Source organism: Centroberyx affinis, unplaced genomic scaffold (assembly GCF_046629955.1).
Source record: "Centroberyx affinis isolate AG114_WGS23_722 - 3 ecotype Tasmania unplaced genomic scaffold, CSIRO-AGI_Caff_v1 ptg000131l_1, whole genome shotgun sequence".
Classification (NCBI taxonomy): domain Eukaryota; kingdom Metazoa; phylum Chordata; class Actinopteri; order Beryciformes; family Berycidae; genus Centroberyx; species Centroberyx affinis.
Window position 1 is genome coordinate 543,864 of NW_027278831.1, and position 119,103 is coordinate 662,966.

The following is a 119,103-nucleotide window of genomic DNA, read 5'->3' on the forward strand; positions in this document are numbered from 1 at the left end:
CATCACCAAACACTTTGCATCTTGTTCCCAGTTTGTATCTCTTTGTATTTGTAAGAAGAGAATAGCTATATTAGCCTATGAGAACTTGACACGTTTAATCCAAAATCATTGATGCATTGAGTCATTGCTACACTCTAGTTGTTTGCATCTTAGACGGAAATACTATTGTATTATTGTATTAGTATTGATTTTATTATTATTTATTTATTTTATTTATGTTTATTATACTTGCCTATTTTATCATTCTTTTTTTCTTTTTTCTTTCTTTCTTTCTTTCTGTCTTTCTTTTTAATGTATAATTTTATCAGTTGATAATGTCATTTCAACTGACATATATATTTTTTGTGTTTTATATGAAGCACATTGCATTTGCCTTGTGTATGAAATGTGCTATATAAATAAAGTTTGCCTTGCCTTGGCTTGCCCAGTATTGGCTTCACCAAGGATGGAAAAGGGGTAAAGTTATTGTCAGGTATAGTGGGAGTCCCTCCCAGGGACTGGAAGGGACAATAGTATGATAAAAATGACTGTTTAATGTAATTATTGCAAATATTTCCCATCTACATTGGTTAAAAATGTTACCCGTGCCCATAATGTGTATGCCTATTTGGCCACACATCACTCACCAGTCAGTGATCTCTAATGTTATTCCTGTAATCTATCACCACTTTGTGGCTAAGGCTGGTAAATACAAGCTATGACGCAAAGTCCACATCACTGCCAGTGAGGTGCTAGTACTTCCCAGAAGAGGGCAGCAACAAGCTTTACTACTATGGTCCTGCTACAGGCCGGGTAATACTGCAGGTAATTGATTTTCTGCAATAACTGACCTTGTTATCCCTACTCATTGTCTAAATTGACTCGTCTATATTTTCAACCATTAGTTAGCCTGCCTGGCAAAAGGAAAATGGGCAAGCAAAGACAAATATTAACATAACACAGAAGACATGTAAACTAAACAAACAAGATATGCTTAGTACCAAAAATACCACTAAATATGAAATGCAAATCCTTACATTATATCAGTCTAGATCAATCTAGATCTAAATCAAGCTTTCTCTTACCTTCTCTCTCTCACTCTGTCTTCACTCTGTTTCTCACTCTCTCTCTCTCTCACTCTCTCACTCTTTCAGTCAGTATGGATCAGAGTTTGGTTGTTAAATAAATAAATAGGTGATTAGACTGGCAGGATGTCAGGATAGTACTCACGACCCCACTTGACCCCTCATGACCCCTGTCACTAGTGATCATGTGATCAGACCAGCAGAGGCACACGCCTATACAGAAGAGTACTTACACATTGTAACACTGACAACATCCAAACATGCAGGCTTGTCACTTTCTTAGCCTCACAACAAAATAAACCACAGGCAGAAAATTATATCATTTATTTGGTTGCAACATGCTGATAAAAAAAATGTGAAGTTTTTGGTGTGAATTTGAATTGATATATTTTGTGTATTTATGCTTTTTTTTTATTATAAATATTTTTGGTTGATACATGTTTAGAGCTGTTGTAATTGGACCACAGCTCCTCTCAGAGCACAGCATAAAAGACAAGGACAAAACTATCAAAGCTCCTACTGTGATTTTCATTTTTTAAAGAAGTTTACATGGGAGCAAGTTGATGACCAGACAGGATGAGATGGGATGAAATGCAGCAAAGAAGTCATACAAGCATTAGTACACGCAAGCAGGAGAGACAGCCGCAACAACATAGAAACAGTTTTATTGAAAAAACATACATTCAAAACACAATGCTTTAATGTTAGTCTGATATAGTTTTTCTTAATTCTTGACAAAGGACTTTATGGAGAAACAAAGTTTTCATCTGACTGCAGCAACACACTATGCAACGTCTTTGCTCCTTTGTCTATGAACAAGACTGACGCCTCTCAATAGTCACTTCGCTCCTGAAGTGATTGCTTCCTGCTATAATCCTGTTGCTGGCAGGACTCGCTTGCATGCGTGCTGCCTGGCTGACAGACAGACAAACAAACAGACAGACACGCAGAGAGGCAGACAAACAGACAGCGTCAGACACAGACAAACAGAGTCAGACACAGACAAACAGACAGCGTCAGACAGACAAACAGACAGAGTCAGACACAGACAAACAGACAGAGTCAGACACAAACAGACAGTCAGCCACAGGCAAGCAGGCAGGCCATAAACAAACAGGGTCCATCCCAAAACTTCTCATCGGGCACCTTCACTCTTGTCCTTACTACCAATAATGGGACACAGCTATAATCTTACTTCAGGCGTATTTGGTCACCAATCAATAACATTACTGCCCTGATTAACCTGACAGGATCCTAGAAAAGATAGTTGGGAAATGGTCAAAATTGTCGCTGTGAGCCTACAGAACACTTACTAAGGCCCAGTACTTTCAATTTACAGTAAAGGATATTGTCAATTAATTTGTGATAATGACTTCACTCTGTGGAATATTTTATCACTTCCCCTAACCATTGCTTGTATTAATGCAAAACCAGAAGAGATTGAATTGAGCCTGAGAGCTCCAACACTGGATCAAATTAAAGCAGATCGTTGTTTGTATCAGTCTCATTTTTTGTGATCACAACGGATTTCACACCAATACAGTGTATTCATGAGAAAACCCCACAAACAACATCTTTGATACCTTATGAGTGAAGTGTTATTGTAAAGTCTCTAAGGCTATAGCAAGTCACACAAAAAAAAAAGTCCATGGTTTCACCTGTGGTTTGATTCATGGCCATGTCACTTTCTGGACTTGGGTTCCTCTTTTTCTGTACCTCTATCTCATTTTGATACTCTGATGAAGATCCATTGACCGAAAGCTTAGCTGAATAAATAATACTTTTGCATCTGACAGAAGGGTGCAGCATTTTTCTCTTTGTAGCGTTATACCTTAGTTTCCAGCACCTTCATTTTTGCATGTGCGGTTGATTTTGTATTATCGTTCTCACAGTGCCCCATCAAAAGTTTAAATCAAAGGTAATGAAAGGATGCCGATTATATTTTACAGGGCCAGTTTTAGCAACTCAATGCACCGCTCTGCTCCAACCCCCTGATTGATGTAATTTGGGCTCCAAGTCGCTGGTCGATGGGTAGATTTCAGCACACTAACCATTCAGCGATAAGAATCTGCAGTGGAGAAATTACAGACAGATAACAACATATGTGAACAACTCTGGAGGTCAGCACCTGCACTCGCTCTTTCTTTTCTATTGCTTTAACTATCTCTCTCCCCCCCCCCCCCCCCCCCCGACTTGAGTGCAGGTTGCTTTTGTGTGTCGGAAACACGTCAGACCACTCAGTATGTGTGTGGAGATTATTATCACCGGGGTTGGTAATATTTAAGATACGGATCTATATATGCGTAGCTGGTGAGTGTATGAAAAGTTGAAAGGGGGAGTTGTGTGTGCGTATGCGTGTGTGTGTGTGTGTAGTGAACATGTGTGTTTTAACCCTTATTTAAGTGGGCGAGTTGACTAAGAACACATTCTTATCCTGTACATGGCCTGGGGAAGTAGTGGCAGAGGGAGGGAGGGAGGATTACACCCTTGGGAGCTGCCTTGTTCTACTCCAGCCTTGTATTGCTGGCAGCTGAGCAGCTCCACTGTAACAGCTGTGAGTTGTCTGCCTTGCTCAAGAGCACCTTGGCAGTAGCTGTTGAGGAAGTTCAGCGTTTTTCTCGTGAGCTTCCCCAACCCGGGCGTTCCCGGTCAGCGTTAAGATTCAAACTGGTGACCCTCCAGTCACAAGTCTAACTTAGGTTACTGCTGCTGTGTGTTTGGCATGTGATATTTGTGTGCAAGAATGAATGAAGAATAGAAAGTGGTCCAATAAAGCGCTGATAAATTCAATTTGGGGAGAGAGACTGAAATTAATTAAGAGATAATTACAGACTGTAGAAGAACCATACACTCCAATATTATTCTTCGACAAAGGAAATATTCTCATGCTGTTTTTATTTTCTTCATGGGGGGATTCAGTCCTTTATGTAATGTTTGTTTACAGGAGTCTTATCTTTCAAAGCCTGGGCTGGGACCCAAAGATAGGTAGCAGGGAGATTGAAATGTTTTCCCAAATTACTCAGTAAGAATTCATCCCCAAACCCTTAACCAGGCTCTTCAATGTGAAGGATGCTGTGTATCTGTAGTACTGTAGGTATTGGTAATCTTTCGGGTTAATAATTTATTGTTTGATTAGGCTACCCAATAACCCTCCAAAATAAGGTTTGGGACAAAAGAAAAGTCATCTTGAAAATGTGGGTCTCCAGAAAGGAAGTTTTTGTTGTTTTAAATGTTGTTTTAAAGGTTGAGGCTGTAAACCAGGAAACACAAGACAATAATCATACATCTCTGTGATCCAGCGCTAATGTGATCATTGGATGTTTGTTTTGAGGGAGAGAGCTTAAATCCGATGTTACTCAGCTTTCCTTCATTTGGTCCCATTAACCGCTGGCAGCCCTCTTGTTTTTCCGTTGTTGTTGAAAGAAGCCCTTTCATATTCATATTCCATGTTCTTTTTCACTGCTTAGAGCTGAAGTCTGTGCTGTGCATGTGTGTGTGTGTCTGTGTGTGTGTGTGTGTGTGTCTATATGTGTGTGTGTGCGCATGCATGTGTGTGTGCACATGTGTGTGTTTGTGTGGGTGTGTGTAGCCTCAGGAATGATTCCATAGGATAGTATTGATTCCATAGGATAGTATGCTCTCTGGCCAAAAAGGACCAAAATTAAACTGAAACAGGAATACTGTAGTCGCCAGCATTTAAATACTGAGCTGAAATAATGAAATAATGTCTGTAGGTGTAAGTGTGTATTAAGACCAGGGAAAATGCTTATCATTTTAACACTCATTAATGAGAAACTATTATTCTAAACGAGATAATTCTGATTTACAAAGACTAATGATAAACACTAGAGCTGGATAATGAGATTGACCAACTGATGTAATGTATTTTTAATGTAAACAACTTTCATCCCATTTAATATTGTCTCATGGACATTTCATTGTACCTGAGTATAATGACAATAAAGATCATTCTATTCTATTCTTCTATTCTATACTCTCTCTCCCGCATCTTTCTGATTCTATCCACTGTACAATCAAATAAAGAAATACCACGCAAAAATAATCCTTAAAAACTGAAACCTTTGTCAAGATGAAGATGAAACATAAATCTAAAACCCAGCATGCCATTATCAGGGGTAGTAATTAGTTAATTAGGTAAAGTGCAACTGCAAATTAATATTTGAAATAAGATTTTTATAATTAATGACATTTTTGTGGCATGAATTGCTTCTTGAATGTAACATATCAGCAATTACCGAGCCTATACCTGGGCCTGATTAAAATTAACATTCCTCACGTAGTTAAAGGGCATGTCCGACTACATATTACAGCGTTAATTTTGGCAACAGGAAAAGAAGAAAAGACTATTTTTTAGCTCTAAGGTACATGATAAATTTCAGCACTTCTTGCTTGAAGTAAGTTGTTGATCAATATGCCCAGCGGGTGCGATGAATATGCACGAGGCGTCCGCCACGGCGGCCCGGTAATTGCCGGTCGTCAGGGGTGGCAGGCACGGTAATTTGCATCTTGGGGATCCTGCAATCAGCGTTCTATTCATTAGCGCGCCAGCCGCTTCATCTGCTGGCCACTCAGAACTGCCAATCTCCCCTCAGCAGCCAAAGCATTTGAAAAAAAACAGAATGAAAAAGTTTCAATTACAAGCCATGGATGCGGGTAGTGGTGTAACAAGTCTTAAACCCTATATTTAGGCTGTTTTATGCAGGTGATTGACTGTTACTGCATTGTGGAAGCCAGGGGAAAAAACTCAATGAAGCGACCATAATCTCATGCATTTTATATCACCTTTATCTCGGGGTGACTGCCTGCACTCACAGGGGTAAAGGACTGTGACTGTGACATTTTTCCCTGTCTGAAGTAGGGCTTTAACACTTGCATTGAAATGGGGGGGGGGGCTTACATGATAGAAAGCTTATTATACCTCTATAAGTGAACACTGGCACTCAAGACTATTGTCTCATGGAAATTACATGCACTGTTTTTGAGGGTAGGCTATAGGCTAACACAAGACACCACTGAAAGCTGCAATTTGCCCACAGTCTAAAAAAAATCTGTTATTTCCTATGCAACGATATTGCAGTACTTGGCAGTCTAATACATGTAGCTGTATATAATTTATCCAGGGAGGGAAGGACAGTTAGCTGATACAGGTAGGGGGACACACCAATCACCAGCATTTCTATTTCTCTCATCCTCAATCTGACAGTCCATACAGACACCACATACTTCTCACTTTTATTTCCTATATCCTGTCCCTGCTCTACCTTCTTTCTTCTTATCTCTACTGTCTTCCTTGTATTTTATTTCTTATTTTTTTCCCCTCTCTCCTTTGAATGGAGGATGCATGGCTGTTGAGGCCTTATCCTGATGACCTGTGAGCCCATGGGACGTGTCACTCTGTGTGTGTGTGTGTGTGTGTGTGTGTGTGTGTGTGTGTGTGTGTGTGTGTGTGTGTCTATGAAAGTGTGTGTGTTTCTGCCAGCATTGCAGCAGGAAGGGAGTTCCTTGTGGTAGGAACAGAGGGGTCTCAGGAGAAGTGAGTGCCAGAAAGTGTGTGTGTGTGTGTCTCTCTCTGTGTGTGTGTGTGTGTGTGTGTGTGTGTGTGTGTGTGTGTGTGCAGTAGCACTGTGAATCTTCTATTGTTTTAAGGTGACACAGCCACTGTTTCCTGCACCATAAATCTACATGTTCACACACACACAAACACACACACACGCGCATGGAGAGGTAGACATGCACTTACACATGCACACACACATGCACACAGATACATACTCATACACAAATAAACATACACCCACTAATATACACATATAATACACACACACATACCACTGCTCGTCATCACTGCACACACAGCTCCTTTGCCCTGCCATTGTCTAGGAGAGGAAGCCCCCGAGTGGAGGAGGAGGTCTGGTCTCGTCCTTAGCTGGAAGGGAACGGAGGGCAGAGGAGGTTGATGGAGAGAAAACACCAGGATGGAAAGACGAGGCTGAGGAGGAAGGAGGAAGAGGAAAGAGAGGAGGCGACAATTTGTTATTGCTGTAAATTCAGATCTTTACTGATAAGACCTTCAACCAGCCATAAGTAATACCCATGCTGTTTGAATCTGATGTGATTAGGAGGATGGAGTTGGGGGTGGGGATGGGGTTTTAAATAATATACAGCGTAAAGACATAGCCCTTCAATGTGTATAGTCAGTTATCTTTTAGTATGTAAAGAAGAGGTCTTACCTACAGTATGTGAATTCAGCCCAAGCAAGGCTGCATAAGAATAGAATGTAGAATTTGCACACACACACACACACACACACACACACACACACACACACACACTCTATCAGGCTGCGTGTGTCAGATGGCAGTCTGATGGCTTTATAATAGTGTCTGCTAACTGGAAAGACTCTATACTTTTCATTAGTACAGAGCTATTTAACTGATTAAAGCCACCACATCAGTGTGTGTGTGTGTGTGTGTATGTTTGTGTATGTGTGTGTGCACATGTGTGATTGATACCTTATTTATATTGTCATAAGGAGTTGACAGCTACCATGCCTGATATTTATGTTTATATGAGTGGGTTGAGACCAAGCAGACAGTAGCAGTTAAATGAATTGTGTCTGTGTTGCAGGTTTTAATGACTTTTTAAAAAAAAAAATTATATTCTTTGTTCATCCACCAAATGGTAAATTCTGTTTTTGCCCTGTTGAGTGTTGGGAGGTAAGTATCTTCAGTAGCTCAAGGATTTGTCACACTGGGGATCAAACTGGGGCAACATCCGATTGGGAAACGACCCAGGTTTAATTATACATTTTATTTAACTGCTGCTGCATGCTTAGTCTCAACCAACACATGTAATAGCAAATATTAGGCATGGTAGTTGTCAACTCCTTATGACAATATAACATTTATATGTCAAATGAAAGTACAGTGTGTGCACAGAATACATACACACACGCACACACACACACACACACACGCACACACACACACACACACATATTCACACACAAACACAGATTTTTGCTACTCATTCCTAACACTGAATAGTTCTCAATAATATGATTTTGTTATCTTTGCACCCCGCCCCTATACAGTAACACTGAAATTGAAAACTGAAAGCAACCTATTTCCCTAATCACTGTAACAACATCATTGATTGAACATGTCTCTATGAAATAATTATGGAGCACCTCACCCAATTCTGCTCCTATGCATATCTTTGCTTGTGCTTGTGCTTGTGCAACTGGACTCTCTCTCTCTCTCTCTCTCTCTCTCTCTCTCTCTCTCTCTCTCTCCCTCTCTCTCTGTAGCTCTCTCTCTCTCACACACACACACACACACACACACACACACACGCACGCACACAGTAACTCCCTTTCTCCAAATGACTGAAATAACACTATTACTCTTGCCATCATCGTGTCAAAACTATTTTCACTGTCAGTCTGTCTGTCCCAGCATGGATGACCAGACCTGCAGCTGTCAAAATTCCCCTGAAAAAGAAGAAAAAAAAAAAAGACCAGGAGGAGAAAAAATAATAAAGTTGGTTCTGAAAAGACTCCCTGAGACACAAGAAGAGGAGAGGAGCAGTTGAAAGGTGAGGTGAATTCCAGGGAACTAAAACGTCGGGAATTTATGACGTTCCTTGTCCGGTTTAGAACAACAAACCCTTTTGCTGAGAGGTGTGAGCGGCACGCCAGCGCCGTCGCGCTTTCCTGGACCTGAAAGGAAAGAAAGCCTGTCGAGCCCTCTGAAACCGTGGCAACCACACGGCCCAGCCCACGGAGGCACCTTGACACGCACCTGTCACAGACGTCAATTTAGTTGGTGTGCACGTGTGTGTGTGTGTGTGTGTGTGTGTGTGTGTGTGTGTGTGTGTGTGTGCATGACAGAGAGAGAGAGAGAGAGAGGGAGGGAGAGAGAAAACGGTGTGTGTTAATGTGTGTGTGCAGCCCAGCTCTGTGGGTGGCAAAGGAGAGGGATCACTGGATCTGACAGGAGCTATTTGACTAATCCAAAACAACAGCTGTAAGGTAGAGATGAGGGGATGAAGAGGAGGAGGACGAGGGCGGAGGGAGGTAAGGGAGGTAAAGGGGAGGAGGGAAGGCAGTCGAGGCGGATTTCAGGAGAAAGGGAAATATGGAAAGGGAATATGAAAATGAATTCCGCATGTAGGCCCTGAGGGGGAAGAGAACCTAAAACATTGAAAATAGAAAAAGCAAATGTTGGACACGACAAAAAGAAAAGCGGAGAGTGAGGTGATGTAAGTAACCATTCTAGCAGAATGGTTACTGGGGGGGGGGGGGGGAGAATAAGAGAAACAGAGAGAAACTGGGTGTTGGACCCTACTAAGTTCCCTATGAGAGATGTGTTCATTATCCAGGGTTGTGTGTGTGTGTGTGTGTGTGTGTGTGTGTGCGCGTGCTTGTATGTGAGATGACAAGGTGAGGTCTACTACTAGAACAGGGTATCACTGGGTTGCATCCATTAGCCTCCACACAGGGGATTGTATCAGCACCGCAAGACAGGTGAGAATGATTACACACACACACACACACACCAGCCACACACACCATCCACACATACAGCGGCCTCATTACACATCTGGTTGAGTTTTGTAGAGGGAAGCTGTGTTGGGGTGGTCCTCACTCCTCTAACACGTCTGCCCTGTTAACACAACAGGCCATGGCAAGTCCGTCACCCCGCAGGGCAGCATCTCAACATCCTAACATCTCAACATCTTAACATCTTAACATCTCAACATCTCAACATCCTAACATCTTAACATCTTAACATCTCAACATCCTAACATCTCAACATCTTAACATCTTAACATCTCAACATCTCAACATCTCAACATCCTAACATCCTAACATCTTAACATCTTAACATCTCAACATCCTAACATCTTAACATCTTAACATCTCAGCATCTCAACATCTTAACATCTTAACATCTTAACATCTCAGCATCTCAACATCTTAACATCTCAACATCCTAACATGTTAACATCTTAACATCTCAACATCTTAACATCTTAACATTTCAACATCTCAACATCTTAACATCTTAACATCTCAACATCCTAACATCTTAACATCTTAACATCTCAACATCCTAACATCTTAACATCTTAACATCTTAACATCTCAGCATCTCAACATCTTAACATCTTAACATCTCAACATCTCAACATCTCAACATCTTAACATCTTAACATCTTAACATCTCCTCTCTGCAGTGGTCGTAAACAGTGGTTCAGTTTTAACATGGGGGCTGGTGGGCAGACAAGGGAATCTCTTCTCTTCTAAATTTTCCCCCAAAATAAAGGTCACACCTTATTTGGATATAGTCCAATTCTGATGCTCAGTTTATTAATAAGTGACTTTAATGTGTAACTAAAAAGTCTACTGAGTTTCAGGTGATACAATACTGTGAAGATAGGTAGATAGATAGATAGATAGATAGATAGATAGATAGATAGATAGATAGATAGATATTCAGTGTCTGGCTTGGGGTTAATCTAGGGTTAATGGGCCTCATTCAGCAATATCTTCCTAAATTTTTTCTTAAATTTGTTCTTGAGAAAGGTCCTAAGAAAAGTCTACGTCAGATTCATGACATGTTCTTAAACCGCAGAATTGTTCGCACCTGTGTTCTTATAATGATGAATCACATTGTCCTCGTAAATTTGAAAGCGCGTGCCAGGTGATCCTAATTAGCATAGGTAAACGGCCCGCCAATCCCCATAAAAGGGCATGAGACCGCAGGGCCGTGTGCACACAGAAATCACACACAGAAATTGAAAAGAAAAGTTGAGAGAAGTCAGGAATGCCCAAACAAAAGTCTAAAGAGGGTGGAGCACCAGACTCCAAACGTAAAAAAAACTTCAATAGTTCTGAAGTGGAGGTACTGCTGCAGGAAGTGAACACCAAACGAGCTGTCATATGTAGTAGCGTCAGTAGTGGATATAAAATAACAGAAAAAAAAGATGCATGGGATCCCAATTAACATAATTGATATTAATTGAAGTGTTAGTGTAATGTTTATTTATTTTAAATAAAAAAAATATTTTATAATACTTTGTAAAATAATGAAAATAATTATTAAAAACTATTATAAATGATAAAAATATTATTGTAATTTAAATCCTATAATATTATACAACTGTAGAATTGAAGGAAATGCAATAACCACTTATTTTGCACAAACATGTCAGCACTCAAATGTGCGTAAGTGTGCTCTTGAGTGTGCGTAGATTCTGTTCTTACCTAAGAACAAATCCCAAATAAGAAAACATTGGTGAATGTCAGAATCTTCATGAAAACTGCGTAAGTGGGTTTTAAGAAGAAATTTCTTCTTAAGAACGGTTGGTGAATGAGGCCCAATGTTAGAAATAAGGTCAGGTTAGTTTTTAGGGTTAGGTTTAAAAATGGGGTCATGGTTAGGGTTGGTTAGGGTTAGGGTGAGGCTAAGGTCAGGGTTAGAGTTAGAGACTGTGGAGATCCAGCAAATAGGCAAGTGACACTTTGTCACCTGGTAGTTGATAGTTGTTAACTATCCAAATAAAGTGCTAACAACACTCGTCATACTTTGTGGTAGAAATGGGGACGATATCACCTTTCATCTCCCCATTAATCTTCCTTATATTTACTCTCTTCATTATGTGTGACCTTGTTAAGTGGGTTGATATCATAACTGGAGAAACTGCATATCCATTTATTATCTGATTGACGAGCTGACCTCCTGGATTGATTTGGTCCTCCTCGCCCTCAGCGTTGGTTCGTCCTCTGCCATAACTGACAAGAGCAGATCTTGGCTTTTGGATGCATGTCATTATTTGATGGGTAATGGTAATGACATCAAACCAGGGGTCTGCCACGTTCAGTGAAGTTGCGTAACCCTTTTTGCATTTTCAAAAATCTTTGAGTGAAAACAGTGCTTTCCTCCCTATCTACACTTTTAAATTTGAGTAAATTTGACCACCAATTAAATGCCACAATGGAAATATGCTTGTTAGCTTTACCGTGTTTCACTGATACTTTTTTACATAATAATGTGTGTGATATAGCCACTAATGAGGATGCTTTTTGTCAAATAAAGTCAATAATTTGTTTGTATGTTTTAATCCCTGCCTCTCTCCATGGCATAAATGTGAAGAAAACAAACATGAGGTTCAACTGGAATCCAGACCTCTGGACGTACCCAGACAGAGGTCTGTGATCTGCGGTCCTACGTTCTGTTTGGCCCAGTGAGGTTAACATGAGAGTCGGTTCTGCTCAGGCACTTGGCTGTGAAGCCCAGTTCCTGTGGGTTCAGACCAAACCAAAGAACAGGAATCGTTTCCTTAAAGATCCTTTCTAGATGTCTGGCTTCTCTCTTCTCGCTGCTCAATGTCTCCTCCATCCCGTTCCAAAAACCGTGAGAGCAAAATGGGCTTTTTCTCTGCCTCCATTGATGAGGCTTGCCGAAGCATCTGGGGTTTTCGCCGAGGTATTCTGAAGCATCACTTTGATGGGATCGGGCCATGTTTGGTCATGAATGTGGTTTTGGGCGAAGAGACATAAATGAAAGGGAATGAGAACTGACAGAGTTAAACACTTGAGGGTGAAGGGCTAATGCACTGGACTGTTTCGGCCAGACAAACGCAGCCAACGTAATTATACAGGTGTGCTGTTCTCTCTGGCCAGGGTCTGAAGAAGGAGTGACCGTCTGCATGTAGCTGAAGAGGCTTTCTGATCATGGCACATTGAGAATACACACACACACACATACCCACACACACATACCCACACACAAAATGAAACATAAAATATTAAGCTTGAGTAATTTCATTCAAAAAAATTAGACACCGGCTTTGGGAAAATGTCTGAATATTCATAATTATATAGCCTATTACAACATTTATCATTACATTTTCTGTGGGTGTTCATTTTATTAAAAATAAATTATCCATTATTTATCAGAGCTCTATTTTGGACTCTGTAAAAGAATGACCTTTTCCTTCATACACACCCTCTTAACCTCCCCTTTAACTAGAGAAGTCTAGACCTGGACTCCTCTTTAAAGTCACTTTGGGAACTTTAAACACGCCTTCATGTCTGATTGGGTCTCAGTTCCTTAGTAACCTATACAAAGCAGCTCCTGCACCATACGTGCGTGTCTGTGTGTGTGTGTGTGTGTGTGTGTGCGTGTGTGTGTGTGTGTGTGTGTGTGTGTGTGTGTGTGCAAGTGCTCATGAATGCATCTTGGACCTAAGTAGCAACAGATGCTGCGCTGACCTCAGAGGCTTCCTGGAAACGCAAATTTGTCAAAATGAAGCAGGAAAAAGAGAGAGCAGCAGTTTAGGTAAATGTAACATATAGGGGACACACACACACACACACACACACACACACACAAACACACACACATGCACACTTGCATGCCCCTACATGCACATATACACACACACCAAGTTTAGGGTAATGTTACATAGGATGCACACATATATGCACACACATAGATGCAACCACACTAAGACACACATAGCGTCAAATGGAGAGAAAGAAAGAGAGAGAGAGAGAGAGAGAGAGAGAGAGAGAGAGAGAGAGAGAGAGAGAGAGATTGCTGAATAGCCAGCTGGTTCCCACACACATCTCCTGTCTTAGTGTAAGTGTAAGTAAGCTGCTCTTCTGGAATCAACTACTGATTTAATGCACAAAAATGTGTCTGCCTAACAGTAAAGAGCTGGGACAAGAACCTCAACCAATTTAGCTTTTGGTGGAAAATATTCTTTTTGCAATGTGTTCAACTTGTGTTACTATTTCAGCAACCTCTGAGGTTACTTGCCCATTAGTATTCACCAGCATTGAGGGATTTTTTCTTTTTCAACTGTTTTTCAATAATTGCAGCCAGTATAAATTACTTCTTGGAAAACTAATCCCAGAACATAGAAAACAAAGCAATAATCTTGGTCATTCCTCTTTAGTTGGTATTATATGTTTGAAGTATTGTTTTCAGATTACTGTAAGGCAAAAAAAAACAAAAACATAATTGTGGATTACCAGGGCAGCCATTGTTGGATTTTGACTTATCAGGCCCTTGTATCAAGATACGATTACTGAAAACTATGTAGAAATATTTATTTTAGTTGACCATCTGTTGTGCATGACAAAAGGAAAACACACAATTCTTGAATCACAGAGACTAACTAAAATAGATTAAGTTAAATAAAAACAAAAAAAATAGATCCGTTCACCCTTCAGTCCTCCAGTCCTTCTTGCCACCACTCACATTGCTCATTCTATAATTTGTTTCAAATGCAAGAAATCACCAACATGTCTGTAGTTTATTTTTTTTTGTTACCACTAAAAGATGTGATGCAGCCTTTCTTTGGGTTTGATAAAGGATAATTTCCTGCTCATGTAATGAAGTAACATTTGAAAAAAAAAAAAAATAGCACAAGCTTGTAAAAGGCATCCTGTTGTGCAGTTCACTGAGTTCCGGGGCAGTTTTGTGCTTTCAAGCTGTTGAGCGATAGCGCCGCACAATTTGATGTGTGATTTAATGCTGCGGTGCCTCACTGCTTACCACACTGCCCTCTCATCCATCTCTCCTTTCTTTCTTTCTTTCTTTCTTTCTTTCTTTCTTTCTTTCTTTTCTCGGTTCCGGAAGCAATCACGCCTATCTCACCGAGGAACATGCAGGCCGACCGCATGATATCACCTCTTTAGGAAAACAAGGGGAAACGCGTGCCAGTTGCTCTCACATGCGATCAATTATTTCACCGTGAAGTTGTACTGGGGGAAATTTTCGGCCATTAGCCCTTTAGTGCAGGGATCATACTGAGGGTAATAGTGACTAAACACTGAATAAACACATTTGGCTAATAGGTCACCAGAACTTGAAGCAGGGGAGGTGGGCTAGTTGATTGGTGCGAAGGTGGAGGGTGTCACTTAAAGGTTGCTAGATTCTAGCATACACACACACACACACACACGGCATCAAGCATCAGGCGGGGTGAAACTTAACTGGCCACCTAATTAACATAGGCTAAGGCTCCCCCCTCTAATTCCAGCACCTCTAACCTTAGCAGAAGAGCCTGCCACTAACCAGAACCACTCAGCCTCCACTACTGGAAACACAAGTATTTTCAGCTCTGTGCATCACTCTGAAAATCCTGCCTACGCTACTACAGTATGGTCCCGGCACTTTTCTATTTATATCTGTGTTTCTTTCAACCCCATATGAGAAATTGAGTTTCTCATCCTGGAATCCAATCTCATCTGCTCCTGCGTAGTGTTGCTTGTTTAATAAGTAACTTTGGATTCAACAGCCGATCCGTCCAAGGTCCTTCTAAACTTGTGAGATTCCGAGGAGTGGCCGCAGAGAGTATGATTATGTTTGTTTTTTTACATATTTGTTTTTACTGTAGAAGTAGATCCTCATAGCGAGAGACACACCAGCCATGCTCTCTCTCTTCCCATCACTCTTCTGTCTCTCTCTCTCTCTCTCTCTCTCTCTCTCTCTGACTCTCTGTTTATTCTTCTGGCGGTGCAGCAGGCCCCAGAGCCCAGAGGCGAGTCTTGTTCTCAGGGAAACAGCAACTCTCCACAGAGCTGATATCAAAATAGTTTAAAATGTGAATTGTCTGATAGTTCCCAGTGAGTGCAGAGCAGAGCCGAAACTGAGCCAAACACTTCCAGATTCCCCTGCCAACAGAATGTAAACAGAGCCGGGCTGGGAGGGGAGAGACGCAAGTGAACCTGTTGTGTTCCTGTCACACATTTGGATGGGCCCGGTCTGGACTGGACCTGACTGGGCTCAGTTGGGCAGGACTGGGGTTCCCAATTTTGTTTTTTCATAGTTAAAATACAGGTGGTGACTCTTGACGAGGAAATATTTTGTCAGAACTGGAATATTGAGATGAACCAGATGTCAGCAGAAATATTATATAGGTGCCTACAATGAATGCGTGACTATAAACTGCGATGTATTTTCTCTCTGAAAGACCCAAATTACTCTTTTTGAGTTAAATGACCGACCAAGCCATGAGACGGTCCAAGAAGATGGCACAGGATGACAAAAAAATTGCTCCCAAAACAGCCTGAAATTATATTTCTCCACTCTTCCTGTAAACATTCTGTGAAGGATAGTATATTTGTGTAAGACAGCCGTGCTCAGGACTCATTTCTAAGTTAAAATATATGCATTTAATTTGATTTAAAATTATGAGTATGTTACAGCAGCAAGTATGGTAATAACATAGCAATAATACCCAAGAGGGCATTCTTTACAGTGATTATATATGATGGTGATGCAGTAAATCCCAGGTGCAGCTGAATGTATATACAGCATGTACATATGTAAGAATAAATAAAAACAAAATAAAACAAATAAGATCACTAACTAGCTCTCTGGCTGCCACTAGAGTTGGCATAGCAACCGATGAAGCAAGGTCTTATGGGAATTATCAGCACAGTTGGAATGCTAAAACTACCTCCCCTATAAAATCTGTTTGACTCTAATCATATTTAATAACTGTTTCTTTCTTTTTCTTTAACTCCTATTAAAATACTGTGTAGTATGTGCTGCTGTCATATAACTCCCACTCATATTTCCTTTTTTATCAGAGCCACACGTCATAAATTAAGCTCTGATTTCTGGTTTCCAGGGATTCCTTTAAAAACCAATATTGGCACTCAGAACATATTAAAGTTATTATAAATGATTACTCCCCACAGCTCCTGAAAGGTACACTTAACTACTTATGTAATAGGAGGTTGGACCTCTGGACAACTGGAGAGGGCCGTACAGGGAAACATCTAACAGAGAAACCATTACAATGAGGAGAAAAATATTAGGTCACATTCATTCTACATGTTATGAAATGTGATATTAAATGTGAAAAGTTACAATGCAATTGACAAATGGGTTTGATGGAAATCTATCCATTGAAGAGTCATGCCACAAGTAAACTGTAAAAATCAGACTCTGCACTTTTAAAAGTCCTACTTCATTTCTCAGACCACAAACGTCTTGTGCTGCAAATCCAACACACACTGTCTGAAGATGGAAAATCAAATTATCTTCATGACTTTGCTGAAAAAGCATTTAAAATGTAATTATTATTCACTGTGAGTGTGTGTGTGTGTGTGTGTGTGTGCAAAAAATGTCTGTCTAGACATATGTATTTTTTTTCAAGTGCATTTGTGATTTGTGGGTTTGTTGGTGCATTGGTAGAATAAATAGCTTCAGTGTATTTTTGCAAGCAAGCCTGTATACAGAAAGAAAAACAAATCATGCAAGATGCATGATTTGCAACTTCATTTGTTTGCCCGAAAGTTTGTTTGCCCTGGCTTTTAATCCTTGTTGCGTGGCAGGTTGCTCGAGATGCCAGCTCTGCTTTTCACTGTAACACAATGTAAAATAATAATGTAATAAATGTCTTTAATGTAATTTTAATTGTATTTCTGCTCATGTACATTGTCGTATGTCGTCGTCTGCAACTTCTCTGTTACCTGCTCTAATTTTCTCTTATCTTGAAAAATAAATACCTTCTCCCTTGGTTCTTATTTTTATTTCCTAGCACTTCTCTCTTCATTGTCATTCTGTGGTCACAGCAAAATGGCTGTCACCCTTGCTCTGTTGGCTGCTTGAAGTGTTGGTGATCTAGGAACTGAAACTCATTCTACTGTTGTACTAATTGTAAGTCATTCTGTATGAGTCACCTAAATACTTAAAATGTAAAATGTGTATATAATGTTTGTCAGGATGTTACGTTCCACGCCAGATCTCTATTGAAGAACAGATTTTAGATCTCAATCGGACAACTTGGTTGAATGAAGATTAAATGAAAAAATAAAAAATAAAATGTGCAAGAGCATGTGTGCGTGTTAGGGGGGTTGTGGGGTTTGCCTGAATAAGCACTGGAACTTTCCAGCATTTCTTTTCCTTCTTATTTATTTTTTGTCTGTGTTGTTTTCTCAGTATTGCAATGCATCACTTGACATTACCCAAGCAAGTTTGAGCTGCAGCGCATCAGCTGAAAGCAATTTGGTCCGGAGCGCAGCTGCCAGGCGGATAAGACTTTCCTTCTTTCGTTTACTTTGAAATGTTCCTTTTTTTCAACATCCAAAATACACAAGGCAGCCAAATTGCTGACATGTGTGAGAGGGGCAGCGAGACTCCTGCATTCTTTCATGCCCCACTATGCAAAACTCCACATTGTTTATTTAAAGAACACTGAACACTTTAGCACTATTAAGAAACATGTCATATAGTAAACTAAAGGTTTCCTCTCAGGAAAAATCCCTGTCAGTTTATTTTTCTTTTGCAAAAAGTTATTTTAGTTTTGACTCACAAACTGCCTGCATTCACAATTAAGCAACAGTGTTGTAATTCGGCTTGTGTAGTGCAGAACGCTAACAGGCTAGGTAAACGTGGAAGTGGTGTGATTATTTATGTGTTGAGGCGTGGACGGGCGGGATGGTAGACTGGATTGTCTCTTTCTCTCTACCTCACAGAGACCCAAACACGACAACACTGCAAAGTGGACTGAGAGGGGAGACCCGATGACAAGCTGGTGTTTCCCTTATTTTCATCTAGGCTGTTTCTACTGCCTGGGCTTGACTCAATTTAAATTCGACAAACCAGATTAAAATAAATTGTAAATACTGTTTGATTAATTCAGAAAAGTGTCTACTCTGGAATGTTGTTTTATGAGAAAATGTGATACAATTAAAATGGAATTGACCTCGATTTTGCATTGTGTATGGTGTAGAATTTGTACAGCATCACTGAGTATGATAATAATAAAAAAAAAAAACAAGACTCAATGGCTTTCAACCCCTACGACTCTAGTTTGAAATTAACAGGCAAATGCATTTGTCATATAGCGTTGCTAACTGAAGAATAGGTAAGTGCAAAAGTGCCATGAAATTGAAGTGAAACAAATGGACTCAACAAATGAAAAAGCACTCTCAATAGCTTAAAAAGGACCAAAGACAATTACAGAAGCTTACAAAGCTTTGTTTTAATGCATTATAGGGCTAAGAAAAGATGAAAAAAAAAAATTAAAGGTGGCAATGAAGACCATACTCTGACACACCATGACAGTATGGGAAAAAAGAAGAGAGGGAGAGGGAGGGGGAGTGTAGGGGCTGAAAGACACAGACAAGGAAAAAGAGCAAAATGTGACATGTAAACCAGGGACGACAGCCAGAAGACAGCCTGTGCGTCAGTGTAGGCGAGGCGGTGGGTGGGAGGAGGGCAAGGCGGGAGGGAGAGAGGCTTCGAGAGAGACGGGAGGGCCCGGCGTGAGTGATAGCCCACCGGGGCCTCGGAGCGGCCCGACGCAGGGAACAGCTAACCTACCTTGACATGCGTAGGAAACCCAAGACCCTCTGAGCCCTCTGTCAGATAGGAGCCACCCAGAGTAGACCCCGCCACACTGTGTAGCCCGAGCCGCTGCGCGTCCCTTTTAACTAGCACTGTTTAGATGAGCGCACGGCAGAGGAATGCCCCAGTATACCTTGCAGAAACCACAAGCACAACAGCATTAGAACGACATCAGCTTTCCAGCGCATGGGAATAAGTCAACTCTGGCTACTAGCAGGAGTATTGTAACTCTGCAGGCTGAAGTTCTGTGTGTTTGTGTATGTGTGTGTCTGTGTGCCCATGTCAGCTGGTCTGTGCATGTGATTGAGCATATGCATGTGTATGTGTATGTTTCAGTAAAAGCCCTTTGATGCTGTAATGTTGTCAGAAAACAGTCAATGGGACTGGACAAGAGCAAAGTGATTCTGAAATGGTTTTAGGTTGGGTTGGGTTTGGGTAGAACAGTAGACATGACATGATATTAAAGAAAAATGTTAAGCTGAATATTGGTGTGAAGCAGCAATGGTCACATTATTTTGAAATCAGTAAGTTAGAGTTTAAACATTTTACAGCGTATGCTTACATATGTTGATTAATTTATACTATTATAAGGATTTCTGATCAACTCATGAGTATGAGGGAAAATAGTGGAAAGTCAGTTTTGATGATGGCCTTTGCATGTTAACCCATTTTAAAGTGATCACAAAAAAGGCCAATTTAATGTCACTGGCAAAAAATGGCAAAACGTGTTTTACTGCCACTTAGTATAGATAGCAATGTAAGTAATGGGGCAGAAAGCTTAAAGGAATAGTTCACCCTTAACTATTCCTTTAAGTAGTTTTTATGGTGTTTCCCTTGGTTTAACATGATTTAATGGCTGATAGCTAATTGCAATTTCCCATTTGGCAGACGCTTTTATCCAAAGCGACGTACACATGAGATTGCTAATAAAAAACATAATCAATCAGTACTTTTGCCTCATAATCATCCAACAGCAGGAAATGTACTGCATAGTATTTCACACTGTTCACATGTCAACAGAAAAAGTAATGTTAGTTCACTGTCTGAATACCTAATTCTGACTGCATACAATTACATTTCTGACTCTACAGAGAGCACAGCAAACATACAAACAAATGCACAAACAAACAATCAAACAAATGAATGAATGAGTGAAAGGTGGACATGTATACACTCCAGCTTGGCTACGTCCGGTCTGTTTGGCTGAGGAGAGTGAGACAGATAAGGTTTTGGATGACGTTCCCCTCAGTGAGTGAAAGCAATGAAACACAGCCTGAGATTCAGCAAACAATAACAGTATGGAGGCAAATGGGGCTCCCTCTGTTCCTAAAGCCAGCTGAGTGGAGGAGAGGAGAGGAGAGGAGAGGAGAGGAGAGGAGAGGAGAGGAGAGGAGAGGAGAGGAGAGAGGGACGGGCAAGAAAGGGAACTGAATGCTGGCACGCAGGGAAAGGCAGGCTGCGGTAGACTTGTAAATAGCCGGAGGGACAGAGGGATGGAGGGATGGAGCTATCAGCAGAGAAGTGATGAAGGTCTGGGATCAGGCCAAGATAAACACAGGCTGGTCCAGAAGGAGCTGCAGCACCACAGAAGAACACACACACATGCACACACACACACACACACACACACACACACACGCACGCACGCACACACACACACATACACACACGCATACTTGACTTGCACATACACATGAATATGCATAAACATACAAACAGATGCACACAACACAAGCAGGCACTCATACACCCACACAAAACACACACATACATGCACGCACGCACACACACACACACACCTGCAGACAAACAAACAGTGTACTGTGTGACTCCCAGACCACAACTTGTTGAGTGTTAAGCTGTGTGACAACAGCCTGAGGAGCAACAGGGATCATTTAGACGTCTCATTTCATCACATACTCCACATTAGTCCGTTTGCCCAGATACCACAGAATAAACATATAGTAAAAATAAATGGCTGGGTTTTTTTTTCTTTTTAAAACATCTGAGCTAAACACACTCAAGAGTTGGTTGAGCCCTCAACACATTTTGCACAATGGGAACACATCAGAAAATCCCTCTTAGTGTCTTTGTAGAAACATTAAAAGTGCTACAGTGAAGAAAAAACTAATGATAATAATGACCTCATAATGAATTACAAAGGAGGAAAAGGTGAACCATATATTGTAGGTTTTACTGTCCATGTCTGCGTGCGAGTGTGTCCATGTGTGTATGTCTGTCTCTGCATGCACATGTGCCTGTGTGTGTCCATGTGTGTCTGTGTGTGTGTAACTGTGCTTCATTAGTGTGCTATGAAGCGAGAGCTCTCCTGCTCTGTCTTGTCTTTGACCAACTAACACCTTGAGTGAAACCTTAAAATTTTGCTAAATGTTATCTTAAGCACGGCATTCACAGGCGTTGGGAAAACAGCAGCATGAAAGAGCTGCTGTGAAGCGTGTCTGGCTGGAATGCAAAACACAAGCCGTGGTCATCACTCTGTCACCATCCAGATTTAAGCTTTGGGTTTAAGATTTAAGCTTTAAGGGCCCATGATGTATGTGTGTGTGTGTGTGTAACTTTAAGGAATATTCTGTCAAAGTGCCCTTAAACACGGCACTTAATCCCAGTTGCTCTAGTGGAGCTGCTCAGTGGCAAAAATTAGAAGACTGTGGTTTTACTTGGCAGCGCCCGTGTGTGAATATGAATATGAATCTGAAGCAGAGGCGTGTTGAAAAAGAGCATGCACGCTCAACAAAAACCATTCCCTGGATAAATAATGTTAAAAAAAACACTTAAAGGATATGAGAATTCATGAAAATATTGACCTCAAATAAGTTCTGACAGAAGGGCTTTACTTCAAAAGTTATGTAATGGTCCATCGTAACGTATAGTGTTAGCCATTGTGCAAGTCCCCTCTCCCACTGCATCTATCCTGCATCACCATTACAGTATTTTCCAAACAATCCCACTTGAGGTTGGATTAAAAATGCAGTAGCATTCAGTAGGGATGATTCAATACAACCACAATACATTGTAATAAATAAAAGTTCAATGACAACAAAGTCTGACTGTGTAGGTTATTTTATTTATTTAGGTTTATTTATTTCTGAGTCACAAATCTTTCTAGCAGTGTCATGGGCTTGCTCGAATGTAAACAACAATTTAAAAATGTCATTACAAAGTGCAAAAAATATAATATGGATGGAGAGCTTGTGAAATTGTGGTGGGAAAGGAGTCTCATTGGTGATTACTACAGCAGAAAAAATGGAGCTAATATTGCAATTAATTTGTCAATACATATTGTCACATTTTTGTATCGAGTGATATTGAATTTCGACATATTGTCCCATCCCTACACAAACAGTTTGGGTATGTGTTATAGAATAATGTTAAAGTGGATATGTTAGTGGAACATTGCTTTCCATATATAAGGTTGTGGAAGTAAATTCATTCAACTCACCTCAATTCTTACTCTGCTAAAATGTTCTGCCTTAGATATGGATATCTTAGATATGGATAGCTTATCTCAGAACACAAATACTGAAGAGGGCAATGATGGATGTGTGTATGTGTGTGTGTGTGTGTGTGTGTGTGTGTGTGTGTGTGTGTGTGTGTGTGTGTGTGTGTGTGTGTGTGTGTGCCTATTTGTGAGTTTGGCCCTTTTGTAGTTCCAAGATTATTAATCTCCATGAGTGGATGTGGTGGTGGTACTTGGCAAGTGTGTGTGTGTGTGTGTGTGTGTGCGTGTGTGTTTTCTAGCTACTACAACCTGCATGGCAGTTCAAAGCGACCCTGTGCAGTATGAGGGGATGAGAGGAGACATGAAAGGAACACTCAGCAACATGTAGGGTCTACAGATCACAGAGCCAAATGGGGAGCAAGGCGCACCAACATAAACAAATCAAGCACACCTACATTTCGGGGGGTTGTCAAATCAAGTGCACCCACATGTTAGGGGCTCTTAATGGCATTGATACAGCAGACGTCTCATGGAAGTGAAGGGCATTGTAGTGTGACCGATACAAAAGTAATGCATTGTTGATGTATTCCAGAGAATGAAAATTCACTGTTTATCTTCTAAAGAAAGCATTTCGAGAAGCTCAGTGGCTAAATCTGAGTAGAACTAATTGATTGATATTACAGAGGATTTAAATAGATGAATCTATCAGAGGGGAAAGTTTATTGGGGGAACAATAGACTTTAACTGAGGTCTAAACTCTACAGTAATAATAACATGCACAGGAAAAACCCACTGATAAAAAAATTGCCTGCTAAAAATAAAAACTTTCTTTCAAGCCTCCTAGAATTCCCTCTCCTGCTTCAAACACTGATGGCCTGATGACAAAAACCAAAAACAACTGCCAGCCACAATTGTTGCTACTCATCACCACTTCAAATATTCATTTTTATTACGGCAAACCTGAAAGTGAACAATGGGGATATTGACAGTCACGGGTTATGAACAAGCCGGGCTGTTTGAGTGTTTTAGTGCGGGCGGGCTCCCAGGCGGGCTGTAGCTTTGTGAAAGTCCTGTATTGTATTTCTTTCCTGTGCCAGAGCCCGTTTCCTGTGGCGGTGCCGTGTCAAACAGCGATGACCCTCTGCTTCCCGTGAGGCGCATGGAGACGGGCCTGCCACGAGCCCCGAGGCCTCACCGCAGGCCGCTGGACAACCTCCACGCCCCCCCACCCCCCACCCCTCCCTCCCTCCCCTCCGTCTGCCTTCTTTCTAGTCATTTCCCACCTTGCCCTCTCTGGATCTCCCTTTTTCCTCGCCCTGTCTCTTGTTTCCCTTAATTCTTTCCCCTACCTCTACCTCTGTTTCTCCTTTCTCTTCACTCCCTCTCTCACACATCTTTCCTTCTTTCTCTCCCCCATACGCCGTTCCTTCATCCCTCTTCCTCCTCCTACCTCCCCTCCCTCCTTCCCTCCCGTTTCTTATCTGCCACCTTCTATCTGTCCCTTGCTCTCTCCTCTTCCACGTTTTCCTCCATCCATACCTCCTTTCCACCTTCCTTTCCTTTACATCCCTTCTTCCTCCTCCTCCCTTTGTCCCTCTGGCCAGGTCAGAAGCGGGCCCTGTCAGACGTTTCCTGTGCGAGCCAAAGGTCCGGACCACACCTCCTGACGGGACGTACGGGGGATTTCTAGAACCTCTACTGTCACTGACGCCCCACCAACAGGGACACACATACACACACAGTCACATATGTACCCACACACACATACAAAAATGTCTATCTCGTGTATTTGTGGACATGACATTTCACAGAGCTATGCACACAAAAACATAGCTGCTTTTGGCAATAAACTCTGACTGTGCACTGTTGAATAGTGCTGAACTTGCTGTCTATAGGATAAAAAGAAACTTGTGGGAAAAAACGTTGAGACATGCAGTACACAATACACACAGTACACATCGACGAACATGACATTGATGCACAAATTAGAATAAGCAGAAAACAAATAAGCACAAAGTGCATTTTCACATAGACTGAATAACATTACAATGAGCGTCTGTGGATACCAACTATTGACCTCTCTTTCATAACTGGAGTCCCTGTGTGTGTTTGTGTGTTGGAATGAGACCTTTCTACATCATATGAAAACACCCCAGGGTCACATCTCCGCTTTAGAGTATGAGAAAGCTGTCAAACTGTACGTTACTATTGGTCCCAACAGAAATCAACCACATGGCAGAGGTTAAAGACTCAACCTGCCTGCAGCTTGTAGGGGAACAAGAAGTCAAATCACAACAATGGCTACTTCTTGTTTAGAGTTACAAGACAGAGACCGCACGCTGAAAGATAACCAATCTACCTAACCACATTCTACAGTAGTTCACCAGCCACCACAACTGTGACTTCACTTGGACATTTTCCCAGTGGTATGTGTGTGTGTGTGAGTGTGTGTGTATGTGTGTGTGCGTGCTCGTGCATTGGCACAGCCTGCTATGTTCCACAGGACAGTGTGCCTTGGAATTTACTTCTCATCTCCTTCCATTCTCGGTCACGTGTGTTGGCAGCACAGCATGCCCCTCTGTGCGTCTTTGAAATGACTCCTGTAGTCTTCTTCCAGTCCGGGTCAGAGACAGGAAGAGAGCTGGGAGAAAAGGAGGAAGCAGAAGCAGCTCTCTCTGGCTGCAGGTAATGACCCTGAACATTGACCCCCAACCTCACCCTCCATCAGTCTGACAATAATACACACGCTGACAAAACACAGACGTGCAAACATAGTGGTGCTGCCGACGAGTTGCCAACATTGTAGGAATTGTGCTTAGTACCATTTTAGCAGATACCATGTAGGCCCTGAATTGTGAAGCTTCCTAAAGTTAAGAAAAAGTATGGAAATATTAATCTTGTCTCATGGTAACTGAGTATTTAATAAATATGAACTCAGGGTTTCCGCACTCACTTATACATCAACTTCAAGAAGTTCTCAGTAACTTTCAAGGTCTTGTTTGGTGAAATTCAAGGATGTTTTGGGATAAGATATGACACTGCTAAAAATTAGAACGCCTCATTTATTACTCATGATTTTGTCACGTCAATTTAAAGCTGCTGCTGTATCAACACAAATCTCCATCACAGGGTTTTCCTGATGATCCTAGGAAGGAAAGAGCAATGATGAATTTTGGCGCTATATTTTAATAAAAATAAAAGTACTTTCAAGGCCATCCACTAATTTTCAAAAACTTTTAAGGCCTTATTTTCCTTTTCTCAAATCCACAAACTTTCAACAATTTTCAAGGCCTGTGGAAACCCTGTGAAATTAAAGAAATAAAAAAAAGACATCAAAAAAGGAGTTTTGAGTATTTTTATCTTTTATTATTTCACAACAACCATAACGCAGTGTGATGCATTTGTTCACTCTTTACATTTACATAAGGGGTCAGGAAAGCTGTATGGATTCATTGACTTCGTTCACACAACCATCCTTCCTTTATCAAGAAGTTGCAGGATGCTGGATGTACAGTGAATGGAGAGACCTTAGGGCATGGGCCCTGTCCAAAACCAACCCTCAGACCTTTAATGGATAACGGTGCTGAAACCAGCCTTTCAGAAGTCGAGGCTAAGGTGGAACTGCAGCCTTAATGCTTGTGCTTGCATCAGGGAGATTTCAACTTTTTAAAATATCATCAATGTATGATTAGTCGCATATAGAGTCTAGAATGTACGGTTGTTTCTGGACAGGGCGCATGGCATGGCAGGCAGAGTCGACTGGCTTTGACCTCTGCCTCACCAGCTCCAGAAGAATAGCCTGCTGCCATGTTTGGCAGGCTCCAGTTTGCCGTCGATGACTGGGTTTGGCTCGGGACGTGGCCGAGAGTGGTAGGGGTTCTCGGGGACGGGCCGTTCGGTCGAAACCTTCGTCACCTAGAAAAGAAAACGAAAATGAGGAACACTGATTTGACAGAAATACACAGTATAAACACAGTTGGTTCTAGAAGTAAACCAAAATTTAGCTTTATTTGTCTGACAAACCTGTCTGTCCAGATCCAAATAAAATTATTTCCTATCACATGTTAAAAGTTTTTCAAAAATGCAACTTCAAAACAAGATTTGGCTATTTAACAGGAATTTATCCTCTCATCAAATAACTCTGTTCTCCACGGATATGAAATCAAACAGGTAGCAGGGCCCGGAGGCACGCTCCCCTAGGAAATTTTTGCAGATGCTCACTTTCAGTGATCTAATGTTTTTTTTTTTTGGTTGTTTTGTTTTTCAAAAGGACTTGATTCTTTTAGATGAAGATGATTTCACTGATTAGCTCCTCCTCTCTGGTTGAAGGTGTTAATCAGTTTGCTACGGTGCAAAACGTTTTCCAGTTGAACAATATGTTTGCTCATAAAACCTTTTTTGGGGCAAATGAACATGCCCCAGGTGTAATGTTTGGTTGGAATGAAAACCTGCAGACTCTCGGCTCTCCATGGCACATGATTTGACACCCCAACTCTAGCCTGTGAGAAACTGTTCAAAACTTGTGTCTCTTCCTCTCTGCTCTAATTCTTGCAGCTCTTCCCTACTTCATGGCTCTCTCAGCTCTCTCTTACCCTCCCATCTTTACCTTCTCCTCTGCTCCTTCCCTCCTTTCTCACGTTCAGCAAGACTCTTGGGCTGGGTTTCTCCCAGTCTAGCATCCCATCTCTCCTTTCCTCTCTCCCTCCATTCCTTACTCTCTTGCCCACTTCCTTCTCCCAGACTGGATCTCTCCCAGCCTGAACGGTCACTCTCTTTCCTTCCTCCTGTCCTCCATCTTTCCATTGCTCACCATGGACACATTTCTCCCAGGCCTCCCTCTCTCTTTCCTCCCTCCATCTCTCCCCATGCATTCACACTGTGAGCAACATGACACAACATGTCACTGGAAGTCCATTCATTTGCTATAGAGCTGAGCAACCAGGGAAACTCTGCCGATGCGTGGATGTCAACAAGCTTGTTGGCCAAGAAAAACTGGCCATGGCTGAAGTTTTCATGCTTGACGGCCATCAACAGCCAGCCAGTTCTCTGGGCTTCCTTGTTTCTCTATCGATTTCATTCCATGAACAATAGTTCCGCCTGGCAAGTTGATTCCAGCCATTCAAAGGTTTCCACTTTTCTACAATTTTTATTCTAAAGGCTACATGAATAAATGTCTCAAAAATGTTTTTTTAGATTAATACTACCTAGTTAGCGCTTCCCAGCAAGCTATGTTAACTCATTAAAATGGCCTAATGTTATGAATGGCAAAAAACAAAGCAGGAAAAAATACATGATTTGCCTGTTCAAAACTCTGTAGTGGCATGAAACCACTACATAGTCAGAGCGTCTCACATGGCCAACACTAATAGAGCGACCCATCAACCAAGTTGCTCGTAATGTGAGCACAGTTAGTCCCTCATGTCTCCCAGGTCTCCATCTAGCATTCCATCCTCCTTTTTCAGTCCTTGTATCATCCAGTCTCTCACCTTGGACAGGTCTCCCAGATCAGGTCTCTCCCAGCCCAGCTTGTCAAGGACACAGTTGTCGAAGACTTGCTGCTTCTTACGACAATGACGCAGTTCCGTCAGGTTCGAATAGTCCAAACAGGTCCAGTACTCTGTGAAGGACTCAGCACAGTTCCCCTTGATTTGCCTAAAATGCACAGTGCAATTGAGATGAGATTTGGATCAGAATCAGAGTCAGACTGAAATAGTATCCTGAATGAGCTGAGACAGTTCCCCTTGATTTGCTTGAAAGACATAATAGAAATTGACTTAAGAGGAGTTGAAAGGGATTTCTGCATCCTGGAAAAATCCCCGCTCATCTTATGTGCTTGAACTGGTCATATAAAATGAGAAAGTGGGTTCAAATCAAAAAAAAGGTAAATAAAAAAAATATATATATCCTTAAGTCAAAACTATGCAAACTGGTCATTTAAATGGAGTTGCCCCTAAAGCTCCTTGGCAGATCCCAAAAGCACATAAAGAACCAAACCAGGTCCCAGGTGCAATTTTGCAACTTTACTCAAATCTCCTCTCATTACAATAATTACAGGTATTGCTCTTTCACAGTAATTCTCAGTTTATCTTTGGGGTCAGAGTGCTGGTTGTTTGTTTCTGTTTTAGAAGTGGAGGTGGTGTGTTATTTGAGGACCATGCACAATCTGTTTGACCCCCCCCCCCCACACACACACACACACGCGCGCGCGCGCGCACACACACACACACACACACACACACACACACACACACACACACAAGCACCTTAGTTGCTACATGGGCAATGGGTATAACCCAAGCTCTGTCTCAAACTTTTAGTAAACACAGACACAGCAGTTAAGAGTGAAAAACCCCAGACCACTTCCTCAAATACAACCCACTGGCAGTTTGATACACAAAACAGCAGCCTATAGTTAACTAATTCATGTCCTACAATGAATAGCACTTTTTTTATTGGTCAGTCAAATAAAGAAAAAAAAAGAAAAAAAAGTATAACAGAGTACAACAGGTTAAGTGATGTAAAGGCGGCGCTTTCCAGGTCCCACTTTGGTCACCAGCCCACCATGTCAAACGTGCTTTTGTTTTAACCCAAACATTTATCTACAGATCTCAAAGTAGCTATCCAGAGAGTCTAGCCAAATACCGTCTTGCTTCTACTACCCTTCTACTGCAGCTCTGAACAACAGGTCCTTCAAACCACACCATGCATGCTCCGTGCCTGACATGAGCACAGCGCCTGTCTTCAAGTCCATCAACGAGAAGGAAATGCAAAAACTCTTTTTACTGCAAACCATCAGAAGGCCTGGAGCTTCATGTGAGACCCTCAAACACTGCGTTCTCCAGCTGGCTCCAGTGCTCAGTAGCATCTTCAATCACTCCCTCCCAAAGTCCCTATCTGCTTCAAATAATTCACCATCATTCCTGTTCCCAAGCAAGACAATGTTACCTGCCTCAGTGACTTCATGCCAGTGGGAGTCATAATGAAGACTTTGAATCACCTGGTGGTGTCCAATCTCAAATGTGTGACAGACCTGCTTCTTAATCCCCTTCACTTTCCCCATGGGGAAAAGCAGCCAGTAGATAACAGTAGGTAATTTGTGTGGCATGTTATCCAGGGATATCTAGGGACTCATAGCTACAATGCCAGGATCTTGCTTGTTGATTTCAGCACCATCATGCGAGAATTCCTCCATGGCAGCTGTCCTAGATGAACATAGCCCCCTCAATCTGTGGGGGGCGTATGGACTTCCTGACAAATAGAAGGTAATTTGTGTGGCTGGCCCAAGTCTGACCCCCTTGCTGTGAGAACAGGCGCACTACAGAGATGTGTGCCATCCCCTCGTCCTGCCAACCATACATGAAACTCCTTAAGTTCGCAGATGACACCACTCTGGAAGCCATCATCTGCAAAAATGACTCCATGCACTGGAAAGAGATGGATCGTGCGACATCATGGTGTGTTGCCAACAACCTTGAGCTGATCCAAACTGTGAATATGAGCATTGACGATGAATCCGCCTGGTCATCACTCCCTAATCAATGGCTCGATGCTGAATCCAGCCAAATCATTCAGTTCCTAGGGTCTACCATCACCCATACCATCAAATGAGATGAGAGCATCTCCTGCTTAACTGCAAAATCACAAAGAAGGATGTTCTCCCCTCAACAATGGAGGATGTTCAGTTTCACCATGTTTTATTAGTCAATAATCCAACACAACCGAGTCAAAGAAGGGGTGGTGCTCCTCGTAAGACCCCTGTACACCCACACAATCTTGAGAATCCCTCTCACTTACACTTATGGGGTTCACTGTCATTTTACTACTGTTACTGTTTAGTCCATCCTAATTATAATTACCCAGCACTATTTGTGCAAACTTTGACTACTCTTAATGCCTGCACAAGTCTTTGTACACAATTGTCAATTTTCCCTCAGCAATTATGTTCATGCTCCATAATGCTCAAAACATATTTCATGCATTTTATCCTACTTAGATGGCAGCTATAGCACGGAAAAAAATTGAGATCGCTAGGTATATATGTTACCTGAAGAAGTTGAGAGCGCATTGATTGACTTTCCTCCCTTCTTCCAGACACTTCCTAGGGTCCTTCTCCTCCCAGCGGCAGAGCATGAACTCCTTGTTTGGTTTGTCACACTGGGAGCCATAGTGGTGGGCAGCAGCCTTTAGCACCGCAGATGACACATTGATCTGGACAGAGACAGAGAAACAGAAAACAGTAGGACTGGGTGAAATAAAAACTGGGTGAAAATAAATATCAATACACCAATACATGGTTATTTCATTTTCTGTGGTTCAGAATCGATTCTGCACAGCCTGATAAACACTTTAACCCCCGTTCATTTACAGAGGAGCAGGATCTTTTTCACTTTTATTAAGACTCCGCTCCTGTAGGGGTCACTCCAGCAATCGTTCCACTGCAACTTTATTAATAATAATAATAATAATAATGGCATGTACCATTAAGCCAGTGCCAGCAAATCTCAAGGCAAGCGTCTGGGCACATTTTGGATTCAACAACAAAAAGGAGCAATATGAAAGCAGTAGAAGGAATTTCATCTGTAAGCTTTGCCATTTGCTATTAAAATAATGTGGTAACACAACATATTCAAACATGTAACTGACCAGACACCAGTCAGATGTCCAGCAGTCTGTCATTAAATGTGAGAGAATTGAGCCTGTTTACTAGAGTACATATTTACATTCAAGTCACAGAGATGAGCAAGTTATTTCAGTGTACTAGAGTACACATAAGTGCATTTTCACATTTAATTTGATAAAGAGGAATGGGAATATTAAAAGTCAGATTTTGCCTCAATTTGTCCCCTAATCCATATCAAGAATGCACATAATCATGTATCACAATACTAAAAACATGTTTGTATCATTTCAATGCAAGTTAAAGTCATACAGACTATACATAATATTGATAATGTGTCAAGTATCAGATTATATCAGATCTTGTATTGTAATCCACAGCATCAAACAAATCGTATTGTGAGGTCCTTGACAATACCCAGCCCTAGAACAGCCACTCATATTTCAGATAGAAAAATACAACATATTAATTTAGTAAGGGGATGGTGGGGAGATAAACACGTTTTCCATTACACTTCACTTTTGTAAACAGTGAGTTTCAACGATCAGACTATTCAATTTGAAAATCATATGCAGCAGTACTGTTTATCAAGTCCTCGTATGGATATTAAAAAGATACCAGGTGCTGCCGGCCAAGTTCTGACTTTCAAGGACAAGTTGAAAGTGTCATAATAACACAGCTGACAGGTAGCCAGACATTGCGGGTAGACACTGTCCTGTCATCACAGTGGTCAAATCAAGAGTTTATGATGACCAGGAAAAGTGCGATTATGAAGCCCTACACATGTTTAGGCGGCTACTGAAGCAGAAACAAACAGTTTTAACAGCAAGTCGGCACCTGCATCGCCAACGCCACTTTAAAGCCATTTGATTACTTTATTTCATGGCCCTAGGGTGGCTATTCAGCGGCTTCAACTGCTTCCCCAAAAATAATTCACTGTCTTTGTTAACTTTAAGTTATCTATTAAACTTCCCCTCCTGACAGAAGACTGGGAGTCACAAATTATCTCACGTCAATAAGCAAATAAACCATCTAGTAGCTAACGTTAGCGTTAGCCAGCTGGTTAGCATGTTTGCTTAGACATGTCATATTATGTTTCTTACAAGCTAAACATCCATCGATAAACTCACCTCGTCCACATTCAGCTCCTGCAAGGTGGGGATGTCCACCGTAGTGGGCATGGTTCGGTCTCTGTACAATGAAACAAACGCAAAGAATCAAATTTGACTACTGAAACACATCCAAGGTCCTCGTATGACAACAGGACGAGCGACGAGGCCGCTAGGAAGGTCAGTTTACTGCGCCTGCTAGCAGCTTGGAGGCGCATCCCAATGACGCACTCGGCAGAGCGACCGACTCTGCGCAAGCGCACTTAGGGACTCAGCACTTAAAAATGTATGAAAGTAAGTTGGATAATTTTGTTTTGTAGACTTTTGTTTTCGGTATTTTTAAAACATTTCGAAAGAGTACGATGACAGACATCCCATTGTTGTTGTTGAATGGCTTCATCGTTAAGCAAAAACAGATTGGTCTTGCTTTGGCTCTGTTGCCATGTTTCCATGGCAACGCTGTCAAGCGCCTTACTTTCTTGCCCAGTGCTGCTGCTGTTGCACGACTGTATCCTTCCTTGTTTTATTTTGACGAGACAGAGTACTAGCAAAGCAAGGATGGAGTTTATTGGGAGCAGTTATAAAGGAGATGTGAAAAATGGCAGGTAAACGAAAATGTCTGTTCATAACCCTAACCGGCAGGAACTTGTCATACATAACAAAATTAATAAATTCACATTGCGGTTAGCTTTGGGGTTAGCATAAGGTTTACAAAGCACTAGCCGTCTCTCTCTTCTCTCCCATAGGATGGAAGGAACAGGAGAATACACATTTCCCACAGAGACCAAATATGTAGGAGAGATGAAGGATGGGATGTTCCATGGCAAAGGAGTGCTGTACTTTCCAAATGGAAGTAAATATGAAGGAACCTGGGAGAAGGGTCTAGCTAAACAGGTGTGGAATTCTGTGTGTGTGTGTGTGTTTGTGTGTGTGTATGTGTGTGTGTGTGTGTGTATTTGTGTGTGTCCCGTGTGGCTGGGTGTGCGTGTCCCTGCATGCATGTCAGGCTGTATGCATCCACATGCATGACTGTGTGTTTCACATTGGTTATAGTTGATATTACATCTGGTCCCCTTTAGCAATCACTCACTGTTATTGTCGTAGTTATTAGGTTTCTCTCCCTCCTCCGACATGTGCTCTCTGCATGTCCTAAACACATACTTGTGTGCTCTGATGCAATCATTCATGGGCCTGGGCCACAATAATGATCACTCCAATTATTATCATCATTTCAACTGTGGTTCATTTGAAATGATAGCAACTCTGAACCATGACCAAATATGTCTAGGCCTAGACTGCCCCACCTGCGTCCCTGCCAGCCCAGGAAAACCTCCCTCCATTCAATACAGGCCTAAACCATCCAGTGAATGGAAGAAATTCAAACTCTGTAAATGATAGCTGGTTTTAAAACTATAGTCCATTCTATAACTTGCACCTGTCCCTTAGAATATGTATGAGGTGGTTTCAAGGCCTAGATTTGTGATAGAAAATATTTTTATGATTAAGTTCAAATGTCACTGCAACTTCTATATTTGTACATCACTTCTCTTAATAACATCGTAAAGAGCTGTAAAATAAAAATGACAAAACAAACATATCAATTAACAATCAGCTATATTTAAGGGAAAACCTGTGGAACTAGAAAAGCCAATGTCATACAAATATTGCACAAAGTCAGATTTTCTCTTTTGCATTATGAAATGAGATTTCATTCCTAGAAGATGCTGCTTAATTTATGACTGAGTGAAGGATGAAGGTGATTTTATGATGGTGATTTATGTGTTTCAATGTGTTCGCTCACAAGGGGAGCTTCACCTTTGCTGATGGTCTGGACTACCAGGAGAAGGACTGGGAGTACTGTGATGGTTATGACAGGCGCTTCTACAGTGAAAGGTGTAATGGACTCAAACCTGCAGGTTGGGATCCATTTATTTGCTCATTAATTTAGACGAGCATGGTTTCTCCCCTTCCCCACTTCCACACAAACACAAACACCATCATATAGCTTATGAATGGAATAAACTTTGCCTAGAATTGAAACATTGTTAATAAAGTGAGGTCTAGAGCAGTGGTTCTCAACCTTTTTGGCTTGTGACCCCTTAAAACAAAGCGATGTCTACTCGCGACCCCCTGTCACAGGCTGCATATGCTTGGTGAACAGTTCAAACAAAGAATGATTGAATGATTTTTTTCATTTGATTAATTACCTGAGGAGGCCTAGAGGCTTAAAACTATTCAGCATTTCACAAGAAAAAAGGCAAAAATTAGAGAAAAATCAGAAAAGTAAACATGATAATATAGAAATATGTTTTTTTCCTATCCTATAAATTATCTCACGACCCCCAAAAATTGTCTCGCAACCCTCTGGGGGTCCCGATCCCCAGGTTGAGAACCACTGGTCTAGAGTATGTGTTGGAGTGAGTGTTCAAACTCAAGGTAAAATCTACTGTAAAGTGTTTTTGTTTTTTTGTGTCAATATTAACAGTCAATATTGTGGACATGAATAACTCTCTTCCAAAGCCAGACACCTGAAAATTAAGTGCATGTTCACAATATTCTGTGTTTTGTTTTTGTTTTGTTTTTTGTAGAAAAAGCCTCCACAACAACTTTTTGTACTAAAAAGGAAAAGCGGGTCATGTGTACTTTGCATCCATAATCAGCAAACAGTACTTAAATACAACTCTCAGACACTCCGAAACTCCTATAACAGCCAATGTGCTCCCATACCCACTCAGAGTAACTACTGCCAACTTTTCTAGTGGTACATTCCCCATTTTCATTCTGTTTGTTGTTATTGTAAAGTGTCAGCTGTGATCGGTTGCCTCCCAAAAAAAGCGGTCCACATCATGTCTACATGTGTAAATGGAACTCTTCTCAGCTTCTCAGCTCAGCTCTGCTCTGCTCTGCCTAAAACAGGGTTCCCATGGGCCTTGAAAATCCACTCATAACCTTTGATATAAAAATGGGACCTGCATGTTGGGAAAAAAAAAGAGGAATGCTGTGAACATTGCCTAAGACTCAAAGCTGTGATGTCATTCAGATGTAAAATCTGTAACTGCTCCATTGAGAATGAATTAAATTAATACACTGACTCTTCTGCAAATAAATTGCTTGAGACGCATGTATTGACTGTGCAACGAGAAGACTGGTAGCAGATTCACTTGTGTGTGCATGTCTTTGAGGGGGAAAGCCATGCACATGAGGAGAACATGCAAATTCCACACAGAAAGCAGCGGGGCCGAGAGTCAAACCCACAACCTTCTTGCTAACCACTGAGCCGCCCCTATTGCTACTAAAACCTGTTGTGTCCACACAGGAGAATCTCAGCTGACGGACCTGGACCCTCCTCGTGTCATTCCTGAGGGGTGTTATGACTGTGGAGACGGTTTCTACGACCCCACCACCAGGGTCATCACTGCCTACACCGGCATGTTCCTCAGGAACGCAGGTGAGACAGGAAACTTACAGGTTGTATCACTTAGGTCTATTGAGTCAACTTATTATTATCACTTTAAGTGATAATATTTATATCAAATTCAGAAGGCAGTAGCATTTGTTACCAATGCTGACCACAGCTAGCAGCAACATTTTTTTTATGTTAGTTGCAAGGCCTGGCCATCCCTTTAGCTAATTTTAACAATTAACAAATCACTAGCCTAGTGTTAGCCTACTTTTAGGTGTTTTTGCAAAGAACCTAAGATGACAGCTGTGGTTGGTTTGCCTGTGGTTTGCTTGGAGTGTTTTGGGAGAGTTTTTGCACAACCAGAGCGAAGGTGCTTCCTTTAAGTAGCAAGTGCACAGAGATGAACAGGCATGACACTCTCCTTATCTTTTATGGTGTTTTTTGGATGTAAATAAAACACCTGTATTTTATACCCTACCCTAATTTTGCAAAAATGACACACCCATTAATGTTACCTGTTCATTTACTTAGCAAGGCACACTGGGCAGGATCATGTCAAACAAACAGATGTTCAATTAATTCCCATAATACTCACATATTGCAAGGTTTTATTGAGTTTAAAATGTCTTCACAGAAAATATTGATGTAGACTACAGCTTATTTTCAACTCTGATGTACAATTCTGGAAAGTTGGACACACTTCCACTTTGAAAGGTCAACAGCAAACTGTGTCAATGTTCAAATATTTTCAATATTGAACTCAGTGCGTGACACCAAAGGTAGCGCTGCCTCAAACACTCAATTTGTCATCTCATTGGTCAGGGTTAATTCTTGAAGTGGTGATATGTAACTATGATGAAATAAAGGCGGAACTAATCAGAATGACAAGTAAATTGAAAGTAAAAAACACAAAAAACAAGTAACTTTGTTATGTTTTCCCTTACGTTAACCTAGGATTTATCGCCATGCAAATTCGAAGAGTGCTGAAGACTGCGATTCATACGGGCTGGACACCAGGCTAGGATTTAACCTGACCAATGGCAAATTGAGTGCTTTGTCACCTAATTACTGTCAATCAATTGTCATCACCTGTGTCTTTTGGTTATTTTTTGGGGGCACATACATTTGTAATCTATCACAGTCTGCCTTTTCTTGTCCTTGGTATGTCTGGTTATTGTTTGCTGATTGTTTTGCACTGTGCACTCAAGTGTTTGATGGCTTCTGCTTATGCCACCAATACAGTAATCAGTCTATTTATCAAGATTCAGCAGGTCTGATAATGCATGAATAACTCATGAATAAAATGCTAATTTCATTTTTTTTATTGACTTGTTCTCAAGATTGGTTTTGGCCACATAATTCATTGATTGTATCACTAAGGTAGTGGAAATTGTTCAAAGTCAAAATAGCAGGGCTGCAAAATAAATGCATATTTCTTCTAAATAGTGCTGAATCAAGCCAGAGTAAATGTTTCATTGCTTTGCTAACAACCCAAGTAGTCCAACAGTCCATGTAAACCCTACAGTTAATACGTGGGCAGTGACAGCTCAATTATGAGGACGCTCATTTTGGCTCCACTGACAAATTGACGTGGAAGTCAGTTTAGTCCAATTTTTATCTACATTTTTTATGTAATAGAGAAACCTCTCGCACATAAAAAAAAAAGCATCAAAAAGCCCTATCATCAGCCATCTTAGTATTGAGGGATGAAGACATGTTATTGTTGCTGCCTCATCATAGAAGATGATAGTTTCATGTCCCATACTGCTCAACAACTCAACATTACTGAGCTTCCAGTTCTCAAGGCTATAAACAGACCACATACAAAAAGTCTTGTTGAAGTTACTTTAAACCATGTTGAAGTTTTTGTATTGAAATTGTTTCAGGCAAGACCCGTGCCTTTGCCCATTTTTAATAAATGCAACTCCGAAAGCCAACATTGTACTCTGCACAGTCTAGCCATATGGGAAGCATTTGATAACAATGAACCTATGGAGTGATGTTAAATGGATTATCCCTGGATTCCCTGATGGTAGATTATTGCTACAACTCATCTGATAAGCATGCCTCTATATTGCAGTCATTTTAAAAGTTTTTTTTGTTGTTTTTCAAAAGTGGAAAATTCAAAACACATTTTTCCACTGATCGGGTGCCCAATGTCGGAAATCCTGATTTGAAGGGAATGCAGTCTGTCAGGTGTCCAGATAGGAATTCCCAAATTCTGACATCTCCTGCCAAGTTTTTTTCTCCCTGCCATGATTTTACATCACTAGACAATGTCATGAATTAGGCTGGGGGTTATGAATCTGATTTTGTGTGTGTGTGTGTGTATCTGGGAGGCAGGGAGGACAATTTATAGACAGAAGTCTTCGGGTACAACCATTTGCTTAAGGATCTGAAACGGAGCCAGCGGTCCCTAACAGGAGTTTGTTTTGGGTCCAGTAAGGTAGAGTCCAGTTTTATTGCTATGCATTTGAATTCTCATTTTTATTGGACCTGAGCAGTACCTAAACATTGCTTTAATCACTAGTACATGCATGAAAATGTTTTAAAATCTCTTATCATGATTAGATTTTCTCTTACACAAGATGTTATATTGCAGTCTGGCGGTCTTGCTGGACTTTTGCAACTTGGTTTTAAGTGCATAGGAAATTTTGCACTAAAAGTGATCAGACACAGTCCAGCTATAGCTGCAATGTCTCATGAGTGTGTGTTTCCTTTTTGTGTTAGTTTGTTAGATTGTTTGTTTGCCACATTACAAATGCAGGTATGTTTTATATGATTCCTGGCAGAAGTTATGAAGGTATGATTGATTAGCTGCCTAAGGAAGGAATGTATCTTTGGAAAGAATATCTGATTAACTACATGCAATATAATACAGATTAGAATCCCTTATATTAATCATAGTCTGATCCACAAACACACAAATCCCATTTACATGTGTTTGGAGATAGAAAGAAACAGAGGAGAAGATGCACCTCCTCACCAGATGTCATCGACATCTGTAAGAAGACAAAATATGTTTTGAGATTCTTTCCTTGCTGTGGGTTGTTCATCATCATTATAGTTCTGGTATTGATCAGTGAACTGGGAGAGAGAGAGAGAAAGAGAGAGAGAGAGGGAGAGGGAGGAAGAGAACAAGAAAGGATGAGAGAGAGATTTTTTGGGAGTTATGTTGAGATGAAAAAGAAGGGGAACTGAACGATTTCCAACAGCACTCTGACTCACTGTTTTGATTCAGATAAATGTGAAGTCAAACAGGAACTATTTAATTGATTTGTGCTTTTATGTGTCAGTTTGGCAGATGGATTGTGTTCATGTCCATGTGTGCATGAGTGTGTGTGTGTGTGTGCGTGTGTGTGTGTGTGTGTGTGTGTGTGTGTGTGTGTGTGTGTGTGTGTGTGTGTACACCAGTCATCAGCCAAATCTTGGTAAATTTTAACATTGTATTTGAACAACCATTGTTCAGAGGCTGACTTTCCCTGACTGCTGTGGCTGGTTGGTGTAAACCCTGAGATATATGCATGCGTGTATGTGTCAGACCTACTGTAAGGTGTCATTGTGACCCCCAGGATACTGTGTGTCACAAATTTTTGGATAGCATACATTACAACCACGCTCATCTGTGCTTTTAATGATTCTAACAGCTAGTGTGTGTACGTGTGTGTGTGTGTGTGTGCATATAGGTTGTTGTGTTTCTGTGTATATACATTATTACACGCTCATGCCCATGTGTGTTTGTCTTGGTATGTAATTCTTGGAGAAGAATGCTCCTGTATCCTGTATGGATTTATTTTCATCCCTAAGAGGTGAAGGCACATTTGTCAGAGTGGGTGTGAAGACAGAATTTATTGCCTCATGGCTTCCGCCCAGGATGAGAGAGAGAGAGCAGAAGTCCAATGATGATGGGACACAGGGAAGAACCGGCCTCCCAGAGGGGACATTTGCTGGGGGGAGGAAAGAGGAAGGAGCTCCCCCGTGTAGCGGTCACAACTGGTGGATGTAGGACAAGGAGGAGCCAAGGGGGATGGCACAGGGAAGCCAAAGCCTTATATCTATAAAAGTCGCAACACTGAGGGGTCTGGAACTGTTTTAAACCTCAATGATTCTGTTTTTACATCTTGGAACTACATTTTGTTGCTAGGAAATATCAGTCAAAACTCTGCTTACTGGCCAAACTTGACCTGTTGCTATGTCCTGCCCACCTTAGTTACCGTTGTTAACTTGACAAACAATCCTACTTGGCATATTGCCAAATAGCAAAACAATAGGATCTGTTACTGATATTCCCCAAGAGGTTATAGATTATTTTTGGAGACGGACCGATTTCATGTCATCAAGTAGCTGCCAAAAGGCCTACACTATGCTTTGGAGGGATATGTCCAGAATTAAGTATGCCGGAGGACATACGGAAATTAGAAGCAATGGCATATTGTTGTAAATGCAAGAGGGAGAAACTCCACTTCACAGTTATCATCACTGAAAACAACATACATGAACCTCATTCTTCATGAACTGCGGGGTAAGGAAGCCAGCCGCACTAAGACGACATCTGATTACAAAGCACCTAAATTATGCAAGCAAACCAATTAATATTTTCCCACAAAGAGTGAGGAATATACCCACCAGAGAACACGGATGGTGAACTTGGCCACAATTTCAGAGAAAGCAGAGAAGGCAATGTATTTGGTGGCTCAAATAGCAAGGACTTACTGACGCATTTAACTTGTTAAACAGCCTCAACCTGTACATACGAGGCAGGTACGCATCTATCCTGTAAGTCCGCGACAAAACCAGCGCATTAATGAAGAAAACAGAGCTACGGATATGAAGACACCATAATATCCATGTTTCCCCAACTGGCTGAGTTTCTCCACACAACAAACCTGTCTGTGGATGTAGTGAGAGAAGTCGTCAGTAATCACCTGGCTTCACTGAGTGAACATTTCAGCTCATACTTCTCTTATGTACACCGATGGTTGGAACTGGGTGTGGGATCCTTTTTGCCACAGCTACAACAACTTCAAGCGGCCTTACTGGCGAGGCAGAACAGGGGCTGTCCTGTGATAGAACATTGAAGGCCCAATTACAACAGATGTGTCACGTAGACTTTTGGCCCTGCCTCTCACATGAGTATCCTGAACTCACTCCCATGGCCATGAGAATACTGCTTCCCTTTCCTACCACTTACCTCTCTGCAAGGCATCATTCTCCACTTTGACTGCGATGAAGACCAAGACAGGGCTCGGCTGCATGTGGAAAATGATCTTCAAGTTCGCCTGTCATCCAACACTTCAACAAACATGCTGTGAGAGACAAGCACACGCATCGCATTTATAAATGTGAGGTAGGCTATTTTGTTTTGAACAAAGATCTGAGGAACGATATATTTCTAGATTCCAATATCTTGCCAAATAACACTATGGTTCAATTACTGTGTAAGGCTGCCAGATAGTGGTAAAGGATAGTGTATATTCCTTGCCAAATAAGCATGTTATGGATGGACCGAGGACAGCAGGATGGGGAGGCTGGTGTCTAGAAGGAGTACAGGCAATTTCAGGAAACGATCTCTCTTCCCATGTTGTCATTAGTGCTGTAGAAATGAACTGCGCTCACGACGCTTTGCCAATGTGGCTAGTAGCTAAATGAATCGGGTTTCTGGCGATTGCAAAGGTTGGAAGGATGATCTTGCGCCAAGATTTCCATTTAGCTTGTGTAAGCTTGTAGTCATGGCTGTTTCTGAGGTTGATGCTGTTTGTCTTATATTTGTAGCCAGTTACAGAGCTGTTGTCGGGACAGGCCTGTAGAGCCTGAGATTTGTCTCAGTCCAATCAGATTTACATGGTACACAATTTCAAATTAAGAGTTTAACACCCCAAAAACCACAGTAATGTGTCCATGCCTCAATTCTAAGTAATCTATGTCGCAATCATGAATGAGGCCTTCGAAAACTTTCTCCCCATGAAGCCTGGAAACCATGGCCTAGTGGTTAGAGAGGCCATCCTTCAACTGAATGAACCAGTTTCAAGTCTGACTCAGCCCCCATGCCAAGTAAGAAATAGTGCAGCTACCTGTCTTATCCAAGCTACAATAAATTCTAGTATGAGTGTAGCTGATAGTTGTTGAATTGTACCTTTTCATTCTCTCATTTAATTCTCTCGCTGATAACTTGAAGTAGGTTACAGTGGCCATATCATTGACTAATGCATAATGTGTGGACCTTTGGTGTGCCAGAGATAAAGCTGAGTCCTGCACACGTCTACCTGAAGAGTGGCATAAGCTAAGAGGCAAACAAACAGAGAGCCAACTCATAACATTGGTAGTTCTTGCAAAAGCCAAAGAAAACAGGAAAAGACTGCTGGTTATTTGCTTCTACACTCCAGTGTTGCTGTATTGACAGTCGCTGAAGCTCATGTGAGGGTAGCATATTTTACATCGCTAACTTTTATTTTTGCTTTCAGGAGAGAGAGTCAGGAGTGAAACTGGAAGCTTGGATTCACAGTTTCATTAGAACTTGTAAAAGCTGCAAGGGCCTTGACATTTCATCAATTTTGTACTCATGTATTTGTGGGACACGTTCTTGGGGAGCCGTTTCAATGCTGTTTCAAGTTATTATGCTGCTCATAACTAAAGTACTGGAAATAGTTTGAAAGTTCACTGTCATGCAAGATTTCTGGTGTCAGTTGATTTGGAAACTGCCTTCGTCACAACTCAGCAATTTCCACATTTTTTTGAGGCAGTAGATTCTGTGATCCTTCCAATTTTCTCTCTACTCCCATCCTTGGCTACTCCTTTGCTGGATGATGCCTTACCGCTGGTGGCTGCTCTTCTTCTAGACAAATACATGTTTACCAATACACAGCATCTTCAGTGTCATTAGGGTTATCAAGTGGACACCTCCCATCACTGGTGTTTAATTGAATGAGGCCCAAGACACCTGCAGAAGGCTCAACAGAAAGATCTGGCATCCCAGAACCACTGTGCTCCTACACCAGCTCTCAATGTGCTCCCATGTGTGTATATATATATATATATTAGCTACACATTGTTTTGGTGTTTTCGTGCTTTATTGTGACAATAATTTTTCTTCCTGTAACCCGCAGTGTTAAACAAATCCCACCCATGTTTTACCACTGTGCAGACAACATTCCCATGTCCCTCTCTCCAGATGCATACCAACATCAACAACAATAAAAAACATCAAACCTTCAACTTGCAGGAAGCAAGAAAACTCAAATTGAAATAAAAGCACATGCTGCCCATGGCTAAGGGAACAAAAGAGAGAAGGGAGGTTGATTGCCTCTGAATGTGTAAAGATAATGTAAAGGAGAAACGTTACAAAGGCATTGATTCAGTCCACATATTACCCGAAACCCTTCACTGTTAAAGCATCAAGCTCAGAACACCAGACACCATTATATGTGACAAGGACAAACTGGATTGTTTGAGGTTTAATCTCCTTTAGAGGTTTAGTCTCCTTCAGAGGCATGACAGTGGCAGAGGAAGCCTCAACCATCAAAGACTTCTGTGTGGTCAAAAATATGGCATCCAAGTATAAAACATAACTGCTATTATCAATCCAAAGACAGCTACTTTTAATCAGACTTGACTTTGGTAACATTTACACAAGACATGAGGAAGTTTACAGTTTACAGATCAATACAATTATTTAAAAGCTCTGTGCATTTCATGTCATTAACTACTGTGGCAAGAAATGTGTCCAACATCTTTCGCTGACTCCTTTGTCCTTTGTCTGTCCAGAAGCGGGACCATCTCTAGGCGCCTTGTTCATTTTTTTGTGTTTCCACACAGCTTGATCCATAGCAGACATCTTTCAGTGTCTTGCTTTGGTTTGGGATGAGATTTTGTTTTTCTGTTTTCGAGTTGTCCGAGGCTTACGGCTTTCAAGCGAGGGTTGGACAATTTGTGTTCAAGGGGACGGATTGAACGATAAATCAGTTGAGTTGATCGATGGAAATTTGCTGCAGTGAACAATCTGTTGGGAAGTAGTGGGAATGATTGGGTCCAAGTCTTTTTGGCCAAGAGACGCAGGGACAGGATGAGGGAGAAAAACTGGGAGGGAGGAAGGAATCTCAAGCAGCAGCAGCCAGAGTCAGACAGGTCATCTGGACACCAGCTAGCATCTTGCAAGGCATAGAAAATGGAAAGAAAAGAGTGTGTGTGAGTGAGTGTGTCTGTGTGTGTGTGTGTGTGTGTGTGTGTGTGTGTGTGTGTGTGACTGTACGTGTGTGTGTGTCAGCGGCATTGTAGAGGGTGAAAGATGAACATCCAGGGATAGCAGGCTGTTGCTGCTGGCTGTTGCTCCTCCCGACCTTCTTCACAACCTCCCAACCTGTTCTTTAATGCCACAGGAACTAGTCATGATGTATTAGACTTGCAGATTTTCATCTCTTCAACCAAGGAATCTATAAATAAGAAAAGGGCAATATGTCACCGCACAGCACTTGAGTCTACATGAGAACAAAACTGAAAAGGTCTAATAGCGCAGTAGGCATAGTGGTGAGTTGGCAGTCCATTCCATATCTTCCCTCTCAGTATTAAAGATGATGTGTGAAGTTGATGGAGTTGTTGGTAATTTGTTATTGAGTTAGCCTCTAGGTCTAAAAGAAGTGTGCTAAAAAAACAATGAACACGGTTTTGCTAATAATGGAAGGAAAACCTGTTGAATCAAGAGAATGATAATCAGAAAAACAATAAATAAATAAATATGCAGGCATGACCAACATTAAGACTGTTGTGAAAAATATAAATTCAAGAGGGATAGCATTTTGTGTTTCTTGAATTACTTTGACATGAACACAAATCAATAAACCACTAGTTCACTCCTATACATTTACACAAACACTATGGTGTTAAAAAAAAAAAATTGAGTTAATTAATTAGGAAATTGCAAATATGATAGTGTGTTAATTTTATATTTTTTTTTATTGATTGTATTTTTATAGTGATGTGAGAGCATTACAATAAACAGATCCACCCCTACTACCACCCCAGTGTCACAGTTAACCAGAACAACACAAATAGCCTAAAGCAAACAGAGTGGAACACACTGAAGCGATTACTCTTAAAATGAAACACAAATAACAATAATCAACAAAGACATAGACAATACAAACAGCTCTAAAAAAAAAAAAAGAAGACATATTTTATTCACTCTTTCTCAAACTTCCAGAGACACATAATTGTATTTAATTGGTATAGTTCATGAAGTTTGCTGTTGTTTCAATTTGGAGGTATAAAACATTTGCATTACACTATAAAACTGTAATTAAAAAAGAATGGGGGGAAAAGATGCATAGGCCACATCTGCACAATCAAATCTCCACCACTGATTGAACATGTTCTGTTACTACAAACACACACTCACACACATGCGCACACGCACACACACACACACACACACACACAAACTTGGTTCTGTTACATTGCTGTTCTCCCTTGGCAACGAGCAGCAACACGCAGCAGCAGTCCAGGAGGCAGCAGCAGCCCAGCGGGGGGGGCGTGTATTGCCATATTGTTTGTAGCACTTTCCTGTTTCTGGAATAACCGCTTCCCTTTGAAACTCTGCACAGAAAGAGTTCCACATTCAAAACATTCCACTGCCAAGGAAAACACCTCTGGTGACCAAAATGCTGCCCCTCCCTTTGTCCCGGTCCAGCTGAGGTGTTTCACAGACAGATAAAATCAGCCCGGGCCCATGGGGACTGGAACATATCCTTATACGGCCTTTCCTGAAACTCTCCCACTTTTCATGTAGCCGTTAAAACACCATAAAACAGAATTCACATGTTACTGTAATCATATGAGCTTGTGGCAGTTAAATCAATAATTTTGAAGATCGGTATCACTCCTTCAAAGGTAGAAACCAGAAAACCGATGCTCTAATCTATGATGTCATCAAGACACAAAACCCAGGGCCGCTCCATTGGCAATGAATTGGAGACAGATGACCTGCATGTTTGTTTGAGTGTTTGCTTGAACTTTTACGTTTAGGTAAGTTTGATTTCCTTCAGTTGTGAACCAGAAAATGTGCCTATATTTGCATATAATGACCCTGCATGCTGTAACTGAGTCACCAAGTTGGTCTCCCAGTCCCTGTCAGTGGATCAGGTCCAGGATTTGTCTCTTGATTACATCATTAAGAGTAACAGCTCTCCTATTTCTATGAAGATATGCAAATTCTGTTTCTGTTTCGCCATCAAATCCAGCAGAATTCAGTCATCTCTTATGCAAATTACCCTAGTGTAAAAAAGCATGAGCTGCTTTTTGCTTTTGTTAATTAAGCCAGTGTGTGTGTGTGTGTGTGTGTGTGTGTGTGTCTGTGTGTCTGTGTGTGTCTGTGTGTGTCTGTGTGCGTGTGTTTGGGTTTATGTGTTTAACTCACTGCCATTAGGTTGGAAGGAAACACTTTTCCCTCTGAGTGTATTTTAAGGATTAAGATAAACAGACTTTAACAAGGTGCCATTATCGCTTCCACACACTCTCTCTCCTGTGTACACTGCATAAAGGTCATCCACGCAGGTTATTACAGTGGAGATGGATATCAACCAGAAAAATGTTTAATAAACAAGGGTGTGTGCTACACTTTTTTTAATAGGATTTTATCCATAAAGGCATAATGAATGTAATATGATTGATTTTGTTGCAGCCTATTTAAATAGCCTTGTACACAATCACGGACAGTATGTCTACTTCACTCATATATTTTTTTATTTTATATTTTGGTTTTTGCTTAGGTTATAGGCTATAATGCAAGTCTAATCATGATAATACGTTCATTAGGTATAGGCCTATGTTAAATGTATTGACACAAAAAAATAACAAGCTATTGGGCCCACAGGTGAAGCAGCAGAATTTTCCTGTATCCTTAGATTGCAGGAAATTAACTAACCGCCCAGCCACCTGTGCCCCCACACAGATTAAGGTATCAATTATAGATGACTTAAATACTCGGATAAACGCTGCTATACAATCTCGAGAGGGCAGAATTACAGCAAATATGAAAATGTCTCAATCTAATGATCATTAAGGCCGAGCTGTGGGACACTAATTGCGGTCAGTCCCTCTTGGCCACGCACGCGATCAGGAACGCAGTAATTAGCCTACTTTTACAATATGGCCTACGCTGGAGAAGAAATGTGCCACAAAGACTGGTGGAAATGTTTGCGTGGCAGCTGCTCGCGGATCCCGGCGTGGAAACGGGATTACTGGTGACGCAAATCTTCAAATGACCTCGCGATCAGAGCCGGGAGGCAGGTAGAGGGGCGAGGGAGCGCAGCGCGTGAGGGAGAGAGGAGACTTGAAGAGGCTGTTAGTGTTAAAGCCCATTGCTGGCAATTACACACAATCAGTCCGAGAGCTGGAGACCTGCTCCCTTACAATGGAGCCCCACGCGCAGTAGAACCTGGGGGTGAGGCCCGCGAGCCGCTCAAGTGCGTGCAGCTGCGCGCGCTCCAGAAAAAGCTTACTTCCCCTGCAATTAGCAACGCATTTCAGTTTTAACAATGAAAAACTGGTTTATTATCAGCTCCTCTGGCAGTCGTTTCGCTTAAAAAAAAATTGGCGTCCATTTTTGGGTTATTATTTATTGGTGTCTGAAGTGGCTCCGAGAAGTTATTTTCTCCTAATTGTCGGGCCTATCTTGATTCGACAAATTTACCCGAGACTTGAATGGCACTTCAGTGTTTCAGCTTCACAGCAAAATGACCTCTGGCTTAATTATGCAGGCTACTGGTTATTTGAGATTTTAAACGAGTGAGTTTAACAAAATGGCTACGGCAATTGCTTTATATGTCCTATACCTAGCCTACCTTTTATATTTAGAATAAATCTGCAGTGTTGATCATCAGCATTTTTTTTCTCTCTTTTGATTCTAGGCTAATCGTTTACGACTTTGGAACGATTTAGTATTATTTCAAACTTTAATTCCCAATTAATCCTCCTAATTAAATCCGTTCCACAGATGACCAAGAGCACGAGTGGATCGTGCGCACTTGTCGAAAAGCTTGGGATGAGATTGTTGGCCGCGATCCTGACATCTAGAAGAAAACACATCCACATCTGGAGGAACTGGACGTGAAGAGAGTAATTTTAACTTTTAATGCAATTAAATTACACTTTCCATTCCAGCAACATGGTGACTTTCTAGTTATTTATATCTTCAATCTTTTCTTTTTTTGTTTTAGAGCTAGAGGAAATGTAGAAATATTGTTTTGTTTGGGAAGTAAACCTATAATATACGTTACTCCTGTGATTTATGGTAGGCTATATTGTATAGTTGTATGGTTGCCTACATTCGTTTTTGTTTAGTTTTTTTTGCAGTTAATTTATGTGTATTTGCAAGAAATATAATGAAAGAAACACAAATCATGCAACTAGGTTTCCTTCCTGGATTTGCAGTGTATTTTTTCCCTCCTTGCTCATGTTGCTGCAGCGCTGCATGCTTTTCAGTATATTCAACGTCATCAGCACGGTGTGTGTGTGTGTGTGTGTGTGTGTGTGTGTGTGTGTGTGTGTGTGAGCGAGCGAGAGAGAGAGAGGGAGGAGGAGGGAGGTCTGAGAGCTATTCTTGACATTTATGTTGTTTTGAGCAAATGTACAATATTTATTTGACCTCCATCAGAACTCTTGGCTGCAAGCCAGGAGCTTATTGTCTAAATAAAACTTTTATTTATTAAGATATTTGCCTGTATGTTTATCTCTCTCTTGTGTGTTTATCAGACCTTTGTCTGTGTTTCTGAGTGTTTCTGAATGCCTAAAGCTAAAGGTAAAGATTGTCCATGTAAAATTCAGTGTTTTGTTTCAACCTGAACACCACTAATTTATGAGTAATTACTCTGTAATTAAAAACTAAGACACAAACTTAAATTGAGCCCCATAATTTTGTAGAAATAAAAAGATGATCTGCAGCACTCAAAGAGAAGGAAAAAGATTTTGGCTTCCTGTTTTCAACATGATGCACTGTTGGTTTTACACACTTAACCAGAACTGCAGCATTTAGCACATGAGGGCATTTTGATTACTAGCTCATATCCCAGGCGTTTTTTGGGATACACTGTTTATATGCATGTACATGTCCCAGCAATGAGTATTCCTGTATACATAAATAAAGAGAATATTCAGAATATTACCATGGAAACATAACATTCACTGTCTACACTAAAACAACAATAAATAAAATAAGGTGTTGACATGCCTCGGTATCTGGGTCAATACTGGAATACCTCAGCTATCATATTCATATTCATATTTTTATAATCAAAGGTTGAGCTTATCCAGGTTGTTGTAAACAGGATATGACACATGCATGCACACATGCTCCAACTCCAAAGCAGAATACTCGAATATTCAAAATAATACCTGTTTTTAATGTGCAGGTAATGTAGACTGTACAGATCTACAGGTGAGGATCATGTATAGATGGTTATTCATTTAGGACCTTTTACCTATATTACCAGAAAAAATATTTCAAATATGTGATCTAAGTCAATTCTTCAAGTATTTAAAAAGGTATTCCACTGCAGTAATTTGCCCAGGTATGCGGGGTATCTATCCCATGATGCACCCTGAGAGTGGCTTCATCTGTGTGATGGATGTGAAGGATCAGAAGAGTGCAGCAGGCCACAGTCACGGCTGCACACTGACCCACGAAGAGCACAGCGGCAATGCAACAAGAGCCGTGATTACTTCCTGCATCATGCTGGGTATACACACACACACGCGCACACACACACACACACACACACACACATGTACACAATTATGCACAACACATACATGCACCAACATGGACACATAACCAAAGAACAAAACGTCAAAGCACGTATCAGAAAGCACAGCTGCACCAACACACACACACATATGAGACAGAGAAACATCACACTTAATTATAAGCCACATAGAATATGTAGATTACCACATTTCTATTTTTCTTTTTTTGCCACTCAAAACATCTCTTCCAGGAGGTGAGCCTAGATTTTGTGCTTAATTTTCTTTGCTTTGTGCCAAACAGGTTGTTTGGGTAAAGTAAAAGTGACTTATTGCTTCACTAATCTATCCTTGAAATGACCCAAAACCAACCACAAAAATATCACATTCTATTTTATTGCATTTTAGTACACAAAACATTTATGATGCACAGTCTATCAAATAAACTTTTGTTTTCATTTCATGTTTTTTTAATAAAACAAAACAATTTCAGAGGGGGAAAAAAAGTGCTTTACAGGGATTAACCATCTCAATAAATACAAGGACATTGAGGTCTTGTTGGATCCTGTTCTTCACACAATGGCCATGGCACTAAAATACAGATGCACACTCTCTACCCCTGCCAATACACACACATACACACACAGAGAAACACACATGTCTTACTATGTACAACCCCAGTCTGTTTCATATTGTCCATATTGTACCAATACTCCATTTCCCCTCTTGCAGTGAGAGAGCAAAAGACACACACACAGAGGCTGGACAAGCGACCCAGGAAATCATAAATTAGTGACAATACACTTGTTTGGAAATACGAAATAAGTTCTACATGTAACTTCTGACACTTCAGTCTTTGTAAGTTTAGGCCAGTGTGACCAGTATGCTCATGTCAGACTTCCCTGTCTTTCTCTCTCGGTAAAAAGAAATCAAACAGCTTTAGGTTGACAGGATTGTGGTGGCTCGAGACTGTCGGTTCCTGCTTCTAATGTTAGAGTCATAATTTAAACAGATACACAAGCTTAGAAATTGTGCTTTGAGGTTTCTTTCATGATAAGCAGTTGAAAGTGTAAACACATGCAAACAAAACATAATCGCCCAAATGAAATTTAACTTTAATCCTGTTCAATGATGAATCCATTATAGACTAGAAATTTAATTTACAAATTGATTCACTGCTGTAAACGATGTTTCCTTTTAACAATTGAAAAGATAAGGCACACAATTTATTCTCATTGTTAAAAAAAAAAAATGTGATTGAGAAGTGTGTCTTTTTTTTGAGTTTTGAGATGTTATAAAGTGTCACTCTTCAATACCTCAGGAAAAATTTCCAACAGTCAGCGTATTTAGTTTACATTTAGTTTTCCTTCATGGTTGTTTAGAGAGAAAAGAGGGAGGTGTCTTACCTCTAATGTGGTCTGCTGTGTGTGCCTGGCCCCTGGGACACAACGGCAGCTCCTTTTAAATTTTCCCCACTCTATTTATCTCCAGATCTCAAGAGGCATCAATCCTGCTTCCTCGGTCAGTTTCATCCCTTCAAATCTCCCTCCCCCTTCAAGTAACAACAGATCAGAGGGCAGACGAGCAGAGAGGAGGACGCTGTACACATGGAGAAAAATGGGTCCTTAGGTAGAGTAAACTACTAGTGGGCAGTCAATGGATTCCTGCTAATGATAAACGCTTCACAATCATTTTTGACAGACTGGCTGCAGGTGAGATATTCCTGTTCAAAAAAAAAAACAAAAAAAAAACACAATGACGGCTGTATCTTTTTCTTTTTTTTCCCACTTTCTTCCATTTCTTTCTCTTTCTCTCCAGAGTGGTGAGGGCTCCAGGGGTAAGATTTTGTGTTTTTCCCCGAGTTGACTCCTATTTGAGCTGTGGGTCAGGTTGGCGGACGTCAGTGATGGGAGGTCAAGGGTTACGCTCCAGAGGTTAGGGGTCACCAGGGCGATGGTGGTGGTGGTGGGGGCGCTAGCGGCTGAGGGGGAGCTGCGGCAGCGACATGGCCTGGTGCGGGAGACTCTGCGAAGTCAACACGGAGAAGGGATGACCTAGAGAAGTGGGGACAGAAGGGAGTCGTTTACAAGAGGAGACTCAGTTTTAAATATTGTAGCATAACAGCACACAAAAACAATGACCGAAAAAGTGTCTAATAGTCAGTAATCATCTAAACTGGGATAATACGTTGTAGCATGCTAATTCATGATTCAGTTAGAGATTCAGCTGAGATGTTTGCGATCCTTTTCACCACACAGAAGTAAACTACCACTCACTGTCGATGTACCCGGTACCCGTGCAGGGCCACCATGCGCGCTCTCTCTGGACTGCCGAAGGGGGAGTAATGCAGCTCATCTGGCAGGGAGGAGGGTATCCGGGACTGGGGATGACCTTGGGGAGCCCCACTGTGCTGGGGCGTGTGCTTTTTGTGTCTTGCTCTGCAGTTTTGAAACCACACCTATGAAGATGCAATGTAACCAGACATCATGTAGCTATATTCTTGAATAGAATATGTAGATTTATTTCGCATATATGCTTAAAAAAACAACAATTCATAGATGACAGTAAAACACAGATAAAATGTTTAATTAGAGCATAAATATCTAAACATTTTGGTTTTATTATTATTCAGATGAAAAAAAATCTAAAAATGCAATCATAAAACAGCCATTTCCCACAGTCATGTCTTTATTAATTATATGTCTGGATCAAGTAGTAGGTAATTGTATGTTGCTGTAATTCAGTAACTGTTTAGTCTAATTCTCATTACTCCATATACTTCACCAGCACCATAACGTAAGCAGATTCATGAGTACCAGGAGTGTGTGGATGGCTGTGTACTGACCTGTATAACTCTCCTGCTAAGGCCTGTCATGTCAGCTAGCTTCTGCAGCGTCTGGGCATCTGGATTGTTGTCCTGGGCAAACTGTGCCTGCATGATCTGCACAGAGACGAGACATTGGCGTGAAATCGGATTCTGCTGAACTCAGTTTATGACAGATACCATGAAATATTTCCGGTAAAAATGTGGTGGTTTGAATCTGAAGAAATTCAGCTGAAGAGAAGGCTACGCAGATGAAATGTGTTTTGACCAGGAAAGAGGAACAAGGAACAAGCGTGTGTGTGTGTGTGTGTGTGTGTGTCTGACCTGTAGTTGTTCTGCAGTAAATGAGGTTCGTGCCCTTTTGGCAGGTTTGGGTTGGCTGTCTTGTTCTGTTGGAACTGCTCCTTCTAAAGTGATACCGCTGCCTGGAAGAGACGATGGCAGAGAGATATATGAGAGGCAGGTGAGTGGCAAGATAAGGCGAAGAGAAGAGACTTAAAATTATTGCAGGAGACGTTCGCAAATAAACTCAAATTTGACATCTGAACTACTGCACACTGTATCACAGAAAGACCCAAATTCGAGAAATACAGTCTAGTCGTGGGCTCAATCAACATGACCTGTTCATACTCTTGTCATGTGGGCACCCAGCAGAACCAAGCAGTAATCAGAAATGTATTGGCCAGAAGATGATTTTGGAGGTGGTCACAAGATAATATGAAATATATTCAAATGCACAAATACATTTTCAGGTAAAAATACAAAAACACTTTTGGATGTTTCACTTGCTAGTTGATAGATGAATGTCATGAAAGGCAGTGATCCAAAAGAGAACCAAGGGACTCCATCTTAAGGTGAAAAAATCTAATAATATTTTGTTAAATCATGGGCCTCAAGACAATAAAAAAGGACCAACGTGTACCGACCTAACGGAGTACCTTGGTTCTCTTTTGGATCACTGCCTTTCACGACATTCATCTGTCTGCTAGCAAGTGAAACATCCATACGTGTTTTTATATTCATGGAAAGCCACCATCTACCAAAGAGCACCTGTCTACATATATCAGACCCATGCAGCGCCTCTTCCCTGTGTCCAAGACTTTTGAGAACCACCAAGAACCACCAGAGCAAACAAACCAGAACCGCTACTCACCGCTCTCAGCAGCTCGTTTGAGGTTCTCCACCATGGTGTCATAGTGGATCCTACACAGGACCTTCTCCTCCACCAAGCCAAACTCCTCTCCCGTGGACAGCTGCCTCTTACAAGAGTAGCAGGCAAAACATGCCAAGTGGTACGCATTGCCCCTTGCCCGACGCACCCAGTCGCTGGCGTATATCTGCCGACCGCAGCGGGCACACTTAGTACCAAACCTACTGTGAGATAGAGAAAGAGAGAACAACAGAGGCAGGGGGAGCGAGAGAGAGAGACAGAATGAGGAGTCAGTGGTTTGTAGCTGGGGTAAGAATCTTAACAGCAGTATTTCAGAGGAGAAAACCACAGTGGTTGATGATCTGTTCAATCTCATCTCGAGCCCACTGCCAGACAACACAGACATAGAATCATACACACACACACACACTTTTGAGGAAAGAGAGGCCCTTTTCTCTGAACTTGAAAAGAAGTGTTTTTAACTTGAAGCCTTGGCAGACTACCTATGCTGAGTATGAACTCAAAGGGCTTGAGGAAGAAACCTTGGAGAAGGATATGGCCTTCAGAAAAACTCCTGACTGCGGCTGCAAGCTGAGCCTTGAATGCAAACAAACCAACACCTGCAATTTCCTGGCTGATGCATGAAGGCCCTGACACACACACACACACACACACACACACACACACATGCACACACAACCAACAAACACATAAAGCATGGCGGTTTTGCACACAGTGGAAGACGAAGACAGACTCGCATGACATCACTGTAGATCGCCCCGCTGTAACTGATAGCAACAGTGAGGTCAGGCAGCATATAAACCTAAACCACCTGACTTACTGTTCTGGATGGGTGGGTGGGTGTGTGCGGTGGGGGTTGAGGGGTAGAGAGGGAGGGTGAGAGATAAATGGATAGAGGGGTACAGAAGGATAGAGGCAAGGCAACAACAGGGACACCAGTGACAACTGTGGATTGTTGGGTCAGGAAATGCTGTACGACAATTGCTCATGAGCTCATATCAAGGTATTCATGTTAGAAATGAACATGTTCTACTAAAATGAAGTTTAACTTAATAAAGGCAGAGAATAAAGGCAGAGATGTAGTACAGTTTTGTGGATTTAATTATACTAAATGTCGTGCTCACTCAGACATCAGTGTGTGAGATGCATGAAAATGGAGAGTTTTTGTAATCCTTAACTGAGGGTTAGGGTTCACTGAACACTGTGTTGTTGGCATTGTGGAGCAGACCAGCTCCATTTCGCCAAAGTAAACCTCCAAACCGCTTTAATACAATTGAAGACCATTTTGCCAATTTCCCATTTTACACCAGAGTCAAAGCCATTAAGCACTTCAGTGTTTAATAGAGCAATCTGTAGTACTATCATCATATTTTACAACTGGTTGTAGCTCAATTTTGAAACTGCTCCACATTGATCTGATTGTTCTATAAAACAGACACTTTCCTGGCCCAGACATCAAGGGTTTACCAAAAGCAGATAGCAGGGATAGAAAGGCAAGTTGGACACTAAAATGGCCACAGTACCTTGGAATAGCTGCTGTTTCTTTTAACCACTGTGGAACCAATATGGTTGCCTTGGTACACTCAATAACAATATGGCTGCCATACATTATGATTCTCTCTGTTTTAGCAATACAGATGGCCAGCCCAAGCTCTGTTTGTGAAGGTGAGTGCATTACACCTAGACTTCATATAAACACAGTATCACAAACATGAGCTCAGTGCCAAGAGACGGGGGGGGGGGGGGGGGGGGGGGGGGGGATTCAAGGAAATGAAGGAGGCATGAGCTGGTGAGGGGACGAAGCAGGATGAGGGGGGTGAATAGACGTGGAGTGAGGAGGTAAGTGGCTGAGGCAGAGGGTTGTAGTGAGGTGAGGGATGCGTGAGGGTGAGGGGAAAAAGCCAAGAGAAGAGCGCTGATGGGAGAGGGAGCAGGAGGACTGGGATGCAGGAGAGCGCGAGGGGTTGCCAAGTGAGTGGATTTGGCAGCATATCAATGCACTCCAGTCCACTCTATCTGGGATGAAAGCATACTGTAGCCCTGACATCTCACAAGCTTGTGTCCCTCCTTATGTAGGCTATATGAGCTTGTCGACCAGAAAATTGAATCGTAGTTTCAATTCCATGAGGTAGTATGGCAGAGAATATTAATAGTTCATATTGCTTAAAGTCTACTATCTCTGCCTGGTGTCTCCTGGCTTGCCTCTTATCAGTCAGTCTGTCTGTCTGTACACCAGTCTACATGTCTATCTGCCTGTCTGTCTGTCTGTCCGCCTGTCTGGCTGCCAACTGGTCTGCTCTTTGACCAGTCCACATGTCTGCCTGGCTTCCTGCCTTACTAGTTTCTAATTGATTAGCACTGTCCAGTCAACTATAATACACCAATGCAACAACGCACAAATAAAAACACTGCGTTCACACACCCAAGGGGTAAATTCGTTTCTGCATCTTTTGCCTATAGCCTGATGTCCTCCATAACAAACAAATTCAGTTTAGCATTTAGCAGCTACATCATGAGAAAAAGTCCTTGCACAGACCTTGAAATAACATTGGCTAGCACAGCACTTGCGGAGAGCTTAAGTTATCACAAATATGTTGAACTTAACCAAAAATCTCCTATAACCCAATAAAGCCATTCCGGAGACAAATCGACTCCATGGCTTACTGCATGTATGTATGTATCGTTTCAGATTGTTACGGAGAATCCCTGGCCGTTTCTACAGTAAAGAGAAAAACATTGTGGAACATTCCGGCTAATCTAGCATGACAGCTTGTCAGTTTCAAGCTCGGAGACAGAACCCAGAAAAGGAGCAAATCACATCCCTTTTTTTGACCCCTCCTTCATCCCCCTTTTTTTTTTTTACCCCTCCCTCCTTCCACCCCTCTCTTTTTGTATCTCATTATGTCTTTGTACCAAAAAACCTGCTGTTTATTTTGGAATCATGTCAATCCTTACGGCCCCTATATTACTCACTGGAGGAAAATCCTATACCACAAAACTCCCTTTCCCCCAGACCTCTCCTCTTTTCTCCTCTTCTTTCTTCTAATCTTTACTCTTTTTTTTTGCAGTAATTCACCTGCTGCTGAAAGAGAGGCTTGAGGAGATATACGTTTTTTGGATTAATTCTGATATGCTATGAGAATACACTAATCTCTGTTGAATTTGTCCTGAGAGAGTTCTTGTTTGACTGTGGTTTTGAGGCAGGATGTTCTCAGTAGGCCTGCAGTGTAAAATGGGAGAGAGGGAGAACTAATCCTGTTTCTTTCAAGACAATTTCCTCAACAGATTTAACATATTACCATACTTTTATGTAATTATACTGCACAAAGGGAACCTTGGAATTATTGGAATTTCAATTCTCCATTCTTTGAGCGGGTATTAACGCATTCGCATACGCTGCAGTAATGTTGAATATGGCACATTTTCTTTGTAATAGCCAATCTGCTCTCTAAAGTGAAACATCTATTTCAATGCTTTGACTGAGCAAATTTGCAGCATTGTTCGACAGATGTCTTATTACAATTTATAACCCATTCAGTTCACACACACAAAAAAAAAAAATTTGCTCTGTACCGGTTCCACTCCGGGTTTGCTTGTCATCGTTGCCATGGAGACCTAATCAGCTAACCAGAGGTGGGTTGATGAATACTTGATATCATAACACAGGCACGCGCACATACACACACACACACACACACACACACACACAGACAGACAAACATGCATGCGCACACATACACACATGCGCGCACACACACACACATCTCGCCCACAAAGTTCCCTGTGCGGACTCTGGTTACAGTGTCAGAATCCCAGGGTGCCCCCTGATTAGTGCAGCGCTGCAACTAACTGTGTGGCCCGCAGCTCACGGACAGCCAGCAGGGATGATGTTTCTACAGGGTGAGGTGAGGGAGGGGAGGGGGGGGGGGGGTGATAAAGAAATGGTTTGCGTGTGTGTGTGTGTGTAAGAGCAAGCCCCTGGGGCCTGACATGGGTTTTTGAGGCACAGCACTGGCTCTGTCCTGTGCCCCCATCACGGCACACTCATACACACTCCACCTTCCTCCCCCCACCAAGTACACACACACACACACGTATATGGGGGGGGGGGGGGGGAACCCACTCTGATTTCCTGCTATTACGCCCCATTAAAGCAGCTGTCAGTCCAAAGCCAGATGAGAGGCTGACACAGATGAGGGAATATCTCCAGAGGTTTGAAGCGAACCCAGAGGATCTAGACTCATAGTGGTGTTTAGCCCGGTTTAAATCTGGCCTAAACCCAGATTACAGTTTACATTTACAGAGGTAACCATTGTAGAAGCATCGACCCTGCAGCTAAGCTTCATTGGTACTGCAGGATTTCTAAAATATTTTCTCATTTTCCAGAGTGACTCCCAGCCAAATCTAATCTAAACATTGGAATATGATTATGTAAATGAGGAAATTTCTCCAGAGATTTTAGCCAAATTTAGTGGAAGGTCCAGCTCTTAGCTCGCAATATGTCTAGTAGTCTGACCTAGTTTAAATCAAACCCAAATCCACTATCACATCAAAAATCAAAATGGAGTATGAACATTTTAACTAATGCTGGAGGAAAGGGGACATGCCAAATATAACGCACAATCTGTCTAGTCATGACAGTATATCATTTTCTTTGTCACTCCTATCTTTAGAGCGACTCTCCAGTATCTGCCATTTAATAAAACAGAAATGCCATAAAAAATGATCATTAAAAAAAAAAAAGCTAAAAAAGCTAGTGGAAGGCCAAGAATTCATAACAGAGCACAGTTTGACTACATCTACATTTGGAGGTGTGGTTTAGGCAATGGGTTGGGGAAAGAGAAGGCTGCTGGATAGTTCCACCAAACTGTGTGATATGCTGTGTTGTGTAAATGTGTTGCCATCTTGTCTCGCAATGTTTGGTCTCTGAACCTCTGAAATGATCAGGTGAAATGTCTAGTGTAATGTCTTGTGTGGATGGATTAAAGTTTTGATGTATGAAACTTCTATGCGTAAAAAACAATCTGCAGGGACATAAAATTAATCAGAAAATCTAAATATTTTTAACAAAAGCAACTAGAAGGCCCAAGATGGCTAATACAGATGTCTGAGGTCATGATACAATGACTGGTACTATGACAGCTACATGAGTTTGAAATGTGACATTGTGCTCGTTTTTTTTCTTTTTTGCATTTGCATTCATACTGTTTATAAACACTGGAGCACAATGGACCTGTAATTTGAATTATGGCGGGAAACAAAAATTACAAAAACATTGTTTTCCATCAGCCTGTCCTATCCTACCTTTCAAAATCTATTAGGACAACAAAAGCTCAGGTGTATCACTGCTACATGCAGGTTGAAGTGAAGCACGTCTACAGTGGTTGCCACTATATGAAGTATGAGTAATCTGCAAACTATGAACCATTGGAAAATCATGTTAAACTTCAAATCCCTATCCAGGTGGATCAAGGTGACCAGTGCAAACACAGCTTGCATATTTAGGTAAGCTTCTAGTCACAGTATTACTGCATTGTAACTAATTACAGTATATTTGTACTGGAGATGTCCCCCAACCTTTCATTTTTTCTCTCTTGGTATTGCAGAAACTAACAGTTCCTCTGGGGGATGAATATAAAATATGGGACTCTATGCCATGCTTCATCTGTACTCCATTGATTACTGTTTTTGCAGGTCTAAAGCTTTGAAATATTTGAATTCTACACTGCATGTTTAATTAGCGCTCCAAGCCCAGAGACCAGTATTCAGGGCAGGAGGGGTAAATAGTGAGGGTGCATTTACATGGAAATGGGTCAGGTAAAATATTATTATGATGTGGCAGAACACACACAAAAATTTCCATTTTGTGAAAAAAACTTAGCAAAATGATTGGCAGCTGCTGGACATGGGTAAATAAACAGAGATCTCGGTTTGTGTGTGTGTGTGTGTGTGTGTGTGTGTGTGACGGTGTTTCTGTGTGTGTTGTGTTGCGTATTCATGCTTGTAGGATTTGTGTGAGTCTCTGTGTGTATATGTGCATATGTGTGTGCGCATGTATCTGTGTCTGTGTGTTTAGTTTTTAAGTTTGGACAGGAATCACATTCAGATCAGAAACATGCTGACCAGGCACTCGGGGCAGTCTAATTGCTGGTCTGGAGGCCTGAGGGTCTGGGGTGGAGGACAACTAATTGCTGGTGATTATAAACCTCAGAGCGGTGGCTTGGTATTAGGTTTCAATCAGACAAACACCATAGCTCACTCACAGCTCTAAGCACTCACACGTGCACACACACACACACACACACACACACACACACACACACACACACACACACACGCACACACACACATATGCACAAACGGGCATGCGCACCAACATACACATATACAAATATACACCAGCTCCAGGCTACTGAACAGAATTTTACTACACTGTTTCTAGTGTGAACCCCATTTAACCTCAAGTACCACACACACACACACACACACACTCACATACACACACACATACACACACACACACACTCCTGATCAAATTTCCAAGCACTTGTAAAGACACAAACAGGCACACAAACTATATGTACTATACAAATTTAATACACACCGACCAACTGCCTTATCCTACCTTTACTACATGCAGATACAAGTATGTGTGTGCACACATGCACACACAAACACACACACACACACACAAACACAGACATGCACACACACACACCTTGCTTCTGCCTGCATGGCAAAAACATTATAAGGCGTTGTGAACTGCCTGGTTAGTTACTGATACAATCTATTGGCGTGCTTGGAAGTAAATTCTCTGAATTATATCCACATTGTCTATTAGTCAGGATAAACAGTTAGTCTCTCTCTCTGTCCCTTTCTCTCTCTCTCTCTCTCTCTCTCTCCCTCTCAGCAGCCATTTCAACTCATCAACTGTAACACATTAAATGGTGAGCTCTGCCTCCAGGAAAGTTCCCAGGATGAAAACATGACATTACATTGTTCCCTGCCTGTCTGCCTGTCTGTCTGTCTGTCTGTCTGTCTGTCTGTCTGTCTGTATGACTTCTATCTGCTGTTGTTTATCTGTCTCTGTAAGTATGCCTTTCTATCTGCTTGACAGAAATGTTATGTCGACAAAAATTAAACAAAACTAAAAAGACTACATTATAGAGGTTGTTTTCTGACCAATAGCCTGTCACACATTTAATGTATTTGATAGATAGATAGATAGATAGATAGATAGATAGATAGATAGATAGATAGATAGATAGCAAAAGTGTCATAAGATTGGTGTTAAATTGTTTATTTGATTATTTATTTTATTTATTTTTGATGGTACAATTAATTTTAGATTTCGTTTCATTCATTTTGTTCAATTTAGAAGAAAAAAACGTATTTTTTTCTTTTTTTTTCCAAAATGAATCACGGACATACTATTTTGAATAGAAAAGGGTAGTCAAAATATGGATATGGGATTGTTTTTTCAAATTATGGCAGAATTTTAATTTGTGGAAATTATAGGGGGATATTGTGGCAGTATCATAGCCTACACCATCTCGTCTTCAACTCATTCTTGTAAATACAGTAGAAAAGAATAGAGTATATGCCTAGACACAAAGGCATTTTTTTCCCTGTTTTGGTTGTACTGCAGTTCTGCATTGTCCTGTAACGCTGTGGTTGCCTATTGTCCAATCAAACTGAGACGGCTACACTCTCAAACTCTCTGACATTTCCGGTGACTTCCGTTTGTTTCATCTGCCTCTCGAGCTGATAAAGAGGAATCTGTGCGCTTCGTGGCACGTGGTACATAAGTGTGTGTTGATAAGTTAACGGCTTCAATAGCTGCTGTGTGTGTGTGTGTGTGTGTGTGTGTGTGTGTGTGTGTGTGTGTGTGTGTGTGTGTGTGTGTGTGTGTGTGTGTGTGCGTGCGTGTGTAAGAGCATGAGAGCGTGCGCGGGCGGGTGATGAGCTTGGCTTTGACAGACTATCACGTGAAGCGTCACTTCAGATTGCTGGTCCTAACGCAGAAACCCAGCGGTTCCTAAAACAATGCTGGCCTTCCAGCTGCAACAAGACCGCCGTCATGTCGCTCTGACGCCTGGGATGAAACGAAGCAACACTGACCAGTTCATACTGAGAGATATGGGACAGTCCTGCAGCCAAATAAGGACCGCACATAGGCTTTACCAAAATTGTTTAAGGGAAGTAAAATAAGCATCAAAACGAAAGAGCTGTATCGTTCTATAGAGGTCAAAGTAAAAACAGCCCCAGGTTTAGTGTATCTTATGATCTCTGACCCCGGGAAATTTGATCAAATAAAATAGCCGCACAGAGTTTTGAATCAGCCATTTATAATTTCTGATAAAGTCTAAGCAGCTAATTCCATTTAGATGACAGATGTTACCAATGGGGAAAACCCCTTGGTCAAAAACACGTCTCCGCAAAAAATATGCAAAATGAAATGATATCAAATAGCCTAGCTTTTAGACTCACGCCCAAAAACTCTGAAAAATTCCTCCCGTAAAGTAGACTAGACTACATAATAAAGGCTTAATATTCCTGCTTTTTCAGACTGGAGAGGTTGTGTTTGGATAGCCATAACAAAGTGGTTATCTTTCAGCTCCTCACTATAGTTAAAGGCTGTTATTTTGTTACAGACTTTCAGACAGACTTTCAGACTTTTGAAAAGGTCTTTTAGAAGCACATGAGGCAGCCCGCATCAATCTCAAAGGCTATAAACTGCACAGCGTGTGTGTGTGTGTGTGTGTGTGTGTGTGTGTGTGTGAGAGAGAGAGAGAGAGAGAGAGAGAGAGAGAGAGAGAGAGAGAGAGAGAGAGAGAGAGAGAGAGAGAGAGAGAGACCATACTGCACGAGCTTGAGAGTGTGGGTGTATGTGGTATTTTTAAAACAGTGGAAGACGTATCCTACCTGTGTGTGGAAGACAGAGAAGGAGAGAGAGAGAGAGAGAGAGAGAGAGAGAGAGAGAGAGAGAGAGAGAGAGAGAGCGAGCGATGGCGAGAGGGAAAGAGGGAAAGAGGCCTGCATGTCGCACGAGTGGATGTGGTACTTTGAAAACACAGTCATAAACTTACCCTACCTGAAATAATCCATTTTACAGAAGATCTCTTTGTTTTTGATGTAGCAGCTGCTGTGCTGACGCAGTGACGTTCTACAAACAGAACACTCCAGACAGCGCACGTGCCAGATCAAGTTGTTCACCTGCAAAGAGACGCCATTCATGTCAAATATTATTCTGAAGTGAAAAGTCGCCATAATATTCCTACAGGGACTCAGAGTGTCTGTGGTAGTTAGATAGTGAGTCTATAGAGACCCTGTAATACTTTATGGTATTTTATCTACTATGATGTCACTATAGTATTCCTATACTAATCATATATGGACTAATGGTGTGTCTATGGTCAATAGTGAGTTCATAGCGACCTTACTTCATGGTATTTGTACCTATAGGCTATAGCCTACTATCACTATAAAATTCCTATCTACTAATCATAGGGACTTATAGTGTATCTGTGGTACTCAATGGTGACTTTATAGTGACGTTATCGTACTTTGTATTATGTTTTAATCTCCTATATGGCGTCACTATAGCATTACTGTAGCAGGCTATAGAATCGTTTTTTAATAGTTTTGCTGAGGGAATGGTGTAGTATCACTCTTAAAAAATATTATAGGATTATTTTTTGTTAGGGATAATAGGTAATCGTTGTTAGGCAGTAGATAAATTGCTTATACGCCTACAGTAATAATATTAAGAAATAAATAGGCCTATATATTCTTCTTCGTAATATCTTCTTAAATAGCCTAGGCGTATCTTCTTAAATACACAAGAAATATATTCAAAAGCTATAGGTATATACCGTTACTTAAAACTTAATAATAATAATAATAATAATAATAATCTGCAGGCCTTGCTACATTCACGAAACTACAACTACTAACATTTTAGGGCAATGAGGGAATTATTTCCTTAAAGAGCGAAATCCTGTGATGATAGCCTATTGGCAAATTAATGGATAATCTTGGATTACAAGTGACCAAAGTGTAATGATGAAGTCGGCTTTAAGGTTTACAAACAAGCGATCTCGTTGCCTCAATATGTTGTCCCCAAACTATTTTTAAAATTAATAGTTCATGGCGAGAGATCATCAAGGTTATCTCACAAAATGCGTTATGAATGCACGGATTATTAGGAAAGATCTAAACAACATCCCGTTAGTATTTGTGTTCATCTTAATATGAGACTAGTTTTTTTGTGATTTTGTTTTTGTGATGGTGTTATGTTATTTGTTTGTATATTATGGCCATAATGATAGGCCTACTCATTAAATTGCTCATAAATATATTCTGAAATATTGTCCTAAAATGATGACAAATTAAAATACCGTGCCTACAATGCTTAATTTAATGTGTTAATTATTAGGCTAAAATTATTTATTTTTCAGGCCAATATAAATTTATTTAGCCACTTGCTCAAGTGTTAACAAAAATCAACAGCATCGGCCAATGAGAAATTTGCTCGACATTTCAAGGCAAGAATGAAGAATAATTATTGTTAAAACAGTGCAATAAAAAATAAAAATTAGCCGGTTCTTGGCATTATAGTCTAGGTCATTATAGCCTAGATTTATAAAATTAAATTACATAACCTTTCATAGGCCTGCCATTTTATAATGTAGGCCATGCATGCATTTAGACTATGCAATTATTAATTTATTTACTTATTTATATAAGTTTAGTATTTACAAATAAATAACCTATTGTTATTTGTCCAAAACATGTTTTGGGAAAAAACGTGTACTTGTTTAATGTAAGGTTTAAACAGATAAATGCAAATCGTACAAATAGGCTATATAGATTCTGATAATTTCCTAATATTTCTAATATAACGCGAAAGAAAAGTCGTATCAATCTTATAAAATTTTATCTTCCAAAATATTCAGTCTTTTCATAAATATTAGTATTGCCTTTAATTAAATCTTTTAATAAAATACTTGTCACAGCGACTCTTGTCCCTATGGTCCCTACTACCAGAGTTTTCCAAATTCCTGTCCTGTACGCTTTACAGAGCAGACTCCAAACAAATAGAGTCAGATAATGAACTAATGATCTTCACACTTCCTGACAAACACACCCAGTTGTGCGCGAGTGAGACTGTTTTGGTTGGGAGCACGCGAGCGCACGCGACAAGACAGGGCGTAGTTTTGACACTGAAGTTAGAAGACAGTAAAAACCATAACAACTATATTGTGTCTGAGCTCTGCCAAACCTCATCCGTCCCTTTATCTGTTTTTATATTTTATGGTGGAAATTCAGTTAAGGTTTGGAACAGGCATTTAGATTATTTATTCCATTGCCCATTTATAGTTTACTATGTATCATATGTATTATAGCCGACTATAGGCCTATGTTAGAACTATAGTTACATGTATATAAGTTTAGGCAATATTATGCTTTAGACAGTTATAGGCAACTCATTTGTTATGGAGATTTTCCGTGTTCTCAGCCTAGGTGGATAACAATTTGTAATGTAATTTGTGCCTAATGTTTGGTTGTCCTGGCAGAGGGTAAAGCCAAAAAGGAGAACGCCTAAAGTTGTGCAGGCCTGTGTTCATTCCAGTACATCAGAGCAGAAACACAGCAGGCCAATCCATGCAAACCAAAACAGGACCATGGTCAATAACACATATGTCACGCTCATACACTTGGTTTTGCTCATCTTGAGCAGACATGCTAGCCTATTTGTTGTCTCGAACTATGTTGATGCCAGTGTAAAAACAAACAAACAAGCAAATCACTTCTCGCTGGAGCAGATGGTCAGTTGTATTTTGCCTGATAGGCTCAGTGTCTGGTTATCCGTCTCACCTTGAGCAAGTATCTGTCCAGAATCTCCAGACCGCAGCTGGCGCACATATTCTTCCCGGTGGACGGCACCGAGCTGGCAGTGGAGGTCGGTGAACACACGGACGGGGTGGACGGGGGACTCGGAGACGAGCGGGTGTCCTCCCGCTCCATGTTGGACCGCTGGGATTCTCCGTCCGAATGAGACTGTAAATGTTTCCACAATTCATGATTTAGGTCAGTTTTGAAACCCAAAGCCACAGACAGCCTGCTCCATGTTCCCGGAGTGCCAGTTTCGCACATGCCGCCATATTCATGTTGCGATGCGCACATGAATCACACATTAAAAAAATATTTGATATGAACAATCACAACTAATCTATTTGCTGCACATGCACTGGATGCCGTATATGAATTACTGCGCGCAATTGTGCATTGAGGAATTATCCGGATCTTTTAAAAACATAAAAAGGCAAACCTCTCACCATTGGCATGTGTTTAGTGTCCACACAGCGCGAGGCTCCCGGTGTATTCTGTTGCTCGGTAGAGATCACCTATAAGACAATGTTCAGTAAACGGCAAGTCTTCATCACTTTCCCCGTCTCATCCTCAGCTGGGAAATCCTCAGGAGACATTTGCAGACAGCTCTTCAAGGCTACTCCTATATAAAGTGGTCCTAACAATAAACCCCGGTTAAACCTGTGATATAAGGGCCCCCGCAACAAAAGCCACATTTTAATGAAGCTATTTCAATTTGGATTGATTTTTCCCTGCCCTTAACCCATGCCTCTCAGAATAATAGTATTTTCTTCGCAATCCAGGACACGAGAGTGGAAAAAACTACCTGCAATTACAAATAGCTTGAAACGCTGCGGATAAGAGGGACCCGGAGTGTCAATTTCAACTGTCAATCAGAAAAAGGCAACGGGTCACCCAAAGAATTGCAAATTTGATTTTTAATGGCTGTAATTAAAATCTAATTCTTCTCGGGCGAATTGGCAGCGCTCAAGAGGCTGCGGACCGCAAATCACGCTATTCATAACAGAGAGGCGCGTGCCTCTTCACAGCGGCTGGCGCGTGCAGCTGATCTCAGTACACAAGCAGTGATTCTTATGACATCACAGTGAGACAAAACAAAACTCTCACAAACACTCTAGATGCTGTAGGCTGGAAATAAACTGCACGTTTGTCACCAACAGCAGAGAGACGCATAAGTGATAAATGTAAAAGTTCAGGAAAGGAGATTGACAATTTGGTAATTCTATCAAAACTGTTTGAGACGCATTTTTAAATTGTGATATTTATTGATCCATGTAAGGATCAGTTATGTTATGTTATGCCACATATCACCAGCCTTGCATTATAACATAGAAAGGTAATTCTACATCCTACACTGTAATAAACTAAACAGTGTAGGCCTGAGCTGCTGTTCAGTGTTGTAGCTACTTGTCCAATTGGAACCTTTTTACGCACAAAGTTATGGGCCGTAGTCGGCCGTTTCCAAAACACTAGTACCTGTTTCGTGGGAATTCCTTCGGACAGAATCTTATTTCCCTCTGAAAGAGGGGACAAAACCTCATTTTTCCAATACATGAACCCCTGGAGTCTCACAGCGTACAGGGTCTCCAAACTCGGCGCCTGGAATCAGGGGAGATTTTCATGCAGAAGAGTCAACGATGAGCGTCAAAACTTGTATCATCCGTACCATGGATTCGGGTGTAACTGGCGCACAGTTTTGTTTTTAACGCAAATGTTTTTCTCTTTCGGACGCTGTTGTAGGACGATCTCCCCGCTGCGCACGCAAACTATCAAACGTGAAGTTATGAGGATATGAAGAGGCGAGGAGTTGCTTGCTGCTCCTCAGAGAGCCTTATTTAGAACAGAAAGATTTCTTCCTTTCCCCGTTTTCCCCTCTCTCCGCTTTTGGGAAGGAGTCTGACTACAGGAAGTGAATCAAACTGAGGGGTTGGTAGCGTTTACTCCAAGGCTTCATAGGTGCAGGGGAGACTGCAGGGCTGCAAAGACGACGAGAGCGCAACGAGGCAGAGAACCGAGGTGTCTCCGCACAGCTGTAGTGAAAGTTTGTGTGGCTCCGGCCTGCCTTATAGTTAAAGAAGGGGGAGGGTGAAGAAAGGCTTTCATACATGCGTGAGAAGGGTGGACACAGTTTGGAACAGTTATGACAGTAACTTACTCAAAGTCTGATGGTGGCGTATGTTTGAGATCTTCGGCATTTATAACGCCTGCCAGGAGACCACAGGCCGAATAGAGGAAAATAATTATATACATCTTATATATTATATTATATATTATAATAGTCATCTATTTGCCACCAAGGTTAGAAATATAGCTGCAACTATAGCCACATAATTAGATATAGATTTACACTGATGTTATAACTAACTTACGTGTAGGCTATAGCTACACACTATATAAATATGCATAAAACTATGCATTAATATTATACACATTTACATACATAGGAGAGGGCTGATGTAATATTTAGGTCTATCAGCATTTGTGTCAACAGAAAAAGAATGATGTTTCATAATAGTGCAGACTAAGTGAATAATAAGGTATTTATTCAAATTCCATAGCCTCATTATTCTCAGTGCAGGCCATTGAAACCATATCAAAAAGAAAATAAATGATGATTAGATTGAGACGTATGTGTGCTTCTGTTTTTATCTGTACAAATATAAAAATATCACTAAGGTCACCGAATTTCAATACAGATAGGCCTATTAAATATGAAAAACACCTAACACCCATACTGCGCTTTACTTAAAGATGGCGTTGTGAGTGAATTCATCCCTCTTTATGCTCCTTGTTATAGCACATCCAGAAAATTAATTGCCCAATATCCTCCTGCTGGTAGGTTCTCAGTTCTTATCAAACAAATGCGATTTTGTTTTCGCTATTAGGATAATTCAAAGTCTATTTAAATTTCCTGTTTGTTTTGTTGGGTTCAACATCTGAATCTTTGGAGTTTTCAGGGCAGAATTTTTCAAAACAAAAATGACAACACATAATACTCTTTATAAAGTAGGGTTGTATTTTTATGAATAGACTAGGGCGGTCCGTTTTATTCTTACTGTGTTGTTGCATGTTGTGTAAACAAACAAAACGATCAGAATAGATGAACACACCATGCAATGCCCAGAGTCGCAGCGCATTTTCTACAAACTGAAGAGCTGATGCAGATGGAACAAAATTAGCACAAATAAGCATGCAGTAATTCAGCGAAAGGGAAGCTTGATAATAACAGGATAGCTACGAGCACGCACACCAGCTGAGATATATGTGTCAATCACTTATATGTGACAATTTCTCAATTAGGCTATCTACTTTTAGCCAACAGCTCAAAAATCACCAAAATAAACCAAAATATAGGCCAAACACAATAGAACATAGGGGAAACTCAGAGGGGGAAGCAAATGTAAAATTGTATTGACTGAAAAACGTTTGTAGATATTTTTCTTCTCATGAATAAATGTATTGAAAGCACAATTTAAACTTTATGAAATAAGCTATATGAAATCGTCATGGGCCAACACGTAGGCCACTTCTCATATATTTGTAAGTTTATACACTAAACGACATACATTTGTAATAAATCCCCTGACTAAAACATGAACGAAGAGATGACCAAACGCCATTCAGTTGATCTGATGGCCATGAGAAATGGGCAACATTTTAAAGCAATCAGATGAGCGATTTTACAACAACGATACAAAAGGAAAAAAATAGGGTGGTGGCGGAGGGGGGGTGTCAAGAGGTAGTTTTGGGTTCTTTAATGCCTACGAAATTATCCTCTTTCATCTTGTCCAATTTAGTCTATAAATTCCCCTCCCTGCTGTAATGTTGCCTATTGCCTCAAAATGTGCCCATGAAACACGGTTTGTAGACCTGCAAATCTGTTTCCCTTTCTGATGGCCATCAATTACCCGCAATTACCCAGAGATAACCAACCTCGATTTAAACAGGGAGGTTTTGTTCAGCTCCGAATAATCAGATGGGACAACAGTGAATTTTATGGGTTCTCAGATTGCTGCTATTCATAAACTCATGTTTGATACTGTAGTTAAGTAAACTCAAAAAACACAAACATCTAAATTACAGGTTGATAAAGCTTAAAATAATCGAGAAAACTCACTCTTCTCTCCAAGTAAATTAAAACTTTGTTGTCTGGCCAACATGTTTTCTGTGTATTCATTAGGGCGTTATGATAGTGTTAGGACAGTTCAACAGGACTTTAAACTGCATATCACACCTGTAGGGAATGTGACCAACCAAATCACATCATAACTAACATAACTAACGCCTTTCCATTGGATCACATTACAAAGAAATCAATAACATGAATTTTAAAGATTTAGAGAAGGGATCCACATTAGGCCTACACATACTGCATATCAATAAAAAGGCCTACAAAAATATAGTTGCAATTATTTACAACAACCTCTGCTATAATACAATCAATGAAAAATAATCGATATCCACCATGGGTAGACAAAAGGTAAACCGGGCCTGCGAATATCATCCTCTGATGACTAGGATTATGTCAGATTATTGACAATGTTGTGAAATTTGAGTCATGTTTGTCAAGATTGATACTGACTGTTGTGGTAATCTCAGCTGGTTGTTTAGGATTCTGTGATATTGCAGCTCCCCAGTGTACATTTTGGTTTTTTTGGTGGCTAAAGATGTATCACTGATCTATTTTATTCTGTTTAGTGAAAACTTTCTGACTTGTATTTTGAAGAGGCACTGTCCCATAAATAAGATGCAGACGGTTTACCAGATTACCTGCTAAGTACCACAATGTTTCTGACTACATCTCAATGCTCAGCACTGTGTCAGCAAGAGCAAGCAGACAATAAGAGCGAGAGAGTTTAAATGTGTCATTAAAAATGTCAAGAAGCATCAATGAATTGCGTTCAATGATACATTTTGTAGTTTAAGAGCAATATAGAGAAGCAACAAAATGACATAAAACAACACAGTTAAGTCATGATATTTCTTTATTTTACCAATAATTGAAAAATGAAAACAACAAAGAGATATGGGGAAGGGAAATATCAAAACTCTCACCACACAAAAGTCAGTAAAAATAGTTTGGTTGCAGTCGTATAAAACCTGGATCACAAAAAACGTTTAAAAAAAAAGAAAAAGAAAAAAAGAAAAATCCAACCTATCAGAAAAAGAGCAAGAATTTACATACAAGGAAAACACACAGAAGAAAAAAAGTCTGCAAGTGTCTCTGAGTGGCTTGTCATCATTTGAACTCCATTAATACAGACCTGTTAGATTCAGTATCTGTGTATTTCTCCCTCTACAGGGTAATAACTTAATAACAAAAGTAAACACACACAGTTCACTGCAGCCATCTAAGTTCATGGAAGTCCTGATTAAAAGACAAACTGCAGAGCAAAGCCTTCCAAGACCAAATCGTAATTACTATGTCACCTGTAAGCACTAAGCTCTGACAGCGACTGGATATGTCTAAAACAGAAAAAAACAAAAAAACATCTGTATTTAGATTCCTTAATGCAATTTTTCCATGGCTCCTTATGTGAACGCAGCTATGTGGTTCACCTTTGTTAAATCTCTACAAAAGTCAGAAAGCAGGCTGACAAGTGATCCAACATGCACAGCAGTCAGGTATGGGGGGACACACTTGAGTCTCAATAATATCGAATGGTATTATAAGCAATAATATCCAAAAACCCCTTTGTGTACTTTTCCCTGATTGCTTTCCCCAGTAGAACTGACTGAACCATTCCCAAAAAAGTCCCAGTGCTGTAGATCTGGTTCTCAAAGTATTTTTATTAAATTCAAACTCTATTTTCCCAGATATGATTTGTGTATAGTCTGTATAGTATTTGTATTTGTATAGTGTGTGTGTGTGTGTGTGTGTGTGTGAAAGTGGGGGTGGGGGTGTGGTAGTGGAGGATCTCCCGAAAGAGTGGGAGGATGGGTCATCTCCTAAACTTGCGGAAGGGCCTGCTCTGGTTATTGTGGTGTGATTTGGAGTAGGGCTCCCAGCGTTTCCTCTCCGGCGGTTTGTTGTAAACGTACGCCGACGGACCGGCGTACTCCTCGTCCGGGTTCTCCTCCATCATCTGGAGCTTGGCCTCGATGGCTCGGATTTTAGCACTCGTACTGGAGAAAAGGAGAGAGAGAGAGAAGATATTAGCAACAATACTGCAGGGTAGCGAGGGAGGGAAGGGACAAACTGAGTGAGTGAGGGAACAGAGAGATCTTCGCTCTGGCACTGAGGGGAAAAGAGAGGAGACACATTAGCACTGGTACTGATGGAAGAGACAGAGGAAGAAGAAAAAAAACAAAAAACAAGAGTGAGAATGAGCAAACTCATTTAAATGGTGAAACAGACCCTGAAGGAGCGATTGAGAGGGTAGAAAAAATGATGGTGCAGGTGAAAGGGAGAGTGCATGAGAGTAAATGAGAGTGCGAGAGCAAGATAGACGCATCAACAGAGAAGGAGAGAGAGAGAGACTAGAGAAGGGGCATCAGGAAAAAAGGGAAATAGTGTGTTTATGTTTCACCTTTTCCTCTCTTTCCTCTCTTGCGCTGTGCGGAGAGAGTGGTTATGAAGTTTACACTAAAATCGGAGTGTGTAGCCTTTCCTGAGGAGAAGCCAATGAAGGCCTGCCACACACACTGGATTGTCTTCGTAACAACACCAAGAGTTCACACTCGGAGCACAAGAGGCCTTTTACTAACTTAACAGTGCTCCATTTGACTGGATTACCTGCTGTGTGTGTGTGTGTGTGTGTGTGTGTGTGTGTGTGTGTGTGTGTGTGTATGAATGTAGGGTTGGAAATGTAGCTGCAATGGCGGGAGCACTTTAGATTTTGCTTTGACAGAACTTCAACTCTTCCACACAGACTCCTTTTGAATCAAAGTGTTAGTCCAGTTGTACTCATGAAGATGAACTACACTTGAACTCACTGTTGTGAATGTGATCAGCCCACTCGCTCTCATCTAATACTTTCAAGACCAGACTAGAGTTGAATGGAGAATGTGCAAAGGTAGCAGTTGAAAACCCTCAGCAAAAAGGCTTAACTTCCCTCCCCTTGGATGTGATTGAAATGGTGAGAGGAGGAATGGTGGAAAAAGAGAGAGAAAAAGTCTGGAAAGAAGAAGCTGTGTGTGTGTGTGTGTGTGTGTGTGTGTGTGTGTGTGTGTGTGTGTGTATGTATGTGTGTAGACATGGTACCAACCTAAGGTGGTTGGTTGGGACAGGGCCCTCTTCTGCTGTACCACTGCATGACGGCTCCAGGCTAGGAGGCATGGTCTTGTCGCCACGGAAACCCTCAAACCTCTGACAGAGACAGAGACGAGCGGGCAGAAAAAGTAATCCACATACATAATGATGGAAAAACAGATGGAAAGACAGATGGACAGAGACAAACGAAGGGAAGCGGGTACAGAAATTCGTGCAGAGGGGTAAAAGAACAGGTAGAGGCAAGAACAGGCCCTTACACAGTGAGATAAACACAGACAAACACAGACAAACAGACATGGCAGCCAAAGGACATAACACACAAGCCAGCAGATATACAGAGGCAGACAGACGGTCAGTGAGACAGACATACAGACAAACAGAGAAAGAGAGGGAGACAAACAACAGCAAGGTATCCTGTCAGTCAGATGTTTACAAACCAGCCAATCTCCTGATAAATCATCACAGCAGTTTTCTGGAGAATGAACTCCAGCTTCCTCCCACACAGCTGAGCACTACCCATAAACGGTAGTGCCAAATTCAGCCGAGTCAAGCCTAGTCAAACCAAGTTAGGCCGGGCTTTGACTTTGGCCCTTTAACGTCTGGCGAAACAGAAAGTAACCAAGCAGGACTGTGTGTCTGGCTTACAATCGCACGCTAAGGGAGGAGGGTGGATATAGTGGGAGCAGCTGAAGAGCAATAACCCACGTCTGCGTTCATTCCTCTCAAAACCGCCTTCCAACCATCTGCACCAGCCAACACTGACTGCTCTTAAAACCTGTGGAGAAGAAGAGAAAAACAAAACAACATGTTATATGACAGGTATGATAAACCCCAGTCCTGCTGGGTGCAGCAGCAGCCATGTGCAGTACGACCACGCTTTCAAATCATCAGACAAATTTTAAAAGCAAAATCCATTAGTGGAAATAGTACTGTTACATGTGTGTGCTCTCTCTCTCTTATACACACACACAATAGACACCATCTCTACATACTGTCCAAAAAGATAAATAACATGTACTGTACATCCAAGAATAGGTCTAAAACAATGACCCCTCCACCACCCAGGACCCTTCCCTTCCACCTATTCCTAAAGGCATGTAGCTGGAATGCACAGAGACTCACATACAGCCAGACAAACAGGCCATACTGAATCTGTACACAGCCAAAAGCTGACGTCATGGGAGAGTGAGCCGCTCTTTTTCAGTTATCATTGGTATAACATGATTCAACAAGACCCAAAATTGAAAAACTGACTCGCTGGTGCTGTGCATTTTAATTACCTTTTGATATTAAATCAATAATGTACAGAAGAAGAGTCAACAGTAAAAAAAAAAACACTATCAAAAGACTATCTTTCTCTTCCAATAGTTGTGCTTTTGACTCTAAATATACTAGGACATTAAACTCATAGTTACACTTAGGCATTTAGGAGCTGGTCTTAGGGTTTAAGTAAGTGGTTTAGGTAAGGATTGGGTTATAGTTTAGAGATAGGGGGTAATGGTTGGGATTAGGGTCAAGTTATGGATATGGTTAGAGGAGGGTTTAAGGTAGTATATGATAAAGGGTTAGTGATGATGAGATTTTGAATATTAATCAGCTGCAGGCCCAAATAGAAGAATGTAACATGCATAACAGACAAATACGCCAAACTGTATATAGTACATACAGTGGATGGATTAGGCTAAGAATGGTTGAAATATTATCCATATATCAGAAGGTTCACCGCACACTACTGTAGACTAACTTGCTTTAATCTTTATTTTCATGTGTTGTTTGCTCTTTTACTTGTGGAGCGTCATGAAAAGAAATAAAGATTAAAGCAAGCAAATCTACAGTAGTGTGCGGTGAACCTACTGATATATGGACGTTGCTCATTCCTGCATTCACCATCACCTTAGAAGAAACGCACATCTCTGCAGAGCTGCACATATATAGTTTGGTTGAAATAGTATGTGTGGAAAGACTTAGATATTTGGAAAGACTTGGGAGGAACAATTTAATAAATGTTTGTGAACATGATCTCCTCTGTCTCAAAGCTATGTAATAAAGTCAAGATGTACAGCCTGGAACTCCACTGACAAAGACATAGACACTGACTGTGTCTCTGACTCACTTATCCCTGCGTGTAACTGCAGGGTTGGAATCGGCGAAGAGGAACTTGCTTAAAAAAATGACTTAAGCACAACTGCATGGCGCTTAAGTGAAGGTCTGAATTGGGCCCACTGTGAGTTGTGGAAATTTTTGCAAACACCACTTGGGTAATAATGTTAAATAGCATAGTCACAAATAATGACAGCAGCAGATTTATAGACAGCTCTGTTGGCAGCAGGGTGGTAGGGACAGCTGCAGAGAGTAGGCAGGCTGTACTTCAACTGGAGGACCCAGATTCAAGCTTCCATGTCGGCAAGCATCCACCCTGCTGAAGTGTCCTTGACCAAAACACTGAATCCCTACCAGCTACAGGGGCGCTGCTCTGTAACAGACCCTTCGCTCTGACCTGAGGGCGAGCAAAAATACATAGAACCATGGGGATCCATAACGTATCAAACTATTAATATTAGGAAAAGATCAGAAGATTGTGGGGATGTACAGGAGGTAAGCCTTAGAAGGGCTGGCTTAATGATGTGAGGTGTCTTGGGGAAAAGCTTTTGAGGTGATGGGTGGTCCTGGTCTTAATGGACTGGTACCATCTTCCACAGGAATGCTTTTGGAGGAGATGACTGCCTGGACAAGAATCCTCCTTGGCAATCCTTCCTGAACTTTTCTTACCCTAGAGTCATGCAGTTTGTCCTTAGAACAGGAAACAAACCCAGACTGTGATGGAGGATGTGAGGATAGTTTTGATTACGGACTTCTAAAATTGGCCCAGGATTGGCTGTGAGACAGTGACACAAATTGGCTGTGTTGACAGTGTCCCCAAGGAACTTGAACGACTCAGCTGAGTTCTCAGTCGGGGCATTGATCAGCAGAGCTGATGAGCAGGTGGATTCCACTAGAAGCCAATCCTCATCTTCACAGTTTTTAATGTGTTCATCTCAAGGATGTTGAAGGCACATCATGACATGAGATGTGTACCTCTGGTGTACCCCTCTCGTATACAAGAACTCATCTTTGTTGATACGGAGGTGCACCACAGTGGTGTTGTCCGCAACCTTAACATTTTTCAGCTGAGCTCACAGCAAGAAGGTCTGACTGCAGCCTCACATATCCATGCCATCTAGGCCTATCTGTTGGGAAGTCTGCAATCCACCAATAAATTGAGGCAGTGATGTTAAGCAGAAACAGTTTGGAATGGAGCAGTTACAGGATGATGGTGTTGAACATGTGAAGCTTAAGCCACAAAAAGGCCCAGGAGCCAGGAGTGCCCAGGTATTCCAGGGCAAACTGTAGGTCCATGTTCACGGCAATGTCTATTGATCAATTTGCCCTATTGGCAGACTTCAGGGTGACAAGGAGAAGGTCCATGATACATTTCAGATGGGATAGTACCAGGACTTCGTTATGACAGAAGTCTGTGCCTCTGGGTGGAAGTCAGTGAGGCACATGACCTTGTCCTTCTTGGGAACAGAAATGATGATTTGAAGCAAATAGGGACTTGATAAAAAAAACGAAGTTGCATGTATCTTCACCAAAATTAACCTGCAAGGTATTTGGTGTTTGAGTTGACTTGCCAAATGACACTGAGAGATTGGTATTATTGGAACAGTTGGGATATCATCAGCAAAATAAATTTTTAATGGCATCACTAACCAAAGCTAAGTATGGCTGTAATGGTAATCATGATGGCCGTCTGTAAGTAGATTTATCCAAAAGCTTGTTGTCTCAGAAGCAGCAGCATTGACCTTGACCTGGCCCTACTACGTGTGTGTGTGTGTGTGTGTGTGTGTGTGTGTGTGTGTGTGTGTGTGTGTGTGTGTGTGTGCGAAGGGCGTGATTCGTCTCTATACAGGATATCCCTTCACCCTTTGCCAGCAGGCTGTCTATTGTTAAGAGACAGGCTTAGGTTGCTGGGATCACTGCTCTACCTAAACTGACTACTGTACTAGTAACTGGTGAAAAAGAATATCAACAAATGCTCATATTGTTTCTCCACAATTTTGACTCACCAAATTCTCTGGTCAAACACTGTACTTGCGGTGACAGGGCATTCAAGAATGTGCTTCGACTTAAGAATCTGTTTGTTATTCCTCTATTCCTTTCTCTCTATGGCAAGCAGAGGTGAAATTCCCTTACTGAGCTGTCTTAGGACATACGATTGACTTTTTAGATCTCTGAAAGTCAGCAGTACTCACCTTTCAGTGCACAGAGGGATATAGTGTGTGACTCTATGGTAACCCGTCAGAGATGTTTGATGTAATTTTTAAATTGTATACTTTAATAGATAGTGAACAGTGGAGAGAAACAGGAGTGGAGGGAGAAGTGGAGATGAAAGACTTGACGACAGCGGACACAAACTGTATCCAAACCCAAAATGTCCCAAATAAATGTGAAGCGTCTCTGTCCACTGACACAACATGCCTGAGATGTTTAGTTTTGTAAAATGGAATTGAGTTTGACACTTACCCTTACCTGTGCATGTGCCCAGCGCACGACTAACTTCTTGGACAAGGCTAGCTTCCCATTTAAACACTGGATAGCCTTTTCTGCCTCCTGCAGACACTCACACATACACACAGGGAAAGAGAGAAAGACAACGAGAGAGAGAGAAAGAGAGAGAGAGATTCTTTACAATCATAATTATAAATCATCCTTGATGATTGCACCAGTGTCATTAAATCATTAGTCTTCACAATGGAGAGATAACAGAAACAACAATAGCTGATAATAGGCCACATTGCCTGTAGATAGGCCTCACTGAGGTGTGTATGTGTATTGTGTGTGGTGTGTGTGTGTGTCAGAGAGAGAGAGAGAGAAAGAAGAGACAGAAAGAAAGAGTTTGCATGCGGCTACGTGTGCTTTGATGCTAAATGAAGCTGAATGAATGTAATGAAGTACTTTATGTGTGTGCGTGTGTGAATGTGCAAGTGTGTGTGTGTGTATCTGTCTGAGTGTGCATGTGAGATAAACACACACTTCCTCTATATAATCCTTTTGGGAGGGCTTCATATCCCACTGAAGACACTAGCTGTGAAACTAGATCCTTATCTTGGTCCCCAGGCGCACTACAAAAAACAAATACTGCCTACTAAGACAGTGATATAGAGCAGTGATCCTTTTAAGACCTTTTCAGACACGTGGTCCACTTCAGTAAGGCACACAATCAGTTACTGATTGGAAATATCAAATCCATAAAGGGATTAACCCATGATAAAATATGTTTATAAGACTGGGTGTGCAATTTTTTGACAAAGTTAAAGGATAAGGCTGGTGTTTTTTAATGCATTGCTTACCGTCAACAAATCCTATGAAAATAACAAAATCAACAATGCATTTGCTCTACTCCCGTTACTTTCTGACTTCCCACGTACCGTTTTTAGCCTTCAACCCGGAAGTCATTGGCTCCAATTGTAAGCTAAAAACCTTGAAATACAGCTCACAAAGACATAGTTTCAATTTTAAAAATCGCTAACTGTTACCATGAAAAGTCAGACTGTTGTAGTTATTACCAAATCAAATTCAAATGGGAACAAATTCTTCATTACGCCGGGGACTATTTTCGGTGCTACAGAACTACTTTCCTGAGATCGCAAAGTGTTTCAAGCCGGCTTATTAAGTTGTTTGAGGAAAAAGTCGGCTGGCCCGGTGCATCGTGATGATGAAATATGCTGCCCAGAGCAGCAGCATGGCTCTTTGACGTGTTTTTAATAGTTTTTTTTAATACAATGGAGTTCTATGGCTGCTGGGACATGGCTTCATTGGACACCGGCTACATGGATGAGATTTGTTGGCAAAACAAAATCATTGCTGATTTTGTTATTTTCATAGGATTTGTTGACAGTAAGCAATGAATTAAAAAACACCAGCCTTATACTTTAAACTGTTTCTTTCTTCATGTTCTGTAATAAATGTGCAGCATCTCTGTCCACTGACACAACGTGCCTGAGATGTTTAGTTCTGAGCTCACACCAAGATACACCAGCAATTCAGGAACACAAGTGTATATGAGGTTAGAGTAAAATCTACAGCCTCATTTTGTCTTCTTTCCCTGGACAAGATGCACTGTAAAAAAAAGTACTTCTAGATGGAACTGAAGCGAAAATAACAACTTCAATGCTCATTTCAATACACACATCCTTAAAATGTCATGTCTTAAACCATGACCATGGCTCAGTAACATATTTGTTTTTATTAAGTGTCTTCAACACTTTATGAGTCAACAGCTTTCTCTCTGGCAGGTGAGTGAAAGAAGTTTTTTCTGTGAAACAATCATTTACTAAAAAAATGTTGTTTGTTAACGTTAGCAAAAGTATTAACTTCAACATAGACTGCACGCATAACTAATGATGCATGAGAGATAAGGCTGCAGCCATTAATTTTCTGTGTTTTGTTACTGCACTGGTACTCAATTCAACTGACGTTTGTGTTAGCCGGCTAGCTAGCAGGTTAATCCCTTAGCCGAGGAGACGGCTGCTGCCGCTTCAGGCTGGTCTAACAAATTGATTCAGTAAATATGCAGGTCGGGTTAGCTACGCACAACAGGTGATCAAGGGTGTTTTGTTTTGGTCTCCTTTCAAACTAAATGCCTTCATTGTTGGTTAAGCTCTGTTGACAGGAAGTACGCTGTTATGGTAATGATGTCAGTTAACGTTAGGCAGTCTCGCTTGGTATTATCCACAACATCCATGTAGCCAGCTTATCAGCCGTGATATTTTAAGATGTGCCTGCATTGTAAAATATTGTTTTCTGATTTATAGTTATGGATCAGAGGTAATTTGGAAACTCTGAGGCCCATAAATTACATTCTGTTCCTATTTAAATAATGTGGGCCTGTAAGCACACACACACACACGCACACACACACGCACGTACACAAACACACATACGTGCACACACACACACACGCACGCACAGGCAGGCAGGCACACACGCATACACACACGAGCAAAGGCAAGCACACGCACACACACACACACAGACAGACACACACACACACACACACACACACACACACACACAGATATGGCTGAGAACCGGACAGTTGGAGAATTGGATACTGTCTGGATACATCTACCTTATTGTATGATCAGCCAAATGAAATCATAGCCATTGTGTTCAGTTATTTATTTCACTGTTCTGTACCTTAGGTGATCCCATGAAGACTGAGTGTAGAGGTGAGGAGTGTGTGTGCGTACCTCTCTGGTGTGGAAGTTGACAAAGCAGTAGCCCCGCGGCTGTCCCTCCAGAGGCCCCGACTTATGGAACAGGAAGTCAAACTGTTTCACCTTGCCAAACCTCTCCAACAACTTCACCAGGTGATACCTGGAGGGGGAGAGAGCAGGCACGAGACAGAGAAGAAGAAGGAAGGGTGCAAGAAAAAGACGAGAGAGAGGAGAGAGAGTCAAATAATGAGGAAAAAAGTAAGACTAGAAATTAAAAAAAAAAAGAATTATGTAAAACGTCCCTTATTACAGCTCATCTCTTCCAACTGGTTTAATCAATGAAGAAGACTATTAAAAGCCTGTTCTAACATTTCCATCATGCTCTATTTATAGGTCAACATTGTAAAAACAGCCACATCGATCTGCTCCACACTGAATTTGCCACCCTACAGCATCCGAAGCAGTCAGCTGTAAGTAGGCCTAATGAGAATGACAGCTTTCTCTCCCTGACACCTTTTTAGCAGCAGGCCAGCTGGCGTGGCAGGCCGGGTGACAGTAAATCTCTTATTGAGACAATGCTGAGGATACAGTAGCAGGACAATGAGGGAATAAAACAGAGGAAGCCTCCAGTCCCTCCTGAGCACCGCGCTCTGCACAAACAACCTCCACTGACAGTCCAGAGCTGCCTGGGACCATTACACTACTACTGAACATAGATATGTGGTCAGTGAAGAGCTATGCTGTGTGTGTGTGTGTGTGTGTGTGTGTGTGTGTGTGTGTGTGTGTGTGTGTGTGTGTGTGTGTGTGTTACTGACCAATAGCAGCCATGGGAAATGCATTCTACTGACAGTATGGAAAAGTGGATGGGCAATGAGGTCAGGGTCACCTGCAAGCTATACTCACTATCATTAATGTAAATACATAGGCCCTGATTGAATGTTGCCGTTGCATACTGATCAGTATGGGCTTTCACAGTACACTAATTTCAGAAATTGCCATACATGAAAAGATTTCTGTGCAGCAACTATGCTTATAATGGCTTTTGCATCAGTTTTTGACCAGTGTTTGTCAAGAGGCCACTATCTAATAAGACCTACAATGATATGAAATGAAATTACCCAGATTTCAGTGTTACTGAGTGATGATGAAATCAGCCCTTTATAGAAAACCACAACAAGAGAGATGATAGACGTGCTGTGCTCATACTTCTCTATGTATCAAAATTAGTTTGTGGAAAATTGTCATGTCCTGTGAGTTTTTAAATGTGTAAATATAGAAATGTGTGCAGCATGGTTCACATCCAGTACTAGGGATTGATAGTACTGCATACTGGGGGTTTGGTCTGAGTGAATGAAGGCACCGATGGCTGAGATGACTCAGCCTTACTCTGTGCTAGCAATGGTAGCTTTGCTTTGAGGTGGTTACGCATACTACTACACAGTGTTGATGGACTGTGTGAATTAACTCCATGATTGACTGCACTGGTTTCTCTGCACGTGTGCCTGGTTAGTAGACAAACTAATGACAGACTAGCTAGTTTACTTGTTTAATATCACCCTTGTGTGTTCAGGAGGTGTAATGTCACTTTTTTCAGACAGTTTTAACACATGGGAATAATACTTTTATGGAAAATAGCTGTTCACTACTGGTTTGCATTATCCAAGTTTAAATTACAAATTGGTAACCGTTTGTAAACAGCTATGCGGGCCCACATAATTGTTTACATCCCTATACAGTACTCTTATGTTCTGTTGTGTGCAGACTGAGCAATTGGTCTAAGGCTTGATTTTCCATCTGACGGACAAAAGTCATGCAAATCTACTTCCCCAAGACATCCACTACAGTGCAAACTGTATTACCTGAAACAATACATTATCACTATACTAGGTCCTCTTAATTTATAGCTCATTAAAACACCTGTTAAATATCTGTTTTTCTTGGGTGAAAGGTAATGAGACTAAGCCGTGGCATGGCTCGCTTCTGCAACAAAATGGTCCTTCACCATATATACTACAATAATCACCTGTGCAAGCGGTACCTGTTCGCAAAAGAGTAAGCACATTAAAGTAATGACAAGCACATGCCCCAATGCTCACCACAAGTATGACCCAAATACTACGGCTGGATGCATCCTGCACACAAAATAACTATGGCCATATTTTGCCCCAATTAAAACTGTAGATTACTACAGAGGAAATTCCAATTCTATGGACCATTCTAATCTTAAAGATCTGGCAGAATTTGGTATTTAATTTGTTCAAAAGATTCAGGGTAAAACTTGCAACTTGTTCCATGAATGTTCCCAAATTAATTAATATAATTGCTTAACATAATTCTTTCAACACATCTTCTAGTGTGTGTTCAAGGTGACATCCACTCCAGTTGAGTATGTGATAAATATACAGTGTTACTTGCAATTACCATTGTGTGATTTGCCTTGAATGCAGAACTATATTGTACTTGTGAATCATTTGATTCCCTTGAGAATCAAAGAAAAAAAGGCAAACAAACCAAAACAAACACATGCAAAAAAAAGCAATCAACTAACAACTTCCTTTGTTTTGGTATTGTTTTTTTGTTTTTTTTTTAAACAAAAGGAGGACTTACACCTTGTGTGGCTGACAAGGCCTGGGAGTGACCCCAGGTGCTTGTATAACAGTTCCAGAGATATTGAGGCTGCAGCCTTTTATTGTTTAGTTGCTCGAACACACAGTTATTTTTAATCCTGAAAAGCTTTGTGTGCGTACGTGTGTATGTGTGTGCATGTGACCACAAATGCGTTTTAATGACGTTAATGTGCAAGCATGCATGTGTATGTGTGTGTGAGTGGGATTCAATGTGGGATATGGGGGTGAAGTGTGTGTTTGAGCTACAGGTTGTACTAATGTCTTCCACCCTTCAACAGCTCCCTAGAGGGCTTTAGACCAAGGAGAGTTTCTCCCTTTCCCAGACAACACCCTGCACACTTCCCATGTGAAGGTGGCTCTTCCTGCACTGGCACTGGCCTTATATATACTGTATGTATATATATAGAGAGAACAGCTGCTATACAATTAAAGTTTATCATAATAAACCTTTTTTTGTGTAGCAGCTTTTCAAAAACAGAGTTTTAAGGATATGAATTCATAACCTCAATAATGTATAGACATATGTGTGTGTGTGTGTGTATGTGTGTGTGTCTGTATGTATGTATGTATGTATGTATGTATAAGTGTGTGAGAGAGATTAGATGGCTGACACTCCAAGAACATTTTTGGATGCTAGCGAGCCGGACCACAATGGCCTGCTCCTCTTGGGGGCTGTAAAACCCACCGGAGGAAGAGGAGGAGGGGGAGGAAGGGGAGGAAAGGGAGGAGGTGGGGATAGGGAGAGTAAAGTTCAGAGAAGGGATGTTGGGGGCAAGGTGAAAGGTGGAGGAAGAGGAGGATAGAAGAAGAGGGGAGGTGAGAAGTATAGAGGGAAGTGGAAAGGCAGGTAACAGAGATACAGGAGCTAGGAACCAGAGGACAGGAAGGAAGGAAAGGGGATGTGAGTCCAGTCCAGAAAAAGATAAGACAAGGGTTTGGTCCAGAAACGTGTAGGTCAGAAGGGATGGAAATAAGCTCAGAGAGGAGGGGGGAGGTTCTGACTTTCTGGCCAGGCAGCTAAATCAAAACCTGCAATAACATCTTCAAAATTAAGGAGGTAATTTTTTTTATTTCTTCTGCTATTTAAGTTTAGAGCTAGGCATAAGGCCTCTAGTATGATTAAACTGAGGGATAGGGATATAATCAGGTTCTTCAGTGAAAAACGAGACAGGTATGCAACTTAGAAAGTAACAACCTGGCCCGAGAGAGTAGAAAGAAGGAGAGGGAGAGGGGGTACAGTGAACGGGTGAAATAGTTGCTGGCAAACCCCCCTGCTCTCTCCAAGCAGCCGACAGCATGGCAAACTGAATACCTGGTGAAAGCAGCAGTTACACCTGCGTTCTCCCTTCTCTACGGCTGAGACGGGGAGAAGGGCAAGGAATGATGCTGAAAGGTATTGGACTCATAAAGTATCAAATATTCACTTCAGCTCTGGGTAAAAGACCATTTCAGTGGTGAGGAGTGAAAGAGATCGTGACTGATTACCGGCCCTTTGCTTCTGAGGTGCCAAGTTGAGAGGCCTGCCATCATCATCTTTACGGAGCATTCATTAGCAGAGAAAATAGAGTTAGCCGAGGGAAAGATGATGAGAGAGAAAGTCAGGATGGTAAGACTAGGGTTTAGGTTTTTGTCATATGTGGAGCTGTTACCAGAGAAAGAGAGAGAGAAAGAGAGAGAGTTTGCTACACATAGAGGAGGGAAAGAAAGGTCAGTCAGTTTTTGAAATCACATACTTGGTGGTAACACAAGAGTATTTTTTTTCTCCAAGTCTGAGAGTATCATTGCAAGCTAGGAGCCCTATGGGAAACTTCTATCCCTCTTCCAATGAGGAAACTTGAGATCAATCACAACACACACACTCACACACACACACACCAATATCCATCTTTCTGTCAGAGCACAAATTACACACAAAGAAAGCACAATCTTCTTACTTCACCACATCTTAATCACTCTAATACTTTTCCCTGACCAACCTGACCGATGCAGAATAAGACACGTCCAAAACACTCAGATCAGCCAATGAGGATAGCAGACACTTGGGCCAAATACAATAATAGTAAGACTCTAAAAAGTATTGCCATTTTGCCCTGCTATAGGCCTATATTAAAATTAATTATTCGTTCATTTGACTGAAGTAAAAAGCTGGAATAATACCTCTTGAGGAAATAAAATGCCACAATCAATAACACTTGAAAAGCCATCAATCAATTACTAGATTACCTTCAACAGCTTCAAACTTTCAAGCACAAAAGAATATTGTGGTATTTCAGTAGAAACCTGAACTGATGAAAAAAAAAAAAGAAATACATATATATATATATTTATTTTTTTCTTGCCGTCAGAACAATTCAATATTGTTCAGAAATAAGTCATTATTGTGATATTATAATATAAGCTAAGCCTATGTCTTCTTCAATTTTCATGCTCCTTATCCAATATCCTGTTCTAACAAACTCTCACTCACTCTCTCCCTCGGCTTGGTGCCTCTACTGTGCGAAGTAACAAATTCTCTCGAATAGAGGAAGCCTAGTTAAGCTAAAACATTTGGTGGAATAAATGATGTTAATATTCACCGTTTATTTTATATATTGAAAGAAGTGTGTGACTTTCACTGATCTGGCCTCATAATCAGCACCTTGCATTTCGGGTGTGCATTCCTTCTCAAACTTACTTCCACTGAGCCTGGACTACTAGGACAAACACAGGGAGCACTGCGTTCACTGCCCAGGAGCTAATTAATCTTCCCAATCAGCAACAGGGGCCACGGGCATTTCTCTTGTTTTCCCTCCATACTGTGAAGTACCGGGCTATTTAAAGAGAAGCAGAGCAGAGCAGGGAGAGGGGAAGGAAACGCCTGTCTAGACGCCCACCAGAGCTGCAGCCCATACATTCTCCAGCAGCCCCCACAGGCACACAAACACACCCCTTACCCCCATTACCTAGCTTCTCCCCATCACAGAATATGCAAGGGTGCTCTTAGGCACTCAAACACACACACCTCACTTTATGCAAACTCAAGAACGCAAGGATGCTTGCATGTTCATATGACGTTGTGTATAATGAGACACACTATAATGTGCACAGCCACACACCTCACTGTGTGTAAACCTACCCCTCCACTAACTGCCCCCCCATACACTCAAACATGGTTGAGTACTTGTTTACGCACACACCTACACACGTGTGTGTGTGTGTGTGCACAAACACACACACACACACACAATCATCTCAGGTTGACAGAAAGAGAGTAAACAGGGCAGGTGAGTGAGGAATGATGGCTGCCCCTCAGCAGAGCAGGTCTCCACGCCTCGCTGCCTCTCTTTCACACACCCAGCCCTGCCTGCTCAGTCTCAGCCTTGGACACACACTCTCTCATACACACACACACACAGAGTTAATCAATCATACATGCACACACAATGCACTGCCTCTGTATGCGGCAGAGCCAGGCAAAGTAAAAAGCAAGGCCTAAGGTTCATAACAGGGAATTCCTTACAGTGGCCTCAAATCAAACACTTGTCGCTGCTAAAATCAAACACTAAGCTCGTTCTTCATTCAGTTGGCTGGTTCACATGCGAGTCTGGAGATTTGTACCTTTTGGTGAAATATAGATTTGGGGTTTTATTCTGATAACTTTCAATGTTTCAAAATGGGATGACTGGATTGTAGATGACTTCTCACCATTTTGAGGGCACAGTAACCACGCTATCACACTATCTCACTGGCAAAATTCACTTATGCAGATGAGTTGATCACATTGTCTAATACATTTTCACATAAAAATAGGCCCCTTCACTGTTTACTCTCTGATCTGAAGCATGCATCATGATGCAACAAGCCTGTTCAAATGATTTGATCCAACAAAGCCATTTTTGATGTGACAAATTGTTGATGCAACAAGCTGTTAAAGTTACACAAAAGCTGCATCAGCACTGTCCAGAAGGAAATGGAGTGATAATTGACAATACTGATGGGTTTGGGTGCATTAGAGATCATGTAGCCTCTTATCTAGTGGCATAGTATTTCCAAACTTTTAGCGACATTGGCAGCTGACCAGCATCTCTTTTTACCAATGCCCCCACACTCATAATTAGTGTTAGAGTTTGTTGAATAAAGAGACAACCAAGAGCAGTGGGATAGCAAGGACAGGAAGATGTATCACCGACAATAAATGGAGTGCAAGCCTCAGAGAGAGAGAGAGAGAGAGAGAGAGAGAGAGAGAGAGAGAGAGAGAGAGAGAGAGAGAGAGAGAGAGAGAGAGAGAGAGAGAGAGAGAGAGAGAGAGAGAGAGAGAGATGAACCCCTGCCTAAGAAGAACACGATAAGATAGAGGGTGGGGAACTGACTGAAGCTGGCCGGGGACTTACTCACTCTGTGATTTTGGGATCGATGTTGCCTATCCATAAGCGGTTCCCATCGTGGGTCGCACTTTCTGAAATGATGGAGGCATTTTCCACCGTCTCTGCTGCAGACGACATGTGTCCTCTGAAGGAGGGTAGGAGGGAGGGAGAGAGATATATAATGGGAACACGTGAATAAGTTAACATTTTTGCATTTGTGCCCATGTCAGAGCTGTTTGCATTGTTTTTACTAAAATGTTCAGGCAGTAACCCTAGAACATCATATTTAGCTAGCTAGTAATGTCGATGCACACTGTGACAGTACATTATAATCGTATGTACCGTGCTTATTGAGATTTCTATATAATTTAGTAAAATGTTGACGTTTGCCATCTCCCTCAAATTTTGAATAACGACAAATACTTGTCATCAAGTTGTCATGTATGGTAATGGTGTATGAATTTCCATTATTCACGGTGCTAAACAAAAACGAGGTTACCCTGAAGGTAAGGTTAGCTTGCTGTTAGCTAATCAACTGTTTCACATATCCGCTGTTAACTAGTTAGCTGCGAGCTACCGCCTCCTGCAACGGTCACTTTACCTCCTTGTTCCGTAAAACGTCTCCCTGATAGCAAATTGTTCACCTAATTCGCAACTGATTCCTACTTTCAGGAAGATTCAGTCATATCAAAACGTAATCCTGGTCATTTCGAGCAATATTCTTCCCACAAATTTAACTTAGCTCGCACAGATCCCTGCCGTTTGACAACAAAGGCGCAGGCTGATGTCGTAGTTCGTATAACCGTTACGGAATCAAGAGGCGCGCTCGATTTGTTTCTCATTCTCTGCTCGTTTACGTTTTCTCCGGTGTTTGTGCTCTCATCGGCTATGAACTCCGCTCACCCGGACCATCGTTTTGAACATTTCAAACAAACCTTCTGACGCGCAGCCTCAACGTCGTCGCTCGATGATGACGACGCACATAGGTGTCAAATTTGCTTTTCCGATGCTTTCCTCTACCATGCTTCTGTAAAGACATTGTGAACGAAAGTAAGTGCGAGGTTTGTTGAGGTATGTTTTCCCAGATCGTAGCTGAATCGATGTTAGTAGCTATGTGACTGTGATTTATATCAGGTTTTGATCGTGGTTTTGGGCAAAAAAAGAGAAAGAAAGAGCTGCTGCATTCAACCCACCATATCGACCTTCATTACATTACAGCTGCCTGTCTGATACAAACCTCATCATACCTCATTGTCATAGTGTAGTGACCAGTCAACTCTACTACACATCACATTTATTGTAAATATACCGTAATATCGAATAATATAATCTCTGCTACCAGCAGCCTTGTATGTCTTTATAACCTTGCTTTCCATGTGTATCATATACAAAAAGAAATTGGCGTTTATTTAACCAGCTGCCAGACATTTCTGTAGGTGTAACGTTTACTAGGATGGCAAGATTATAACAGTTTGTTTGATGAAGCAGCACCGAGGCGGAGCCAGGCAGAGCATTATCAGATATTCTGCTGTATTATTTTCTATTCTAAGCCAAAGTTGACCAAAGAGACACCATGCGGGCTTACCAGCTGGCTCCTGCCGTAGGAAGAGAGGCGTGTCTGCAGCTGCTGCTCTGTCTGGAGTAAGCAGGATATGAGGCTACAGTATCCTACTGAACACCTGTGCTGCACTTTTTCTGCCTGACTTCCTCTGTAAAGAGATCCATCACCGTCCCTCATCCAGCCCATCGGCTCTGCCAGAGTACGCCGTGTCATATCAGCTTGTCAGGAAACCTGCCCGCCGTGGATGCGTGTTATGGGTTTTTATTGGAGGTGGCCCGCGGTCTAGCCTAAATATTACCATTGGAATATGTGTGGATTTCTGTTAATATCAATAGTGAATGTTTTGAATGGATTGGCACCAGATACTGGGGATGGGAATTCTGTGTCAGCTCTTAAAACTATATTTTTATGCACATTCTCCATAAAAAAAAAAGTATATGTCATTATGCAATAGAGTAGACTTCTTGTTATTTTCTGGCAAGAATCGTTTGCTTTTCTAAATAAAATTAGACCAGGATCATTTGGAAATTTTCCTTACAGAAATGCCTATAAGGAGCAAGAAAACCTGGGATCTCATTGTAAAAATCCAAGACTTTTCGATATACTTTGATAGTTTGGTAGCTTAAAATTGGTTTGTTTTCAATGCCAAGCTCTAATTATGGCCTGGTTTTCTCTCAAAGTTTCTTCAAGCTGAGAATAATTCCTCTTTGCTGTCCATTACAAAATGATCTTGGTGCAATTGGGAAAGCTTGCAGACCGCTGCTTTGTGACCGGCCTGTCTGTAGTGTTAACACAGCTGTATGGTGTGTTTCACCTTGCAGCTTGTGGGCTAGAGAGTGTAAATACACACCAGACAATAGAGGATGCCATTCAGGCTGCAACACACTGGCAGCCGTTCATAACCACTGACTGTGAAAGACAGGGGGTTTAGTGTGTGTGTGTGTGTGTGTGTGTCTATGTCTGTGGGCTTAGTTGTCTCTGAGTGTGTATTTACATGCGTGTACGGCAAGGTTCAGTGACACAAGTTCACGGTTGAGACGGGATTTGCAAGGTGGGAGGCGGTTTAGTCCATAGAAAAGAAGTAGCTGGTCTCATTGTTGTGAATTTTCCGAATGGGAGTTTCCCCTCTAGGAATGCCTAAACAAGTGTGAGTGGGTTGTGAATGTAGAGTCAGTTTGGGCCTATAGGTTGTGTGTTTGTGTGTGTGAGTACATGAGAGAGAGAGAGAGGGAGAGAGAGTATGGTTACAAGTGTTATTGTATGTACTGTAGAGCTGCAATGAGGTGTGATAGGATTCAGAAGAGCCTCTTTTCCTCCTCGATTCTCTATATTGTTAGAGCTGTTTTGGTGTATAAAACCTCATTGGTTGTTGCTAAGAATATATGTCATTGATAGTTTTCAGTCATTTTTGCGACCAAGTCTCATCTTAATTGTTGTCAAGAGAGAAGAGACTGTGGTGCTGTAATGAATTAATACAAGTAGTAGGCCTACCTCCTACTGGTTGATGTGGGCTATTGCTTCATTTTGATTCATATTGTTGACGTTGGTGGTTTCAACAGATGTGTGCACAATTTGTCATGGTATAAAAATATATTTTAATTGACTGAATTCTTTCCAAGCTGGATGCCTCTGTGTCTGTATCCCTCCCCTGATATCTCAAGTTTTACTTTATACTCTCTCTTCCTCCATCCTTCTCTCTCTTTCACAGTTATGGCCATGAGTCACTTGGGCCTGCTGCGGCCTGTGCTGTGTCAGTCCCTGGTGCGACTGGCCAGGTCTCCTGTAGCGGCCACTACCAGGGTCAGTGCACCACTTCTGTGCCACCACACCCCTCGCTTCCCTGCCGCCTGCACCAGGCTCTATGCCACCAAGAAGGCAAAAGGTCAGTACAGAGATTGCAGAGACTGACGTTCGCTTTTGTTCACCTTGTGGCATCCTGGTGTTTCAGTTGGTAGATTTATATCTTGGGTCTGGCTGACAGCATTTGCATATTGTCATCGCCTCTTTTTCTGTCCCGTCTCTTTTATTCAGTACTTTACAGTAGGTAAATAGTTCGTATCAGAATGAGAAAAAGTTTAGGGGAAAGGCTAGGGGAACCTGTAATTTGCTACTTGGAAAGCCTGTTTCCCAGGTTGGCATTGGTCAGCAAACCAAGAGTTTATTTTATTGTTAAAATAATAGTAATGATAAGGAGACTGGAACGGTGAATTTAGTTAGTATGTTAATTAGTTTGGCAGTTAGTTAGCCCGGCAGTCAGTCTGCTACACTATACATGTTACTCTACGTTCAGACAGACTGAGTGGCACAAATGCATGAAACGTCAGTACAGGGAAGTGAACAGAGCTAGTTGGTGCGAATTTCCCTGACGCTGTAAAGTGGAATCCAATCAGCTTCAAGCAGGATTCTATCCAAGCACCTGTACATTTTTGTGCCCCCACACACCTAACAGTGGAAAAATGTGTGTTGGGTATTTGTGACCAGTAACACTGACCAATGACATCTGCATAAAAAGTTTATAAAAGCTAGATTCCCCAAAGAAAACTTTGATCATGCTGGCTGCCAAGCCTGGCGCAAAAGGATTATAAATGCAAGCAGGATTCAATCAAAACATATAATGTTGAAGCATAGTTTGAAGTCATCTACATTCATTCTCACCTTTACACAAAGAAGTCAAGATAGATGTCAACTTAAACCACTAATCATAAAGGCTGGGGCTGTAGCCCTCGCTGCTTTCTGTTGTGTCAAGGGATGCCATCACGTCAGTTTTGCTTGTTTATTTTTCAATTTTTCCTGTCTGTACGGAGGTTATGATCATCAGCTCTGTAATGAGTTTCTGTGGAAACGTGTCTCTTGCTCTGTCTGGGTGTCTCACTACTCCCATGGAGAAACTGCATCAGCTAGCTAGAGCTTCTAGCCACAGCTACTCCCTGTGCAGAAAAAGATGTGGGTTTTACACAAAGTTTTCTACCACTTAGAGTAACACTAACAGCCTCTTCTTGTAGAGCAGCTGCTGAGGAGACCTGGGGGTTGAAATCTCTCCTCCAGCCTTTCTGCTTCAGCTTCTAACTTGGTGCTTGGAACATTAAAGTTTTTGTAGAGTTTTTGAGAATAATAGAATTGTCTGCCTTTTTATCAAATTTAAAAACTAGAAGAAAAAAACAATATAGCTTTATTTCTGACCAGGTTCCAGCAAGCAGGCAGGATAAGACCAGTCACCCCTTACCCCATACCTCTCATCCCTCTTACTCTTTTGAAAGTACAGTAAATGCAACCAAATGAAAGTGGAAAAAATAGAGCAGAGGCTTAATTGTGGATTACTTGTTAAATCTGGTTATCAGTTTTAATTTGTGTATTGATATGAGGTTTGCCTTTCTTTCTTTCTTTCTTCCCTCTCTCTTCATCCCCCAGCCAAGGCAAAGGGCCAGTCGGCTAAGGTGAACATAAATTCGGCTCTGGTGGAAGACATCATCAGTCTGGACGAAGTGAAAGAGGACATGACAGCTGTTCTCAATACACTCAAAGATGACTTCACACGCAGCCTTAGCATCCGAACCTCACCAGGTAGCTACACATTTGTTCAGCCTCCCTGTGTTTTCTCTCTCCCTCCTTCTCTTGTTTTCTCTCTGCCTCTCTATCCCTCTCCTCCCTCTCTTCTCTTTTACTGTTTCTCAAACTCTGGGGCCTCACGTATAAAACTTTGAGTAACCACTAAAAAATTCACTCAACTCAAGTTAACTCAACTTATGTTCAGCCTCAACAGTCTTGTCGAGGCCGAACTTGAGTTGGTGGTCAGATATCTGACTGGAGATGTCAGATAGGCAAGCATCAATGCATGCCTCAACCTTAGTGTCAGAGGGAGGAAAAGAAAGGTGGAGGTGAATGTTGGTGGCATAGCAGTGGTAGGATATGGTGACAGAGCCAAGCAGTTTAATATAGCGATAGAAGAGGCATCGCAGGCCTGAGGGGATGAGGTTGACTTTGAGTCCAGAAAAAATAGGACATTATTTGGAGCCATTTATTGGCTATATAGCTTTGGCTATGGCTATTGGCTGTGGCTTTATTGGCTAAATAAAAGGAAAGGTAATATGGTAGGAAGTGGTGGCAACAGCCATTGTCAGCCGTTGCCATTGTCCTCGAGCAATGCCAGGCACTCACTGTACGTAACGTTATTGTGTGGAAATATATGGCACCACAATAACAGCAATTTCAGTCTTAACTCATTGTGGTAAAGTTGCTTTGTCATAATTGTTATTTCCTACTATTCTAAACAGAGGAATGAGAAGTCTGAAACAAGGAACAGAATTGCTTGCAGGAACAAAGGAACGACTGCAGAGAACTGAATATCATATCATGTACGTGCAGCTAATGTGACAGCTAGGGTTTATTCTGCAACAGGCGAGCTCTAATGAATCTTTCTTTTATTCCGTTTCATGCTTTACTGTTTGATTTCCACTTTGAATTTAAAAATGTAAATGGTGGTGCGTTGAAGCAATATTTTCTAATTGACGACTTATGAATCAACTTGTTGTGAAGTGACAAGTTCTATGACTTACTGTGTTTGTTTGTTTTTTACTTTAGACTTTAAACCTTTACCTTTTGGGTCATCATATCACCCATGACACCCAGTATATACCACAATATGTGCAGCAGTACACCAATTCTCACATTGTTTACAAACTCTAAATTTTGCTCAGAAAGTGAAAATGTATTTTTATTTTGCATGTGCCCCTTGTTTACATGAGGCCATTGCTTTTGCTTCTCTTTTCACCCGTATCACTACTTTGTGAAAAAGAAAGCACTCAGGCACATTTTCACTTTTGGATAAAAGTCTGTAAGTCTTCCTCTTTGTTTGCATCTACCTGACAAAGCGCCCGAGGGCTTAGAGTGAGGAGAGACCTATGTGACCTCACCTTGACCTCTGGTTGACCTCTGTTTCCTCAACTACATCCAGGTCGTGACCCCTCGCCTCTGGGCTGTAACAAATGTGAGCTGGGCTCAGGGGAGTCAGGAGTCAGGAGGGAGGAGGGAGGGTGGGGTTAAGGGAAGCTCCCGAGGGAGGAGGCAGCAGCTACATTCAAGCTTTGAATTGAAAATGTTTGATTTTCTACTCATTTACCCTCAGAGTGTTATGCCTTTTAAATGAGATGGGATGATGCACTAAGACAAAATAAAATTGCACTTTCTCTGAAATTTGATTTGCATCTGAAGCAGTCTCATTTTACATTTACACAATATACGGGACAAATAGACAACAGAAGCAAAACACAAACTTGACTTGTATCACTGACCCCCAGATGTTTTTCACACATTCCTCACACTGTTTTCTTCATTCATTTATCTGTGTTGATTCTTTGTTCCTTCCCAAGTTTTTTCTTACTGCCTTCATCCTTTCCTTCAGCCATTTCTTGCTCTATCCATTGACTTCCACTCCTCCCTGAGTCATTTTCAATCTTCCCCCTGTCCCTCCCTTTATCCCTCCAGGATTTATCATTCTTTGTTTTCCAACAATTCCCAACTCTATCTTTTGGGCTCTGCTCACATGGCATTTTCAATCTCTGTCTCCTACTTTTGAACTGAACACTTTTATTGACCTACAGAAGAAATTTAGTTTACAAGGCAGGGACTGCAAGGGTTCTCTTCTTCACCCCCTCCATCTCCTCAGCCCTTTCCATTGCTCTCTCCTTAGACTCTCCCTCTCTCACCCTGCCTGCATCTTTCCCTCCTTCCCTCCTTCCCACCACCCCATCATCTTGCCTGCCTCCTCTCTCCATCCATCTATCCCTCACTGCCTGCTGCCTTCCTCCAGTCCGTCCATCCCCCTCTCTTCTGTCCAGCTGCACAGTAATCCAGGGAGGCAGCAGGACTTAGAGCTGACAGGAGAGATGAGATGGTGGAATGGAATGACGTCAGTTGTCCGTGTGTGTGTGTGTGTGTGTGTGTGTGTGTGTGTGTGTGTGTGTGTATATCTCGTGTGAGCGTGTGTGTATCTCGTGTGAGCGTGTGTGTATGTGTTTGTTCCATGATCATCTCATCTGGCTCTCATTAAGTGTGTGTGTGTGTCTTCGTTTGTGTGAGTATGTGTGTGCGTATGTCTGTCTGTATGTGCCGGTGTGTGTTGGTGTGAATGCATGTGCTTATATGTGTGTGCGTGTATGTATATGTGTGCGTGTGTGTGCACATATACATGTCTGTGTGTACGTGTGTGTGTGTGTGTGTGTGTATTTGTGTGTGCACGTATTTGTTTGTGTGTGGCAAAAGCATAGCGGAAAGCCACCTTGGCCGAGGGTAGAGAGCTATGCAGAGAGAAGGGATTAATATTGTGACCCGTTCACTGGGTCTGGCCAGACACACACACACACACACACACCCCTTATTATGGTTTGTCACTGATGGGTCCTCTGGCCTGAAAACTAGTTCTGTTTCCATGGCATTGAGGCAACACACTGTAAAAGTAGGAAATTAACTTTTTTCCAGTTATCAAAACACCTTTAGGCATAGAACAGGTTGAGGATACAAGGGCTACTCAAGTTTTGTGGATATGAAACTGATGAGGCATCAGAGTAGCAAAATGTTTGATGCTTATTTGCAATATCTGTACATACATATTTATAATTATTTGTACATGTGGTGAATTTTATTCCCTTTGCTGGTAGTTTTATTCCCTTTGCTGGTAGTCTCACAAGTAGTGGTAGTCTCACAAGTGACACATGAGCTGATCACAGCATATTCATTTGTCTGTTTATTACAGCTATGTGTATACCTGGGTGGTCCATGAACCTGAGACCTGTAGTACCATAATTTGGCTGTGATTCTAACTATAAATATCAACACTTTAGTCGTGCATGAGCCCTACTGTGCACAAGCAAAGTGTTTTATAAGCTCTTAAATAAGGTATATAGGTAAAGGAGTCTAAATCATCTTTGAAGTGAATTTTAAATACATTGGACTATATCAGTATAAATGGCCTAATTTCTAATATTTGGCTAATGGCTTCTGAACCATACTCCTCCCCCCCCTCCCTCCTCTGTGGTTTAAGAAATGACTGTCTGTCTGTCTGCCCTCCTAAAGTAGTAGCAGATGTGTAGGCAGGCACACACTGTCCGGGCACAGGTAACGCAGACAGACAGGCAGAAGGTCATAGACAGAGACATATACATGCAAAAAAGGGTTGGCAAATACACATAAAGGCAGTATGAGACAGAGAGGGAGACAGGCGGGGTTGAAGCCACACACAAATGGACATCTTAAGTCAAACAGGTAGACCGAGTAATTGGCAGCCAGATCGACAATATGCCAATCAAACAGTTGAGGTGCGACCTCTGAATGAAAGGTATTCATTTCATCACATCATAAGTCATTTTATTTTTAATTTCTTCTTCTGCATCTAATCTCCAACTGGTAAATGTATTTTTTGCCCCTTTTAAATCACAGGATAAATTGATTGTATAGAGAAAATTACACCATTGGCTCACCTCCCCTTCACCCCACCACACAGACACACACACACACACATACACACACACACACACCACAGCCCCCACTGGGCAAGGAGGGAGGGAGTGATGTAAGGCAGAGGTGGAGAAGAAGGAAACAACTGCATCTGAGGTTAGCCAGATGGAGAGAGAGAGAGAGAGAGAGGGAGAGAGAGACGGGTGGATGGATGGAGCGAGGGAGGGAGGGAGGGAGGAGCGAGGAGACAAAGAAAGAAAGAGCATAAAGGAGGGAAGAACAGAAGTCAACTCATGTTGGCAAACACATCTTTGATTCCCTCACTGTAGGCAGTGAGGAGAGATCATAGATCATGGAAACTCTCACACAGCCTGACAGTCGGCTCCAGTTTATAACACATTACCATCCACTTACTTAATCATCGTGTGTCTTTTTCTGCGGCTTGATGGTTCTGATCATTCCAGTGCATATTATCTTTTTTTTTTTTTTTCCAATATATTTTACACACATTTTTTATTAGCACACAAAGCCCCCTCCCCCATGTACTCCATCCCACCCCCAACCTCATGCGCACTAAAGAAAAAAAAGTACTATTCACTTTTAGTCACTTTATCAATTACAGGTCATTAAATAAATATACCATTGCCAATGATATCATTAGTATTAGCATTAGTGTTAGTGTTAGTATTAATTATTTCCTTTGTTTGCTCTCATAGCATTCCTGATTGAGTGTTTTGTGTGTGACGTTTCAATATCAGAGTCGATTACTTATTTATTTAGTTAGTTATTGAATTTTTTGTTAATCTATCTGTCTGACTGAATGACTGATATGCCTGGTAAAGCATATGTTTACATTTGTTGGAAAAGATTTAATGACATCAAACCAGGAAGCCACCATATTTAATACCATATTTAAGCACCCAGCCTCTACCGCTGGTTTCTCTTATGCGTGTCTACTCATTATTTTCCTAAACTATGGGACAAGAGGCAGAGTCGGTGTGGCCTTATTACACATGGCCGTTCACATGGCGAGAGTAAAAATATGTCTTGAGTAGCCGGGGAGATGAACTATGCTTCAGATTTAGGTTTTGGGCCAAAAATAAAAACAAATGCTCTGTCTCTGCGATGCTTTAGGAGCTCTGGATCACATTGTGGTGACGACTCAAGATGGGAAGTTCCCTCTCAACCAGCTGGGCCAGATCTCCATGAAATCTCCCCAGCTCATAGTGGTCAACATGACCAGCTTCCCCGAGGTAAGGAGATCTCTCTCACACACACACAGTCTCCCTCTCCTCTCTATCTCTGTTTGTTTCTTATGGACAAACACGCAGCAACTCGGCTTTAGAAAAATGATCTGCATAGACGGACAGACTTCCACAGAACTAGAAGTGGGCCAGACCAGAACTCTAATCCTGACCATAGATCTCTGTGTAAATGAAACCTGACCTGCCTTTCTCGCTCCAACTCGTCTCAGATGCTAAACGATCGATCACTCGGCGAGTCCTTTGTTCTGGGGTGAAAGATAGCAACATGGACCTAAACTCTGTGTGTGTGTGTGTGTGCGTGCGTGTGTGTGTGTGTCTGTGTGTGTGCGTGTGTGCGCTGAGGTGTGGTTATGTCTGTGTGTGAGCTGTCACAGAATAGGAAATGACCTCATTTTACCCTCAGGTTAGGAAGGAATGGATTATTTTTCTTTTTTCACTCCTTTTCTCTCCCTCTTTTCCTTCTTAGATGATACAATGCAATACTAATCAGGGCTCCAGAATCTAATTTTGACCAAGGGAGGAAACAAAACTTTTTAGGGACTAGACTTTCTGGTGGACTGGAAAATTTGAAGTGGGCCTTTTTAACATTTAACATTACATTATGCGATCACATTTTATCTTTCGGGTACATCAGCACCACAGTCTGTTATAACTAATGTAATTGGCTTTCCTTGCTTTCTCAGTTGAGTTCTCTTTGATTTCATGATACAAGCACATGACGTGTCACTGCCATATGTTTTCTTCATGTCTAACCCGTTCCTTATAAGAAGTGTCTGTCAGCAGATTTGATGTGGTACCCTCCTTTTTCGATGATTTATCATTGCCATTGTTAAAATTGATAAGTGCTAATGTAGCACTAATACTCTTCTGGGACTATGGAGAAGACTCCCCACATTTTGTGCTCCAGTATATCAGTTTCCTGCCAAACCCTGTATGTCCACAAATGCAGCTTTTCAGGAATTCATAAGAACTAGCTAATTTGCCATTTAATTTAATAATTTAATAATTGATATTTTACAATGAATTTTCAATGGCATTTTCTGGAGGACAATGTTACCACTTGTCTATTCCACCTAAAAAATGAGACAAAGACACATTTTTTGCAAGATGCAGGTGGAAAGCAAGAGTACTCACACTTTTTTTTTTCTCCATCTTCTATATTTCTACCCATTACCTTTTTTTGACACTGAACCTAGTGGTTTCAGTGGGTTCTCCCATATCATAAAATCAAACGTGAATGTAAGTATTTATCAGCACATGTGGCCATTCAGTTTCCTACCTGAATCAGGCTGAATCACCCCCTGGTAAGTATTGCTCCTTCCCATTACTTCACACACGGACTTCAACCACAGACCACACACACAGACGGACACACACAGACAGACACACACACACACTTAGTACCCTACCGTACCCTATGTTACCCATGTCCCACACGGAGGTGAGTCCACAGTACCCAGAGCTAATAGGCTTATAATGATGCCTATCCATTACCTAGCACTCCAGAGGCCCTACCATTGTTTTCCATTCATTCATTAACAGGAGCCTGGGAAGGAACAGTGGAACTAACAACAACTACCAGAGGCCGGCAAACACGCTTAGATCAGGGGGCAAGGCGGGTGTGCGTGTTTAGGGTGAGAGTTAGCGTGTTAAGAGTGCGTGTGCATGCTTAGAAATCACTTGCAGAGCATCAAACCACATTGTTAATAAAGTGTTTTCTTCAGGACTCCCCTTTTACACACACACACACACACACACACACAAACACACACACAGACTCGCACACATTCCTCTCAGCTCCCCTCTTTGCTTTGAACCAGGCCGTCAGTGTTTGATGTGAAACTTCAGTGTAATTTCTCTTCCTCTCCAACATATTAACCAGAACCTGCCTGGACTTTCCAGAAAATTCCGCTCGGTTTTCCGTAACCACCGGAGTGGTTGTTGGAGAGGGGAAACGGTGATGAATTTGATGCTGAGAACAATCAAACATAGGTATGGGTTGAATCTATCACCCCACACTCAAAGAGAGCAACCAGAGAGCCGTAGAGGGAGGGGTGGAGGCCTGCAGTCCGGATGATTCTAACAAAGGAAAAGAAACGGGACCCCAGGAATTAATTTAATACATACAAATAAATTCCTTTAATCTCGCTGCCATTTCTTTCCCCCAGCGGAAAAGGCCAGAAGGAGCTGTCGAGAAAGGAGAGCAGGGTAGAAAGGGAAAAAAACATGATATGCTGTGTTTTTTTTTTCCTCACATTGCACATTTGCACCCTTTGTAATGCTCCGCTAAGGGAATTGTTGTGCGGTTTGCAGAAGAGGTTTGAGGAGTGTGACTTTGTTTTCAGTGATTCAAAGGATTTGGCTTTCTCTCCCTTCTCTGTATGCGTTGTTTAACTGCAGCTCTCTGGTTCTGCTGCAGTGATTGCTGGACCAAAAGATTGTGTTGTATATTTGGTGGATAATGTATTTATTTTTCACATGTCCGCATACTGTTTAATATTTGCTGTTGAGTCATCGGTAAAGCTTTTCCTGCCTGCTGGCCTGCATGCCTGCCAGACGATTAAGAAAGTCACACAACTTTCAAATATAATTCAAATAAATTCACGAAATCAAATCTTATATATCATTGGTATTCTTGTGCTATCGTGTAATTGCATACCAAGACTTTACGGACCCCTTAACATAATAGCATAATAACCTATTTGTCTCAATCCACATTGTGTTTAGATATGATTTTGCCTTTACACCAGCTTATTAGATGCGTCTCCATTGTCCACATTGAAATCTGATCGCTCTTTCCACTCACAATACGGATATTGCCGTGCTTGTCACTTTCCTATGAATATTTACATCCTTTATAAAGATGGCAGATGGTGTTTGGGAAATGTTAGCATTTTTCTTACTTCTTGAAACAGAGGAAGAAGCCCTCTTGGACAACAGCTGAGATTGGAAATGTATTTGCATTTACACTTTGGTATTAATGTTGGCAGATGTGTCTCTAACCACTTATGGAAGAGGCTTTGGGTGATCGTATCATCAATGTGTCTAGGATGTATTTACACCTGGATCCACATACAGTGCAAACAATTCATACATGATGATGTCAGATTTAAAGGAGGTCTAATATCCAGTTTCATTCAGGCATTAATTAAGCTGTTGTTGTGACAAATGCACTCTCCTTAAGTTTTTCTGACACTCACCAACATAAAGTCTGTCTCTTCTAAACTCAAAGTGTTGACTCCTGTCGCCCGCCATCTTGGTATAGCCCAGTACAGAATACACTTCCCTTCAAAGCTGCCGTAGCTTACGTGGTCCTCTCCAAAAACGTAACTGCACGTATGGCGACCAAAGAGTGCAAGAACTGTGATTGGCTTCGCTTTTTCTCCATGGTTTGTTAGCATGGAAGTACTAAAAACTTGACGCTGCCATCTAAGGTTTTGGCGGAAGAACTATAAAATATTCGCACCACCGTGGACACCGCAAGCAAGCTCCGGCGTCACATGGATGCAGAACTATATCCCAGCCTTAAGGTGTAGACACGTCCTAACTGGTGTCTGTTGATCTGAATAAAATCTAGTACTCCACTTATATAACTGCGATAATGCTTACTCAGACTAAAAGCATAATCACCTTAATATAATCACAGTATGTTGTTTCCATGGCTCCTGACTTACTCACATTATTGCCTTAATCGCATTACAATCACATTATTGTTTTGCGTGTAAACATGGCCAATATCTTTGGCAAAGAACCAGAAAGCTTCTTTTATATTCAATAACAAAGATGCCAGAATGGATTCTAAAAATTAACACACACACCCAAACTCATATGCACACGTAATCTCACACTCTCTCTCCATCTGTGTGTGTGTGTGTGTGTGTGTGTGTGTATCTGTGTATCACATACAAGCACACACACTCCAGTGGGGTCACCAGGGGTCGGTGCCCTGCCCTGCAACCTCTCAGTCCTGTCCCACAGGGCCGAGCGCTGACAGTGGCCCAAGGCACTTCCACACCGCGTGGGCTTCCCCTGACACTGCCCCCCTAGACACACACACACACACACACACACACACACACAGACATGCACACACTACATACACAACGACACCTTAATGATTGCCAGCTGGGGCCGGGGCACTACCTGCAGTTGTCTGGTGCTTTTCCATTCACCCTGGCCCTATAAACTAAGCATGTATCCACTTCTGTGCGTGTGTCTGTGTGTGTGTGTGTGTGTGTGTGTGTGTGTGTGTGTGGTGTGTGTGTGCACCCCCAGGCCACAGCGGCTGCCACCCGTGCCCTGAGAGAGGGTGGTATGAATCTAAACCCAGAGGTGGACGGGACTATCATCAAGGTGCCCACTCCCAAGTGAGTCCCACACACACACACACACACACCCACCCAAGGGCTAAAAGGCTTTCCACCTTTTAGCGCTTTCCCTCTTTTTCCATCTTTTTCTGTCACTTTTTCTCTGTCTTCAGCTCTCTGTTTCTCTGGTCTTTTCCTTCCATTTTTCATATAACTATATTTTAACTCCCACTCTTTCTTGTTTTTTTTCACCCCATTAATATATTCCCTTTCTTTCCCTAGTGTCATGTACTGCAAAGCCACGCTCATGTCTCCATGTTCTTAGCTGTTACTGACAGTTATTTGACTTGTACTTGTAGATGTATAGAGAGACCCCCGCTGTGTTGATTTGAGGGTCGGGTCACTCTCTCTCCTCTGTTCTGGCCTGCTGTCTCTCTCTCTCTCCCTCTCCCTCTCCCTCTCTCTCCCTCTCTCTCCCCTCTATCCTTTTCTCCTCTGGCCTACGCTCTCTGCCAAGTCAAACAACCTCACACAATATTATCCGTCACTCATTCACTCACTAAACCACCGGGCGCATGAGTGTGTGTGTATATGTGCTTTCATATACACGTGTGTTCATGTGATGCATGTGCACATAAGTCTTGAGTCTGTGTGTGTGTCTAAAAGCATGTGTATGCATGTATATACGCCCATGTGTGTGCATGTGTGTGTGTGCATGCCCGTGGGTCCATGTATGTGCGTGAAGCAGCAGGTGTTAGTCTGGCAGAGGAGGGACATAAGAGTCAGACTGCTTTCCCCCTGCAATCAGTCTCGGCACGCACCGAGCCTCCATTTGCATTTCCAAAGACAACTCGCTCCTTGATTGGCCCTGGAATCAGTAATTAGGCCGTATTGTTTGCGGTAAATAGACACTACTCCCGGATTGTTTGCAAATAGTCCCCAAGGCAAAAACAACAAAAAAAGCCAATTAAGGAAAGAGAGGGAGAGTGAAATGGGAAGAAGTGTTTTCTGGGCGATTGACTGATGCCAAGTGAAAACACAGTTATTGGTTTGATGGACATCTCAGCTTCGGTCTGTGACCTTGGGAAGTCATGGTTGGTGAAATCAGAACTAAACTGAGTGGACTTAATGCCCACAAACTGATTTAATGCTTGCATGTGCATGTGGTGAGGTTGTTGTTTTCATTCATGTGTGCGTGTGCTTGTCCATACTTAAGTGTGTACCCAGGCTTGAGTGTACAACTGCGTTTACAGTGTCTACTACAATATTACTTGTAAGAAGACATTATTTGTCTGTGTCTCCCAGGGTTTCCCTTCTTAACGGTCTCCCTTTTCTGTCTTCCTCCCTCTCTTTCCATCTCTTTCTCTCCCTTCTCTGTCTGTCTCCTCTCCCCTTTCCCTCCAGAGTAACGCGGGAACACCGTGAAAACCTTGCCAAGCTGGCCAAACAATTCAGCAACAAGGCCAAGGACTCGCTGAGGAGAGTGCGCTCTAACACTGTCGCACAGGTCAAAAAGGCCAAGGAAAGACACTCAGAAGACACCATACGACTCATAGAGAAACAGGTATGAGGGAGGGAGAGGAGGAAAGATAGCGAGATGGATGTTACAGTGCTGAACCCAAAAAGAGAGAAATTCAGAAGACTTCATATAACTTGGTTGAAGGGATGGTGAAACGAATGGATAGATGAGTCACATAGCCCAAAGGGTAAAGGAGGGGACTCATAATTAGAGCCCGGCAAGGCTTGACACATTTCTTGAAACATCCTAAAAATAAATTGCCGATGACAGTATTTTACAACCATATTTTTGAACCCAAGACTGGCTCCATACATGAGCAATTAAGTGAACAATTCAGGTCTAACCAAACTGAGCCCATTAGTCCAGGCGGATCCTGTCACACTGGGGCATAAATGTCAAGCTCTAACAGACATTTTAGCAAGTCAAAAGTGTATCCAAAAAGTGTATTCAATTCTTACCATATTTTGTTTTTTTTCCTTTCTCACTGCGCTCACAGCTTCAGCAAATGGCGGACAACATAGCAGAGGACATTGACAAACAGCTAGCAACCAAGACCAAGGAGCTGCTAGGCTGACTGTGACGGTTTAAAAAATATTTTGATACTGTACTGTCTGGTTGTAACTGTACCTGTGGATGGGAACACATAATAGATATCATTCATCTCATGTTGATAGTAGAGAGTGACTGAAGAGTGTTTGGTACGTGTATGTAGGTAGTTTTTGAACCCCACCCTCTTGAGGAGTGTAACTGTCTGAGAACTTCACACACAGAAATGGGTCTTGGTCTAATAATGCATGTTTGGATTCTGCTGGCAGATATTGGGGTTCAGTTCCTGCCCACATTACTGGCAAAGTCCCGTTCTTTGCTGCTGGGTGATATCTGTGTTTAACTGTCAAAGCGTAAACAGAAATTGGCATGGAAACAACAGCGACGGACTGCCAGTCACCTCCCTCCTCTTCCCTCCTCCCTCGTTACTCTTCCTGTCTTCAAACAAACACGGAGCAAGGGATGAATGGACTTTTAATGGGATTTGTGGGCCTCCTCCTAATCAAACTCCTTGCCACAAGGGCTGTCTGTTTATATAAAACAAGCGCACCCGTCTGAATGTAAACTGGCTGTGGGTTTGTCTTGGTGGCGAGAGCGAGAGAAAGGGAGAGAGTTTGTTCCAGAAATGCAGGAGCCGCCTGAACAGATATCATTAGCGTGTTGCCAAACATTTGTTTCACATTGATTCAAAGTCTGTAAAAAAAAAATGCACTTGAGAAAAAAGGTCTTTAATTTCTGCCCATGTCTAGGATTGATAATATGGCTACTCTCTCTAAACACAATAAAGCAGGAAAAGTAACATTATTGATGGAGTCCATTAAAGAAACAGTGCTTTGTACCTTGTGCGTCATTTCTCTCTCTCTCTTGTTTTCTTTTCTTTTTCTCCTCTTTTGGTTTGAAATCCCCCCTCCATTAGTTCGAGTGATAATGGACTTTTCCTGTGTACAGACCTCTAGGCCCTGGCTGCTGGCACCACAATTGTCCATTAGGCAAAGAGGTTTTTAATGCTGTGCACTTGGCCCTCTCTGTCCTTAAATAGCTGTATATTTAAAGCCATGGTCAGGAATTGTTGAGTGAGTAGCTGTTCCGACTGAATCAATAACAAGAAGTGAATGGCCAAGACAAGAAGGTCGAGGGCCTTTTCACTGCTCTGATGGCAACTTCTACCCAGAGCCATGGACAGTAGAGACACATTTAAGACTCTACTTTCATCTGCCCACTGTTCATACCAAAGAGAGGCTCTCTATAATATTATGTGGTTGGTGTCTTCGTCTTTAACATGATTTGTTTTTGGGTTGTTTTTTTTGTGTTTTGTTTTTTCCACTCAACTTTCTTCTGCTACTGGTCGCACCCCACATGGCAGAGAGGCTTAGGTCAAGAGCTTTGCCCACACACTACTAAAGCCTTTCATGGGTGTAAAAACCTTTTAGCATGTACAAAACCAATGACATAACTCTTGATTGGTCAAGCAAATTGTCTGTTTGATTTTGACCATTTGAACATTGTAAAGCTTTACCGTGCTGCAATGTTTCCAGCTACAAATCACAGCTTCATTACACTGCCATCCACCTTCTCTTCTTCTGAATAGACAGAATAAATTGCAGAATGGTGATAACATAGAAGTGTTCCGACGTGCCAGCTGAGTTTTCACAGTGATTTTGTCATTTTCGGTGCTAGGTGATGGTTGTGGGCTACTGCAATGCCATGTTGCACGCTACAGATTATGGCTTTATTACATTTGCCTTGGCCCTCTGTCTCCCTGAATGTCTGTGCTTTAATGGCCTAAACAGACCAGAGTCGTTGAATAAACAAGAGTTTAGCAGAGGAGTGGCTGGGTTGGGACAGAGGAGGGGTGGGGTGGAAATGGCAGGTTTTGTGGTGATTCTAGGTCCATATGTCAGCAATTTGAGGGCATTGTGTACCTTGGCCTAAAACAGAGGCTTCATGATCGATGGAGGGGTGAAAATCTCCCAAGTCCCTGGCGCAGAACACAGGCAAGCACAAGGAAATTGCTTTCAGCTGATAGCTTCATTTTGGTTGACATTTATCAAGTGAATTACCCCTGTTCCTTTTAGATGTTTACTACTACTAGCACCGCCTTTAGACGTGTGTGTGCGTGTCTGTGTGGGTGTGTGTGAGAGAGCAATAGAGGTTTGTCTGTGTGGAAGTTCTGTTGTGTCCTTTGGCCCTTCCTAACAAAAATATACAATTCTAAATTAGTTCAGTAAACTTTTGATTTGATAGTCAAACCTTTTATTCACTGCTGGTTCGTTGAAGGAAAGATAACCACAGTTAGATACTCTAACCACCATTAACTCATAACTCTGACTCACAACGAGCATTTTGCAAAGCTGTGTTTTTACTGAAAGCAGCCACATTTAACTTGCATGAAACAGATGTACCTTAAATAGTGTTCAAAACAGCAGCATTTGCGGACATTAAAGAGCGATTACTATGAATTTCTAATCCAGTCTATCTTCAAATTAAATTATCAATATTAATTTATGTGAATAAATACAGAATCATGAATGTTTGTTGCATGCTGTACCTGAAAGTACAAATATGAAATATGGCCAGGGACAAAGTGCAACTTGCACTCATACTGAAAAAAAGAATCTAAATCTCTGAGTGTCGCTCTCCATCTCTGTCTCTCTTTCCTCTCTCTTTCTTCACTCTCCCCATTTCCCTCTTAGCATTTTTCTACGTCTCAATCTCTCTTTACTTTCCATGCAGATTATTCTGCGTTGCATTATTCATGTTCTTTTCGAGCGCTCTGAGAGAGGCTTGTGACAATAGTCTAACCATCATATGCTAGTTTGCCAAATAGGCCCACATTACTATGTGTGTGAGAGAAAGAGAGAGAGTATGTGTGTGTGAAAGAGAGAGAGAGAGAGAGTATCCTGATCTGCTCGCTCTCTTCCCTGCGTGCCGCCTGTGATTACACCCCGGACATCAAGCCCCGGTGCTCCTGTGGCAGCCGAACTGCTGAGGAGGCTGTGAAGCCCGGCGACGGAGCGGACCACTTCAGCACAGACAGAATTGGATCGATCCCCCGCACACCTCTCATTCCCTCCCTCCCTCTCCCTCCCTCCCTCCCTCTCTCCCTCCTCATCGCCTCTGGAGTGTGGAGAGTGTCAAAGTGTGAGAGGCCACCCTGAAGATCTCATCAAGGATCCAATCAGCGTGTGAATACGAAATGCACTCTCCTCTTGTGATGTGATGGTGGGGAAGACATATTGAGAGAGTCTTGTCTGTGCCACGGGAGCGAAAATCTCTGCATATGTAAATTGGACTTAAAATTTAAATGGATTTGATGTTCAGAGGAGTATCTCTGACCCTTTCGCGGATACAGTAATAGGCAGAGAGGAAAAGAATATGCGCAGATTAGCCTATTAATATTTATAGAGGGAATTGTTTGAGCTGTGCGGTGCGAGGCCTTGTTGTGCCGGGTGTAATGCGGACCACATTTAGGTCTAATCCAGGTGCTGCTCTCGCTGCCTTTAACAGGGAAATGGCCGGCCATTTTAGGGGGAAGTTGGATATCCTAATAATCAGGTAAACTAATACCGGGCAGCGAGAGTGTTTCCTTCCGGACCTCTTGGCACGTCAGTCATTCACAGAATTGCCCCTGTCTGGTCTGTGAGCTATTTCAACTCAATGGAACGTGCGCTCCCCCCATTTAGAGAGGACCACACGGGCCCCTTTGGATAGCCTCTATACACACGAGGAGGCTCCCCAACCGTCGTAGGGACCGACCAGACCAACACACACACACACACACACACACACACACACACACGCCTCCCGCTTCTCAATCCGAACAAAGCGTTCCTCAGTCTAAAGTGGTTAAACTGTCATTTCAAATCGTCTGGACATCGTGATTACCGGCATGGGAGGAATTATATATTTAGCTTTATGTCCGTCGCCATTTCCTCCCCCCGCCCTGATCTGAAGTGACTAGCCAGTAGTGCCCTCGATATTACTATCTCTGAGGAGTTGAAACCTTCCCCCAGGAGACAAGTGTAATCAAGGGCTGCCAGCAGGAGAGAGGCAGAGGGAGGAGGATGAGAGGTGTGGGGTGGGTGTTGTAGTGTTGCAGCAGGCCTACAGTGATGGGGCAGCGGAGGGAATGACAGTGGGCCTGACTTAAAAATATATCTGAATGTGTAAATCCTTAAAAGATGCTGAAATACTCAGCTGAGTCTTATTTGAAAGACATAACTGAATGTTTTGAATGGCTCAATTCAGTCTGATGTAACGTGTAAAATGTGAATATATTGAACATGTTTCCATACAATTTGGTTAGCACCTATATTGCTTTATAAATATACTGTATCTGGCCCATATTTTCATATGATAACCTCTTCTCGTCTTGTAGATTTCAATATTGCTTATTGTCACTCACAAACTATAACACTAACACTTGTCTTTGACATTTGACCGCTCAAATACATTACACTTGTAGCAGTATGTGCCTCTTTTTGTGCCATATTACATCTTAGTAGATTTGATAAATATATTTTTTTTAAAAAGCAAAAACTTTTTCAGCCCATGTTAACAATAAACTTCAAGAAAAGTGATTTTCTGCACTACTTGAACCCGCAAAAGAAGACCTATAGTGTACAAATAATTAGCGTTGGAAGCAGTTGAATAGATGTGAGGAAAACCGTGACATTTCCATCCACACTAAACCGCACATACTGTATACTTCCCTTGTACTCTTGCTTCCTCCCTTATACACTTGCCATAGCTTTGGACTTTACTACTTTTCCTAAATGTACTTTCTGCAATACTCCACCAAAAACATTCCCCTCTCTGTAAATCCACACACCCGCCCCAGCCTCCTGGATCCCATCCATCCTGAAGAGACTCATTCATCCTCAATAATGTCACAGTTTGCTCATAAATAAAGGCGACCGTTAGGAAAGCAGATGAACGCAGCCAATGGATTGGACAGGAAGCCTGTTAATCTGCAATCCAATCCAGCCCAAGTCTAGTCGGGCCTGGCTCGGCTTGGCCGACCGAGGCCTGGGAGGAAGGAAGTGAAGGACTCAGGAAGCGGTGTTCAGAGCTTTCACCAATCATATCCATCACAGTGCACGGTGATGCATGTGTGTGTGTGTGTGTGTGTGAGAGAGAGTGTATGAGCATGTGCGTCTATGCATTTGTGCACGTGTGTGTGTGTCCCCGTTTCACCAGTCATATCCATCACAGCGCTCTGTCTCCAGGCCTGGGCAAGGGAACGAGAGAGTCATTAGAGGGCCGGGCTGCAGGCTGCAGCGCTGCACTTTAACTAAACATCTTTTCCATAAAATAAATGCTTCCAGGTTACTGCGGGTCCTAGAGAACCTAGGTCGCCTCGCTTTTGCTGCCACTCATCTGATCCCAATTACCAGATACACTGGGTCCAAGCCAGCAGAGGCTGTGGATATATAGACCATAGCAGTGTGTTAGGCTCTGGTGAGGACCGGCTTAGAGTGGACCGCACAACTCAAGTGGCATCCTGTTGGCTTCAATCCATATATCATACCTTCGCTCTCCCCCTCATCTCCCCTGTCACTCTCCACTGTGTCCACATTCTCTGGTAAAGCAAAAAAAAATCCAATCCAAGCCATAACACACATGTCCATAACCAGGAAGTTTTCTGAATTTACATTTTACAATTTAAGGTATTTGGCTGACCCTCTTATCTAAAGTGGCTTACAATGACTGAGAGGGTCTGGGTTCAGTGTCTGGCTGTGACTGTTGTCGGGGTCAAACCTGTGACTTATCTGCTGTGTGAATCTAACCACTAACCTCTAACCACCTTGCCATCCATCTAACCAGCTACCAAATGGGAGCATAGAAATATCAAGACATCTGAGAATCACACAGAGGCTCATTTCACTGCTTTTCCATATACATACAGTATATATACAGTATACTGTATATACAGTTTGAGTGCAGAGATAGAGAATACAATACATGTACAAGTCATATGTGAGCAAGTGGTACCAATGAAGCCACAAGCACCACAGACCATAGACATCTATGGTCTGTTCTGTGTTGCTGTCTTTCAAAAAAAACACAAAAAAAACCAAGAAAACATAATTAAAGCTGCAAAAACATAATTAAAGCTTCTGAATCACTAAATTTCAGTATTGCGCATTTTTTTTGCCTCTAAAAAAGCCTAACCAGTTCTGTGACATACTATCATATTATATCATATTATATCATATCATATACCCATATCATATATCATCGTATCATGTCATGTAATGTCACTTTTTTGTCTATAACCCTCTCCTCCTTCCATCTCCTGTCCTAGATCTCCCCTACTGACTGCCCACACTCTTTTATAAAATAAGAACACATAGGAACTCATGCCAGGTCTAGCACCCAGCTTGTTGAAACTGGAACATACCTGTAGTTGTAACGGTCTGCTGACTATTCGTGCATAAACCAGAGCCTTGAATAATTTAATTGCAAGATTTCATTCTCCATTCACTCCATTCACAAACCATTCACTACTTTCACCCCAGTTGTGTTGGATATAGAAGGGTAACCTGATCCTGGAACAGAGGAAGAGTTGGTCGAGGTGATATATGTGCGTGTGTGTGTGTGTGTGTTTGTGTGGACACAGTGTGCATTTACATCCATACATTATTGAATAATTGTTTCCTGATGCTCTCCTCTTCCTTAGAATATTAATTACCAAATGATGAAACCGCCTCTTTGGTCTGGGAGGTTGAGGTTGAGGGAGGAAGTGGGGGCCATGCATGTAGAAGATCGTCCTTTTTGATGGGGTTAACTCTCATTTTGTGTGTGTGTGTGTGTGTGTGTGTGTGTGTGTGTGTGTGTGTGTGTGTGGTATGTGTGTGTGTTGTGTGTGTGGTTTGTGGCACTGTTGGGGGGATTGGGGATGGGAATGGGGCAAAGCATAGGCTAAGATGTGAGGCTATGCTGGGGAGTTGAGTTTCAGAAGGAAGCATTTTTCTTGGATTGAATGGAGGATGAGAAGATTTTAGACAGCTGGACTAAGCAGTTGCTGTCAGAGTATTTGTGGCACTGATTCACAAATTAATAAGCCAGAACATTTCGCAGCTCCAAAGAAAGTGATCTTCAAGCGGCAACAACAACAAAAAAAAAACATGAAAAGAAAATGTTGAAAGCTGTACTCACACATTACTGCTTGTGAGTGGATATGGATGAACACACACACACACACACACACACACACACAAACATACACACACACACACACACACACACACCAAGCTATCATCACATACTCTACTAGGCCTAATTGAAATCTGTGCCTGTTACTCAGCATAAGTCCCCCATTAGATATTCAGTCTGTGCAGAATGTGCAGGATGATTAATTCCTATCATTGACCCTATTACCAGCTCATGGTTGATTTGAGATTGCATTGTGAGTTAGATATCAATTTACTGTATGAGCAGACAGATCTAGCAACAATTTCTCAATAAGATAAGATACGATAAGAAAAGATAAGAGAAGATAAGTTAAAACCCAATTTACCCATGGGAAAACTTCTCTTGAATCAGATGGAAAATCACTGATAGAAAGAGATTAATCAAATTTCCTGTTTTGTGTTTAAATTAAATTCCCTGACACTTTCGTTTCAAGATTATCCAGATAAGGGAACATTATAGTTTCATGGAGGAAATGAACCTGCATCTGAAACAATCTGTAGCTCACATACGTATTCCACAGTGTGGATCTGTGTACAAAGGAAGATGGCACCATCTAGTGAAACCATAAGTTAGACAGGGAAGTTGACTAAACCGTTTTCTGTTTTAACGGCTGAAAGTACCTTGTAACAAGCTGTACAAAATGTTAATTAAACCTGTTCTACCAGGCGCAGTGGACTGACAATATAATTACACAGTAATTACACAATATCATAGCCTGGCACTCACATAGTTCCATTGTAAGTGAGATTGCTACCTAAAATAAATAATGAAACAAGAAGCCATTTCTTTACCAGAGGTGAACATTTAGTCCTTTAGTCCTCAAGAAATATTTTATGGTATAAAAGGGGATCCTAAAGTGAGTGATCTTTATAAGCAAATGCTGAAACAAATTTCTGAGTTGATCCCAGTATAGTCTAATCTATATTGGGAAATAACCAGAGACTAGCCCTGTAGGGGGGGATGAAAGGCATGATGGAAAAAATGAGGTTCTGAATGTCACAGACTGGAAATAGTGTGATCTCCAGAAATAGTGTCAAGTCGAGTGTCAAGGTCAGAGAATGGCATTTTAGAGAACAAACACACTCGTTAACCCTCAGATCTGCTGGTGCAAGTGAAGACCTCCCAGGAGTCGAGGACTTATTCAGATCTATTGCGGAAAATTACTATAAATTACTGTTTCTAAGAAGAATATTTATACTATGTGGAAACTCTCAGAAACAAAATTGAAATGGCAGAGAGGGCAGGAGAGAGAAAGACGAGTACAACAAAAAGACAGGCAGCTTAAAAGTTTCTTGGACATAGAAATCTGTGATGAATAGATAAAAAATGATGAATAGCTGCTGAACCAACTGAAACAATGGAAAAGAAAGAATGATAAAGAGAAAATTAGTTTTGTTGGGATTTACATTGGACAGATCCCAACAAAAGAACAGAAGATAAAAAAAAACCATCCAAAACAAAGTAGCAGGGTAGTACTGTATGTAGGGGGAGAACAAAAGCTAGACAGCAAGGGTGGCAGGGAAGTCTGGCGGTTAAAGAGACCGTCCCATAACTGGAAGATTACAGGTTTGGTCTCTTCTGCAGCCAATATGTCCATCAACAGCCATGAGACCCTGAGCAGGACCTCCTGGGTCATGTGTAAGTCACTCTTGATAAGAGCGACCGCTGAATGCTTGACATGTGAAATGTAAATGTAAACAGGAAGCAACAATCCAGAAGCACTGAAAATGGAGGAAGAGCAGCCAGACAAGAGAAGTTGAGCCAGCGCCCTAACACTTTCCTTACTGGTTTCTGTCTAATAATATGAACAATAGGAAGTGGTACTAGATGACATCAAAAAGCAGATAGGAGGCTGGAAAGCTTTTTGACTTCTGATGTTAAAGATAGTAGGGTTGGGTGGAAAACTTTTCATAATAAATAGCCAATGAATAAAAGGTTTTAAACTCAGAGCCTTGGATCTGTTTTTCCCCTGGTGCTAGATGACCACTCAGAAACATCAGTCATCCCACTAATGCCTCAAACACATCTGAATAATAATAATAATAATAATAATAATAACTTTATTTGTATAGCACCTTTCATACAAGAAATGCAGCTCAAAGTGCTTTACAACAAAGAAATTACATGCATGAAAATAGACATAAAATGAGCATAACATAAGATGGAAAATAAAACCCACTGAATAATAATAAAAATAAAGTTAAGAAATAGAGTACATAGAGTGCATAAAATCATGTAAAATACCACATTTTGAAAGAAGTGCAGCAGTGCATAAGTGCGAAGCAAGTGCAAAAAAAAAAAAAGAGTTTCAGGCCTGTATCAGGAAAGTCATAGCTAGTTAAAGGCTAAAGTGAAGAGATACGTTTTTAGCTTTCTTTTAAAAATATTTAGTGAGCTGGCTTCCCTGATATCTATAGGTAGTGTGTTCCATAGCTTTGGGGCATAATTGACAAAGGCTGCATCCCCGATTTTCTTTTGGCTGTTGCTGGGAACCTCCAATAAACCAGCAGCTGATGATCGCAGTGTTCTTGAAGGCAAGTAGTGAACAAGGGAGTTAGCAATGTAGCTTGGTCCTAGACCATTAAGGGCTTTGTATATAAGGAGGAGGACCTTAAAATCAATTCTAAATGTTACAGGAAGCCAGTGTAGAGCAGCTAAAACTGGACTAATGTGCTCTCTCCTCTTGGTTCTGGTTAATAGCCGAGCTGCAGAGTTTTGAATGAGCTGAAGTCTCTCAGTGTTTTTTTTCGGGAGACCAGTAAAAAGTGCGTTACAGTAATCAAGTTGGCTTGAAATGCAAAGAGTACCAACTTCTGACTCTCTCTACTAAAGCAGTTACGTTTCTACCCATATCTCATAGCGAACTTGTAGTTACAGTTAGGAAAAGTAATGGACCTTGATTTTTTGTGTGATATTCTACAAAGTGAATAAAACAGAAGGTAAGCCTCACATGACAGAAACAAGCAGTAGTGTGACAGTGAAATAGTGCAGTGGAAAGTAAGGGTGTGGAGGTCGGGGTAGTGGATGGGCGGATACATTTATCTTAAACTCTGATGACCTAGCTTCAAGTCTGGGAAGTGAGAAAAGCAAGTTTTTGTTATTTAACCTTGCTTTAACCTTAACCGACCTCTTTTAGTTGCCTTAACCAAAGTTGCTTAATTACAGCAGTAGATAATGCAACCAGCCATGCATATAGTACAAATCCTAACTTTTCGTAAGATATTATATGAGCATTGTATGAGAACACATTATTCTACCCTCCAAACCACTTTCTGACAGTGGTGGTGACAAAAGGCAATGAATACAATCTAATTCATAATAAAGATAGTCATTGTGGGGGTCTGCAGGGCCATCTGTGTACTCCATGTACTTTGCATGTTGTGCAGAAGGCCAGGATTAATCAGAGAAAAGCTAGAAAAAAAGAGCACCAACTACCATCCATGCAGACAGTCCTTTTCAGTGCAGTTCAGGAGGAGAAGGCAAACAAGAGGACAAACCACAAGTTACACAATGCAGAGAATAGGGCATCTATCCAACATGAGTCACATTACAGTAACAACGGAGCATCCTCACAGCGCTGAGATGATGCAGACCTACTTTATATAATGCTTTATACCTGTTTTTGACACTGAAATAAAACTCAACTACTGAGGGATAAATGTAAATACGAGAATGGAATGCCAGGCTTGTTGCCTTGTAAACCTTGACAGTCACGCAAAAGTATTTGAGATTACATTTAATCCAAAACACGCAAAAAAAACCTGCACTTCTTTAGAATGTGGAAATGAATCCACTGTTTCTGGACACTTCTCCTTCTTCTCCTTCTCCTTCTCCATCTCTCTCTCTCTCTCTCTCCTTTCTCTGTCTCACTTTTGTTTTATCAGATTGTTTTGTACATTATTTGAAAGCCGTTTATATCTGTTCTGTCCGTAACTAAATATGCTGCTGCTGTTTTGGACAGGTCTTCCTTAATGTAATCAAATTCATCCATAATAATCAATCTCACAAGCAGGCGAAGCTGCAGATTTTGACATAATTGAGACAGTAGGAAAACATGGATGCAATGGGTTGCCTCATGGCTGCGATTTGCACCTGTCCTGTCTCTCCCTGGTCCTCAGTGTGCGACCATCATTATTGCCTCATTAAGTGACCTAAGTGACCTGTGTCGCCGCTGATAGCTTAATTATAACAGGCAAGGCAATAAAACATAGACATAACAGACAACTAGTGCACAGTCACGGACTAGTATGAATGTCAGCACTGGCCCATCATACAAATGTGTTTATTCCTATTCAGGGTCACTGGGCCTGCAAACTTTCCAGCACTGGCATAATCATCAAGTTCCAAGCCTAGAAAAGAAGCCGAAATTTGGCCAAGAGCCTCAGTGTGCGTCTGAGCGCAGCTACTCGCTGTGTGCCAACTCAAAAGACCTGCAGTCAGCAAACAACAGTGTTTACCTTTTTTTTTTCTGGCTCATTAAATCTTCTCTGTAAATTAAATGAGGGATTGATTTATTAAAAATAAATGTTTCGTTCACTTCATACACTGAGAGTTGAAAACGAACTGTGGGCAGCGTGTCCTGTAGATGTTGAATATGGCCAATATAGTTTGGAGGCAATAATGTCATCCCATGCCAGGATTTGGGATGAGGAACCAAGATCATGATTATGATCATCATTGCCATTATCAGTGCCAACTTTTTCCCTGACGAGCAAGTTCTCCCATGTGATGGTGATAAAGCAGTAACACACATGACACTCATTTTTCAAGTGTAATGTTAGTAATGTTGTTTTGTGTATTGTCAGCTGACTGAAAATAGTTGAGGTTAACCACATGAAGCGAGTGCAAAAAGACAGAGTCATCTTGTTTAACAAAGATGACGTTATGCCCACTGGTTGGTGCTCTTTGCTAAGAAACCAAAGAGCTGGAGGAGGACTGGTGTGTTTTAGAGAAGGAGGTGAGGATCAGAGAGAAAGAGGGGGAAATTAATGTGATTTTTTATTTTCTGATAACAACAGAACATTTTCCACTACCTTTCCTTTCAGCTACAAAGATCTGATACCCTACCACCGCGACAGCACTGATAAGAGGAGGAACTAGAACTCATGTTTAAGGCTATAAAACACAATAGACCAGAGATCAGAACTAGCCATAAGTCAGGTAAGATGAAGGGAGAAACTGATGACTCCACTGGTGCATCAACTACCAGAGAATGCATTCATGGTGCACCTTTGAACTTGGGCAACTTTAAATTAAGTTAAATAGTAAATTCACATAGCCAAAAGCTCTTAAATAACCAAACATTGTATTCAATGTTGTTGTGGGACAACCACAGCAAGAATCTGATTGGAATCGGCTATTTATGCGTTTATGAGCCGTTTCTTAATAATGTAGACCGTTTTATCCCATGCTCCTGTTTCCACATGAGCCCATAAACCTATTTAGCATTTATCCGAAGGAAAAATCGTTTTCCCCTTTCAAAATTTGTAAAAGGCTAGCCTACTAGTCTCTATGTATATGCTTTTTAGTTTGTTTTTTGTTTGTTTTTTACAATGACCATGGGCTGTTGGAGGAGGGCGCTATTTAGGCTAATTAGACATACTCACTCAGACTTGAACTTTTTGACTTTTTGATGATGATGGTGTTGATGATGATGGTGGTGGTTCTGATCATGATTATGATTATCAGTAAAGATATTCTAGTGCGCAGTAACAAACTATCTCAGTAAGCTCTTTGTTACGTTCCTTGTATTTTCTAGGTGTTATGTTGGAGGGTTGTCTTTTTGTTTCTCCCTCTCGGTCTTTCTCTCCCCTCTACTCATTCTCCCAGGTCCCTGGTTTGGTGTCCAGTGCAAAGGAAGGAGGTGTCCATCAGAAGTAACCAATCGGTGGCCTCCATGATGTTTTATAAAGCCCTGGCACTTCCTGGAACATTCTCTCTGCTCTCTGCCTGCTGTTGGCCTGTTGTGTTGTTGTGAGCTCATGGCCATTTCTGTTTGTTTAAATTGCTGTAATTCAGGCCAATCTTGATGTTTGTATATATGATAGGAAAACTGGAGCAGGTAAGGGGCCCTATATTTGCCACACGTAGTGACCTATTGTTATTCCACTAGGTTAGGAGTGGATGCCACCATCTGTATGTTTTGTTTGGTTAGTTAGAGCAGACAGCCAGGAGTAGGTTTTTGTTTCAATGTTCTTTTCTTTAGATAGTGAGTTAGACCTCTCCTTCTGAGTTAGTTCTGTTTTGCTTTTGTTCTTTACTTTGATTTGGCATCCCTCTGGCTCCTGTTTTCCTTGGGGTTTGAACACCCCTGACGTGACAGTGAATATTGTAGCTACCTGCAATAAACAACACTAAACAATATTTCACTATACTTACGTATCAGTGTGTTTCTGTCATCCTGCTGGTTCATTTGTCCTATTTTCACCATCACAAGGATCATGCTTATGTTGTCTCCCCTCCCCCTTCATTCTCCTACCATACTGAGGTTGTAACACTCTTCAAGTGGTTTTGTGACTTGTATAGATTGTCATGCAGACAGAAACCAGGGGAAACGCTAAGGTCACAGTATTATTTATAACCACTTGTTTATTAATGCTACAGAGTAATAAACAACCGTTGTGCTTCATTGTGCCTTCACTCTGTTTTTGAAAACTGTGTCAAAATTGGGAAATAAGCAGTGGAATTTAAAACAAGACAGTTCCAGCAAATTGTCATCTTGTTTATATATCTAGTTTCCAGTAGTGACTGACTGATGCATGGCTCTATGAACAACTTCCTATAAAACAAAATTGCTGGTGTTGAGTTAACTCTGAAAGTGTTAAAGTGTCTGTAGTGTTTACATGCTGCTCCAGTGTCTGAAGTCTTCTTAACAACAAACACACAACTGTAGACAAACACACACACCTTTTATTTTATAACACATTAGAACTTTGTTTATAAATATGCTAAACTTCTTGATGATGCTGCTGCTCATGATTATGATGATTAGTATTAATGACATTCTAGTGCGCAGTACCAAACTGCCTTAGTAAGCTCTTCAAGTGCAGTATTTAGTGACTTGTATGGCAGATTCTCATGCCTCATTTGACTGGTGCATGGCTCTATATGAACAACTTCCTATTAGGGTTGCAAAGGGGTGGAAAATTTCCGGTAAATTTCCGGAAAGTTTCCGGTAAATTTCCATGGGAAGTTAAGCTGGGGAATTTTGGAAATATTCCAAATTGGAAACTTTCCATGGGAATTATGGGAATTTATGGGAATTTATGGGAATTAATGGGAATTTATGGGAATTAACTGGGAATTGAGGGGAATTTAATGGAAAGGTATCATATCCAAGCATAAATATTTGTTTTGTTATAAGCAGACATCCATCCAAAATAATACAATTAAAACAGATTTATTTGTAAGTAGAACTTTATCAAGTGTTAAATATTTTATTGAACAATCAATTCTTTCATTGAAGAACAAAAACATGAATGTTGAGTTAAATATTACTCATCCCCCCGACCCAACCCATTCAAAAATTAACAAAACTGCACCCCCCCATCCAAAAATCCCAACAAAGTCCCATTCAAAATGTTAAATGAAAAGAGCCCCTCTCTCTCCAAAAAAGTCCCATTCAACATGCAAATAAAAAAGCATCTTCCCGTGGTCTCAACAGCCCTGCAGTAAGCAGTGTGCTATGTGTGCATGTGATTGAGGAATAGCATAGATATTCAACTGTACTTGCATGATATCTGGTTGTTTTAGTCAGGATTATGCTAAAATATATTTTCCCCAACTATATTTAAGTTCCCTATTAAGAGCATACCTTCAATTTAGTAAATTCCTGGTTTATTCCCGTTTATTCCCATAAGTTCCCGTTAATTCCCATAAATTCCCATTAATTCCCATGGAAAGTTTCCAACTTTGAAAATTCCCGGAATTTTGCAACCCTACTTCCTATAAATCAAAATTGCCAATGTTAATTTATCTGACTCTGAATGTGATGTTGTGTGTTTGTTGTTGAGAAGACTTAGGACACTGGCACAAAAACTACAGACATGTTGTTCATAGAGCCATGCACCAGTCAAATGAGGCGTGAGCTTCAGTGTGCACTTGAGTCTGCTGGATATTCTGAAATTCTGCTGTTTACTGTAACTG

General features: G+C 41.5%; 5 protein-coding genes across 11 annotated transcripts; 2 read left to right on the forward strand and 3 right to left on the reverse strand.

Moving 5' to 3' along the window:
• Window positions 1-26,275: 26,275 nt before the first annotated feature.
• ndufa8 (NADH:ubiquinone oxidoreductase subunit A8) lies at window positions 26,276-32,840 on the reverse strand. The gene is made up of 4 exons (XM_071530391.1): window positions 32,673-32,840; window positions 30,970-31,133; window positions 28,412-28,577; window positions 26,276-26,840 (listed from the first exon to the last, which is right to left on the reverse strand). Exons 1-4 carry the CDS (start codon window positions 32,721-32,723, stop codon window positions 26,703-26,705), a joined length of 519 nt encoding a protein of 172 aa, XP_071386492.1. The 5' UTR covers window positions 32,724-32,840; the 3' UTR covers window positions 26,276-26,702.
• Window positions 32,841-33,209: 369 nt separating this feature from the next.
• morn5 (MORN repeat containing 5) lies at window positions 33,210-48,117 on the forward strand. Its single transcript, XM_071530356.1, has 5 exons — window positions 33,210-33,256; window positions 33,398-33,545; window positions 34,456-34,567; window positions 35,968-36,099; window positions 48,038-48,117. Exons 1-5 carry the CDS (start codon window positions 33,210-33,212, stop codon window positions 48,115-48,117), a joined length of 519 nt encoding a protein of 172 aa, XP_071386457.1.
• Window positions 48,118-50,199: 2,082 nt separating this feature from the next.
• On the reverse strand, window positions 50,200-67,629 carry lhx6a (LIM homeobox 6a). 2 transcript variants are annotated; one of them, XM_071530186.1, is made up of 10 exons: window positions 67,149-67,629; window positions 66,119-66,187; window positions 65,658-65,840; window positions 62,872-62,993; window positions 53,760-53,980; window positions 52,931-53,031; window positions 52,628-52,723; window positions 52,070-52,240; window positions 52,022-52,025; window positions 50,200-51,836 (listed from the first exon to the last, which is right to left on the reverse strand). In XM_071530186.1, the coding sequence occupies exons 1-10, from the start codon at window positions 67,224-67,226 to the stop codon at window positions 51,757-51,759; spliced, it is 1,125 nt and encodes a 374-aa protein (XP_071386287.1). In that variant the 5' UTR covers window positions 67,227-67,629; the 3' UTR covers window positions 50,200-51,756. The 2 variants fall into 2 exon arrangements, with proteins under 2 accessions (XP_071386287.1, XP_071386293.1); XM_071530192.1 differs by lacking the exons at window positions 50,200-51,836; window positions 52,022-52,025 and having other exon boundaries at window positions 52,079-52,220.
• A 3,902-nt stretch (window positions 67,630-71,531) lies between these two features.
• Window positions 71,532-88,754, reverse strand: rbm18 (RNA binding motif protein 18). Of its 5 annotated transcripts, none has more exons than XR_011695993.1 (7): window positions 88,700-88,754; window positions 87,146-87,259; window positions 80,178-80,304; window positions 77,449-77,535; window positions 73,531-73,660; window positions 72,881-73,137; window positions 71,752-71,798 (listed from the first exon to the last, which is right to left on the reverse strand). XR_011695993.1 is itself a non-coding variant. In XM_071530234.1 (6 exons), the coding sequence occupies exons 2-6, from the start codon at window positions 87,250-87,252 to the stop codon at window positions 71,615-71,617; spliced, it is 600 nt and encodes a 199-aa protein (XP_071386335.1). In that variant the 5' UTR covers window positions 87,253-87,259; window positions 87,716-87,864; the 3' UTR covers window positions 71,532-71,614. The 5 variants fall into 5 exon arrangements, 1 of the variants encoding a protein (XP_071386335.1); XR_011695992.1 differs by lacking the exon at window positions 88,700-88,754 and adding an exon at window positions 88,050-88,078; XR_011695991.1 differs by lacking the exon at window positions 88,700-88,754 and adding an exon at window positions 87,972-87,986.
• Window positions 88,113-104,587, forward strand: mrrf (mitochondrial ribosome recycling factor). 2 transcript variants are annotated; one of them, XM_071530204.1, is made up of 7 exons: window positions 88,113-88,164; window positions 90,384-90,557; window positions 92,084-92,236; window positions 97,259-97,377; window positions 101,665-101,756; window positions 103,101-103,260; window positions 103,712-104,587. In XM_071530204.1, exons 2-7 carry the CDS (start codon window positions 90,386-90,388, stop codon window positions 103,787-103,789), a joined length of 774 nt encoding a protein of 257 aa, XP_071386305.1. In that variant the 5' UTR covers window positions 88,113-88,164; window positions 90,384-90,385; the 3' UTR covers window positions 103,790-104,587. The 2 variants fall into 2 exon arrangements, with proteins under 2 accessions (XP_071386305.1, XP_071386312.1); XM_071530211.1 differs by having other exon boundaries at window positions 88,124-88,185.
• Window positions 104,588-119,103: the final 14,516 nt, after the last annotated feature.

Coding starts and splice junctions, on each gene's coding strand:
- ndufa8 (XM_071530391.1), bottom strand. CDS start 32,723: ATGCCCACTACGGTGGACATCCCCACCTTGCAGGAGCTGAATGTGGAC. Junction 28,578..30,969: donor TGCGCTCTCAACTTCTTCAG/GTAACATATATA, acceptor TGTGCATTTTAG/GCAAATCAAGGGGAACTGTG. Junction 26,841..28,411: donor ATCTGGGAGACCTGTCCAAG/GTGAGAGACTGG, acceptor TTTCTTTTCTAG/GTGACGAAGGTTTCGACCGA.
- morn5 (XM_071530356.1), top strand. CDS start 33,210: ATGGAGTTTATTGGGAGCAGTTATAAAGGAGATGTGAAAAATGGCAG. Junction 33,257..33,397: donor GGAGATGTGAAAAATGGCAG/GTAAACGAAAAT, acceptor TCTCTCCCATAG/GATGGAAGGAACAGGAGAAT. Junction 34,568..35,967: donor TAATGGACTCAAACCTGCAG/GTTGGGATCCAT, acceptor GTGTCCACACAG/GAGAATCTCAGCTGACGGAC.
- lhx6a (XM_071530186.1), bottom strand. CDS start 67,226: ATGTATTGGAAAAATGAGGTTTTGTCCCCTCTTTCAGAGGGAAATAAG. Junction 65,841..66,118: donor ACACTAAACACATGCCAATG/GTGAGAGGTTTG, acceptor AAACATTTACAG/TCTCATTCGGACGGAGAATC. Junction 52,724..52,930: donor TTACTGCAGAACAACTACAG/GTCAGACACACA, acceptor GTCTCTGTGCAG/ATCATGCAGGCACAGTTTGC.
- rbm18 (XM_071530234.1), bottom strand. CDS start 87,252: ATGTCGTCTGCAGCAGAGACGGTGGAAAATGCCTCCATCATTTCAGAA. Junction 77,536..80,177: donor TCAACTTCCACACCAGAGAG/GTACGCACACAC, acceptor GAGTGTCTGCAG/GAGGCAGAAAAGGCTATCCA. Junction 71,799..72,880: donor GTCCCAACCAACCACCTTAG/GTTGGTACCATG, acceptor CCTTTTCTCCAG/TACGAGTGCTAAAATCCGAG.
- mrrf (XM_071530204.1), top strand. CDS start 90,386: ATGGCCATGAGTCACTTGGGCCTGCTGCGGCCTGTGCTGTGTCAGTCC. Junction 101,757..103,100: donor ATCAAGGTGCCCACTCCCAA/GTGAGTCCCACA, acceptor CTTTCCCTCCAG/AGTAACGCGGGAACACCGTG. Junction 103,261..103,711: donor TACGACTCATAGAGAAACAG/GTATGAGGGAGG, acceptor CTGCGCTCACAG/CTTCAGCAAATGGCGGACAA.